The sequence below is a fragment of the Lontra canadensis genome, unplaced genomic scaffold, assembly GCF_010015895.1.
Source record: "Lontra canadensis isolate GAN:19392208 unplaced genomic scaffold, GSC_riverotter_1.0 scaffold5, whole genome shotgun sequence".
Classification (NCBI taxonomy): domain Eukaryota; kingdom Metazoa; phylum Chordata; class Mammalia; order Carnivora; family Mustelidae; genus Lontra; species Lontra canadensis.
The window spans coordinates 38,468,493-38,572,949 of NW_022630999.1; the positions used below are offsets into that span (position 1 = coordinate 38,468,493).

The 104,457-nt window shown below is 43.1% G+C and overlaps 3 protein-coding genes and 1 long non-coding RNA gene across 15 annotated transcripts; 3 read left to right on the forward strand and 1 right to left on the reverse strand.

Moving 5' to 3' along the window:
• Positions 1 to 346: 346 nt before the first annotated feature.
• FAF2 (Fas associated factor family member 2) lies at positions 347 to 62,642 on the forward strand. Of its 3 annotated transcripts, XM_032851867.1 has the most exons (11): positions 347 to 469; positions 34,258 to 34,326; positions 46,874 to 47,008; positions 49,104 to 49,180; positions 51,715 to 51,853; positions 53,429 to 53,514; positions 53,616 to 53,707; positions 55,085 to 55,262; positions 56,227 to 56,398; positions 57,081 to 57,224; positions 61,797 to 62,642. In XM_032851867.1, the coding sequence occupies exons 1-11, from the start codon at positions 407 to 409 to the stop codon at positions 61,977 to 61,979; spliced, it is 1,338 nt and encodes a 445-aa protein (XP_032707758.1). In that variant the 5' UTR covers positions 347 to 406; the 3' UTR covers positions 61,980 to 62,642. The 3 variants fall into 3 exon arrangements, with proteins under 3 accessions (XP_032707758.1, XP_032707760.1, XP_032707759.1); XM_032851868.1 differs by lacking the exons at positions 347 to 469; positions 34,258 to 34,326 and adding an exon at positions 46,576 to 46,761; XM_032851869.1 differs by lacking the exons at positions 49,104 to 49,180; positions 51,715 to 51,853 and having other exon boundaries at positions 348 to 469.
• Positions 62,643 to 63,858: 1,216 nt separating this feature from the next.
• Positions 63,859 to 73,321, forward strand: LOC116864351. The gene is made up of 3 exons (XR_004382000.1): positions 63,859 to 65,573; positions 72,327 to 72,407; positions 73,005 to 73,321. It is a non-coding gene; the product is annotated as an uncharacterized LOC116864351 (long non-coding RNA).
• A 3,820-nt stretch (positions 73,322 to 77,141) lies between these two features.
• On the forward strand, positions 77,142 to 77,764 carry LOC116864067 (mitochondrial import receptor subunit TOM7 homolog). Its single transcript, XM_032851264.1, has one exon. The coding sequence runs from the start codon at positions 77,297 to 77,299 to the stop codon at positions 77,531 to 77,533; it is 237 nt and encodes a 78-aa protein (XP_032707155.1). The 5' UTR covers positions 77,142 to 77,296; the 3' UTR covers positions 77,534 to 77,764.
• A 3,636-nt stretch (positions 77,765 to 81,400) lies between these two features.
• On the reverse strand, positions 81,401 to 97,331 carry RNF44 (ring finger protein 44). Of its 10 annotated transcripts, none has more exons than XM_032851875.1 (12): positions 91,651 to 91,931; positions 88,600 to 88,684; positions 86,557 to 86,708; positions 86,152 to 86,371; positions 85,563 to 85,730; positions 84,981 to 85,154; positions 84,711 to 84,872; positions 84,503 to 84,627; positions 84,093 to 84,180; positions 83,883 to 84,004; positions 83,649 to 83,748; positions 81,401 to 83,458 (listed from the first exon to the last, which is right to left on the reverse strand). In XM_032851875.1, the coding sequence occupies exons 3-12, from the start codon at positions 86,661 to 86,663 to the stop codon at positions 83,396 to 83,398; spliced, it is 1,329 nt and encodes a 442-aa protein (XP_032707766.1). In that variant the 5' UTR covers positions 86,664 to 86,708; positions 88,600 to 88,684; positions 91,651 to 91,931; the 3' UTR covers positions 81,401 to 83,395. The 10 variants fall into 10 exon arrangements, with proteins under 10 accessions (XP_032707766.1, XP_032707765.1, XP_032707761.1 ...); XM_032851874.1 differs by having other exon boundaries at positions 88,600 to 88,687; XM_032851870.1 differs by lacking the exon at positions 88,600 to 88,684 and adding an exon at positions 90,858 to 90,912.
• Positions 97,332 to 104,457: the final 7,126 nt, after the last annotated feature.

Below are 104,457 nucleotides of genomic sequence, written 5' to 3' on the forward strand. Positions count from 1 at the left end.
ATATTCTGAAATATTGGAGACTATGGGAAAACGGTTAGGAAGCAGGCTAAATCTGCGAATTGGCATTCGAAAATTTCCGGAGCTTCTCGAGGAGCACACGGGAGCTCTCGCCTCTTCAGGATCTATTCAGGAGTCTTGGGTCCCTGCAGACCCATTTGTCGCCTAAACCGTGAGGGCGACTGATGATGCCAACAGTCCCTCGGCAATTTCCGGAAGTGTTCGGGATTGGCCCGAGGGTGCCGCCCTCTGACGGCGGGAACTGTCATCACCAGCAGCGCCCGGCTGCACCAGCATGCGCAGACGCAGTTGCGCGCTGGCGGCCGTTCAGACCGGACGTGGTTGCTGCTGAGGTCACTTCCGGCGGGTGACGGTGCGGACGGGTCAGAAGCGTAGAGGCGGCGGCAAAATGGCGGCGCCTGAGGAGCGGGATCTAACCCAGGAGCAGACAGAGAAGCTGCTGCAGTTTCAGGTAGCAGCGAGTACTCGGTGCAGCAAATGCCTCCACGGGCTGGGGAGTGGGCCCCTGGAGGAGCCCAGAACCCTCCTCAGATTGGGCCCGAGATTCTTCTCAGACCTGCGGCAGCCCCCTCCCCCCGCAGACGCCAACTGCCCTGCTGCTCCCGGCCCCCGAGCCTCTGTTGGTCCCCGGCCTTCTAGTCAGGGTTGCGGCCCTCTCCTCTCCCCTCAGCGGGTCAGCTTCCCTGGTTTCCTTTAGCGGCACCCATCCTCAACCATTCTTCCCAATCCGGTTACCCGTCGGACCCTCTCCGCCTTTCGACTCTAGACCTACCGAGATGCTTAATCCCTACCGCGTAGCTGGCCTCGTTTCGGGTCTCTGGAAAGTCTACCAGCATCCCATGCTATTTCTACAAATATTTATTGATGGCCTCTTGGGTGCCTGGTGTCCTGTATTGGGCGCTGTGGTGGGGGAGGGGGCAGACTTGGCCCCCACCCTAAAGGTGTGGGAGGACACCACATAAGGAAACAATGCAACAATTTTAAGTGTTATCAGTGGCGTCTGACGGGTTTTTTTTACCCTGGGCTTATTCCTGGACTCACGTTCTTGACAGTTCTTGAGGTGGGTGGTAACTTGGAGAAATCTGCCTCCTTTTGGTGGTGGTTGTCATGTTAAGAACTTTGGCACTAAGCACTTATTTCCGAGTTGGAGAATATGGTTGGAGGAGACCACTAGGGTGGGTAACCTTGGCTGTTTATTACTCTAATGGATACCAGTTTCCTTATTTCTAAAATACTTCTCTTTAAAAATGTCTACCCCCTAAGGATATTGTGGAGATCAAATGAGTTTTTGGATGTATGAAGGGCTTGTAAACTGAAATGTTTGTTCCCAAGCAGTATCGCTACCATTAATCATTAACTTAGGATAGAATTAAAGTTAGTGGTACACTTATTTCCTAATATAAAGTGTACAGAACATTAATTCAGCGTTATTAAGAACTTTAGTGCTCAGGCAGTGCTAGTTCGGATGCCATTTATTGAGTACTTACAATGTTGTAAGTACTTGGCTAAACACAGTGTACATGATCGCTTTAATTTTTTATTTTTTTGTTTTTAAAGATTTTATTTATTTATTTGACAGAGAGATCACAAGTAGGCGGGGGGGGGGCAGGCTCCCAGCTGAGCAGAGAGCCCAATGTGGGTCTGGATCCCAGGACCCTGAGATCATGACCTGAGCCGAAGGCAGAGGCTTAATCCACTGAGCCATCCAGGTGCCCCACATGATCGCATTTAATACAACAACCCTACTATGCTGTTACAATCCCTATTTTACAGATGAGGAATATGAAGCTTAAGAAATAACATATTTAGGTTACACACCCAGTAAGTGGTGGTAGCAGATTTAAAGCCAGGTCCATCTTTCCAGAACTTTTCCTGAGCTCTTGTGTGCTGTACCACCTGTGTAAATATCAGGATACAGCTGAGAGTGGAATGCAAATGTTGTGGTACTTTTTTTTTTTTTTTTTAAACAAATTATCACTTTCCTGCACTTTCCTTGATTAGATTTCACTATAATTTGAGGTTAAATTTTCTTTAAATTGAGCAGTGGGTTGGAAGTGTGTTAATGGAAAAGTGCTATCGTAGAAACAGTTGACATTTGTTTGGAGTTTTGAGTAGAGAAATTGAAGACAGCAAATTAGGATCAGAGTGAATAAATATCAGTCAACCAGCCTTCTCTCCCTGGTAGACCCCTTATTTCAGAGTTTGTTTAATTTGACAGGCCGTTTTACCCTTTACACAGCTCTTTAAGGTAAGCTCCCAGAGTAAGTGTTACAAGGTGATGTGAGTTACATGTTATGATGTACTTAGTCTGATACTGGGAAGGCATGAATATGTGGTAGTATTTCTGAGGTAAAGTTCTTGGGTACCTTCCTTTTGTCTTCATTGGACATTTTTATCAGTAAGGGGTGAGTGGTAGGTTAAAGTTGTGTTAAGATTTCTTTGTGAGGGATGCTTGGCCGACTGAGTCAGTAGAGCATGTGACTCGTGATCTTAGGGTTGTGAGTTCAGGCCCCACACTGGGTGTAGAACTTAAAAAAAAAAAAAAAACCAAAAAAGCAGATTGCTTTATGAAACTGGATTTACCAAGGCAAATGCATTTTGCATTTATGTGTTCCTTAAGCATTTGCTGGATGAGGTTCACCATTCAGTTGCCATTGAAAATTCTTTGAAACTTACTAGGTGTCAAGCATTATACCAGGTATTTAATGTACCTTAACTCCTTTAAACCTCTTAATAACATTGTAAGGAATTAACTCTCATTCATTTTGTTAATGAAACAGGTTCTGAGAGGTCAAATAATTCACCCTAGTTAAGTGGCAGAGATTTAGAAATCCATACCCATAATCATCTTAGCTATAACCTATTGGAGAAGCAAGATACATACATACGTGAATAATGAGTATCCTGCAGTATATTAGTGCTCATGGTGTAAACAAAGTGCTGTGGGAATTTAGGGAGAAACAGGAGTATCCATGGAGGTGGGAAGAGGAGAGAAGAGAGAAGGATGACCTAGGAGTTAACCATTTATTAAGTATCTACTATACCTTAGGCATGGTGCTGGATAGGTAGTTGATAACTGTTATGCTTAATTCTCCCAGTAGACTTGTAAAGTGCCGTAGATGATATAGCTACTCTTAAGTGGTGAAACAGATCTATTGAAGTATTTGCCTAAGTTCATTAAGTTACTAAATAGTGAGAATGGAATTATATTTAGAAAGCTGGTGGGTCTGGGTCTGGGTCAGGCTTTAAGGCTCGGCTCTTCCCGCTGTACTTCGCTAGTTTTGAAGGAGGAATAGAATTTTAGCAGGTGGTAGGCAGAAGGATGCTCAAAGCTGAGGAAATGGCTTGAGCAATGTATGAAGATGGAATAGTATGGAGTGTTGTGGTGGATTTAGAGAATTGGAAGTGGAAAATAAGATTGGATAGGTAAATTAGAGCCAGATTTTGGAGGCCTTTCAAAGCTGTGCAGAACGGTTTAAATTTTAATCTGTACATGTAGGGAGCCATCAGAGTTTTTTTCCCACAGAGAGTAACATAACACTAGGTTTCAGGTTTGCTTCACTAACAGTATGGAGTGTGTGCTTGGAATATCCCTAGGAGTTGGGGCAGAACTGGGCGATACTGCTAGGAACTAGTTCTCAGTATGTTGCTTCATTTGATACATTGAAACTAGCAAAAGTGAAATATTTTAGAAATCTTACGTTTCCTCTGTCACATTTTTTGTGATATGTGATTTGACTGGAACTCCCTAGAGTAGATTTATCACGCTTACCAGTCCATTTGCTGTTTTCTAAGATTTTTTTTAGTTATCCTTTTCTCCTGTTTGTTTTGGAACCGATTGAGTATGAATAGCGAATGCACACATTTGTTTTAAGCTGTTTCAAATGGGGGAGAATAGGTCTTAAGAGTTAATGCAGGGATGCCTTGGTGGCTCAGTCGCTTAAGTGTCTGCCTTCAGCTCAGGTTATGATCCCAAGGTCCTGGGATGGAGTCCTGCTTTGAGCTCGTTGCTCAGTGGGGAGCTTGCTTCTCCCTCTGTGTGACGTTCCCCCTGCTTGTGCACGAATGTGCTCCCTCTCTGACAGATAAGTAGGTAAAATCTTTAAGGAAAAAAAGTTAATGCAGGGGGATGCCTAGGTGGCTCAGTTGGTTGTGTCTGCCTTGAGCTCAAGTCATGGTCCCAGGGTCCTTGGATTGAGCCCCACATCAGGCTTCTTGCTCAGCAGGAAGTCTGCTTTTCTCTCTCCTTTGGCCCCTCTCCCCCACTCATGCTTTCTCTCTCACTCTTTCTTTCTCACTCAAGTAAATAAATAAAATCTTTAAAAAAGAAAGAAGAATTAATGCAGGTATGGGTAAGGTTACTTTTATAGAAATCCATTTTCTCAAATTTCCAAATATAACAGACTCCCCTAGTGCCTTGGTTTACTGCTTCTAGGTTGCTGTTTGAACCCCTGGAGAAAGATGACATGGACAGAGAGAAGGGGCTAAAGGAGCTATATGCGTGGCCAGTGGAGGAAGAAATGATCCCTTTCTACTTTTGTACAGGTGTAAGAAATTTCTTTTCTTTTAAATGAATACTAGGGTGTATGATCTTTGTTCTTTTAAATTATAGAAAGTTAAGCCTGAACTCTGGCCTGTAGAATCAAGCTTATAATTCACTTGGAAAATCTCTTTGCTTCATCTGACTCTTTTATTACCTAAAAGAGAAAGAATAACACAATGCTTTTTGTTCATGTATTTACAAAAAAATCAGAGTGACCTGTGTGAAGTTTTTGACCAGGAACTTCGTATTGTAGGAAAACCATGAGCTTTGAAACTTGGGGCAAACCTGAATTAGCCTTTCAGCTTAGCTTCTCTTGAGTCCTGTGACCTTGGGCATGTTCCCACTTTCTTGAATCTTTCCTCCCCTATAAAATGGGGATACTATTACTTAATTCACAGTGGGTTTTGTGTTTTTTTTACGTAAAAAAACCCCCCAAAAACTACCAAGTAATGCATACTTTATGGAAGTCAGTAACATAAAATCATAAACGTGTAATTAAATTTAATCTTATTCCCCTTTCCTCTTCCCAGTTTGTTGTGTGTCTTTGTATACTTTTTTCTTCTGCATATACAGATACACATACTTAATGTATAAGCCCTCTTACCCTTCACTTGACTGATTAGTTGGAGCAGATGGCTTCTGTTTCCTAAGATCTACTCTGTAATATGTCCAAGTAGTTTTTCTTTCACCAGTGGAGTTGTACTCTTGACAAAAGTCAGTTTTATTTTTTAAAAATTTTTCAAGATTTTATTTATTTATTTATGAGAGAGAGAAAGAGAGAGCATGCGAGCACATGCAGGCAGGGGGAGCAACAGAGGGAGAGGGAGAAGCAGGCTCCCTACTGAGCAGGGAGCCCCAGATGGGGCTCAATCCCGGGACCCCAGGATCATGACCTGAGCCGAAGGCAGATGCTTAGCCAACTGAACCATCCAGGCACCTCAAAAGTCAGTATTTGCTCCCAAATCATTGTGTGCTGGTTATATTTGTCATAAAAATATAATTCATAAACAATTTAAGCATCAGTGTAAGAGGTTTTTTTTTTTTTTTTTTTTTTATCTGAAAGCTGAAGTAAATGCTTTGGGAAAGATCTGTAGGGTCAAGTTGCTAGAATATTGTTCAGTTAGGTGTGGGCAAGATAGGTATATAGATAACTTTGGAAAAAAATCATTGAGATTCAGTATTGTGCACTTAATTCTTGTCAAGTGTTTGGAGTTCTTCCACTCCCAAGAAATTAAATCCGTGTCTTATGGATATGGTTTATGCTAGAAAGACTCCATAGAATGCTGTTGGACCCATGCCCTTAAGAAAAGGGTAGGCTTTCATCAAAAAATTGCTGCATAAATGTGTATGCTTTATGTTTTAAGTGAAATATATGTGTATGAAATGTTTTTATTCCTCACTTTAAGTGACTTTTTAAATTAATTGACTAGTAAATCTTATTTTCATTGGATAAGAGCTTCTGCTGTCTCTGTCTTAATAGAGGTAGGATCGTATAATTATTAAAGTTAGCATAGCATAGTAAGTTGTCATGAAGACTGGCTGTGAAGTAAAACAGCCTAGTTTTGAATCCTAGCTTCTCCAGTTAATAACTTTGTCACCTTGGGCAAGTTACTTAGCCTTTCTACTTTAGTTTCTTCATGTGTGCAGCTACTGTATTACCTACTACAAGGTGTTGTTTCAGTAATTAATGTTAATATATATAAAGCCCTGGCAAATATTAAGTGCTTGAATGTTAAACATTATTGTAGTTATTACTTTTTGGTTTTTAAAAAATTGAGGGACAATCGGGTTGTTTTCATTTTTTGGTTTCATATAGCTAATGTCACAGTGAATATCCTCGTCCACAAACATTTATCCCATTCTCAATAAACTTTTTTTTAGGAGCTGTTATGTGCTAGTATAGTTTTAGGCACAGGATATAAGGGAATATTAAATATAGTTCCTACCCTTGTGGAGCTAACATTCTAGTGGGAGAGACAAAGAGTCTAAATAAATGGAATGAATATAGGCTATGTTAGATGGTGATAAATGCTATGGAGGGGGTAGTGTTTAACTTTTTTTTTTTTTTTAAAGATTTATTTATTGGGCACCTTGGAGGCTCAGTCATTTAAGCGTCTGCTTTGGGCTCGGGTCATGATCTCAGGGTTCTGGGATCGAGTCTGCTTCTCTCTCTCCTTCTGTGATCTCTCTCACTATCTCTTAAATAAATAAAATCTTTTTAAAAAAAGATTTATTTATTTTAGAAAGAGGGAGGGAGAGAGGTAGAGATCACGCTGCCTGAGCAGGGGAGGGACAGAGGGAGAGAGAGAGAGAAACTTAAGCATTGACTCCCTGCTGAACCTGGAGCCAGAGTTGGGGCTCCATCCCAGGACCCTGAGATCATGACCTGAGCTGAAATCAAGAGCTGGCCTCTTAATCAATTTAATCAGTTGAGCCACCCAAGGGCCTGGGGAGTGGGGTAGTGGAGTGTTTAATTTTAAATAGGATTATCAAGGAAAGGCCTCAATGAGAGTGTATCAGTTATGTGAAAACCTAAAGGTTAAGTACTAAAGAAATCATGTGAGTGCTTAGGAGAAGAGGATTCCAGATAGAGGGAATAATGCATGTAAGAGTCCTAAAGCATGGCGTCAAGGGATCTTGTCCAGGAATGGCAAGGAGGACAGTGTGGCTAGTACCAAGGGAGGGAGGGAGGAAGGAAGAAAGTAGTAGGAGACAGGGTTAGAGAGTTAAAGGCAGGGCTAATTCACAAATGGCCTTGTAGGCTATTGTAAGGATTTTGGCTTTAACTCTGAAGCAAGGTAGATTTTGAGTGATGACAGTTATGATTTATTAGGGTCACTCTGGCTGTTTTCTTGAGGATACCCTCAAGGAAGGTAAGGGAGGAGTAGGGAGACCAGTTAGGAGATCTTTGCAGTGATACAAGACTGCTTGAACCAGGATGAAGTAGGAAAGTAATCATGAGGAGTAGTTGGATTCTGAATATATTTTGAAGATAAAGTGGATGGGATTTTCCTAAGGGGTTGTATGTGAATGGAGAGAGAAAGGAAGAAAGTAAGGATATCTCAGCTTTTTGACCTAAGTAACTAGAAATGGAAGAGTCATTAACTGGGATAAGGACAGCTATGGGAGGACCACGTTTGGGTGTGGGGGTGAGATGAGTAATTCAGTTTTGGTCATGTAAAGTTTGAGGTTTCTGTTAGACATCCAAGTGAAGATGTCTAACTGTATATACTAATACTGAGGGCAGGAGAATAATCTAGGCTAGCTATATAAATTTGGAAATCATCTGTATGTAGATAATATTTAAAGCCCTGAAACTGTTTGAAGTCATCTGTAGAGCAAGAATACATAAAGAAATATTGAAGATTTGAAGGTATTTTTTATATTATGAGGTCACTTAAACATTTATTGAGCGTTTACAGTTGACCCTTGAACAACATGGGTTTGAACTTGTAAGTGGTTTTTTCCCCAATAAATACAGCACTGTAAATATATTTTCTCTTACCATTTTCTTAATAACATTTGCCTCCACTAGCTTACTTTATTGTAAGAATACAGTATATAATACAGACACACAGAAAACATGTTAACCAACTGTGTTATCAATAAGGCTTCTGTTCAACAGTAAGCTATTAGTAAATAAGTTTGGGAAGTCAAAAGTCATACTTGATTTTCAACTGCATGGAGCTCAGTGCTCCTCACTTCCATGTTGTTCAGGTGTTTACTGTATTCTGTCCACAGTGCTGTAGATTCATTGTGTTATTGATTACTCTCAAAAAATGAATGGTGTAGGTTCTGATATTGGTGAGTAAACTAAGATCAGTACTTAATTTACCTAAGGTTAGTAGCAACAAGCTTAGATTTGAATCCATAACTCTGGATTCTTTCCTCCTCTTTCCTAGCACTGCCTCTCCAGCATTAGGTATTGATTTATTTTCAACTACAGGTAAGTGACTAGGACCAATAACAATAGCTATGTGGTAGGGGTTTTTTTTGTTTTTGTTTTCGTTTTTTTGTTTTTGTTTTTTAAGATTTTATTTATTTATTTGACAGACAGAGATCACAAGTAGGCAGAGAGGCAGGCAGAGAGAGAGGAGGAAGCAGGCTTCCCGCTGAGCAGAGAGCCCGATGCAGGGCTTGATCCCAGGACCCTGAGATCATGACCTGAGCCGAAGGCAGAGGCTTTTACCCACTGAGCCACCCAGGCGCCCCTGTTTTTGTTTTTCTTAAGATTTCTTTATCTGAGAGAGAGTTTGTGTGCAGTGGTGGGAGGGGTAGAGGGAGATGGAGAGAGAAGCTCAGGCAGACTCCAAACTGAGTGCAGGGCCGGACGTGGGGCTCGATCCCATCACCCTGAGATCATGAGCTGATAGCAAGAGTCAGCCACTTAACCCTTGCTCTGTGGTAGTTTTAAGAAAGCAAACACAGCAAAGCAAGTCAAAAGTATGGTTCTAATTCTGGATATCATCACTCAGGATAAAAGTGGACTTGTTAAGCAGAAAGAAAGAAGAATCTCAAAAGTGGAAATGAATAAAGAGGACAGTTCTCCCACTTCCATACTTAACAGATGTGAGAGAAAATAATAGAAGACTTCAGAGGAAGAAGTATCTTCAGAGAAAAGCCAGGTTTCAGTTAGACAATGAAAGTGAAGGAAATGTTCGGAGACATAGTTATGGATATAGGGGATATTGGTGGTATAAGCAGACCTTTTATTTCTGTAGAACAGAATCCTGGTGCTACTGGTTCAAAACAAATGTACTTTGTACGTTTTGATAGCTCCTGTCAGACTGTTTTCCAGAGAGTTTTGAGAGGACCTGTTTCCCCATACCCTTGGAGCATTGGTTGGTAGCTTTTTGAATTTTTGTCAGTATGATTAAATTTTTAACGTTCTTGTTTTAATTTTGCACTTCTGGTGGTAGTGGTGGTTGCAGATTTTGGTTTTGGTTTTCAGTCAAGTTTAAATGACTAATGCAAACACTTGTTTTAAGCGATTTCTAATAGGAAAAGTAGGAGAGAATAAGGAACTTCAGGGACAGGGATTGGCTTTTTGGCCTCCTTTTTTTTTTTTTTAATGATTTTATTTATTTGTAAGAGCAGAAGCAGGGGGAGCAGCAGGCAGAGGGAGAAGCAGGCGCCCCACTGAGAAAGGAGCCTGATATAGGACTCAATCCTAGGACCTAAGATCATGACCTGAGCCGAAGGCTGACACTTAACGGCCTGAGCCACCCAGGTGTCCTCCAGTCTCTATTTTTTAAGAGATAATGTCAGTGTCCCTGGGTGTATGGGAGGTTTGTAGAGTAAAAATGGTTATTTGAGGGGCGCCTGGGTGGCTCAGTGGGTTAAAGCCTCTGCCTTCGGCTCAGGTCATGATTCCAGGATCCTGGGATCGAGCCTCGCATTGGGCTCTCTGCTTGGCAGGGAGCCTGCTTCCTCTTCTCTCTCTCTCTCTCTCTCTCTCTGCTTCTCTGCTTACTTGTGATCTCTGTCTGTCAAAATAAATAAAATCTTTAAAAAAAATGCTTATTTGAAGATTGAATCCCATTCCATAAACTTCTGATTACTGATAGATTGAGCTTTTTTTTTTTTTTAATTTTGTAAAGGTTATTTATTTACTTATTTGACAGGCAGAGATCACAAGTAGGCAGAGAGCCAGGCAGAGAGAGAGGGGGAAGCAGGCTTCCTGCTGAGCAGAGAGCCTGATTCGGGGCTTGATCCCAGGACTCTGGGATCATGACCTGAGCTGAAGGCAGAGGCTTTAACCCACTCAGCCACCCAGGCGCCCCTAGATTGAGCTTCTTCTGGCTATTTACAGTTATTGTGTAAATTGCCTGCCTATCCTTTGTTCATTTACTGTTGGATTATTTGACATTTTATTATCAGTTTGTAGTTCTTTATATAAAAAGGGATATTGGTCACATACTGCAAGTATTTTTCATGATCTCTTTCATCTTTTATTTTGTTATCTTTACATTTGTTTAAATTGTTATCAAGTTGACATTTCTTTTCCTTATGGCTTTTGGGTTTTCGGTTCTTTTTAAAAATGCTTGCACTTAATGAAGTTATACAAATGTTCTCTTTTGCTTTCTTCAAAATGTTTCATGGTTTTCTTTTTAAAATCAGATCTTTAATCCATGTGGAACTTTATTTTTTGTATATATAAGAACCTAACTTCACTTTCTTCCACTAGAGATTATAGGTTAGCTGAATAATCCATCCCTTCCCCCACTGTGAGTAGTCTTCTTTATTATACTGTATTCTGTTTCACTAATTTGTCTGCTGGTACCATTACTGGATTAATAACAGTGGGCTTTACACTAAGTTTTAATATCTGATAGGATAGGATTCCTTCCTATTTGTTTATTTTTTGACAAATTATTGGTAATTCTTACAAGGTTTTTTATATACTTTTTTTTTTTTTTAAAGATTTACTTATTTTTAGAGAGAGCACATGGAGGGGGTAAAGAGGGAGGGATAGAGAGAGTCTTAAGTAGACTCTGTGCTAAACGTGGAGCCAGACATGGGACTCGATCTCATGACCCTGAGATCAGGACCTGAGCCAAAATCAAGAGTCTGGATGCTTAACTGACTGTGCCACCCAGGTTCCCCTTTATATGCATTTAAGAGTCATTTTGTGCTGTTGCCGGATTATTGGAATGGCCTAAAATGTGTATATTAATTTGGAACTGGTTGACATTCAGGAACGGGTACATCTCTTTATTCAGATGTGTCACATATCCTTTAAAATGTTTTTTGTGAATTTCTTCATCTAGATTTTGTATGTTCCTTATTAAGTTTATTCATAGGTATTTTATAGTTTTGGTCATCCTTGTGAATAGAACATTTCTTTATTCTAAATGGTTACTAATAGAAATGCTGTTGAATTTTGCACATTTATCTTAAGTTTTTGGTTCTTTTATCTAATTTCTTGTGTTTTCTGATCATTACTAATAGTTTTCTAATTTGGTCTCTTGGGCTCTTTTTTTTTTAATAACAATTTTATTGAGCAATAATTCACATGCCATAAATTAACCCTTTTAAAATACACAGTTCAGTGATTTTTAGTATTATTTACAGAGTTGTGCAACCATTACCAGTATTTACTTGTCAATCATTTTTATCATACCCGCCAGAAAACTGTGCCTATTAACAGTCACGAGATTCATCCATGTTGTAGCTTTTTTTTTTTTTTTAGATTTTATTTATTTATTTATTTATTTGTCAGAGGAAGAGAGAGAGAGAGAGCGAGCAAGTGCACAAACAGGCAGAGTGGCAGGCAGAGGCGGAGAGAGAAGCCGGCTCCCTGCCGAGCAAGGAGCCCGATGTGGGACTCAATCCCAGAACCCTGGGATCATGACCTGAGCCAAAGGCAGTAGCTTAACCAACTGAGCCACCCAGGCATCTCATGTTGTAGCTTTTATCAGTACTTCATTCCTTTTTATGGCTGAATAATATTCCATTGTGTGAGTAAACCACATTTTGTTTTATCGATTCATTGGGCTTTTGGATTGCTTCCACTTTAAAGCTATTATTATTAACGCTTCTGTGAATATTTGTATACAGAATTTTGTGTGGACATGTTTTCATTTCTCCTAGTAGTAGAATATCTGTTTAAAAGGTAACTCTGGGGGGCGCCTGGGTGGCTCAGTGGGTTAAGCCGCTGCCTTCGGCTCAGGTCATGATCTCAGGGTCCTGGATCGAGTCCCGCATCGGGCTCTCTGCTCAGCAGGGAGCCTGCTTCCCTCTCTCTCTCTCTCTGCCTGCCTCTCCATCTACTTGTGATCTCTCTCTGTCAAATAAATAAATAAAATCTTAAAAAAAAAAAAAAAGGTAACTCTGGGGGCACCTAGGTGGCTCAGTGGGTTAAAGCCTCTGCCTTCAACTCGGGTCATGATCCCAGGATCCTGGGATCAAGCCCTGCATCAGGCTCTCTGCTCTGCGGGGAGCCTGCTTCCTCCTCTCTCTCTGCCTGCCTCTCTGCCTGCTTGTGATCTCTGTCTGTCAAATAAATAAATAAAATAAAAAATAAAATAAAATAAAAGGTAACTCTGGGGGCACCTGGGTGGCTCAGTGGGTTAAGCCTCTGCCTTTGGCTCAGGTCATGGTCTCAGGATCCTGGGATTGAGCCCCACATCAGGCTCTCTGCTCAGCGGGGAGCCTATCTCTCTCTCTCTGCCTGCCTCTCTGCCTACTTGTGATATCTCTCTCTCAAATAAATAAATAAAATCTTTTAAAAAAATAAAAAATAAATAAAAGGTAACTCTGTTTAAAACTTTTTGAGAAATTGCCAAATTGTTTTTCCTAAGCAACTACATCATTTTCCCCACCAGTAGTATGTGAGTGTTCCAGTTTCTTCATATCCCCACTAACATTTGTTTTATTATCTGTTCTGCCAAAGCGAGCATGCTCACTAACATTTATCATCCATCTTTGTAGCCATCCTGTTAAGAGTGAAGTGGTATCTCATTTTGATTTGCATTTTCCTAATGACTAAAATGATGTTAAGTGTTTTCCATATGTTTATTAGCCATTTTTCAGTCTTCTTTGGAGAAACATCTATTCAAGTTCTTTGCCCATTTTTTAAATTAGGTTACATGTCTTACTGGATTGTAAGAGTTCTTTATATATTCTGATACAAGTCCTTTATCAGATATATCATTGGCAAAAATACTCTCCCATTCTTTGGGTTGTCTTCACTCTCTTGATGGTGTTTATTGAAGTTTTAAATTTTGATGAAACCTAATTTATTTAACTTTTGTTGCTTGTGCACTTGGTGTCATATTTGTACCTTTTGTTGTCTTACATATAAAGTCTGATCTATTTTGAATTAATAGTTGTGAGGTAAGGGTTTGACCTATTGAAATTAAAGAAATACCACAGGGATCAAAACTACAGCATAGGGAATATAGTCATTAGAATTGTACTCTTGTATGGTAGTATGGTGATGGATGGTAGCTACACTTGTGGTGAGCATAGGAGAATGTATAGACTTGAATCACTATGCTATGTACCTGAAACTAATGTTACATTGTGTCAGCTATTCTCCAGAATAAATAAATAAAGGGAATGAAGTACTAAAAAAAAAGTTACAGAGAAGTCAAACAAAAAAATCCACTATCCTCAGTTAACCCTCTAATCTATCTGCATTGCCTCTACCCTAGTTTACACTTCATTTTTCCTTTGGATATTTCAATAACCTTATATTGGTGCCCTTAGTTTCAGATCTCCTTTTCAACTTCAGCTTTCCTACTTTTTCCAGAACAATTTTTTAACAAACATTTCAGTCACTCTCTTAAGACTTTTTTATTTGCTTTGCATTGATCAAAACTGCATAAGTCTTTTTTTTTTTTTTTTAAGATTCTATTTATTTGATAAAGAGCAACACAGAGAGGGAACACTAGGAGAGGGAGAAGCAGGTTTCCCACTGAGCAGGGAGCCTGACGTGGGCCTCGATCCCAGGACCCTGGGCACGAGCCAAAGGCGGACGCCCAACGACTGAGCCACCCAGGCGCCCTGCATAAATCTTTAAATCTCCTGAGCTGACCCATACTTTACTGTCCAACCCAATAATTCTACCCTTCCCCCCTCCTTTTTAAAAGATTTTATTTATTGGGGCATCTGGGTGACTCAGTGGGTTAAGCCTCTGCCTTCAGCTCAGGTCATGATCTCAGGGTCCTGGGATCGAGTCCCGCATCGGGCTCTCTGCTTGGCAAGGAGCCTGCTTCCTCCTCTCTCTCTCTGCCTGCCTCTCTGCCTACATGTGATCTCTCTCTATCAAAAAAAAGATTTTATTTATTTATTTATTTATTTATTTATTTATTATTTTTAAAGATTTTATTTATTTGACAGAGAGAGATCACAAGTAGGCAGGCAGAGAGAGAGCAGGGGAAATGGGCTCCTTGCTGAGCAGAGAGCCTGATGTGTGGGGCTCAATCCCAGACCCTGAGACCATGACCTGAGCTGAAGGCAGAGGCTTAACCCACTGAGCCACCCAGGCACCCCTAAAAGATTTTATTTTTAAGTAATCTCTACACCAAATGCAGGACTTGAATTTACAACCCCGAGATCAAGAGTTGCATGCTTTACCCATTGAGCCAGCTAAGCTGCCCCATATCCTTTCCCTTTCTATTCCAATGATACTTTGTAGACTTTCTAGTTCCCCTAATGTAACATTCTTTTTCATGCCTCTGTGCCTCCGTAGTAATCCTCCCTTGCTCTGAAACACTATCTTCTGCTAATTTTCAGTTTGGAACTTTGTGTCTTCCTTTGCATTTTCCCCTAGTCCCCTGAAAGACTTCAGGATTATTTTACCACTGGTGTGTTGTCAGTACAGTCATGTATAAGTCATTTTACTCCACAGAATTACTGGGGTTTGGGACTTTGCTTTCTTTGATGTACTTGCTGCAGGACAGTTGCTGAATTAATATTTTTTGAATAAGTTGAGTAATTCACAAATCTCACTTAACCAGAGGGGTTTTGTTCCAGTTGTTCTTGATATTTTTTTCTCTCTCCCTCCCTTTTATTGAAGTATTTCCAACAGTATTAGCTATTCCATTTTTAGGAGAAAGGGGAAAACAAATCCAGTTAGTCATATTCTCATCTTTGCAGCATGGTAAAGGGGAAAGAGCTTCATGTTAGGACTTGGCCGTTTGAGATCTGTATGGCAGTTAATCTTAGGCCTTAGTTTCCACATCTGCAAAATGACTCTGATATTTCTAACTTTACAAGGTTGTTTTAAGAATCAGTAAGAAAGCTGGGTAGCCTGGGTCGGTTAAGCATCTGCCTTCGGCTCAGATCATGGTCTCGGTCCTGGGATCAAGTCCCACATCAGCCTCTCTGCTCAGCAGGGAGCCTGCTTCTCCCTTCCCTCTGCCTGCCGCTCTGCCTACTTGTGATCGTGCTCTCTCTGCCAAATAAATACATAAAAATCTAAACAAAACAAAACACATATTACAGTGCCTTGGCTCATAGATTCTTAGGAGTTGAATCTAAATCCTAGAACATTCTGTGTTTTGAAATTGAAAAGTGATAAATTATTAACATTTTGTGAGACTTGACATTAGATTATGTTTATATACACAAACATACCTTATTCATGGCAAGTTCTAGAAATGTGATTTCAAGCTATTTTGAAACATGTAAATAGTGGCAGAATTGTTACTGGAGAGTGGGGAGGAAACAGGGAAGGCCAGACTCTCAGATGACTTTTGGAAAATTGGTAAAGTTTGATGCCTTGTAATGTTTCTTGTGAAGAGGAAAATAATATCTTCATATCTCCCTAACCAACTTTTCTGCTTGACCCTGAGTAGTGCAGTCACATTAGGAAAGGTTGAAAAAGGCCGTAAGTTTTTTCATCTTATAAAACTAAAACTATACAGTATTCCCCCCGGGATACATTGCAAGACCCCCAGTGGATGCCTGAAACTACAAGTAGTGCCAAATCCTACATATACTATGTTTTTCTTACATGTACATACCTGTGATAAAGTTTAATTTACAAATTAGGCACCTAAGAGATTAACAATAATAATAAAGTAGAATAATTATAACTGTTATAATAAAAGTTTTGTATGATCTCTCTCAGAATACCTTATTGTACTGTACTTATGATGATGTGAGATGATAAAATGTGTACATGATAAGATGAAGTGAAGTCAGTGATGTAGGCATTGTGATGTTGCATTAGGCTACTAATAACCTTCTGATGACACATCTGAAGGAGGATCATCTGCTTCCAGATGGCAGTTGACTGTGGGTAACTGAAAATCTCAGATTGAGGAGAACTCCTGTACCCATTAAACAATAACTCCCTCTTTTCCCCTTCCTGTAGCTTCTGGCATCCACTATTCTATCTGTATTAGTTTGCTCTAGATACCTGTTATAAGTAGAATCATACAATATTTGTCTTTTTTTTAAAGATTTATTTATTTTAGATTTTATTTATTTATTTTAGAGAGACAGAGCACATGCATGTGCACATAGACATGAGTGGGAGGGGCAGAGGGAGAGAGAGTATTTCAAGCAGATTCAGCACTGAGTGAGGAGCCCAGTGCAGGGCTCGATCTCACAACCCTGAGATCATGACCCAAGCTGAAACCAAGAGCTTAAATTACTGTGTCATCCAGGCGCCCCTCTGTTTGTCTTTTTGTGACTGGGTTGTCTCCCTTAGTGTAGCGTACTCAAAGTTCATCCATGTTGTAGCATATTATAGGATTTCTTTCTTTTAAAGGTTCAGTAATAGTCCATTGTGTATATATATATATATATATATATATATATATATATGCCACATTTTGTTTATCTGCTCATCTGTCAATAGACATTTGGGGTGTTTCCACATTTTAGCTACTGTGAATAATGCTGGTGCGAACATGAGTGTACAAGTATCTCTTTGAGACTGTGTTTTCCATTATTTTGGGTATATACCCAGAAATGAAATTGCTCTATCGTATGGTAATTCTTTAAATTTTTTGAGGAACACATGCTATTTTCCACAGTGGTTTTTAACATTTTACATTACCACCAACAGTGTGCAAGGATTCTAATTTCTGCACATCATTGCCAATACTTTTTGTTTCCTGGTTTTTTTTGGTGTTTTTTTTAAGATTTTATTTATTTATTTATTAGAGAGCACAAGCAGGGGGAGCAATAGGCAGAGGGAGAGAGAGAGAAGCAAGCTCCCCATGAGCATTGATCCCAGGACCCTGGGGTCATGACCTGAGCTAAAGGCAGATGCTTAACCAACTGAGTCACCCAGGTGCCCCTGTTCCCTGTTTTTTTTTCTTTTTTTTAATAGGAGCCATCCTGTTAGGTGTGAAGTGGTAGCTCATAGTTCTGATTCACATTTCGCTAATTATGTTGAACATCTCTCTGTGTATTTATTGGTCATTTGTATATCTTTGCAGAAATGTCTGTTCAAGTCCTTTGCCCATTTTTGAATCAGGTTGGTGGTTTTCTGTTGTTGAGTTTTAAGAATTCTTCATATAGTCTGGATATTAATCCCTTTTCAAATACATGATTTGCAGGGGCACCTGGGTGGCTTAGTCAGTTGGACATGTGTCTTTGGCTCAGGTCATGATCTCCCGGTCCTGGGACCGAGCTCTGCATTGGTCTCCTTGCTCAGCGGGGAGCCTGCTTCTCTCTAACCCTTCGCCCTGCTTGTGGGTGCTCTCTCTCACGCATAAATAAATAATCTTGTAAAATAATAATGATTTGTAAATATTTCTTCCCATTGTGTGTATTGTCTTTTTATTCTGTCTATAGTATCTTTTTTTTTTAGACTTTTTTTTTTTTTTTAAGATTTATTTATTTGACAGACAGTGATCACAAGTAGGCAGAGAGAGAGAAAGGGAAGCAGGCTCCCTGCTGAGCAGAGAGCCCAAAGCGGGGCTTGATCCCAGGACACTAAGATCATGACCTGAGCCGAAAGCCGAGGCTCAACCCACTGAGCCACCCAGGCGACCCTCCATAGTATCTTTTGATGCACAAATTTTTAAAATTATTTTTCAAGATTTTATCTAATAGAACATGAGCAGGGGGGAGAGGGAGAAGCAGGCTCCCCACTGAGCAGGGAGCCTGATGTGGGGCTTGATCCCAGGACCCCAGGATCATGACCTGAGCCAAAGGCAGACGCTTAGCCAACTGAGCCATCCAGGAGCCCATATTTTTAAGATTTTCTTGAAGTCCTGTTTGCTTTTTGTAGCCTGTGCCTGTGGTGTTAATATCCAAGAAATCATTGCTAAATCCGGTGTTGGGAGGCTTTTTTCCTGTTTTCTTCTAAGAATTTTGCTTTAGGTCTTATTTTAGGTCATGGATCTATTTTGAGTTCATTTTTGTATATAGTGTTGGGTAAATGAGTTGGAAGACCATACTCTCATGTTTCTCTTTTATTCTCAGACTGTTAACCACACTCAACCATACTTCTGACACCAGATACATGAGCAATGCTAGATCAAGCAATGCTAGATTCAGTTTAATTCAGTTCTGAAGCTACCTGAAATTAGCGACAGATCCCACAAGTTAATGGCTTAAAGTCTGCGACTTCTAAAATGCCAATCACAGGTCTCCCAGACTGACCAACTATAATTGGGGGTTCCCATGACCTCCTCTTTGGGGTTGATAATTTGTTAGAATGGTACACAGAACTTAGGGAGACACTTTTGTTTACTGGTTTCTTAGAGAGTATATAAGAAAGGATACAGAAGAATAACCAGAAGAAGAGATACATAGGACAGTCTGGAAGGGTCCTAAATTCAGGAGCTCTGTCTCTATGGAGTTGGGATGCATCGTCCTCCCCACATGTTAATGTGTTCATTAACTCAGAAGCTCTCTGAACCTCATTCTTTTGGGGTTTTTATGGAGGCTTCATCTTGTGGGTATGATTGATTATTTTTGCCATTTCTAGCTTCTCTTCCTTCTCTTAGAGAATAGGGGGTGGGGCTGAAAATTTCAAGCTTCTGATCATGGCTTGGTCTGTCTGGTGAGCAGTCCATATCCAGGAGTTCCCTGAGATCACCTCATTAAAATGAAAGATGGTGCTACTATCCAGGAAATTCCAAGGGGTCTAGGATCTCTCTGCCAGGAACCAAGGTCAGAGACCAAATACCAGAACAAACAATGTTCCTGGTGCTCTTATCACTTAGGAAATCACAGGGATTTTAGGAGCTCCCTGTCAGAAACTGGGGGCAGATAGATAGATATATAACTTCACAGTAAGTGTCCAACTTCATTCTTTTGCATGTAGATATCCACTGTTCCTGCACCATTTGTTGAAAAGCCTGTTCTTTCTTCACTGAATGATCTTGGCACCCTTGTCAAAAATCATTTGACCTTATATGCATTGTTTTACTTCTGGGCTTTCTGTTATCCCATTGGTCTCTATGTCTGTCTTTGTGCCAGTACCACACTGTTCTGATTACTGTAGCTTTGTACTAACTTTTGAAATCAGGAGATGGGAGTCCTCTAGTTTTGATCTTCTTTTATTTGGCTATTTAGGATCCCTTGAGATTCCATATAAATTTTAGGATTGGTTTTTTCTATTTCTACAAAAAAGTCATTGGAATTCTGATAGGTGTTGCTATGAATCTGTAGATCATTTTGGGTGGTATTGACATTTTAACACAGTTGTTTCCCAATCCATGAAAACTGAATTTCTTTTCATTCATGTAGATCTTTTTAAATTTCTTTCACCAATGTTTTGTAGTTTTCTTTCACCTCCCTAGTTAATTCCTAATATTTTATTCTTTTTTCTAGTTTTTCTTTTTGATATTATCGTAAATGGAATTGTTTATTTCCTTTTTATTTACTTATTTATATTTATTTGACAGCAAGGGGAGGTGGGAGAGGAACAGGGAAATGGAGAATCTTTTTTTTTTTTTTTAAGATGTTGTTTATTTGTCAGAGAGAGAGAGAGAGAGGGATAGTGCACAAGCAGGCAAAGGGGCAGGCAGAGAGGGAGAGGGAGAAGCAGGCTCTCCGCTAAACAGGGAGCCCAATATGGGGCTCGATCCCAGTACCGTGGCATCATGACCTGAGCTAAAGGCAGATGCTTACCCAACTGAGCTACCTAGGCACCCCAGGAGAGAGAATCTTAAGGAGACTTCATGCTCAGTTCAGAGCCTGACATGGGGCTGGATCTTACAACCCTGAGATTATGTGTGAGTCGAAATCAAGAGTTGGTTGCTTAGCTGACGGAGCCTCCCGGGCACCTCTTAATTTCCTTTTTAGATTCTTTATCGTTAATGTAAAGAAATACAACTGAAATTGTGTTGACTTTGTATCTTGCTACTTTGTTGAATTTATTTAATGGTTCTAACAGGGTTTTTTCGTTTGAGTATTTTTGGTGGGGTCTTTGGGTTTTTGTTTTTTGTTTTTGTTTTTTTTGTTGTTGTTGGGTTTTTTTTTTTTTTTCCTTTCTTTATTTGACAGAGAGAGACACAGTGAAAGAGGGAACACAAATAGGGGGAGTGGAAGAGAGAAAAGCAGGCTTCCCGCTGAGCAGGGAGCCCAATGTGGGGCTCAGTCCCAGGACCCCGGGATCATGACCTGAGCCAAAAGCAGACATCTGACTGACTGAGCCAACGAGGTGCCCCAAGGGTTTTCTACATGTAAAAAATTTGTCCCAATAGACTTTAAAACATAGATATCATATAAGTGTGTGTGTGTGTGTGTGTGTGTGTGTGTGTGTCATAGATATCATAGATAACACGGTATCTTCTCCAACCACAACTGGGTGAATTAGAATGAATAACAAGTAAAACTGGAAAATTCACAAATTTGTGTAGATTAAACAACACACTTTTTAAAAAGATTTAATTTATTAGAGTGAGTCGGGGAGGGGCAGATGGGGAGGGAGAGTGAAACTCAAGTCCACTTCATGCTGAGCAAGGAGCCCATGCAGGACTTGATCTCATGACCCTGAGATGGACCTGAGCCGAAACCAAGAGTCGAATGCTTTAACTGACTGTGCCACCTGGGTGACCTTAAACAACATACTTTTACACAACCAGTGGCTTGAAGACGTAATCACAAGGGGAATTAGAAAATATGTAGAGGCAAATGAAAATGAACACAAAACATGTCAAAATTTACGGGATACAACAAGAAGTAAATTTTCAACTATACACTATAAAAAACACTAAAAAACAAGAAAGCTCTTAAACCAGCAGCCTAACTTTATAACTTAAGAAACTAGAAAAAGGAAGACTATACCCAGAGCTATCAGAAGAAAGGAAATAATGATTAGAGCCTGGATAAATGAAATGGAGACTAGAAAAACGGTAGGGAAAAATCAGAGAAACCAAAAGTTGGTCTTTTGAAAAGATCAACAGAACTTACAAACCTTTAGTTCAGTGGACTAAGAAAAAAAAGAAGATTCAAGTTATTAAATCAGAAATGAAAATGGGCACATAATTACCAATTCTATAGAAATTAAGTTGATATGAAAGTATTATGAACAGTTAGTTGAATGCCAACAAATTGGGTAACCTGGATGAGATGGACAGATTCATGGAAACATAAGATCTACCAGGACTTAAAAAAAAAAAAAAAAAAAAGATCTACCAGGACTAAATCACAAAGACATACAAAATCTGAATAGACCTATCACCAGTAAGGAGAGTGAGTCAATAAAAAAAAAAAAAAAAAAAAAACTCCTGACAAAGAAAAGCCTTGGGCCTGATGGCTTCACTGGTAAATTCTCAGTGGGTTAAAACTCTGCCTTTGGTACAGGTCATGATCTCGAGCCCCACATCGTGCTCTCTGCTCAGCTGGGAGCCTTCTTTCCCCTCTTTTCTCTGCCTGCCTCTCTACCTACTTATGATCTCTGTCAAATAAATAAACAAAATCTTTAAAAAAAAATAATGTAGATTCAAATATTTGCATATAAAATATCCTATATACTGTTGTGTCCAGTCACTTTTCAAATATTTAAGAATCTACACAGGTGGGTAGGATTATCTCTTGATTCACACGGACCATTTGGTTTATAACATCCAGTGACGGTCTCTAATCTGTGGTTCCAAGGCCAGTTCTATGGGAAAGCTCCTCAATGGATATTAATAGTATTCTTTTAAAATAGACTTTTTCCTTTGTGCAGTTGTGAAGTTAATTTTCTTTTCTTTTTACTTAAAAGGAAGACATTTAAAAGGTGTATTGGGAATTTCCTAAAGGGATTTTTATATGCAGCATTTTCTAGGCTTATTTAATACCAAACCTTTTGTTCATAGAGCGAAACTATACCAATAAATTGTTGAATTTAGGCATAAAGGAGAACAATTTTGTATACATCTATGAGCTGATAGTTAGCTACCAGTAAGTGTAGGTAAGGAGGAAGGAACCTTGGGTGTCTGGCTGGCTGAGTTGGTAGAACCTGTGACTCTTGATTTCAGGCTTGTGGGTTTGAGGCCCAAGTTGGGTGTAGAGGTTACTTAAAAAATAAAATCTTAAAAAAAAAAAAAAAAAAAAAAAAAAGAGAGAGAGAGAGAAGGGAAGGAAGAAAGCAGTAACCAGGAATGCAAAGACCAGACAGTTCTGCCACCCAGACGCTCTGTAACTTGGGAAAGCTTTTTCACATCACTAAGCCTGTTTTCTTTTGTGCTAAATGAGGGGTTGATTTACTCTCTTCAGGACTCTGGGATCATGACCCAAGCTGAAGGCAAGATGTTTAACCGACTGAACCACTCAGGCGTCCCTGCTCTCTTCGACTTATCTTTAATCCTTAATGGGAAAATTAGAAACGTTCCAGGTATTCTCAAACAAAATTTTTTTTTTTAATTTTTCTGAATTGAGAATTTTTGAAAACTTGTCTTCTAATATGAATTAAATGATATTGGGAAGCAGTATGGCATAGGAAGGAACCTGGACTTTGGATGTAGTTATTCTAGGTTTTAGTCTCAGCTCTACCACTTCTTGTTATTCCTAGACAAGGATATTCTTAGACAAGTTACCTAACCTCTTGAATCCTTTGGCTTTCTCAGTGGTGAAAATGAGGGCTTTATTACTTATAATGCCTATTACAGTAATAGGTGCTTAGGAAATGGAAGCTGCTGGTATTTAATTTTTATTTAAAGATTTAATTAATTTATTTGACAGAAAGAGCACAAGCAGGAGGAGTGTCAGGCAGACGGAGAAGGAGAAGCAGCCTCCTTGCTGAGCAGAGAGCCCAACATGGGGCTCAATCCCAGGACACTGGGACCATGACCCGAGCTGAAGGCAGGCCCTCAACTGACTGAGCCACCCAGGCACCCCATCTGCTGCTGTTTAATTTAGGGGACCCCAGTAACTACAAATAACAAAGATCTGAATATAAGAGTTTTAGTAATAGATAGAGGCTGTATGTGATTGCTTCCTGAAAGGACCTCAAATTCCATTTCTCTTGCTACTACTAGATAGGGCATATTGCTTACTGCATAAAGCAAAGATATCTGTGCAGCAGGAAGGAGGGAACAAAAATCACTGGTTTTTGTCAAATTTCTCTCTGGGAATAACTGAAAACAAGTTATATCCATCCCCAGCAACTTAGAGCCAACACTCCAATTGGAATTTAGAGAGTACTTAAATTTCAACTGAGATTTCACATCAGCCTCCTTCCTACAGTGTCTGTTAGATTAAACAGATGAGGTGTGGGAAGAGAAACACTTCTTAGGAAAGCACTCTAGTGATTACACTTGGGTAATCTAGAGTGTTACCTAAGCCCTATCCAAATAGTTGAATGAGACATCTAGGTAAAACATTACACCATCTATTGTTTATAATACCTTCCTTGAATCATACTTGAGATAGGTCAAGGATTTCAGTATTTTGGAAGTGGATTGCCAAGTGGTGTTGCTGTGCTCTTGTCTTCTGAGAGGAGGAAATTAGACAAAGGATGGAATAGGAGAAAGATACAGAATAGTCCACACACGTTCCTCCAGTTCTATATTCTGTATCTGTATTCTATATCCTCTAGTTCTATGTTCTCTATCCAGAATGATATAGAACAGTCCATACACTTTCCTCCTCTTGGGAGAGGAGGAATTTAGACCAAGGATGGACTAGGAGAAGGATATAGAATAGTCCACACACTTCCCTCCAGTTTCCCCAGTGCATTTTGCTAATTAGAGATTGGTTGGGGTTCAGGGTATTTTTTGCTCTAAAGATATATACCTTTCTCCTACTAATGCTACAAATCAATTAACTTTTGTGTAAATTGCTGTAATTAATGCAGTAGTATCCTAAACCCTTAGGAGAGCAATTAATGGAAGAGGAGTTATCTCTGAGAGGAGGAGAAAGGAAGGAAAGATCATCTTGGAGCAAGGGATATTTCTCAGTAAGACAGACCTGGATGCTCCTTCCCAGTAGGGGATTTATAGTAGCAGTTGACATTAGTTGCTGGCCCTGGGAGATTAGAGGGAGAAAGAGGTTCCAATGTTAATGTACAGGTGCTAAAATTAACTTTTATATCCATGGCAGCAGTTTTATCCAGTGCCATCTCAAGTCACCTCAGATGTCAGTAGATCTAAATGTAAACCACAGTTCTGAAAAGCAAGCCAGGTAGGAGATAAAGGTCAGCAGATTTAGCTGAACTTTTTTGAGCACTTAAAGTGCTACCTGACTTAAGAGCACTTAAAGTGTGGGGTACATGCACATAATTCTTTTTAGAGTCTTAGTATTCTCAACTGCTGATGGGTATGATGGTAATATCTGTCTCATAGGATTGTTGGGGAAAATGTAGTAAAGATGGCTAGTAGCCTGATGCAAAGTAGGAGTATGTGATAATGAGAAGAACAATATTTAAAATTAAATATTTTAAAAATACTTAAAAACTAGAGAGGTGGGTGCTTGGCTGGCTCAGTCAGTGGAGTCTACAACTCTTCACCTTGGAATTGTGAGTTCAAGTCCCACATCGTGTAGAGATTGCTTGAAAATAAAAATCTTTAGGGGCACATGGGTGGCTCAGTTGGGTGAGCCACCTACTCATGATTTCTTCTTGGGTCATGATCTTGGGGTTGTGAAATCAAGCCCCAAGTCGAGCTGCACACTCAGTGCAGAATCTGCTTCTCCCTCAGCCCCTCCCCCTGCTCTCTCTGGCTCGCTGTCTCTCAAATGAATAAATATTTAAAGAAAACAAAACAAAACAAAACCAGAGAGGGATAAAGTCAATTATTGGCAAAGGAACAGGATTCATTTGTTCAAACATTTTCTTTTCTTCTTCTTCTCCTTCTTCTTTAAGATTTTATTTATTTGAGAGAGTGAAAACAAGAGAGATCACTGTGGCAGTGGCGGGGTGAAGGGGAAAAGCAGACTTGCCACTAAGCAGAGAGCCCAATGTGGAGCTTGATCCCAGGGCTGTGAGATCATGACTTGAGCTGAAGCAGATGCTAAACCTGCTGAGCCACCCAGGCACCCTTGTTCAAATATTTTCTGCTATTTGCTGAGGCACTTCACTGCATCTTGAAGATAATATAAATAAATGGGTTCTCTCTACAAAAGAATGTTCCCTTTTTAAAATTTTATTTTTATTGTTTTTAAAGATTTTATTTGATTCAGAGGGAGAGCAAAAGCCGACCCTGGGATTATGACCCCAGCTGAAGGCAGATGCTTAACTGACTGAGCCATCCAGGCCCCCCCCTTTTTAAAATTTTAAATTCCAGTATAGTTAATATATGGTGTTATATTAAAAAGAAAGTTCCTTTGAGTGCAGGCGGGGGCGGGGCGGGGAAGTGTGACTCTTGATCTGGGGGTCATGAGTTCAAGCCCCTCATTGGGCATAGAGCATATATTTTTTTAAAAAGTTCCTTTTGAAAGTTCCTTTTCAAGTTAAAAAGTTTTTAATTTTAAATTAAAAGTTCCTTTTAATTAAAATAATTTGGGAGAAGCTGGAAATCAGTGACTAAGGTTATTAAGCCCAGCATTTTCTAAGTTCTCTGTTTTACCTGTCTTCCTTAAGTGCCAGTAGCCACACATTATGTTCTTGATAAGGAAAGAATTGGTTGCAAGCTAATGTAATGTCTCTAGCCAAAACTGCTATATTTTTTGTTCGAACAAAGCTAGTGTTGCAGAACTCCCTTGGCACCAAAGTGAGAATGAATACTGGCTTGAGACATATTTAGCTTTTGACTCACATTGAAGCCAGCCCTGTTTAGTGTAAATTGAAATAGTCCTTTCAAAGTGCATTTTGGCAATAAGTATCAAGAACTTTAAAAATTAGGTGTATTCCTTGGCTCATAATTTTAATTGAAGCCTAAAGGGGGAAATTCTAAATACAAAGAAACTTTACAAGCAAAAATGTTCATCAAAGTGTTATTTTAATAGTGGAAAATCAGAAGCAATTGTAACATCTATATGTAAATTGTTTTGGCCAATTGGAATATTATATAACTAATGGATACTTAATGTATTAAGTAAGAGTGCTCAAAATTGTATGTATCAAGGAAAGAGGAGTCTCACAGAGGAGAGAAAATACAGAAAGCTCCTCACGTGGTGACTGTAAGCAGTGATGTGGGAGGTGGGGGTGCTGGTTAGTGGAAAGGGAGGAGTGGTAGAGAGGGATTGGTTCCCAAGCTAGGCGAGAAAATACCAGAAGAGTCTTAGAAAGATCAGAAAGCAAAAGTGGATGGATTCTTCTCAAGATGCTTGTAGTCTGGGAAAGAGAAGCAAAGCCCTTTAACCAGTTCCCTCTATAATTAAAAGTTTGGATGGAGATTGAATCAAAACCCCAAATTCAGGAGTGCCTGGGTGACTCAGTTAAGCATCTGACTCTTGATTTTGGCTCAGGTCATGATCTCAGTCAGGGTCTACACCCTGTGTCAGACTCTGTACTTAGTGGGGAGTCTGCTTTTCTTCCTCTCTCTCTCTCCCTCTTTCCCTCCCTGTCACTCGCATGTGCTTTCTCTCTCTCTCTCTCTCTCTCTCTAAAATAAATAAATAAGTCTTTTAAAAAACCACTTGCTTTTTTACCAGAGGTAAATTTTTCTCACAGTTTTGCAAAAATTATTTCAGCTCTTTTCCTCATTCTGAGAAATACTACCCTAGATGAATGTTCTCTCCCCTGCCTTCTTCTCAGACCTTATCTGCCAACTTGCCAGATTTGTTCTGCCTTAGAAGTTCCCCCCCTACTTTTGTTTTTTCACTTTCGAGTAAACTTTCTACTTCAGAATTAGATTTACGGAGAAGTTGGAAAAATAGTACACAAACTTCCCGTGTCCCTTGCACTCAGTGTTCCTTATTAACATGTTACATTATTAATTTGGTACTTTTGTTACAATTAATGAATCAGTATTGGTATATTATTATTAACTAAAGTTCATACTTTAATCAGATTTCCTTAGTTTTTACCTAATGTTCTTTTTTCTGTTTCAGGATCCCATCTAGGATACCACATTACACTTAGTAGCCGAGTTCCTTGGGCTCCTCTTGGCTGTCACTGTTTCTCAGACTTTCCTTGTTTTGTATGATCTTGACAGTTTGGGGAGTATTAGTCAGGTATTTTGTAGAATGTCCCTCAGCTAGGATTTGTCTGATGGTTTTTTCATGATTAGACAAGAGTTACAGATTTTTGGAAGGAAGACCACAGAGGTAAAGTGCTTTGTTTATGTACCCTTGATAAGATGTAATAATGTGAACACAATTTATCACCATTGACATTGACTTGATTACCTGGTTGTGGTAGTGTTGGGTTTCCCAGCTATATAATTAATCTTTTCCCCTCCTTTTCCATACTGTATTCTTTGGAAGAAAGTCACTGTGCACAGCTCACACTTAAGGAGTACAGAGTTATGTTCTATCTCCTTGAAGGCATAGTTATCTACACAATTATTTGGTGGTGTTTTGCACAGGATGTTTGTCTGTTCTCCCCCATTTATTTATTCGTTTATTTATTTATATGGACTCATGGATGTTTATTTTGTAGTATAATCCTGACTATTTTGTTACTCAAATTGTACCATCTTTGGTTACTGGTAGCTCTTTGAGTTGACTCCTCTTGATATACCCTCATCATTGTGGGGTTCTTTGGGGGCACTTCCTTACTTTCTGGCACTTGGAGATCCTCTAGGCTTACCTTGTGTATTTCCTGCCCTAGTCCTAGGATCACCCATTTTTCCAAGGAACGTGGTTCCTTTTTTTTGGAGAATGATGTTAGCAACCAAAATCTGGGCGTTAATGGGTGCTTGCTACTGGGTTGTATGTTGTTGCTTCTAGGTCCTCTCAGTTGATGGAGCAGGGGTATACATGAGTATATACAAAGAGTTTCTCTCTCTAACCATTCTATATTAAGCTAAACATGAGTTGATTCAGATGTCTCCCAACTCTAATCCATTACCCCGTGGATCATTCTAGCCTTCTCCCCCTTGGTTACCTGTAACTTCCTGCTTCAAACACTGAGGAAACTGACTTCCCCTCATCTCTTTACTTAGTTGTTCAGTTCCTGTTCTATGTCAATAGATTTAGTGGCTTCAGAATTAACACCCTATGGCAAACACCTTTATCACCTGGAGAACAGCACTTATGTGCAGTTTCTTTTGCCTTTAGTCTTAGAGACTCCACTCATTTCCACAGCTACTTAGGTCCACACCTTTCCCTTTCTTCCCCTTCAGTGAGGTCGTTTCATATATTTATAATACAATTCGATTCTTTTGTCATAATCGGTGTTCCATCCTAGGATCCTCTGACCTTTTTAAGTGATCTTTTTAACTTCATGCATTAAGATTCACTCTGCTATGAAGTTCCATGGGTTTTGACAAATGCATAGTGTCACGTATCCATTTGTCAGAGTTTTTACATTTGTTGTCCTGCCTAGAATACTCTTCCTGCGTGTTTTTCCATGACTGGACCCTTATCTTTCATCAGTTTTCTGCTGAAATGTTAGCGCTTGTGGAGGCTTTCCTTGAACACTCAATCCAAAGGAATCTCCTAACCTAGAAAAGTGTTCATTTTATTTGCTCTATGTGTGTGGTTTGTTTTGTTCAGTCTGCCTCTGGTAGGATATAAACTTAATGAAAACAGGAACTGTATTTGAACTATATTTGTATACTGGATATCTACAATACTGGGGTGGTGAACATTTGTTGATAGATGAATAAGTAGTCTGTCCTAGGTGTGTCCCCATTGCTTGTTCCTAGTGCATGGCTTTAGTACTCATTAGTAGTGATGGAAAAGCAGGCTTATTCAGTTGGGCTTCCAGTTCACCCTGATTCACTACTTATGAAAGAGTTTTGCTTGCAAATTAGGTTAAGTGTTTCAGTAGATCGAAGATGTGCATTTACTCTGATTTTTCTCTCCTGTAATGTCTATAACTTTTTTTTTAAAGTTAGTAAGTGACATACAGTATAATCTCTTGTTGTTTGTAGCACTGTACAGTACCATGAATTGCCCAGCCCAGTGTATATTAGAATTCATTAAGGAGCTTTTAAAAAAAAAAAAAAAAAAAAAGATTCCCAGGCTTCACATCTGACCTACCTTCGGGAAAATTCTGCAAATTTATGTTTATAACACCTAGCTTAGCATCTAGTCAGAAGTTTTGGGGATTTTAAAGCCCCAGGGTATTAATATACAGTGAGATCTGGTGAGACTGTCTGGAGGATTTCGGTTTATAGCTACAGTCATCAAAGCGTATACAAAAAGGTCTTTTTAATTAATTAATTAATTATTTTTTAAAGATTTTATTTATTTATTTGACTGACAGAGATCACAAGTAGGCAGAGAGGCGGGCGGGGACAGGGGTGGCGGGAGCAGGCTCCCTGCTGAACAGAGAGCCTAATGCGAGACTGGATCCCAGGACCCTGAGATCATGACCTGAGCCGAAGGCAGAGGCTTAACCCACTGAGCCACCCAGGCATCCCGGTCTTTTTAATTTAGATTAACTTTTTCTGTAACTTTTTAGGTCCTTACTGTGTACTAAGTAACTACTTCTGTAACTTTGTAAGTTCTTACTGTGTGCTATAGATACATCCCAGACACTGCTCTCAAGGCATCTGTATATTCTGATAAGGCAATAGAGTGAGTATAAATAATCATAGTAGAAGGCAGAAAATAATACGTAGATAAGAGAGATAGAAAACAATTTAAAGCAGTGACTGGGGCACCTGGGTGGCTCAGTTGGTTAAGCATCTGCCTTCAGCTCAGGTCATGATCCTAGAGTCCCAGGATAGAGTCCTACATCAGTCTCCAGACTCAGTGGGAAATCTGCTTCTCCCTCTGACCCTGCCCCCCTCATGCTCTCTCACTCCCTCTCTTATTCTGTCTCTCAAATAAATAAATAAAATCTTCTTTAAATAAAGGCAGCTTGGCCATTCACCCAGAGAAGAAGGTGAAAAGTGGAGTTTAATTTTTAATGACAGTGTATACAGAGGAGGGGAGACCCTGGATATCCCAGTCTCCTGCAGAAGGCTGTGAGGAAATTGGAAGTTAAGGGGGAGCCTGTTAAAAGTCACTAGGCAGGGACACCTGGGTGGCTCAGTTGGTTGGTCATCTGCCTTCAGCTCAGGTAATGATCTCAGGGTCCTGGGATCCATGAGTCGTGCATCAGGCTTCCTACTCATCAGGCAGCCCACTTCTCCCTCTGCCCCTCCCCTTGCTCATTCTCTCTCTCTCTCTGAAATATATATATATATATATATTTTTTTTTTTTTTTAAAGAAGGCAGTAGCCAGATTGATGAAAGGCCTAGAATGGTCAGAAACTAAAGGCTAGACTGTTAGAGCTGTCAAAGTCAGTGTTTCTTTGTTTGTTTTTAAAGAGGGCACGGAGGGGCAGAGGGAGAGAGAATATTAAGTATGCTCCACACCCAGGGCGGAGTCTGATGGTGGGACTCAATCTTATGATCTGAGTTGGACTCTAAAGCAACTGAGCCACCCAGGCATCCCACAGCCAGTGGATCTAATTAATAGAGCTTTAGAGTAATTAACAGAACTTAACAATTTTAATTTTGAAACTTGTATAGTATTTTATTTTATTTTTTTGACAGAGATCACAAGTAGGCAGAGAGGCAGGCAGAGAGAGAGGAGGAAGCAGGCTCTTGGCTGAGCGGAGAGCCCGATGCAGGGCTTGATCCCAGGACCTGGAACCACGACCTGAGCCGAAGGCAGAGGCTTTAACCCACTGAGCCACCCAGGCGCCCCTGAAACTTGTATAGTATTAAACATAAACATTTTTTCTTATCAAAATTTATATACTAGTGGGTTTTTTTTTTTAAACAGCTGCATAACTAAATAATTCAGACTTCAGGTTTTTTGTTTATTTGGTTTTTATAAGATTTATTTATTTGACGGAGACAGCAAGCGAGGGAACACAAGCAGGGGGAGTGGAAGAGGGAGAAGCAGGTTTCCTACTGAGCAGGGAGTATAATGCGGGGCTCAATCCCAGGACCCTGAGATCATGACCTGAGCCAAAGGCAGATGCTTAACGACTGAGCCACCCAGGTGTCCAAGGTTTTTTTTTGTTTTGTTTTGTTTTTAAGGTCTAGAAAGGACAACCAGTTCAAATTAAGCCCCTTATGGTGCGCATAAAAGAAGCTAAAATCTTTTAGAATTAAATCCTAAAGAGTTAAAATGTGTCTGGTCCATTTTTACAGGGTACAGCATCAAGGCAAGAACCTCAGGCTCCTTCAGGAGTCCATATTACCACATTATTGTGAGGTTGAGATCAGTGTCTTTGTCCTGCTGCTTGCTGGTTGTTAAGAGAAATTTCTTTAGAATAGAGACTCTGTATCTCTTGGGCATAGTAAGTAGTACAGAGAATAGATAATACCAATAGACATTTGTTTTGTGAAAGGATGGATGGATAGATGGATTTGGCTTTTATATTAGACCTCAAAGGAAGTCTAGGATTTAGCCCGCTGGAAATTCTGGTCATTAGATGTACATACAAACTGTTAGATTTATTAAGTATTGGACGTCTAAAGGGAAATAGAAAATAACCTAGAAAGCTAGGTTGGGGCTGTGTTATACAAACACTTGAATGACAGGCTTAGCGTTTTGGAATTTACTATGCAATCAACTGAAAAGTTTTGAGCAGAGGAATAATACACATACATGCATGTACGTGTGCATACACGCAGAGTTAGGAGGAGAGAGAAAATGATGATTTGACAGTTCAGTTGAAGGGTTATAAGAGCTTGATTAAAGATGCTGGATGTGAGAATAGAAATGTGGTTATAGATGTAATATAGAAAATGGTTAGAACTTGATTGCTGATGAAGTGTGGAGTTAAGGCATAGAGTACTCAAAAATGAGGCTGAGGTTCCCAAGGTCATCTTTGCCTGTATGTATGTATGGGTGTGTGTCTGTGTGCGTGTGTGTGTGTGTGTGTGTGTGTATGTTTGATTTTTTTTTTTTAAGTTTTATTTATCTGAGAGAGAGTAATTGAGAGCGAGAAGGAGCAGGGGAAGGGGCAGAGGGAGAGAGAGAAGCAGACTCCCCACTGAGCAGGGAGCCTGATGTGGGGTTCAGTCTTAGGACAGGATCATGTCCTTGAGCTGAAGGCAGATGCTTAACTGACCCAGGCACCCCACCTGTATATTTTGGAGGGTAATGTCATTAACACATGTAGTGGTTTTATTTTTATTTATTTTTTTATTTTTTATTTGACAGCGATTACAAGTAGGCAGAGAGGCAGGAAGAAAGAGGGAAGCAGGCTCCCTGCTGAGCAGAGAGCCCGATGGGGGCTTCGATCCCAGGACCCTGGGATCATGACCTGAGCTGAAGGCAGAGGCTTTAACCCACTGAGCCACCCAGGCGCCCCTACCATGTAGTGGTTTTAAATGATGCATGTGAGATACTGATGCCACAGCTTGGCGGATGTGTTGAATAGGCTATTGGAAGTATGCTGCTGAACTTCAGAAGAGATGGCAGGCCCAGTGATTAAATTAGGAGACATCTGGGGCACCTGGGTGGCTCAGTGGGTTAAAGCCTCTGCCTTGAGCTCAGGTCATGATCCCAGGGTCCTGGGATTGAGCCCCACATTGGGCTCTCTGCTCAGCAGGGAGCCTGCTTCCCCCTCTCTCTCTGCTTGCCTCTCTGCCTGCTTCTGATCTCTGTCAAATAAATAAAATCTTTAAAAAATAAATAAATAAATTAGGAGTCATCTAAGTAGAAAGGGTGGTTGAAGACTAAGGATCAAATGAGATTGCCAGTGGAACACCTGGGTGGCTTAGTTGGTTAAGTGTCTCACTGTGGTTTGGGTTTAGGTCATGCTTTCAGGGTCATGAGATTGAGCCCCATGTCGGCGGGCTCTGTGCTCAGCATGGGATCTGCTTCAGATTCTCTCTCCCTTTTCCTCCCCTGTTACCCCTTCGTAAGTAAGTAAAATAAACAAACAAACATAAAGTAAAATAAGATAAAATAAAATAAAATCTTTAAATGAGATTGCCAGGGTCGGGTAGGTATAGAGAGATGAAAACCGGGGACACATCTTTAGGGAAATGCCATTTAGAGGGGTGGCAGAAGAAGAGCCAGAGAAGGAACAAAGTGAAATCTGAGAATAGTCCAAGGAGAAGGGAAAATACTTATCATAGGGAAACCTATGAATAACAGATTCAGTTTTACACAGTTCATATTATAAGCTAGGTTATATGCCAGTAGGTAAAATGATGTAAGTTATTGTAAGGCATTACATTTTGCAGGAAACCTATGTTATTTTTTTATTATGTATTATAAACAGAACTGTTGTTGAACATTAAAGAATATTTTGCTGGACCCAGTGGTTGAAGGAATCTTTAATTTTTTAAACTTCAGTTTGAGAGGAGAAACTGATTTTAATCAGTAGTCATTTAATTGAAAGCCCTGAAGTTTTAAAGGTTAAGAAACTTTCCTTTTTTTATTTTCCTATGGGAGTAACACTTGCTATAAATGACTAGATAAATTCTTTTTTTTAAGATTTTCATTTATTTATTTGACAGAGATCACAAGTAGTTAGAGGGGCAGGCAGAGGGCGGGGGTGGGGGGGAAGCAGGCTCCCTGCTGAGCAGAGAGCACCATGTGGGGCTCAATCCCAGGACCCTGGAATCATGACCTGAGCCAAAGGCAGAGGCTTTAACCTACTGAGCCACCCAGTGCCCCCTAGATGAATTCTGAATAGTGACATTTTTATCATACTTGAACATCTGTCTTCAATACTTTTCAGTGTAGTTTCCCAGCAGCATTCATTAAGTTAAAGGGTAAAAATATATACATATTTACTGTTGGTTTCTCCCTAAGTAACATTTTGGTTTTTCCTTCGTTTCAGGATCTGACTGGCATAGAATCTATGGATCAATGTCGCCATACCTTGGAACAGCATAACTGGAACATAGAGGTATAGTAAGATTCATTCTGAGCTTATTTCTTTTCTCCCGGTTTGATTGATGAACCAAAGACATGTATTTTTTCACAGCAGGAGTCCTTTTTCCTCATAGTTTTGTTTTGTTTTAATTTACAATTCTTTAGTCTTTAAAAATAAATGTGTGGGAAAGGAAAAATTATGATCAAAGTCTATTACAATCTTTTATAAAAGATGGTGATGAGATCCCTCTGTATAGTGCCCCTCTCAATTTTTTTCAGTGGCTCTTCAGGAAAACTCGATTTTTATATATTTGGTTTGTAACCAAATACCTTAATGTGAACTTTCTTATTACATATTTTATAGTTTATTCTTTTGGATTTTCTAGGTAGCTGTGTCATCTGCAACTCAGTGATTTTTTTTCCCATATATAGATCTTCTGTTTCTTCTACTTGATCATTGAATTTCTAGAACTTCATAAACAGTGTCCCTTAATAATGGTAATAGTAAACATTGTCCTCACTATAATGCCTCTAATGTTTTATTATCGAGTATGATGTTGTTTTGACCTAAATCACTAGAAATTAAGCTCTATGAGAGCAGATATTTTTTGGTTTTGGTAACTGCTGTCTTCTAGCATCTAAAACATTCTAGAGGGGCACCTGGGTGGTACAGTCGTTAAATGTCTGCCTTTGGCTTAGGTTATGATCTGAGGATCCTGGGATCGAGCCCCACATCAGGCTCCCTGCTCGGGTGGAAGCCTCCGTCTCCCTCTCCCACTCCCCCCCGCTTGTGTTCCTGCTCTCACTGTCTCTCTCTGTCAAATAAATAAAATCTTAAAAAAAAGTTATAGCATGTCATAGGCTGTCAATAAATATCTGCCTACTATCTTCCAATCTTAGTCTATTCAGAAGATCTCTGTTGAGATTACTATGTTTTAATTATAGTATGTTATTTGAATAGGGTGCTAGATTTCTGAAAATATATTCCTAAATGATATTTAGTTATTCAGCACATTTTTGAGCAATGAAGTTCTAGGCTCTGTTACTATACCAGAGAACAAGACTAAAATCCTACTCTCAGGGAGCTTAATTCTAGATAATTTTAATTCGTAATAAATGCTGTGAATGAGTATAGAAAATGTCACAGGAACTCTGAGTTTTTTTAAATAGGGTGGTGAAGTAAGGTGTTTGTGAGGAGGCTATATTTGAGCTGACACCTGAATGATGAAAAGGGATGGTGAATGTGAACATTTGGGGCAGAGAATGCATTTTAGGCTGAAGAAGTGATGTTGTGGGATGCCTGGGTGGCTCAGTTGGTTGGACGACTGCCTTCGGCTCAGGTCATGATTCCGGGGTCCTGGGATCGAGTCCCACATCAGGCTCCCAGCTCCATTGGGAGTCTGCTTCTCCCTCTGACCTTCTCCTCGCTCATGCTCTCTCTCACTGTCTCTCTCTCAAATAAATAAATAAAAAATCTTTAAAAAAAAAAAAAAGAAATGATGTTGCTCTGTACGATAATTTTGTGCTATTTCCTTGTTAAAATTTTTATTTCAAGTATGTGCTGACTTTGTAAGATGACTGTCTTGATAAGATGAATCAAGAAGGGTACATAGCATAGATTTGAAAGAAAGCACTTCAAAATTTGTTTCTGTCAGTTCTCTATTAACTTTTTCATGTTTTCCCCATCCATAATTTCTTTGCTACATCTTTCTTTTTTTTAGTTTATTTAAATTCAGTTAATTAACGTATAAGGTATTACTGATTTCAGAGCTAGAGGTCAGTGATTTATCAGCCTTATGTAATACCAGGGCTCATGACATCATGCGCCCTCCTTACTGTCAATCCTACAGTTACCCCATCCTCCTGCCTTCCTCTCGTCCAGCAATCCTCAGTTTGTTTCCTATGATTGAGTCTCTTATGGTTTGTCTCCCTCTCTGATTTCGTCTTTTTATTTTTTCCTCTCTTCCCCTATAGAGGATTATACTGTTTTGTTTCGTAAATTCCACGTATGAGTGAAATCATATTTCTCTGATTGACTTATTTTGCTTAGCATAATACCCTCTACTTCCATCCTCATCATTACAAAAGGCAAGATTTGGTATTTTTGATGGCTAAGTAGTATTCCATTTCATATATATATATATATATATATATATATATATATATATTATATACACACACACACACACACATATACTACTTCTTTATCCATTCATCTGTCGATGGATATCTGGCCTCTTTTCATAGTTCAGCTATTGTGGACATTGTTGCTATAAATATTGGGGTGCAGGTACCCCTTCAGATCACTACATTTGTGTCTTTGGGGTAAATACCCAGTAGTGCAGTTACAGGATCATAAGGCAGCTCTATTTTCAACTTTCAATTCCATACTATTTTCCAGAGTAGCTGCACCAGCTTGTATTCCCACAACAGTATAAGAGGATTCCCCTTTCTCTGCATGTCCTCTCACCAACACCTATCATTTCCTGACTTGTTAATTTTAGCCATTCTGACTGGTGTGAGGTTGCTACATCTTTCTTCATAAGCTTACTTAGGAGATGCTTTTTTCTTAGAGATTTTCAAATTTTTTTTTTAGCATAGGCTATACAAAGTAGCATATCTTCTTTTTTCTCTCTTTGTTCTGTTTACCCCTCTTCTCATTGTTGGTTCTTTTTTTTTTTTTCTTTTTGTCAGAGAGCGAGAGAGACAGAGAGAGCGTGTGCATGCGCGCACAAGCAGGGGGAGTGTCAGACAGAGGGAGAGAGCGGAGGAGAAGCAGACTCCCCTCTGAGCAAGGAGCCTGATGCAGGACTTGACCCTGGGATCATGACCTGAGCTGAAGGCAGACTGTTAACCGACTGAGCCACCCAGGCGCCCCCTCATTGTTTTTTAAGATTTTATTTATTTATATTTATTTATTTGAGAGAGAGAGTTCGTGAGCACAAAGGGTGGGCAAAAGGAGAGGGTAAAGCAAACTCCCTACTGAGCAGGGAGCCCAGCGCTCGGCTTGATCCCAGGACACTGATATCATGATCTGAACAGAAGGCAGAGACCTGAGCCACCCAGGCAGCCCTCATTGTTTTTATTGTTTTCCTTTTTAAAAAATGAGACTTGGTGGAGATTGGTTTATTTTATTATTTGTTTGGTTTATAAAAAGCTCTTGTATTTATCAGTTCTTTCTGGTGTTGTTTGTTTTGTTTTGTTTTTTTTATTTAAGAAAAATCTGGAGTGCCTATGTGGCTCAGTCAGTTACGCGTCTGCCTTCTGCTCAAATCCTGATTCCAGGGTCCTGGGATCGAGCCCCAGATCTGGCTCCCTGCTCGGTGGGGAGCCTGCTTCTCCCTCTCTCTCTGCCACTCTCCCTAGCTGTTCACGCTCTCTCTCTCTCAAATAATAAAATCTTTTTTAAAAAAGAAAAAAAAATCTACACGCTTTTGTATATTTATATTCTTTTACTTAGCATCTTGATTTTTATAGCTTGGTTTATTTATGTTCTTTCTTGCATTTAAGGCTATGAATTTTCTTCTGAAAATACCCTTTTAAATTTTAGATTTTCTTCTTTGACCCAGAAGTTATTTAGGAACATATTTGGAATTTTTAGTAGCTTGTTTTTTTGTTTTTTGTTTACCCTTTTCATATTAATCGTTCATTTTATTTCATATAGGCATGTATTGAGGTCCTTGTGGCTTAATAATATTCCATTAACATTATGAGATGTATTTTTAAGTTTTTAAAAATTTTTTTTAAAGATTTTATTTATTTGGGAAAGAGAAAGCCAGAGACAGAGGAAGAGCAGAGGGAGAGGGGAAAAGGGAGGGGCAGAGGGAGAGGGAGAAACAGACTCCCTGCTGACCAGGGAGCCCAACATGGGAACATGGGACTTGATCCCAGGACCCTGAGATCATGACCTGAGCCAAAGGCAGACATTTAACCAACTGAGCCACCCAGGTGCCCCAAGATATATTTTTAAATTAATACTTTAAATTTAGAGAAAAATGTAGAGATAAGGTGAAAAGCCATGTACCTACCATCCAGCTCCTGATAGCCAGGCATTTTGCAATCCTTGTTTTAAACTTCCATTAAACAAATATGGATAAAGCGATCAACAAAACTAAAAGGAATAGGAGAAGATATTTGCAAACGATGTATCTGATAAATGGTCAGTACCCAAAATCTATAAAGAATTTGTCAAACTTAGCACTCAGAAACCAAATAATCCACTTAAGAAATGGGCAGAAGACATCCAGATGGCTAACAGACACATGAAAAGATGCTCAACATCATTCATCATAGGGGAAATACAAGTCAAAACCACGATGAGATACCACCTCACACCTGTCAGAATGGCTAAAATGAACAACACAAGAAAGAAGAGGTGTTGGTGAGCTTGCAGAGAAAGGGGAACCCTGTTGCACTGTTGGATGGGAATGCAAAGTGGTGCAGCCACTGTGGAAAATCATGGAGAGTCCTCATAAAGTTAAAAGTAGAACTACCCTGCAATTTATCAATTACACTATTAGGTATTTACCCAAAGGATACAAAAATACAGATTCCATGGAGTACATGCACCCCAGTGTTTATAGCAGCATTGTATATATATGGCAGAATTATCAACAGTAGCCCAAATGGCCATCAACTGATGAATGGATAAAGAAGATATGTGTGTGTGTGTGCGCGCGCGCACACACACACACACACACACACTCAGTGGAATATTGCTCAGCCAACCAAAAGAATGAAATTAGCAATGATGTGGATGAAACTAGAATATATTACGTTAAGCAAAGTAAGTCAGAGAATGGTAGATACCATATGATTTCACTCACATGTGGAATTTAAGGAAAAAACCGTATGAACATGTGGAAGGGGGAAAATTAGAGAGGGGAAACAAACTATAAGAGACTCTTAATGACTGAGAACAAACTGAGGGTTGCTGGAGGGAGGTGCGTGGGGGATGATCTAGATGGGTGAAGGGCATTAAGGAGGGCATTTGTGGTGAGCACATAAGTGCTGAATCACTGAATTCTATTCCTGAAACTAATATTGCACTGTATGGTAACTAACTGGAATTAAAATAAAAAATTGAAAAGAAAAAAATGTGTATATAAAAATATAAATAAAAAATTAGCAAAATAAACACATATGGGTAAAATCACACCCCATGTAAGTTGCTTGCATGTCATTCCTCTCCAACACCTGCACCTCCTTTCTTTTCCTTCTTTTTTAAGAAGTAATCACTGTTGACAACTAGGTGGTTATCAAGGAATGTGTTTTTTGTTGGATAAAGATTTGGTGTCTGTATTCAATCAAGCTTATTTAACTGTATAATTAAAATCTGCTATTTCCTGGGGCGCCTGAGTGGTGCAGTCGGTTTAGCATCCAGCTCTTAGTTTTGGCTCAGGTCGTGATCTTGGGGTTGTGGGATCGAGCTCCACGTTGGATTTATTTCTCACTGGTGATGGTTTTTTTTCTAATTACAAAAACAGTACATGTCTACCCCAAATTTAAGACACAGAGTTGATAAAGTTTAAAGTGAAAGTTCTTGGGGTGCCTGAGTGGCTCAGTCGGTAGAGCATCAGGCTGTGATTTCGGCTCAGGTCATTATCTTGGGGTGTGGGATCGAGCCCCACCCTGAGCCTGGAGCCTGCTTGAGACTGTACCTCTGCCTGCTGCTCCCAGTCATGTGTTCACGCTCTCTAAAAAAGATTTTTTTAAAAAAGTGGGCAGTGTCCAATGACATCTGATTTAACTATTGCAATTTAAGACTACGGGCTTAGGGGCCCTGGGTGGCTTAGGGGCCCTGGGTGGCTCAGTTGGTTAAGCGTCTGCTTTCAGCTCAGGTTATGATCTCAGGGTCCTGGGATTGAGCCCCACGCCAGGCTCCCTGCTCATCAGGGAGTCTGCTTTTCCCTCTCCCTCTTTTCCTCCCCTCTGGTGCTTTCTCTCTCTCAAATTAATAAAATCTTAAAAATAAATAAATAAAGTAAAAGTTCTTGGTAATCACACTTAAGATAACCATGTTTGATGTTTTAGTATATGTTCTTCCAGACCTTCATATATATGTAACTCTGCTTAGTGTACTGATAATATATGTATATACTTTTCCAGTGTTAATAACAAATATGTCAAAGAAATTCTAATCTTTAGTACATGCTGTGGAAAGGCAGGCCATGGTGCAGATAAACTATATTAATAAATTTTATGTTTTAGGGCTCCTGGGTGGCTCAGTGGGTTAAGCCTCTGCCTTCGGCTCAGGTCATGGTCTCAGGGTCCGGGGTCGAGGCCCGCATCCGGCTCTCTGCTCAGTGGGGAGCCTGCTTCCTCCTCTCTCTCTGCCTGCCTCTCTCCTACTTGTGATCTCTCTCTGTGTGTCCAATAAATAAATAAAATCTTTAAAAAAAATACTATGTTTTATTCTTAGGGAGACACTTTCTAATTTTACACAGTTTGAATATTTGACACAGAAAGAGAAGTGCCTGTTAGAGCTTTCTTGTAATATCTCTTAGTATCAGATGATACTTTTTGCTTTAAATTCTACTTTGATATATTAATATTGTTGCGCCTGCTTTTCTTTATTGACTTTCAGTTATCTGGTATAATGTTGACCATCCTTTAATAGGAAATGACTTATTATAATATTAAAAGCTTGTTGCAAAATACCTTTGCACATGTGCATACCCACACAGATAAAGAATACCAAAAAGCATAAAGAAGAAAATCCTCTCCCTTAATTCCACTACTAGTATTAAGTTTTAGTGTATATCCTTTTGGACTTTTTATATTTATTTATATGACTGTAGATTGAAGTATAATTTTCTTGCTACACTAGTGGGATTATGCCATCTTTACAGTTTTTTTCACCTTAGTCTATTTTAGTAACTCATAAAAATAACACATGAAATACATTAAAATAATCCTGGCTTTAAAAAGTTTAAAGCCTAAGATGAAATATGAAAAAAATCCCATTCATATTTCCATTGAAATAAGAAAAAATGGGATTTTTTTCATATTTTTATTACATTATTACATTATTACAATCTCTTAATCCTAAACCCCTAATATAGTAATATTAACATTTTTTTATTTGTTTCCAGATATTTTTATGCCTGTCTAAAAATATATGTATATATTTCCCCCAAATAATCCAGAGGTTCTTGCACTTTTTCATGCCACTGTTTACACTTAAGAATTTGAGAACCTCCATAGAGCTTGTTTATACTGGCTTTTATCAATTGATATTTATTACCATATTACAAATTAAAACCGAAAAAAATTTTAGCTCATCTTAAAAATAAACTCATTACATGTTAACATAAATTTTTGCAAATCTCTTTAATGTCTGGCTTAATAGAAAAAAAAATCTGGATTTTCATCTGCGTTACCTTTAATCTGTTGTGATATGTAACTTTAGTTGAAGTATGTGAAGAAAATCCAGTTTCACTCAATTATAGTTGAAAATGAGAAAAGTACTTCAATAACCTTTCCATATAACCATGGTTGTTCTCTGATACAGGGCAGTTTCTTAAGGTTAGCTGTGATAGGGAATTTGAAACCATATGAAGGAACTTTTCACTCTTTTACATCGAAATCTATTGATCTTTCTTGCACTTGTTGTTGTTGTTTAGTTCTTATGAATTTTTTTTTTAAGGTTTATTTATTTATTTTAGAGAGAGAGTGCATATGTGAGCTAGGGTAAGGATAGAGGGGGAGGGACAAGAAGACTCCACACTGAGCATCGACCTCTCTTGGAGCTTGATCCCACAACCCTGAGATCATGAACCCAATTGAAATCAACAGTTGGATGCTCAACTGACTGAGCCACCCATGTGCCCCATGAATGTCCTTTTTAAAGTAGTAGTTTGACACACAGTTTTCTGAGGGGCATCACTTTTCTTCATTTCTTTTTTTTTTTTTTTTTTGAGGTCTAGCCTTAATTTGTATTTGTTTTACTTTAAGAATATTTTTTATTGAGGTGTAATTGATATATAACATATTCATTTCAGGTATACAGCATAATGACTCAGTGTTGTGTATATTACAAAATGATTACTACAATAAGTCTGGTTCGTGTCTGTTAGCATACATAGTTACAGATTCTTTTTTCTTGTTACAAAACTTTTAAGATCTGCTTTTCTTCGGTTCATTACCTCCCATCATCCTTGAAGCCCACTGGCTACTCCCCTTTTGCTTCGTGCCTTGATCTTGCCTATGGAGAGGATATTTGGGGTAGGTGGCTTCAGGATGCTGGATCCAGTCATCTACTTAAGTTATACCTCTAGTCCTTCTTTCCTGTGTTGAACTTCCCCCATACCTGTTTCCCAAGAATGAACTGTTCCTTAAAGGCTTTCATGAGTCAGAAGTGGAATTGGCAGCAGCACCGGCTATCAGATAAGCTATCTGGTGTCTGCTACCTGCTTTCTCTCCCCATTACTTCTCTGGTTATTGTCGTCTGTAAAAAGCCAAACCATGAACTCCAGTTTAAAGAAGAAACCCAAGCACATCTAACAAGGTAGTGCCAGTGGTTGGCAGGAGGCTTTCAGTTCCCTGCCATGTGAAATGCTCTATAGCACTGCTTGAGTATTCTCCCAGCGTGGCAGTTGACTTCATGTCTAACTTGACTCTGTTAAGACTGCTCTGGTCTCTCCTTCACCATCCTGAGCTTCGTGCTTCCCTTGTCATGAAGGACCCACTGAAAAGTGATTGACGTTGCACTTTGTAAAGATTGACATTGCACTTCATAAGAATCTTTGACCATTGCATGATTTCATAACTTCAAACATTGGTTATTTGGAGAAAATAGTGTTCACTGAATTAGTACAGATCTTCCAAATGTTGTTGCATTTTACTATATAATTTCATGTGTTAATAGCACCACCATACTCATCAGAAAAGCTTTTAAAAGGCATTAGGAAATCACCAAGTTTACAATGGCAAATACAAATTTTCTAAAATTCTAATTTTTGCCTAGAAGCTCTAATTTATCATTGACAGTAATTGCTTTCAGTTGTGGGTTTTAAATGACGGCTTTATTATTGATACGTAATTCACATACCAAACGGTTCACCCATTTAAAATGTGAAATTCAGCAGATTTTAGTATATTCACAAAGTTGTGCAGCCATTACCACCATCAGTTTTAAAACATTTTCCCAAAAATGTTTTAGAATATTGAGACCCTTACCCCCCCACACCAAAAACCCCATACCCTTTAGCTATTACCCACCTACTTCTGTCTCTCCCTGTTCCTAAGCAACTACTAACCTACTTTCTGTTTATAGATTTTCCTTTTCTGGACTGCCATATGAGTCGAATTATAATATATGGTCTTTTGTGACTGGCTTCTTTCATTCAATATTTTCAAGGTCCATCCGTGTTAGCATGTATCAGCACTGCATTCCTTTTTTTGTGTTGTGGTAAAATAAACATAACATAAAAGCTTACCATTTTAACCGTTTTTAAGTTTACAATTTTGTTGCATTAAGTACAATTACATTGTTGTGATAGTGGTAATACTGTCCATCTTCAGAACTTTTTCATAGTCCCACACTTGAAACTCTGTACCTATTAAATTTGAACAATTATTTCCCATTATCCTCTTCCCCTGCCTCTGGTAACCATAATTGCATTTTCTGTCTCTCTAGAATTTGGTTATTCTAAGTACCTCATATAAGTGGCATCGCACAGTATTTGTCTATTTGTGTCTGGCTTACTTCACTTAGCATGTTGTTTTCAAGATTTATGTATGTCGTAATATGTATCAATATTTTATTCCTTTTTATTGTCAAATCCCATTCCCTTGTATGAATATGCCACAGTTGATAAATGCTTGGGTGTTTCCACTTTTTCCATTATCAGTAATGTTGCAGTAAACAGTAGTATACAAGTTTTTGTGGAGATGATTTCATTTCTCTTGGGTGTATATCTAGGAATGGAGTTGCTGAGTCCTGTGGCAACTCTGTGTTTAACCTTTTGAAGAACTGCCAGACTGTTTCCAAAGAGGCTACACTATTTTACATTCCCAGCAGTAGTGTATGAAGGTTCCGATTTCTCCACATCCTTACCAACATTTGTTAATATCTTTTATATTATAGTCTTCTTGTGGATGTGAAATATTTTCTTGTGATTTTGATTTGCGTTTTTCTGATGGCTAACTATATAGAGCATATTTTTATGTGCTTGTTGGTTATTTATATATCAGTGAAGAAATGTCTGTTTAAGTCTTTTGTCCACTTTTAAATTGGGTTATTTTGTTTTTGATGATGAGTTCTAAGGGTTTTTAATGTTTTCTTGATACCACACTCTTAAAGATACTTGTACATCTTTTCTTTGATTCTGTGGGTTGTCTTTTGATTCTGTTGGTAGTGTCCCTTTGATGCACAGAAGTTTTCAGTTTTGATTAAAGTCCAGTTTATCTAATTTTTTTCTTTTTGTTGTTTGTGCTTTCAGTGTCATATCTAAGGGACAGTTGCCTAATACAAGGTCATGAAGATTTTAATTTTTCTTTTATGAGTTGTATAATTTCAGCTCTTTAGGTCTTTGATGTATTTTGAGTTAATTTTTATATATAATGTGATTTAGGAGTTCAGGTTCATTTTTTTGCATGTCAGTAAGTTGTCCCAGCATCATTTGTTGAAGACTGCTCTTTCCACATCAAGTTGTGCCTTAATACTCAAAAATATGAAAATTTAGAGAACTACCTGATGTTAGCCAACTCGCAAAGTTTAAAGCCAACTATCATGGTTAGAGAGCACACACAAGTTCGTAAAAGACCACCTTCACTTCTTTTTTTTTTTTTTAAGATTTTATTTATTTATTTGACAGACAGAGATCACAAGTAGGCAGAGAGGGAGGCAGAGAGAGAGGAAGGGAAGCAGGCTCCCTGCTGAGCAGAGAGCCTGATGCGGGGCTCGATCCCAGGACCCTTGGACCATGACCCAAGCCGAAGGCAGAGGCTTTAACCCACTGAGCCACCCAGGCGCCCCACCACCTTGACTTCTGACAGTAACTGCAGGTTTGGGAATTTCCCAAAACCACCCTCCAGTTTGATAATTCACTAGAAGAGTTCTCAAAGCTATTAAACTTGGGTGACAGTTTATTACACGGAAAGAACATAGACTAAAATCAACTAAAGGAAGAGACATATAGGGCAGAATCTTGACTTCTAAACACAAAGCTTCCATATTCCTCTTTAATGGAATCAAAGATTTATGACATGATGCATGAAGTATTGCCAACCAGGGAAGCTCATCTCAGCTTCTGTCTCCAGAGTTTTCACTGGGGCTTCATTACATGGTCATGATTGAATTGACTGGTTGCCTACTATTGAGCTCAGTCTCCAGATCAACTGATACTCATTACACAAAGTCCCCACCCTAAAACATGTGGTTGGTCTTTCCGGGATGGCCATTTTCGCCCTGAGATCTGGTAACAAAGACGCTCCTATCAGTTAGAGATTTTCTCCCAGAATCCAAAACCAAAAACCCAGATCTCTCTTTGGGTAGGGCCAGATTTTTTATGACAGTGACAAATACTCATTTTCTGGGGCACAGTTAAGAAGAGAGTAAAGTTTTGGGGGACACCCAAAAACTGGCTCAGTTGGTTAAACGTCCAACTCTTGGTTTTGGCTCAGGTCATGATCTTGGGGTCGTGAGATTGAGTCCTGTATGGGGCTCCACACTCGGTGGGGAGTCTGCTTAAGATTCTCTCCCTCTGCCCTTCCCCCCACTCACACGCACTTGCTGTCTCTCTAATAAATAAATAATCTTTATTAAAAAAGGAGAGAATAAGGTTTTTTACTGAATATTCTATCAAAAATTATATTAGGATCTTGAGGCACCTGGGTGGCTCAGTTGGTTAAGCATTTACCTTTGGCTCAGGTCATGGTCCCAGGGTCCTGGGATCGAGTCCTGCATCAGACTGCTTGCTCAGCGGTGAGTCTGCTTCTCCCTCTCCCTCTGCCTGCCACTCCCCCTGCTTGGCTGTCTCACTCACTCTCTTTCTCTCAAATAAATAAAATCTTTAAAAAAGTAAAATTTTTTAAAAATTATATTAGGATCTTTACATATAGACATCCCATTAAATTTTCAAATTAACCCTGAAAATACTGTTCTTTCGTTTTACACATGAGGAAACTGAGGCTTATAAGCCAAGCGACTTCTGAGTGATAGAGCTAAGATTCAGACCTAAATTTCTCTGTTCCAAAGCCAAGCCCTCCATCAAACACTGCTCATCATGACTGCTCCATTGCACAGCTATCGGGCACTTTCTATTGTATTCTCTGTGGATGGCTTTCCTTCCTACAGTGAAGCTCCTTGGATCCCAGCCACCCTTAATAACACATACCATTTGGATAAAAGCAGTTGTGTTTGCTGCATAAATGGAGCTTCCAGATAAGCTTCTTGGACTCCTGTGAAATCTGGAGCTATCATCACACACTGCCTCCCAGCATAGCGCGTTAAATGTCTATAAAGGTATACTCCTCAGGTAATCCTTTTTCAAACACCAAGCAGTGGTTGCCTCATCTTTTCTTTTGGGTTGATTTGAGTATCACTGAAACTCTTAATGCTCTTTTTTCCTTCTCAGGCTGCTGTACAGGACCGATTGAATGAGCAAGAAGGTGTACCAAGTGTTTTCAACCCACCTCCATCCCGACCCCTGCAAGTTAATACAGCTGACCACAGGATCTACAGCTATGTTGTCTCAAGACCACAACCAAGGGCAAGTTATTTGTAGCTGGAATTTCCCCCTTATTTTATAAGTCCATTCACTAGGTTGTATTGATCTCTATATGACAGGAGTAAGGAAATAATCAGAATGGGAACCTTAGCTAGACCTGGCTCCCTGGTTGATCTGGTTGATTTATTGGGTTTATCATTATCCCTTGATTCCTCAATGAATTGATAACTATTTTTCCCCCTTTTGCTAGTTTTTTTAGGAGTTTTGTGTACCTTGTTTTGAGTACACAGTTTTATTTACATGTCTAAAAATGTTTGCTACATATTAAATGGATCTTCCACCTTTTTCCCCAAGATTTTATTTTATTTATTTTATTTTTTTAAGATTTTATTTATTTGACACAGAGAGGTCACAAGTAGGCAGAGAGGCAGGCAGAGAAAGAGGCAGAAGCAGGCTCCCTGCTGAGCAGAGAGCCCGATGTGGGGCTTGATCCCAGGACCCTGAGATCATGACCTGAGCCGAAGGCAGAGGCTTTAACCCACTGAGTCACCCAGGCACCCCAAGATTTTATTTTTTTATGTAATCTCTGCACCCAGCGTGGGGCTCAGACTCACAGTCATGAGATCAAGAGTACATGCTCTGCCACTTGAGCCAGGCACCCCGCTAGGTCTTTCACTTTCACTTTTAAGTTAGAATGTTTACTTGGTTCTTGGTTACTTCATTTTACTTAATTTTAAGCTACTTCTGGGGAAGTACTTGGAATCTTTGTGGAGTCTTTGGCCATATGCTTGAAATTCGTCTCGAACAGCTAGTAGCAGGGAGGTGATGGTGGTTCCTTTAAATTCAGCAGGCATTTAAGGGTGCTCTATTGCACCTGGTATTTTGCTGTTGGTGATCCAGATATGAATAAAGAGCCAGTTCTCCCCCCTTCAAATTGCTCTTTTAGTCTAATTAGGAAAGTCAGATAATGTATACTAATAAATGAACTCCAGAGGACTTTTTTATTTTTTTTTAAGATTTTTTATTTATTTGACACATAGAGAACACAAGGAGGGGTTGCCGCAGGCAGAAGGAGAAGGAGAAGCAAGCTTTCTGCTCAGCAAGGAGCCCAGTGTGGGTCTTGATCCCAGGACCCCAGGATGATGACCTGAGCCAGACACAGATGCTTACCAACTGAACCACCCAGGCGCCCCTCCAGAGGACTTCTTGGAGTTCCTCTTTCTTATTCTTGGAGTTACACTTACCTCATAAACTTGGACTTAAAATTCCAAGAAAGCCTTCTCTTTAACCTTTCAGCAGTTAGAATTTACTCCATTATCATGCTTTTGTTTATAGAGTATTTGACAACGTTTTAAAAACTGTTTCTAGCTAGGTGTTGCAGGGTATTCTGAAGAAGAAGAAAACAGATTCCTAGAGCAATTATAGGACTCCAGAAATTCTGTATATGCCTAATATTTCCTCAGTTTGTTTTGGGCTTGATTCAGTGTTTGGGACCCTAATGTCAGCCATGGGGCTTCAGAGCCCCCTGGCCATAGACACAGGGAAGGTATCACGTTAACACGATGTGACATAGAAGAAATGCTTTGTAAACTTTAGAGCCTCTTATATATTCTAGTTAATAATAACAGTAGCAGTAATTAGCATTGCTAAAATAATAGTAATTATTATTATTAATATTGGCAGCTATTTGGGGATTTATAATTGTGGTTAATGGAATTATCTGTCATTTATATACAGATTTATAACCGAATGTCCCAAGGTGGTTATCTTTCTTGTTACTTCTGTATACCATATTTTAATGTGTAATGTGAAATCTGAAAAGGAAAGAATGAATATTTACGATGTTGGGAGGCATACTTGTAACTAAATTTGACTATTAGTGTGAGTAGCTGCAGAAAGTGTTGGAGCAGATTTAATACAGTAATTATGTGATAAGAGAAAAATATGATAGTATCAGATGAAATGAGATGAAAGGCAGTAGGGTTTAGGAAGGATGAGTGGCCAGGGAAGAGGGAACCATATTGTAGAGGGAGGAATCATATGAAAGAACAAAAGGAGAGTGAAAATCTGAACTAGTCATTTTGCAGGGTATTAGGGATTGAGAGAATGGTGTCTAACTTTGTTTTTGGAATTTCAGGGGCTGCTTGGATGGGGTTATTACTTGATAATGCTTCCATTCCGGTTTACCTATTACACAATACTTGATATATTTAGGTATGTACATTTGTATTTATGCGTCACTAGCAATAGGGCAGACTTTGGAGCTGAAACATAGACCAAAATAATAAGGTTTTTGCTGTCGGTTTTGACTTGCCAGTTTGTCATCACATTGAATAGTCTTCCTCAACAATCTTTTAACGTAGTATGACAGGATTTTAAATTGATCAAACATAACAGATGTTGTAAAATGGAACTGTTTTAAATTGACCCTGTAAAGTAATCTTGCCTGTTGTTCTGAAGGTCAGTCTACCTACATTTACCATTATCCTTCCTCTGCCCACCTTGTTTGTCACCTCTACATTCCCTAGTTAATCTTCACACCCTTTTCTTTCTAACCACCATTATCTCGTACACTCCTTATAATTTTTACCCTAAACCATCTAACTTCATCTGACTACTCATAATCCCAACAAACTGTCTTGCTCTGAGATTACCCATATTTTTCCCTCCCACAACAGTTTTACCTCTCAGACACTGCTGTACATTCTCCTTTGTACTAGCAACCCATAGGTTGCTGACACTGGCATCCTTCCTTATGTCTACCCTCTTGATTCATACTTTCACTTTTCTTCTTGCTTCCTTCATGTACCATTCAGAGAGCTCAGCACTGGAAGACAAAGAGGGGCCTGGGCTAGAAAATTTCAAAGAGGACCAAGTTTCTGGCATATCGGTCTTGGGGCATCTGGTCTAGAGCTGAGTAGTAAATGAACCCACACTTAGGCTTTATGGGGAACTAACATGTTGTATGGGCATCCAGGCCAACAGATGGAGCTAGAATATGTGGTCTGGGCCTTGTATACAGGGCAACCTATATTCCTGCCATATATGGAAAAGCTTTGCCTTGCTCTAGAGAGCAGAGGCTTTGAAGGTGAGGACCGAGCAGGTTTAAAAGTGCAAGGATCAGGTAATACTTTTTACCTTGACTACTTGGGTGTTTTAGGAGTTGCCTGCTTAATGACTTATTAGCTTTAGCAAAGTTCTTATTGGTTACCAGTTAATCAATTGGTACGTTTTCCATCCTGTTTTATTTTAAAATGGGCACATATAAACGTTAAAATCATAACAAAGACTGAATTGAGATCTTTTAAAAAAAAAAAAAAAGCTGATTGTCCTGAATTATGTAAGCCATGGGAATGTATTGTAATTAGAAAGGAAAGTTACAGCCTTTATCCATTTGTTCATCAAAATTTGAAAACTTAAGAGAATAATAGTCTTAAATCCTTAATTTCCAAGAAAGTTACCAAAATATCAATCTTCTAAATGATTTCTAACCACTCCCCCACATATACAACTTCTTACATTTGTTTTTAATTTCCTCTGCAATGTTTGTGTCAGTGAATTTGATTTGATTACTTAGGAGAATTTCTAAGTGAAATTGTATACACATGGGGAATTTGAGAGGCTAAGGAATTGGCTCAGTATTTGGAAAGGAAAGTGTCATAGTTTAGTCAACTTTTCTGTGCTGAAAATGCCTCAAGTATGTGAGTATTGTGTGCTTTCCTTGGAAAAAGAGTATGCATGGCATGTCTGACTAATTTTAATGCAACTGTATCATTCAGACAACTTATTTAATGTTATGTAGCACATTGACTTGTCAAAACTCTGTCCATTGCCTTCTGTGGAAACCCAAAGGGTAAATAAGTTGTGCTATACAAATAGAAGATAAGCTTTTAAGAAACATATGTGTGGTATCATCCTTAACTTGACAAAGCTGCCAGGTCTCCAAATCCACCAGTGTACTCTAGGTCAGTTTTATAACTTCCTTCATGGATGCCATTAACCGTCAATCAGTTAGCAGAATTTTACTTGCCTCCTTGAAAAGCAAGTAAATCATGACCACAAGTTCGGGTTAAGTCTGTCCACAATTTGAATAACTTGGGAGTATGCACTGGAAATTCAAAATCCCAGGACAATAGAAAGGGGAGGGAGAGGCAAGTAGGACAACCAAAAAGAGACAGAGCTCTATTCTAGAGCAATGCTATCCAATAGAATTTTCTGTGATAATGGAAATATTCTGTATCTTTGCTGTCCAGTGTGGAAGCCACTAACCTCATGTGACTATTGAGTACTTAATGTGGTGAGAGCAACTGAGGAACTGAATTTCATTTTGTATTTTATTTAGTTAATTTAAACTTAGCCCCATGTGTCTAGTGGCTGCCTTATTAGTGCCATTCTAGGGAGTTTGGGGGCATAGTCTGACCTATGATCTTTTTGGATTGTGTCTTCCTTTCACAGTTTTTCTAGTCCTGAATTTTTCTGCAAAAAAACACTCAGGATTTGTTTACGCCATTGTTGGAACTTATAATCCTAGTAGTTTACATTTGTCTTGAAGAGGCAATGGAAAAACACTTGCTACTTTGCAGCTTTTGAGCCAGACTCTACTCTCAGATTTGATGGTCCATTCATAGACCATTCACCTCCTTTTGCTGCCATGCCTCTGGCTCTGTTGTAGGAATCTTTACAAACTGGCCCACTCCATATGCGCTACAATAAGCCGATTCATGTGATATTTATTCCTTCCTCCCCAGGTTTGCTCTTCGTTTTATACGGCCTGACCCTCGCAGCCGGGTCACTGACCCCGTTGGGGACATTGTTTCATTTATGCACTCTTTTGAAGAGAAATATGGGAGGGCACACCCTGTCTTCTACCAGGGAACGTACAGCCAGGTCAGTGCCACAAACCATATAGATGCCAATTTATTGATATGGTTCTATCCACAAAGGAAAGCATAGCCCAGCACTGATCATGTCATTCTTTTACTCAGGAACCTTAAATACCTCTTCACTGCTTACAGAAAAAGAAAGCCAGCCTTACTTAATCTAATCCCAACCTCCTTTTGAGGTTTTTCCTATATAACTTGTTTCTCCATACCCTAGGTTCCAGCTAAACCATTTCCTGAACATACTCTACTTTTTTCACTTCTGTGCCTTTGCTTTTGCTTTTCCCTCTACCTGGAATGCCTTCCTCACATTTTTGTTAAATGGAACCTTGCCCATCCTTCAACTAGGTCATATCACTCCCTTCCCTATACCCTTTCTGATTGATGTGCCTTACCTGGCCTAGCTTGCAATCTAAAATAGTAGTCTTTCCTTTTGTGCTTTCATAGCTTTTTTTTGAAAACTTATAGCAGTTTCACATTCTTCCTTATATTATGGTTGATTGTGTTCATGTTTTATCTCCTGTATCAGACAATAATTCCCTTGAAGGCAAAGCCCAAGTTATCTTTGATCCCTCACAGAATTGAATAAGGGCATAGACCATAGACTCAAGGCAGCACATCTTATTCAACCCAAGCCACAAAGGCCTTTGAACTGTTAACTCTCGGGGTGAAAATTAAGAGTTTTGTGGGTGTTAGGTATATCTCTAGTTTGCCAGAGAAAAATGTAGAAATAACACTGTGAACATAGTCCAAAGGATGGTTTTATTTCAGGTTTTTGTATTCCTAAATCTATCTGGTAAAAAGGAAAAATGCTTACTCTTGCTTCCTGCTTTGATTCTCCCATATCAGCTTTTTCTCATAGTTGGTCTCAGTGGCTCTGCTGCCACCTTACTCAACAAGCATTAAGCTCCCACTGTATGCTGGATGGTGTGCTCAATGCTGGAGATGCAGACGTGAATGAGATGGTTACCTTTCATGCACCCTCCTTGCTATGATCCTGAGGGTAGACCGCCATTGGTCATTCAGGAAATCTTAATTGAATTGTAATGTGCTAAGGATTTTGAATGAAAAAGTATACATAGGAATCTTGGACACTGGCTTTATCTTGAAAGATCTTTTAAACCCTTTGCTCTTTGGAATGCATTTGGGTCCCCCAGTCTTTCATCCCTGGGGTCAGGCTCATGTTTGCAGTATTTTTTTTTTATGGACAAAGATGGTGTAGCTGTAAAGAGGCAAAATTCTCACCTCCCTTTCACCTGGTCCAGATTCTCCTGTTTTTATCTTCCTTTAAACTGTGGGAATAGCTGACTTTCCTGTGATTTGTTGGGGACCTTTCTTTGTCAGCCTGTCTACTCTCATGTGCCTAATACAGTTTAAATCCTAACAACACTAAAACCTTTTCATTAAAGCTTGTTAGCGTGGACTTTTTATAGGGAGAAAAATGCCAGGGATGTGAAGGTAGGAGCCCAGAATCTGATTTCTTGTTCACCTTTTTTCCTCATTTCTCCTTTTGTTCCTTTAGCCTAATTAAAAGCTCAAGGCACAGTCATCATAATAATTAGTGATCTTCTGTTTTCCACAGGCACTTAATGATGCCAAGCGGGAGCTTCGCTTCCTTTTGGTTTACCTTCATGGAGATGATCACCAGGACTCTGATGAGTTCTGTCGGTAAGTAGATTAATCATTTGTTTAGCTATTTAATTTTTTTAATCTGCTGATATTCTGTAGTAATCAAGTTCTGCTCATGTCCTTTTCATCCCTCTCCACAGCAACACACTCTGTGCACCTGAAGTTATTTCCCTGATTAACACTAGGATGCTGTTCTGGGCGTGTTCCACAAATAAACCTGAGGGCTATAGGGGTGAGTTGTAGTTCTTTTTCCTCATTGAGATTGGTGAGATATCCTTGAAATAGTCTGGGAAAATGCCATTTAGTGCATGATTTTTCCGTGTTAGACACAGTGCTAGTGACTATACATTATCTTATTTAATCCTCTCAGTAGTCCTGAGATGGGGGTTGTATCATCTCCACTTTATGGTTTAGGAAACAGGCTCAGAATTTAAGAGACTGGCCCAAGATCATACAGTTAGCAAGCTCAGGTCCTTTAGACTCAGTCCGTTCTTCACGGGTAACCATTGCCAGGACCTGTTTGGGTTTTAAAACACCCAGTCCTGTCCAGCAACTTACTTTTAATCTAAATGGCTTTTTACAGAGGAGTTTACTCTTGTCATCAGCAATTTTAACAGATCATTGTTTGAGTACCTTGAGTGCTGATAGGGATTCAGAAAGTTCACATATTTGCTGACAATAACTCTTCACTGGAGATAAGTATTAGAACTCAGTATAACATATAAAGGTAACCAGTGAAGAAAAATATAGTTACTTTGCAGCTACTTCTGTTCAGCAACTTGAGTATATACTAGCATACTAGGCACTATGCTAGATCCTAAGAATCAAGATGTTTTGCTTATATCTTAAAATCTGAATCTTTACTCCTAATTGGTTTTTAAGCATCTGATAAGTTTGTACAGTGTGCATTTTGCCATTCAAATATGGCTTTGGGGTTGGAGGGTAGTGGATAGAAAGAGACTAAGGGTATTTTTTATAGAAGCTTATAAAATCTCTTCTTTCAAACCATAAGGAAAACAAGTAAAACTCCGTTATGGTAAAACCTTGGTTATTCGGAAAACCAGCTTTCTAAAACTCCTTTAGGACAGAAAAACTAGCTCTTTTGTTTGAGGGTGATGTGGGGGAGACTTAAAAAGGGGGGGTAAGGAAGGGACTGAATAAGAGGAAGAAAAGGCAGAAGATAGTGGTGGAGCTCATCACCAGTGATATAAGGCTGAGATTTGCAGCCTTATTTCCTTTAGGCTTGACACCCAACATAGGGAAAAAATTCATGCTTAGTCAGATTTTTTTTATAGATCCTTTCTTATCAAAAAGACATTGTCCTTGAGCCCTACAGTCTTCCATAGCATCGTTATGACAGCCACCTTCCACCAGAAAAGCCTGTTCCATTCTAATCAAATTACCTGGGAATAGAGACACAAAAATAAAACAACAACAGCAGAGATTAAGAAACTAGGACGAAAAGAAGGTACTTAGAGAATAAGTGAGACCTCCTTTCTTTCCCAAGTGGGATTAAAACCTTTCTCTCTTGCTCATTGTGGAAAGTCTAAGAGCTGATGTGATTCATCCCGAGGGCTGCACTTCACCTGTTGGCTCTTCTTTCTGTCAGTCTCGCAGGCTTTACGAGAGAACACCTACCCATTCCTGGCCATGATTATGCTGAAGGATCGGAGAATGACTGTGGTGGGACGGCTAGAAGGCCTCATTCAACCCGATGACCTCATTAACCAGCTTACATTTATCATGGATGCAAACCAGACTTACCTGGTGTCAGAACGCCTTGAAAGGTACAGGAGAGTTCCTTTCTGGAACAGAGAGACCAGCTACAGATTTGAGTGGCTGACCCAGGGCTTCACAGATCCTGACTTATTCTCTGTCTTGGGCAATTTTGAAAACCTTATGCATTTAGTGTTAAAATATTTATGTACATTGACTGAAATAATTCTCTCTTCAGGTCATCTGTTCTTGGAGATGTGAATCAAAATAAAGACAAGGCTCTGGGCTCAAGAATGTATATGTCATGTCATTTAGAATACTTGAACCATGATCTAAGGAGCTTAAATGTAAAAAATGTGGAATCGTTAGAACTCTTCCCCCATTACATAAGTGATGTACATTAATTGTAGAAAATGTTGAAACACAGAAAAGCACAAAAAAGAAACTTAAAATCATCCACAGTCCTACAACAACTTTTGATATTCTGGTGTATTTTATTTTATAGATAAACAATCTCTCTCATTCACTCACTCCTACGTATACATACACTTTTTTTGGGGGGGAGAGAAAATTGGAAGTACACCAGAATGTTACAGTATTTTTTCTTTGGTTAGTAGGATTCTGAACAAGATATTTTTACATTTTCCAAATCTTCTAAAAGGCATGTATGTGGTTTTTAGTTTTATGAAAGCAATATATACAAAAATGCAGTAACCCAAAAGGGTATTTAAATGTAAAACGTGATCTTGATGATCACTTTTTGGCAGTAATATTGTTACTTTTGTTAGAATTGAGAAAAGGATAGTTCTGTTTGTAAAGTTAAAAGGTAAAGGAGAGGCTTGCCATTTATTTTTCTGCCAGATTAAACTGGGAAAAATCTCATTCAAATTCTGCCATGCTTTGCTTTGGAATCCTTCATGGTAGTATGAAATACTCATCTGTCAAGATTGTCAACCTTTTTACCTCCCCAGAAGTTTCAGTATGAGAAAAAAAGAGATTGTTCTTTTCCTTCTTTCCTTTTTGGTCTGGCCACAGGGAAGAACGAAACCAGACCCAAGTGTTGAGACAACAGCAGGATGAGGCCTATCTGGCCTCTCTCAGGGCTGACCAGGAGAAAGAAAGGAAGAAACGGGAGGAGCGGGAACGGAAGCGGCGGAAGGAAGAGGAGGTGCAGCAGCAAAAGTTAGCAGAGGAGAGACGTCGGCGGGTAATGAGCCCATCTTTCCTCCTTGTGATTCCCAAACTGATCTTAAGTGTGAAAGGAAAAAACTTGAAAATGATGGGATTTGTGGGTGTTTTAATTCCTTGCCATTTTTTTTTTTAAAGTAAGTTTTGTGTCCAGTGTGGGACTTGAACTCATGATCAAGAGTTGTATACCCTACTGACTGAGGCAGCCAGCTGCCCCCTCCTTGCCATTTTTATATTTACTACAAAAAGTAATTTAAAAATTTTTTTCAATTTTTTAAGAACAAATACATCACTGAGCAAAAGTCAGACAAAACAACTCTGTTCCATGAAAAGCAAGTTGTAAATGGGTAACAAGCAGTTCAGAATTCATAGCAATATTTTTTATTTCTTAGCACTAGTCAGTGTTAGCTAATTTTGCATTTCATTCATGATCTTTCATCACGTATTGCTACTTGATTGTAGCCGGTGTCTTTTAGCCCTTCCCTTTTTTCCTGACAGGTAAATACCATAACATCGTCAATAAATAATACATGTAATGCAGTAGCACTTTGAATTAGGGTGTTTCTGATTCTTGCCAAGAAATTTTCCTTATGATAGCTGTCATTCATTTTCCTTCTGGCTGCACAGTAAACCTACGTGATGATAGTAGTCCTGTTTCCCTGTTGGAACCATAGTCTCAACTTTGTTTTGTGTCTGTACAGAATTTACAAGAAGAAAAGGAAAGGAAGTTGGAGTGCCTGCCCCCGGAGCCTTCCCCTGATGACCCTGAAAGTGTCAAGATCATTTTCAAATTACCCAATGATTCTCGAGTAGAGAGACGATTCCACTTTTCACAGTCTCTAACAGTAAGGACCCCCTAAATTGTGTGAAGTGTATGGAGGGTCTGGGCTATAGATTTAGAAGCTTTTAAGGACTCTTGAAAGTGTTGTTGGTGTATCTGTTGCTCTGATGAACAGGAAGGGGTGGGCAGAGAGAGGAGTGCAATGAACCATGAGGTTCCTTCAGTTCTAGCTGCCAACTCAAAGGAGCTGCTAAGGTTTTCTTTCATCGTGTTTGAGTTCTGAAGTGTTCCTCACCAGGAAGCTCCACAGAAGACTTGGGGATTTAAGGTGGGAGGCTCTTCCATGCTGCTCAGCTCACATTGGCTTCAGAATCCCAGCAGAACCCTTTGCTCTGTCTCCACAGCACCCTCTGTCTCCACTGACCTAAAAGCATCAGACTTACACATCCGAATATAAATGCATGTACAGTTTGCATGCAGTTGTCACTCTTTGTTTCTATCCATTTAGCCCATAAGAATCCGCACTTTGTGGGGCTACCTTTTGTATTTGGTATCTAGAACTAAATAGTATTTGTCATTCCATAGGGAAATAGTTAAAAGCAGAGTCTCTTAGAGTCCCCCAGAATGATGAGGCTCCTGGGTGGCTCAGTTGGTTAAGCCTCTGCCTTTGGCTCAGGTCATGATCCCTGAGTCCTGGGATCGGGACTCTGTGTTGGGCCTCTTGCTCAGCGGGGAATCTGCTTCTTCCTCTCCCTCTGCCTCTCCCGCACTTGTGCACATTCTCTCTGTCTCTCTCTCTCAAATAAATAAATCTTTTTTAAAAACTGGGGATCAAATTTTCATTCTAAGATTAATGGATTCGTTTTCTTGATCAGTGTACTTTTTGACTCAAGTTTCTTCATCTATAAAATGGATATCATAATAGGTACTCTCTGATAGGATTGTTGTCAGGATTAAGTTCAGACATAAAGTATTCAACATTGCACCTAGGGGTTATACAGATGAGTGAGACATGGATCTGGCATTCATGGAACTTAAGGCCAGTAGGGAATGTAAGACTCAGAGTTAATACAAAGTAAAAAGTTGTGAGGCATCCTGGGGAGAGAAAAGTGAGTAGCTTTCTTGTTTTATTTGTCTCTCATTTATGCATTTATTTCTTTTGAGTGAAATGTTCACATTCCTAACTTTGGATTCTTAAATTGGGATAACATGAATGAGCCTCACATAGTATATACCGTGTAGTAGGTGGTTACTAAATGTTCATTCCCTCCCCCCTGGTGTTTCCTAACTATGGAGGTTTGCATTGGATTTTAGCTTGCAACCATGTTCACTAACAGTTTCACATCATAGTATACCTGAGCTTTATGGAGCTTCTACTCCCTAAACTCTAATTGTGTATGTGAAAAACCTAACAAAAACTAACTCTCTTGAGAGTTTCAGAAGAAAAATCTATTAGAATTGTGGAACAGAATAGGCTTCTGGCTTAAGGGGAACCAACCCACTGTTAGCTATTTAATCCTTAAAGACTTTTTTTGTTTGTTTGTTTTTAAGATTTTATTTATTCATTTGAGAGAGTGTGTGCAAGTTGTGGGAGGGGGCAGAGGGAGAGAAACAAGCAGATTCCCTGCTTAGCAGGGAGCCCAATGTGGGGCTCCATCCCAGGATCCTGAGATTATGACCCAAGCCAAAGGCAGCTGCTTAATTAACTGAGCCACCCAGACCTCCCCAGTTCTTTAAGACTCTTAAATAGGTTCTCAGTTTTTAAAAAAACAAATCCTCTGACTGAAATACTTGATCATAAGTGGGGACAAAGCTCAGAGAGGGGAAAGAAATGTAAAGTGTAGTGATGCTGTGGGCCTTTAACATCCATGGAGTTTATACATATAACTGAGTAAAAATTCAGTTTTTCATAGTCTTGCAGACTTTCCTGTGAGATCCTCTTTGTAAATAATCCCAAAAAGTGAATGTGCAGTGGAATAACTCAATTTGCACAAAGCTCAGCTCTTGATAGTAGTAAAATGCTAAGATAAAAAGGAATAAACTGTAGAAAAAAATCTCCAGGTCTCATGAGTGGGCAGAAAAGTGGCAGCTGACTTTCTGTTAAATGAATGCATGTTAGAGAGACTCCAAATCATTTTTCTATCTGTTAGGAACCAAAAGTGACCTCTGGAGGTGATGTGCATTGTCAGTGGTAAACAGAAGATGCCAGTTTTATACCAGGGTTGAATATTTTCAACAAGATTAAAAAGGAAACAAAATATTGTTTAAGGTCTGTGTTGGGTTCATACCAATAGTATTTGTTGCAAATCTGATTGATGCATCTCAACATAAGGAAAATAATATTAATGGAAATTGCACAGAGAGACAGGAACTGTAAATGATTGAGGTTGATAGATTAAAGTATATGAATTTATAAAATCATGAATGGATTTAGGGAAGAGGAGCGTGGATTTACTCCTTAAATTCTGGAGTCATATGTAGCCTCTTAAAAGCTCTAAAGAGGTAAATTTAAGACAAATGAAAAAAGGACTGCTTCACACAAAGGGTACTAAACGTACGAGAGGTAGAACAAAAAGAAAATAGATTCCCTCCAAATAGGGTAACTTGAGTGTTACGTTCCTGATCTTCGGGATTGACCTGAAAGAGAAGAGCACTGCCCTTCACAACACATCCTTCAGACTCTTTGGTAGAAGTAGCATGCCGGATGAAGAGGGCCATAGAGTAGATCCAGTATGCCAGTACTTAAAGTGTGGTGTCAAGAGACAGGGAGCAGTAAAGGTGGCCTATTCATAGTACCTCACATTTTAAGTGTTAGTAATGGGAGTTTTCTTGATGTCACCTTACTTCTCATTAAGAATTTATCTTTATTCTATCAGAGCCAGAGCAGGGTGAGAAGGGCATTCTCATAGAAGAGAGGTCTGCATGAAGAATGTCAGAGCTTGACCAAATTAAGGAGAGTGTCTAGATGTGAGGACTGCCTAGTGCACAGAGTCAGAGCCCGAGTGGCCTCTGGTGTGGTGTGGGGTGTTAAAGCCAGAACTGGGTAAGGAGGGGGAAATGAACTCATGGTTTTTCTGTGTACATATATATAAGGAAGTTCAGATATAGATGTGTGTATGTACATACACATATTCTCTAGTTTTTCTCCATAAAGAGTGCTTGGGAGCAGCAACACCCAATAGCAATGAACATACCTAGCACCTAGATCGTGTTTTTTAAATAACCATTGTCCATTAAGAAGAACCAAGGCTCCTTGGAGAAATGACTGATTCCAGGGCGTGGGCAGGAAAATACAAGACCAGCCCAGAATAGCAAGGAATTATTGAAAAAATGATGGAGACTTGCCACAAAGACACAGAAGCCATCTTGGATGGACTCTTCTAACTCCATCTGGAACATTTGAATATTGAAATAAATACTATAACATTATAACCTACTGAATAAAATAGGGAATCATGGCTCTATGTTAATATAAATAAATAAGGGGTGCCTGGGTGGGTCAGTGGGTTAAGCCACTGCCTTTGGCTCAGGTCAGGATCTCAGGGTCCTGGGATCGAGCCCCACATTGGGCTCTCTGCTCAACAAGGAGCCTGCTTTCCCCTCTCTCTCTGCCTGCCTTTCTGCCTACTTGTGATCTCTCTCTCTGTCAAATAAATAAAATCTTAAAAAATAAGTCAAAAGTTTAAGGAATAGTTGTCTCTGTAGTTTCAAAGTACCTCCCCACAAAATCTCTTTAATTACAAAGGAGAAGAAACGAATGGCCGTGACAGTGGAGAGGCGTGGCAGGCACCACCTTAATAAGTGCACATTATAGGTAGTGGAACAAATGGGAATTGTGCTCCAGCTGGATAGGATGGATTTAGTAGAATGCAGCATCATTTCTGTAACACTCCTGCCAAAGAACATACCTAGAATCTAATCATGAGTACATATTAGACAAAAATTGAAAGACATTCTGCGAAATAACTGACCAGTAATCTTTAGAAGTGTCAGGGTCATGAAAGTCAATGAAAGACTGAGGGTTTGTTCCAGACTAAAGGAGGAGACTTAGAAGATGTGACACTGAAATGAAACACATAATCCTAAACTAGATGCTTTTGCTATGAAAGGAAGCTAGCAAAACCTGAAAACTTTAATAATAGTTTAATATGTATTGTTACAGCATTAATGTGCCAGTTAAATTTCCTGTATTTTGAGGGCTGTATCATGGTTATGTAGGAGATTGTCCTGTTTATAAGACATACACAAGTATTTTAGGGGTGATGGGCCATCAGGCTGGCAGCTCATTCTCAACTGGTTCAAAGAAAAAAAATTCTATGTTCTGTACTTCCCACTGTTCTATAACTCTGATTATTTCTAAGTGAAGAATTTTTAGCTCTATATCAGGTTGTCAAGAAAAAAGCAGATGAATTACTTCAGAAGTAGGACTAGCATTGGGCAATGTAATCTCTTAAAATTAAGAGCTTCCCTATGTATTTGTTCTGTGAAAAGGAAGGACCTCATAATAGAATTCCAGTGTCATGCGATGACTTCATATTCCGAGTCATCCTGGAGAGAGCTGGCAAGGAGATATTTGATTTCATAGTTGTGTTGTCTGTGTCTTTCTCTAACTGTCCTTTTTCTGTATGATCTGCAGGTAATCCATGACTTCTTATTTTCCTTGAAAGAAAGCCCGGAAAAGTTTCAGATTGAAGCCAACTTTCCCCGGCGGGTGCTACCCTGCATCCCTTCAGAGGAGTGGCCCAACCCCCCAACGCTGCAGGAGGCCGGACTCAGCCACACAGAAGTTCTCTTTGTTCAGGACCTAACAGATGAATGACATTTTTTCTTCCTCCCCCCTCCTGCCCTAATCCCTAAAAGAAATGGAAAAACAAAAACAAAAAAAGAGAGAAATTCATATTATTATTATTATAATACGATATTTTTTTTAAAAGACTGCTGCATCCTGAGGAAGGATCAGAAACCATGCTGCCTAAAAGAGTCACCACCTGTGTGTGCGTGCGAGGTCAGCAATGAACGTTCCCGCTGGCAAGGCCACCCTTCCCTACTGCCTCTGCACCACGCACCTTCCAACAAAAGGAGACTCTTCACCTCCAACCCAGTCATTGTCCCTACTGGGGAAGGGTGGACATTCCCACTAGTTCTCATTCATTCTTGCTTTTATGGAAAATAAAAGTGAAAAAGACCTCCATCAACCAGCTACTGCAGCATCTCCTGAGGACTTGCTTCTCCCACCACCAGAGAAGAGAGGGAGGGAAGAGAAGGCACAGAACAGAGATGTTCTTGAACTTCCCACAATTTATGAATAACTTCTAAATGTTTTCTGTTGCTTTGTAATGACCAAAGGAATGAGGCTGACATAGGCGTTTTTTTTCCTTGACTTTATTTGACGAGAGCCAATTCTTAAGCCCAATGAGTTCATGCCCTGGGCTCCTTAGCCCACAAGAGTGTAATAAAGGTGGCCTGGGCTGGTTTATGCTTATTTCTGCCATTTTCCCTCTCACATTCCCAGAGAGGTGGTTCTTTTTGGTCCAACTCTTGCTGTCCTTTCTTGCCATCTGTGTGCCCCACTAGGGAGTATTGGGAGGAAATCTGGGTTCATTGCCCCACAAAGTCTATACAGATAGACCCGTATACATGGCGTGAACTCCATGTATACTTAGTATACACATGACTGCAGCTTTCCCTTGGAATCTGTACCAAGTGGTTATGGGGTCTGAACCAAAGGATAGCGGCTCTTCACTCCTCTTCTGACATGTGCATGCTCTTCCTGCCCAGCCTTGAGCTTTCCTGAATTGCCAAGTTTGGTGCTTTCCCAAAGGACTAGCAGGACCTATGGCAGAGCCAGAAGGAACCCCATGAGAGTTCCCTGCCTATCTCAGTGGGAATGTGGTGGTGGTGGTGCTGGTTTAAGGATAGAACTAGAGACCTTGAAGGGAGCCAAGCCAACTCTCAGCCTGTGTAAACTGTTGGAAGGCACATTTAGTTTCTGATGTAGCCATCTGCTAGATGCAGTTTTTAATCCTCTCTATTGCTATGTTGAAGTAATAGGGTTTTTTAACCTCTGGATATCTGTTCTCTGAGTTTATGGTAATGGGTGCATGGGTCAGGCCATGTATTAACATGCCAGCATGAGCTGGCAAATCCTCCAAAGTGTTCTACAGCTAGACTGGTGCAGGCACGTAACACTGCAACCTACTGAAGTAACTAGTTCTTAGCATGCTATGAGGCCAGGGGTTCACATCAAGATAAAACATGGTAGATTTCCAGCCTCCAAAGGCTTTCTCTCTTGCTTACCTAAAATCTAAGGGCCACTCTTTAAGGTAGCAGTGATGTGTGTTCTACTCTCTGCAGCCCTCAGAGGTTGGGGTAAACATAAGGAACAGAGTAAGGAACTTCACACAAAGCACCTGGGAAGCCTAGGAATTTCCCAGTAGCCTCAGCACAGGTTTCTAGAACACTGTTTCTAGGAAAATTTAATTCTGCTCCTGACTGCCTATTATTCCATTGTTTCCTGCTTCCTCAAGCCCAGGTGAGTGGGAAATCACTGACTGTTGTGTTGGCCTTAAAGGAATCTGGAGTGAGTACCAGGATAAAGCGTATTCTCCATCCAACCTTACGTGAATTCTGCTTCCTGCTAACAACCATGCAAAGAGGAATTTTTCCACTTAACTCAGAGCCTCCTTTACCCATCGATCTCGCAGCTGTTTCCCTGGCAGCAAACAGGAGGGGAGGATGTTAAGGGCCTTCGTTAGGTGGGGTACCAAGTGTCTTGCCCACACCTCTTTGGGAAGTTGTAACACTTTTTCCTTAATTCAGTCTGCATCTTATTCTACAATGTGCACTTTATGTCTCTTGCCCTTTTAAAACTTGTTCAGTGAAGGTCAGATGCCAGAATATTAAAAAAAAAGTCTATGTCGGTACAGTTCTTGGAATGGCCTGCCCGTTACTTCAGGTTTCAGGAGGTTTTATCTGAAGCACATGTTCCTTCCTAGTCCATGTTGAAACAGGCCTGCTTTGCTCAGGCCCCATTCCTGTCTCCTTGCTGACCGTAGGGCTGCTGCCTAGGTGCCATCTCCCTCCTCCGTGAAGGATGCACGTTTTGTCACTTAAAGCCAGTACAATCTGTATGTTACTCCCAAGGACCTCTGGGAACTCAATGGGACCTGTAAGGGAGAAAATAACTGAGAAATATCTGCTCTGCAAGGATTTGCTCATTTCCAGATCACCTCTGGGTTATTTCAGCTGTTTATCAAACAGCAAGTCATCAACCTAACAAAAACACTTGTTTCAAGTTGTGTTCTGCAGTCCCAAAACTGAAGTTGTAGATTCAGCTGAAAAACCATGAGAAATGACCAAGACACCTGTTGGAGTCAGTTGAATTTCTGCAGCCTCAGTGGGGCCTTTCTGGTCTTTTCTTCCACTTCTCCAGAATTTCCTGCAGCAAATACTTCTTTGTCCTTGCTTTCCTCCACTATGATGTTTGGATAAAAAATGAGCAGAGGATATTTGTCTCTTAAAAAAAAAAAAAGGAACCTAGAATCTTCAACTGAGCAGTCATTATGAAAATCGCTAATGGTGCCAAGGCCAAGGAAAGAGTTTCAGAAAATGACTGTGGGAAGAAGTGATAACCCCCAGAATGCAAAATCAGGGGAGTATTATCTGGTGCTTGAACAAGGAGCTCCACTTGACAACTGGTTTTTTTAGGACTTGTGAGGAATGCAGCAACAGGAAATCCATCCACAAAGGATGCAGTGCCCTAACTTGTACTGCACCTGAATAGTTACGTGATAATTTACTGAAGAAATTTAGTGTACTTTAAATTTTTTTCATAAAAGTTTACATTGTATTGTAGGTTAACATTAAATGTTTTATAACAAAAATCTCCAAACAAGTTGTGGGTCTTTCTGTCCAGGAGAGATGTGGTAGGTATTTTCCTATGTGTGAAGGAAAGTTTGGGAGACCATGGGGGTGGGAATAGGGTACTGCATTGCCAAAAAGCAAGAGAGAATCAAAGAAGACCATGGAGTTAAAATACTGTATTCCAGTGAAAGGAGGCAACAGTGTGGTATAGCAGAAGAAGCAGACAGATCCAGGTTTGAGTGGGATTTTCTGACCTCAGACAAGTTCTTTCGTTTCCCCTAACAATATATGAAGTTAACACCATCTGTATCAAGATGGGTTTGTAGGTTAATCAAATGTATATGAAGTGCCCAACAGAGGTGTCATTGTTCCCTTTGTCCATGGGAGTGTGTTCTGAAGGAATATTTTCTTGCAGTTGTAACTGTCAGTTTCAAAAGGGATGCCATGGCTCCTGCTAGAACACACCCATGTCCTTGTGAATGAATGAGTGCCTAAAGAAGAGTCACCTTTGATCTAATGAAGTCTGGACTGTTGGAACTCCCCTCCTAAGGTATTTTTGCTTGTTTTTTAATTTCTGAGAGGAAATGCAAGCCTTGGTTCTTTGCCTTTCTCTTTCCCACTCTGACTGCTCAAAGAACTCACTCCTGTGAGCTACGAATTCTTGTCATCTTCGTAGTCTACCCTGTTGCTTATCTGAAGATGTCGGCTTCCTTTTTGTTGGTTGTGTGTGTGTGTATTTTATTTTATTTTAAGATTTTATTTATTTGAGGGGCGCCTGGGTGGCTCAGTGCTTAAAGCCTCTGCCTTCGGCTCAGGTCATGATCCCAGGGTCCTGGGATCGAGCCTCACATCGGGCTCTCTGCTCAGCAGGGAGCCTGCCTCCTCCTCCTCTCTCTCTCTGCCTGCCTCTCTGCCTACTTGTGATCTGTCAAATAAAAATCTTAAAAATATATATATACATATTTTATTTATTTGACAGCAAGAAAGGGAACACAAGCCAGGGGAGAGGGAGAGGGAGAAGAAGCAGGTTTCCTGCTGAGCAGGAAGCCTGATGCAAGGCTCAGTCACAGGACTCTGGGTCCATGACCTGAGCTGAAGGCAGATGCCTAATGACTGAGCCACCCAGGCACTGCTTGTTCATTTTTTTTTAAATGTAGATCTCAAGTGTAAACTAGAATGTCTTCTGCTCAGTCTTGTAAGTCTGCAAGAGACATTGGTTCACCTTGGGTCAGAATCCACTTTTAAAAATGAACACTTTGCGGGCGCCTGGGTGGCTCAGTTGGTTGAGCAACTGCTATTGGCTCAGGTCATGATCCCGGAGTCTCAGGATCAAGTCCCATGTTGGGCTCCCAGTTCCACGGGGTGTCTGCTTCTGCCTCTGACCTCTCCTCTCATGCTCTCTCTCTTCTCTCTCAAATAAATAAATAAAAATCTTTAAAAAATAAGAAATAGGGGCTCCTGGGTGGCTCAGTGGGTTAAGGCCTTCAGCTCAGGTCATGATCCCAGGGTCCTGGGATCGAGCCCCACATCAAGCTCTCTGCTTAGCGGGGAGTCTGCCGCCTCCTCTCTCTGCCTGCCTCTCTGCCTACTTGTCTGTCAATAAATAAAAATCTTTTAAAGATGAATTTAAAAAAAATAAAAATGAACACTTCGCAATTGATTGTGAAGGTTATGTGTAAAAATTTTTGCCATCGATTGACAGATTAAAGGATGATTTGAACTCTGATGCCAGATATGCTTGGTTTCAAATCCTGGCTGTGGCCATGGTTTTAGCCAAATGACCTCAGCTCTCTAGGTTTCAGTTTCATCATCGGTAAAATGGGGCCGGTTGTAGCCTTGCACTCAGGATGAAGTGAATTGCTGCTGCAGTGACCTGGCACACAATAGGTGTTCGCTAAGGAATAGCTCTGATTACTGTTTGCAGCACAGTCTGTAGCTTGCCCACTGCTAACAGTCCATCCTAGATGCAGATAAAAGAAGGAGAGTAAAAGGGGAGGGGTTAAGTTGATGCTTTGCTTATGGGCGGATAATGTCCAACACTTTTTTACTTGCCATGCCTCCGGTGTTGTAATGCCATGTATTTTTACCCTGATGGAGCCACCAACCCCAAAGTCTCTTCCTCCTGACCGTGAGCTCTGTGCTGAGCCTCTCCTCCTTCTCATGGCTCTAACTCCCCTTTTCTCTCTGCCCTTCTTGGGAACTCTCAGAATGATTCCCCAAACTCCCAGGTTTTTAACCCTGGTAAGCTGAAACCTGGTTTTTTCTTGAAGATACCACTTCAGAAAAACCCATAATCAGGGATTGTTATTTTCCTTCAAATCTAGAAACCAGAAAATGGGTCTGCATTTCTCTTCTGCTGCTTTGATCCACTGTCGTCCAGGACAGTGTTCCTGAAGCACATGCCATCTCCTTGGGCTACTTTATACTGTTCTGGTTGCTACTAGTCATTCCCCCAGATACTGGCAACTGATGCTTTCTTCTCCACCAGCAACCTAGGTGACTCTTACATCCTATATACGTGAATTTCCTAAAATTGTGTTCCTTCTCCTGATTTGACTTATATAGCTGCTGAATGTAGTAGAAAGAGGCTTTGAGTCAAATCTGAATTTGAAACTACCCCTTGCTGAGTAATCTAGGGTGTTTCCTCATCTATAAACATCAAGGCAGTGCATCCTTGCAAAGTTTAGGTGCTCTTTAAATGGACTGCTGTGAAGTGCCTGGTGGTAGGTGGAAGAAGAATGCTTAGTAAATGTTTGCTTTCTTCGCTCCTGTCCCAGCAGTGCTATGCTTTGAGGTTAGCCTTCAGTGTGAACTGCTTCACCCTCAAGACCTCAGAACCAAACCCTTACTGACCACAGCCTTTAGTGCTCCAGCTCCATTGTCCCAACACTGCCCATAAGGCCTTTCTGTACCTCTCTACACCTCTTAATTCTCCCTACAAGAATTCTGTGGGCTTCATGCCCCTCTCCACTACAATCCAGTGCTGTCACAATTCCCCGAATTAAATGAACCATTTTATTTCTCTCCTCTTGTTCCTTAAGTTGCGAAGTCCTAGCTTATATATCACAGTAAACTGAGGAGCCTTGGTGTTGGTGCCCGCTTCTGTGCTCCAGCTCTGGGAAACTCCCCATGTGTTTCTGCCTCATAAGCATTGCTCTACTGTGTCCCCTTTCTCAAATCCAAGCCCTGCTGCATCATTTTCACTCTAAGTCCACTGCTAAGCAGCCTACTTCCTGAGAAATTCAAGTTCTTGTCACAGAACTTCATTCTCTTTTTCACTTCCAAATGGTTCTGTGTTGTTACCTGTTTCCTCTCTTTTCTGTCTTGTAGGTCTGTTTTCTCCTGAAGGAGATAAAACACACAATAAAATCCCCGAATCTTAAATCCACAACTTGATTATATTTTATCTTTATGTGTATACCAAAATCAAGGTGCAATATATTTAATCACTCTAGAAAGTTACTTTGTATGTCTATAGCTCCTCAGAGACAACCACTATTCTGGCTTCTTTTACCATAGAAGTTTTGCTTGTTCTTAAACTTCATATGAATGGACTCTGTGTGTGTGTGTGATTTTATAAATTGTTTTTTGTTTTTTTTAGAGCGCATGAATTGGGGTGGGGGAGAGGAGGGAAGGGAAGAAGGAGAAAGAGAATCGTAAGCAGGCTCCACACCCAGCACGGAGCCCAACATAGGGCTTGATCTCATGATCCTGAGATCATGACCTGAGCTGAAATGAAGAGTCAGATGCTTTAGAGTCAGGTGCTCCTGTTGTGTGTGTGTGGTTTTTTTCCTTTAAATTAATTAATCTTCACACCCAACATGGGGCTTGAACTCAAAACCCTGAGATCGAATCACTGAACTGACTGAGCCAGCCAGATGCCCCATCAATTGTTTTCTTTATTCAAGTATTCCTATTCATGGTAGGAAACTTTAGGAAGTGCAAAGGAACAATAAAAAAAAAAAAACTTTATAATACCACATTGTCCAGAGGTATCTGTCGTTAATATTCCAGTGTAAGTCTTCCCAGACTTTACCTATTAAAAACTTTTTCTTCTACAAAGATGGGATGGCATTGTAAATACTGTATTATCTCAATTTCACATCTTCTATATATTTTTAAATGACTATGCAGCATTTCACTGAATGGATGTGCCATAAACTATAAACTAATAAAAATCCTCTTATGACATTTTAGGTTGTTCAACTTTTTTTTTTTCTTTTCTATGTACAACTTAATAAACATCCATGTAGTGATAAATGTTCACATCCATGTTTGTTTTCTCAGGGGAAAAAAGAAATCGAAGCGAAATTAGTCCCAAAAGGATGGAATTTTGCTTTTTTAAATGATTGATTTCCAAATTGTAGTGCTATTTCTATAGCACTATTCTATAGTTCTATTTCTGCCAGCAGTGTGTGCTCAGTCTCCCATTTGTGTCATCATTGCCAGAACCTTTACTAACAACTATCCCCTTTTCAATCACTTGAGTCTCCTTTCATGTTCCATTTAAAAAATGTTTGGCATCTCCTCCCTTGCAAAACCTTAAACTTACCCACAAGTTACCATCCTACCTCCTTTCCTGCCAAGATGGCTTGCACAACCAGCCTCCACTTCTTTCTTAACCTCCTTTTGATTGAACCTCCATCCCCACTAACCATCTCTTACCGTCAGCTATAACCTCCTAATTGATCTCTTACAAGATCTCTGTAAATGTAAAAGTTCCCCAGTTGGTACCTGATACAGACTCAAGTGTCCCCTTGTTTCTGGCCCACAGATTGGGGGTCAGATTATGTGAACTAGGTAAGGGAATCACACTTTATCCTGAGGGCCATTGAGGAACTTTAAGCAAGGGAGATACATCAGATTTGGGTGTTAGAAAGCTGATTCTGTCACTGGGGAGACTGAATGCGAGGGAGGCAGGACTAAGAGGTGATATGATAGAGTCCTGAATCAGGAATGATTTGGGAATGGTGGGGGTGTTAATGATGGAAATGAGAACTATTTAGGAAGCACAATGACCAGGGAGGACCTGGAGGCTGATAAGATATGGAGGATGATGGAGTGAGAAATTGAGGGTGATGTCCAGGATCTGACAACTGCATTTAGGAACAGACAGTCACTGGTGACTTTCACAGGTGCTATTTCAGGGGAGTACAGTATTGGAAGGTAGAAATAATGAATGGGAGATGAAGTGTAGGCAGTTCTTGGGAAATTTGTCGGTGGAAGTATTGGAGGAAATAGAACAGGCCAGAGAGGAGCTGTGAATGAGAAAAGGTCATTTGTTTCAAGTTGAGAGAGACTTCATTATGTGTAAATGTTAAAAGCAATGAGATTTTAGAGGAAAAGTTTGAAGATCCACAGAGTGAGGATAACAGAAAGATGTCCCTGGGGTGGTGGAAGGGTTTTGGCCTTAGGAGGAAGGATGGGAACAGAAGTCAAAGTATTTGTAGATTTGAAGGCAAAAAGTTGAGAGTGTGTGCATGTGATGGCCTCTGTTCTGTCAGGTTGTGGGGGTTGATGAGGTCAGATGTCTAAGAAGACTGAAGAAGATTTGAAATAGCCATTTTAGAGAGCAAGCCCGAGTATAAGATGACTTAGGTGGCTTTCTGGAAAAACAGAGACCAGGTGAGACTCAGACCAGAATACATAATAGGGAAAGACACGAAAAGCCAGGTCCTGTCACCAGTCTGTTTCCTTCCTGCTGCCAGTTTTCTTTCTGAAAATGGGTCATATGCAGCCAGTTTTTAGCACCTCCTTTGTCCCAGGTCAAAGTCCAGCTCCTCAGCCCGGAGCTGGAGACTTCAACTCTGGGCCCTTGCAGAACTTCATAGCTTTGTTTTTCTGTTCTTCCTCATGGCCACACGAACTAACCATTATGGATCTCTTGGTTGTTCCCTAAGTATACCGTGCATTTCCTGACTAACGATTAACACAACTGGCACTCAGGAGAAATGTTTTTTTGTTTTTTTTTTTAAGATTTCATTTATTTATTTGACAGACAGAGATCACAAGTAGGCAGAGGTAGGCAGAGAGAGAGGGGGAAGCAGGCTCCCTGCTGAGGAGAGAGCCTGAAGTGGGGCTCGGTCCCAGGACCCTGAGATCATGACCCAAGCCGAAGGCAGAGGCTTAACCCACTGAGCCACCCAGGCGCCCCAAGAGAAATGGTTTAAAAGACAGGCTGTCAATTCCTCAAACTCTTCTGGTGGCCAGCAGGCAGTGCCTAGACCACATGATTCTGGTCTTCCAGAATCCTGTTTATAAGACTCTGGCTTACTATAACACAGGTACTAGCAAGGAGAGTAGATATAAATCATAATTAGCATGGTATACCAATTTAGGAACACAGTATTTGTATACATCTGGATCTTTCCAGGTAGCTCTTACCTTTCAGTGCCTCTATTAGAGATCTTTAGTTGCAAGTAACAAACAGGAAACCCACTGTAGCTAATTTAAGGGAAAAAACTGATGTGTTGAAAGACCATGGGGTAGGTCCCAGAACTGAAAGTCAGATCACAGAAAGGGTGAGGTCCAGGTTTCAGAAGGGGTGGGTTGGTGGGAGGGTGTTGTCAGAGGTAGAAGATACCCTTGGGAAGTCAGGATTCCCACCTTTGGGAGGGAGGAACACAATTGGCAAGTAGATTGGGGTTTCTGTGCTTAGTTGCACCCCATATATGGTTTCTGTGCTTAGTTGCACCCCATATATGGCTTTTTTAAAAATTGCAGAAAAGTATAAAAAAGAAAATAACCCTGATTCACATCCCTACTACCCCAAATTATTAATATTTTGGCATATTTTGCTTCAAGCTTTTTTTTCCCCTGGATATACTTTGGTTAAAATCACATCAACTCTTTATACATTTGCTAAATTAAATCCCTTCATGCTCAGCGGATGTGGCTAATTTCTGACGGAGCAACCGGCCATTGTGTAGTGCACTGACCGGCAGTGAGCCCTCTGTTTTTCGGAGGCCTTTCCTAGTGTGCAATTCTCTGTCAGAGACTTGAGCTGAGGTTGAAATAACAGCAGAGGCCAATGAGTTTGCCTCAGCTTGTCAGAACTGTGGAGGCCAGGGAGCGGTTGGTTCGAGGAATCATCGTATAGAAAGATCATTGAATACGGGACAGATAACAGTTAATTTACTATGCTGGGACGATGGAAAGAATGAGAGGGCAGGGCCTGGGCAAACACCTGGGCCCTGGGGCTGGGGTCAACTTCCCACATGCTTTCCCTCCCAGCAGCTTATTTGTTCACTTATTCAATCACCTGTTGAGAAAACCCTCACTGATGTCCATGCTCTTTTGCTAGGATCTGGGAACATGGTGACTGTGATGGCCCTTGGTCTAGTGAAGCAAAGGCATGGGCAGCCAGCTGGATTGATCATAACAGGTGAGATGTGTGGGGGAAAGCTGTCTGCATGGTGGGCTCTGGAAGCAGAGTAGAAGTGTGGCCTGCTTTGGCTTGAGGGAGGGATCTGGGGAAGCTCACGTGAGGAGAGGCATTCAAACTGGACTTTGGGAAAGGAGCATGCTTACCAGGAAAAGTTAAGGCATTTGAGGCTACATAAAAGTGTGGTTCAATGAAAAAGGCTGCAGGGGTGGGTAGACCGACCTGGGCTTGAGCCCTTGATCCCAGCTCTGCTGTGTATTGGCTCTGGGATCTTTGCCAAGTCCTCTCCCATTCCTGGGCCTCCCTTTCCTCAGCAGGAAATATGAGGGAGGTAGTAACAGTTTTACAGTAAAGAAAACAGAAGGACTCCGTGAGGGATAACTCGGCAGTATGGTAGGCATTCACAAAATGTGAATGGTCTTCCAAGCAGGGGGACCAGCATGCACAACATGGGTAAAAACAGCATGTTGGGGAAACCATGAGAACCTGGTCTGACTTGAAGGAAGGCTTGAAGGAAGGAGGGGAGACGCAGGGGCTGACAAGAGTGAGATGAGATTGTGATAATAGTTCTTCTACTGGCTCCATTCCCTCCCACAGGGAAGCTGGCGAGGCAGGGGAAAGGAGGAAAATACAACTATGGAACCCCATTTTTTTGACATCACCCATCTTCCAGTGAAATGACAAAGGGGGTTTATCTTCAGGGCTGCAATCAGTTTCCCCATTCATAAAAAAAGGAAAAGAGGAGACAACATTCCTTCTGTGGCTGTCATCCCCAAGAACCCCGTAAGGGACAGAGGACTTCCATTTTCTGTTGCATCCCAGGAGGCTGTAGGGTAGCAGTGGAGCATGGAGGGGAGTGGGGGGAAACAGACTGAAGACCTCTGTTAGGGTTTTTCAAAAGTGGGTTTTCTGACTTGGAGGATGCAGAAGTGGAAAGACTACCAGATTATCCTGATTCTCGCCATTTTCTTCGTGGGCCTAGGGTTAGCCTGGGGCCTCTCTGAGCTGCAGCTCCTCCAGCGGGAAACCAAAGATGATAATGCCTCAATTCAGGGAGCTGAAGAGCAAATGAAACACTATGGTTTATAAGACCCCCTGGGTCCTGGCCCCTGACCACCTCTTCAACTTCATCTCTTCAACTTCACCCTGTGCTCTTGCCCGAACTCTTTCTTGCCTCTGGGCCTCTGCATGTTCTGTTCCCTCCTCCTGGAATGCTTTTCTCCTGACTAGGTAGCTCCTTTTCATCATTCAGGCCTCACTGGTCTCAATGTCACCTCTGGGAGACCGCCCCATTTTCATGACCCTTGTGATAATCTGAAGTTATTCTTTACTTATATATTGTCTGTCTCTCCTGGAATGCCAGCTTCCTGGAGGCAGGAACTTTGTCTCATTCACTGGAGTTCCCCCACTGCCTAGGACAGTGCATGGCTTTGGGCAGAAACACTCAGCCAGTTCTGTTGAATGACTTTATTTAGCACAAACAACATGCAAAGCAACCTACAAGGTGCTGAGGACTCAGTGGCAGTTAAACTGCCCTTATAGAGTATGTAGGCTTTTACACTTGTGCCGAGAGAAGAACCGTGAAAGTCTTTCCCATGAGCATACATGCTGAGTTCAAAGGGTGCTGAGGCACCACGGCCAAAGGGGTGAGAAAGTATCTGTTCCTGGAGCTCCACCTTCCTCCCTCCGAGGACCTGTGGTGTGCGGCCCTTGGTGAGATGTTACCAATTCTACCAACCGTTATTAAAGTAAAGACACACTTGACTGCCACTTCATTCATTCTTCAAGAAATGGTTACCATGGGTCAGGCATAGTTGTAGTCACTGGCAGGCAGAGCTTCTGATAGAACAGCGCAGTAACCAGAATGAACTTCTACCCACCCCCAACCCCGCAACACTGCCACACCTTTAAGTAAGAGAACTACAGCCCAAAGATGATAGGATTTTTAAAAATATTTATTTTTTTAAGTAAGTTCAATGCCCAAAGTGAGGCTTGAACTCACGACCCTGAGATCCAAAGTTGCATGCTCTACCAACTGAGCCATCCAAGAGTCCCAAGATGAAAGGATTTAGAAAAAAATTTTTTTAAACTTATTTTTTATTTGAGTACAGTTGACATGCCATATTACATTAGTTTCAGGTGTACAGCTTAGTGATTTAACAAGTTTATCCATTATGCTATGTTCACTACAAGTGTAGCTGGTGTCACCAGACGACACCATTACAAATATCATTGACTATATTCCCTATGCTGTGCCTTCTGTTCCCATGACTTACTCATTCTATAACTAGAAGCCTGTATCTCCCACTCCCCTGCACCCATTTTGCTCATCTTCCCACGCACCTCCCCTATGGCAACCGTCAGTTTGTCCTCTGTATTTATAGGTCTGATTCTGCTTTTTGTTTAATAATTTTTTTCTTTTTTAGATTTCACTTATGAGTGGAAACATTTGGTATTTGTCTTTCTCAGTCTGACTTATTTGACTTAGCATAATACCTTCTAGGTTTCCCACAGTTGGCTGTACACTACGTTACGTTCCCACCAATAGTTGCTTTTTCTCCACATCCTTGCCAATACTGTTGTTTCTTGTCATTTTGATTTTGGCCATTCTGACAGGTGTAAGGTGCTACCTCATTATAGATTTACTCTGCCTTTCCTTGATGATTAGTGATGTTTCCTTGATGATTAGTTGAGTTGAGCATCTTTTCAAGTGTTTGTGTCTATCTCTATGTCATCTTTCGAAAAATGTGTATTTAGGTCCTTTGCCCTTTTTTTAATCAGATTGGGTTTTTTGGTGATGAGTTGTATAAGTTCTTTATATATTTTGGAAATTAACCCCTTATCAGATATATCATTTGCAGGTTATCTTCTCCCATTCCGTAGGTTGTCTTTTTGTTTTGTTGAGGGTTTCTTCTGCAGTGCTAAAGCTTTTTATTTTTATGTAGTCTCAATAGTTTATTTTTGCTTTTGTTTCCCTTGCTTCAGGAGACACATCTAGAAAAGTGTTGCTACAGCTGATGTCAAAAAAATTACTGTCTGTACTCTCTTCTAGGATTTTTATGGTTTTAGGTCTCATATTTAGGCCTTGAATCCATTTCAGGTTTATTTTTGTACATAGTGTTAGTGATCTAGTTCCGTCCTTTTACATGTAGCTGTCCAGTTTTCCCAACACCAATTTATTAGAGTGTCTTTTTCCTATTGTGTATTCTTGCCTTCTTTCTCATAGATTAACTGACCATATAATTGTCGGTTTATGTCTGGGGTCTTTGCTCTGTTTCATGGATCTATATGTCTATTTTTGTGCCAGTGCCATACTGTTTTCATTACTGCAGCTTTGTAGTATGTCTTGAAATCTGGTATTGGGATACTTCCAGCTTTTTTGTTCTTAATCAAGTTTTCTGTAGGTCTTCTGTAGTTTCCATACAAATTTTAGTATTTTTTGTTCTAGTTCATTGAAAAATGCTGTTGGTATTTTGATAGGGATTGCACTGAATCTGTAGCTTGCTTTGGGTTATATGGAAATTTTAACAATATTAATTCTTCCAAACAATTATCATGGAACATCTTTCCATTTGTTTGTGTCATCAGTTTTTTTCATTAGTGTTTTATAGTTTTCAGAGTATAGTTCTTTCACCTCTTTGGTTAATTATTCCTAGGTATTCTTTTTGGTACAACTGTAAATAGGATTTTTTTTTTTTTTTAATTTCTCTCTCAGCCACTTCATTATTAGTGTATGGAAACACTACCAATTTCTGGGTATTAATTTTGTGTCCTGCCACTTGGTTCTTTTATTACTTTTAATAGTTTTTGGTGGAGTCATTAGGATTTTCTGTGTATAGTATAACAATAATAGGATTTTAATCTGATTCATAATGTCAGCCTTTACCCAATTTCCTAAAGGATTTTTAAAAAAATTTTTACTTGAAATAAATATAAATTTATAGGAACTTGTAAAAATATTACAAAAATGTCTTATGTACCCCAATGAGTACATCTTTTTATGTATGTATGTATGTATTTTTATTTTTAAAGATTTTATTAATTTATTTGACAGAATCACAGGTAGGCAGAGAGGCAGGCAGAGAGAGAGGAGGAAGCAGGCTCCCCGCTGAGCAGAGAGCCCAACGCGGGGCTCGATCCCAGGACCCCGAGATCATGACCTGAGCCGAAGGGAGACGTTGAACTGACTGAGCCACCCAGGCGCCCCCCCAATAATAACATTTTGCATAAAACCAGAAAATTGACATTGATATAATCCAGTTTTCACCAGTTTTACATCCACCCATTTGTGTGTATTTGTAGTCGTCAGTTTCATTACTTATATAAATTCATGTAACCACACTATAATCAAGATACAGAACCACTGCATTGCCACAAAGATCTTATCCCTTTATATCCCTTATACCCCTTTATAGTCACACATACACATACCCTTGTTCCACCATCCCCAATCCCTAGTAACCACTAATCTATTCTCCATCTCTCCTAATATTGATTTTATATATATATATATCTATATATCTATATATATCTATATATCTCCTTTGTGATTGGCTTTTTTCACTCCCCATAATTGCCTTGAGATCCATCCAAGTTGTTGCACGTATCAATAGTTCCTTTTTTTTAAGTGAACTCTATACCAAATGTGGGGTTTGAACTCATGACCTCAAGAGTTGCACGCTCACTGAGTGAGTGTGCCAGCCAGGCACCCTAGTGTGTTCCTTTTTATTGCTAAGTAGTATTCTGTGATCTGGATGGATCACAATTCAACCATTTGCTCACTGAAGGATGTGTACATTGTTCTCTCTTTGGGGTGATTATGAGTAAAGCAGCTATGAACATTTATGTATGTGTTTTAGTGTGGACATGTTTTCATTTTTCTGGGATAAATGCCCAGGAGCGCTGGGTCATGTAATAAGTATATGTTTAGTTTTAGAGGAAACGGCCAGGCTGTTGCCATGGTGAAGCTGAGCAGAGAGGCCAAGCAGAGGCTGCAGCAGCCCTTCAAGGGGGGCCAGTTTGCCAGCCCCTGGAACCTTATTCCTCTCATGATTTGCCTGGGATTTAGAATGGGTGCAGATCCTGGAATGTCTAAGCCAACCCTTTTTAGTTTACTTAGGGGATAAAGAACCATTTGATCATCTGGATTTGGAAGCAGTTAATGGACAGGAACAACATGGAAGGTGTGTGTGGTGGCTGGGATAAAAGATAGGACATCCTTTAGATGCTCATCAGTTGAATGGTACAGGGCTCTTCACAGATGCTTCAGTGGCAGAGTGGAACCTCTACTGACTTATTTATCATAGATTGTATCAAACACTTGCCAGACTATGTTCCAGAGTGGCTGTACTATTTAGTATTCCCATCTGCGATGTAGGAGAAATCGATGGAGGAGGATGCAATGCATCCTCACCAGAATTTGATATTGACACTATTTATTATTTTCATTGTTTTTACAGGTGTGTAATAATCTAATTGTGGTTGAATTTGCATTTCCCTAATAGCTTATGGTGGTGAACAAATGAAATATCCTCTTTGTTTAATGTGTTCATGTCTTTTGCCCATATTCTCATTGGACTGTCTTTTCTTGAGTTTTGAGAGTTATTTATCTGACCTGAGTCATTTCTCATATATGTGACTTGCAAATTAAGCATTTAATTTCTGGTGAAGTCTAGTTTATTACTTTTCTCTTTTATGGATTGCTTTCAGTGTCATGTCTAAGATCTCTTCACTCCACTGTAGGTCCTAATGAAGATTTTCACTTGTTTTCTTCTAAATGTTTTCCACTTTTATGTTTTACCTTTTTTTTTTTTTTAAATACTTTATTTATTAGAGAGAGAGCACGCACAAGCAAGGGGAGTAGCAGGGAGAGGGAGAGGGAGAGGGAGAAGCAGGCTCCCCGCTGAGGGACTCGATCCCAGGACTCTGAGATCATGACCTGAGCTGAAGGCAGATGCTTAACTGAATGAGCTACCCAGGTGCCCCTATGTTTTACCTTTAAATCTTTTATCTGTTTTGAGTTCATTTTTGTATTGTGACTTAAGTTTCTTTTTAGTTTTTTTAGTGGATGTTCAGCTACTCCAGTATTATTTATTGAAAAGCTTATCTTTCATTGAATGCTCAAAAATTAGCTGGCCTTACTTGTGCAGGTCTCTTTCTGGAATCTTTCTTCTGTTCCGCTGATCTACTTGTTTGTCCCTCTGCCATGTTGTCTTAATGCAGATCTACAATAACTCTTAAAATCAGGTATCGTGATTATTCTCACTTTCTTCTTGTTTTTCAGAGTTATCTTAGCTGCTTGTTTCTTTGCCTTTTCATATGACTTTTGAAGAATGTCATCTCACACACAAAAAAAAAAACCTGCCAGAATTTTGATAGGAATCGCATTAAATCTATAGATCAGTATGGGAAGAAATCAGATCTTAACCTATTGCTGAGTCTTCTAATTCTAGAATATGACATGTTTCTCCATTTATATAGGTCTTTGGTTTCTTTTATCCAGTATTAATTTTCAACACCAAATCTCATTTTGTTAGATTTAGGTTTCACCTTTTGAATGGCTCTGTAGTTTTAAAATTTTGATTTTCATGTGTTCATTGCTACTATATAGACTATAATTAATTTTTGTATATTCATCTTGTGACTTATGACCTGATGAACTCATTTAGTTCCATTTTTCTAGATTCCCTGGGATTTTCAAAATCTCCATGGGATTTTGATAATTTATAGGTCATCAAATTTATAAATAGAGACAATTTTCTTTTCAGTATCTTGTTTAATTTTATTTCCTTTTTTTGGCCTTATCTATTGCGCTCGCTAGGACTTCCAATAGGATATTGAAAAGGAGTGGTGAGAGTGGATATTCTTGCCTTGTCCTGATCTCAAGGGTGAGGCACCTAGTCTTTCACACCATTACATTGTTAGCTGTTGAGTTTTTTGTAGATGTTACTTACCAGGTTGAGGAAGTTATCTTCTTATTTCTAGCTTGCTGAGAGTTACTATCATGAATAAATATTCAATTTTGCCAAGTTTCTTTTTTTTTAATCAACTGATAAGATCATCAGCTTTCCTGTAAGTTTTTTTTTTTTTTTTTTTAATACTGGAAAAAGCTTAGAGACTTCCCTAGACTTCAGACTAGGGCCCTGGAACTCCATCCCTATCACTGGTCTAGTCCAGCACTTCCCAGTGTGCCCCCAGAGAATGCAATTTGAGCACTACATTTAGCCAGACAAGCCCAATATGGCAATTGCTGCTCACATCCATTTCTAGAGGCTTATAACACTCATCCGCATAACCAAGGCTCAGAGAAGCCCTGCGGCATAGGCTCCTATTACCTTTAGTGTGGAATTTCCCAAACTTGTTTAACAGAGCCCTTCTTAACCCCCCCTTATGCTCTCATAGCCCTGTCTCTGAGACACAGGGAACTACTCAACTAATTGTCCCTTTTTGCAGTTGATCCAGAGGCTGAAAGAAAAGTGACCTGATCAAGGCTACAGATAGTGGCATCACACAGACACCAGGTCCTGGGTTTCCTGACCCCAGCCCACTGCTCCTGCTCCAGACCATGTTGCTTTGACATGCTAACAATCAGCTGATATTCTTGCAGCACCATACACCATCATGGGTTAAGAGTTATGTAACCGTGTCACCAACCTGGTCCCCTGGGAGGTTCTCAGGCCCCTAGTCCCCACTGAGCCTGGAGATGAGGGACTCAAGTCCAGGTAGTCTTAGTAGTGCTGGGGTATGGAAGGGTATGTAACCTAAGTTAGGCTGATGATGCTGGTGTAGCTTCCTGATATGGTAATGAATGGCTCAGAGATGCACCCACAATCCAAACCACGTCTAACAAGACTCCATCCTAGAAACATCATTAGAATTCCAGGGAAAAAATGGTTTTCCCATGGAATGATGCTAAACTAGAAGAAACTGAACTAGAGCTGCCAAGAACCACCACATAGAAGCAGCTCCTTCAAAACAAAATTGTAAAATGAAGGAGACAGGAGACCTTGGTTTATAACATGCCCAAGCCCAATCCAGTCACGCCTGAGGCAGAACCTACCTCCAGAATTGAAATGAGAGACCAACAAGGGACGGTTGCCTAAAACCAGTTTCATGGAATCCTGCCACTTGCCAACAGAATCCTGCCTAATTTGAGTGTGAAGCAGATGGCCCAGAATGTCATCACTAACCTGGCTTGGCAGACCCTCTTTTTTAAATTTTATTTTATTTATTTATTTGCGAGAGAATGAGTGAGAGAGAGCATGAGAGAGAAAGTCAGAGGGAGAAGCAGACGCCCCAAGGAGCTGGGAGCCCGATGCGGGACTCGATCCTGAAAGTCCGGGATCATGACCTGAGCTGAAGGCAGTCACTCAACCAACTGAGCCACCCAGATGCCCTTGGCAGACCCTCTTGATCAGGAGGTACCCCCAAGGTGCCACAGCAGAGAACAGTCTTTTCTGCCCACCTCATCCCTATCCCCTACCCATTCTCAGACTGACATTACCCCCACTTCCCACAGAAAGAACACAGGTAGCCAAAGGCAGCTTGGGCAATACTTGATATACATCATACATTTATTAGTGAATATCCCTCTGAAATCAGCAACAATATTAAAAAAAATAATGATTGCACTACTTGGTCAAGCAGAACTAGCAACTTTCATTTTAAAAAAAGTACAAATCTGTTAAAAATTTCAATCAGTATACACATATATATAATACAACATACTAGTTATGTTAAATGCTACAAACCAATGTGAATCCAATGGAATGGAAAAAACCACACATTTAAGCTTTAAGAACCATTTTTTTCTCTATATATTAGCATTTTCTCAAATACATACATGGGAAAAATGAGGTAACTGTAAAATGTGCAAGGAACAGGGCCCCCCAAATTACATGTATTTTTATATATATATATGTAATTTTATATATATATATATGTGTGTGTATGTATATATATATATGCAGATATATATATATATCTGCATATATATATATACACACATATACATAAAACACCTTTCTAACACAGAACACAGGTGCTGGGCCCAGCCAGGGCTGGGGGATGGTGCCCACTGTCATGCCTAGGCCAGAAGTTGGTAAATAAAAGAGTAAACAATGACAAGCCCCCACCACAGGAAATCATTGGTAACATGGCATCTATAGCAAGGTCGGCAAATCACAAACATCCTAAATAATTGTTTTATAAATCTTTTTTTTAATGATTTTTTTAAAATGTTGTGTTCCCCCCCCAGAGCTGCTCGTCGGAATGACTGCTGCAGCCAACACACAACCCGTGAGCCTGTTTCCGCCCGCCCCAGGAACCTTGAGGATCTGGAAAACCTTTTGTCGGGGTGGGAAAGGGAGGGGGGGTTTGGAGAGGGTGGTTCTCTGTAAAACACATGGGGTTTCAACACTGTTATAAATATAGAAACATCACCTGGAGTTATATACAGTAAGACTTTGGGTTCTCCATGGGGGTGGGGCCAGGCTGATGGGGCCCCATGGCAGGCTGAGGGGAGGCAGGGAGCCAGGGCCGCTGCAGGAAGAACGAGGGTGGTTGGAGCATCCCTGAGGCAGCAGGCGCCAGGGGCTGCCTGCTAGGATGTGCCGGCCCCACACGCGGTTCGTTCGGGGCAGCAACCCCAGCTGGGGGTAGGACAGGAAAGGAATGGGACTAGGGAAAGAGAAGATGGGAGCTCAGCCAGACCCTACCGGGGACCTCCTCCAGACCTTGGAGGGCAGGGCTCAGGCTGGGAGGAGGCCCCTGGAGGTGGGGTCCACGCCCTCCCTGGTCCCTGTCCTCCTGGGACTTCCTTGGAGGAGACTTGCCCCGTCAGGTGGGAGTCGGGCCCTGGCTGGAGGGAGAAATGCCCTGAAAAGCGTACGGTCCCGGTAGGCTCTGGGGACATATGCAGTACAGTGCATGGCAGTTATCAGCTGAGCACAGACCACCCCCCAACCCCAGCCCTGACTGCCAGCCGCCCAGCCCAGCCCCAGCCGCACACATGCATGCAGACCAGGCGGCACCACCAGACCATTCCCGGCCCCCTGGGCGCTTGGTCCTGGTTGGTCCCTATATCCCCCATTAAACCAAAAGGAAACAAATTATTTAAAAATCCACCCCCAAATCCTACACGCGATTTTGGGCCAAATGAATAAACAAAAACTGCTGCTCCTCACGTTCATGCAAAACAACAGAAAGGGGAGATTGGGTGTGTGTCTGGCTGCCGTCACTGCCAGGAAGGGGTGGCCGCCAGGAACACAGGAGGTCACGTCTCCCCTGCATGGCCCAGGCCCCCTCAGGTCACAGGCCACCCCAGCTCAGGGCCTGTCTCCCATCTGCTCAGGAGGCTGGCTCTGATACCCTCCAGCCTGGGGGTGGGCTGGAATGTTGTGACTGGGGTGAGGGTCCTTGAGGGAGCCAACCCTCACAGCAGCCTGTGTAGGGCTGGCTGCCTGCGTCTGTCTGGGGTGAAGGCAGGAGGACCCAGGCCTGGGGCTCAGAAAATGGCCTCATGCTACCTTCTGTCCGCACGCCTGTCAGTGCCACCCAGTCAGACAGCATACCATTTCAGTGCAAGAGACCAGGCAACCCAGGATGGAGCCCTCTTTGCCCATTCTGGGGCTGAGGATCTCCCCCAGCTGCACTCGGGATGGGGGGTGGGGAGATGGACTCCTGGCTCCCAGGGCTGGCAGGAAAAGGAGACAGACTTGAGGGCAAACAGGAGGGAGACTGAGTGAAGGAAACTCAGGCAGCTCCGTGGTGGGCAGACTGGCAGGCAGATTGGGGCAGGAGTCTTTGGAGCTTGGCAAATGCAGGGGCTTATTGCAGGGACTTCTCTCGGGGCTGACCTGGCACCAGCTCTGGAGATGCAGGCGGGAGTGACGGGGCAGGCCTGGGCCACTCCCTCCCCGTCCTCCCCAGGTCCCCCCAACCCGAGCTTCCAGAGCTTCGGGCAGGGTTATCCTGGGCGGCTGTGAGCCTCACTCAGCCTCCCTGGGCACCTCGGAGGCATCGGCCCGGCAAATGGGACACGTCCGGTTAGCCTGGGGGAGCAGCCACACATCAGGCTCCACTCTTGCCTGTCCCCCACCCCGGCTGGGTCTATTCTGCCTCTGGGACCTGATCCCTGAACAGAGCCTGAACTTCTAGATGATGACAAGGGAAGCCCTCCAACGTCCACCCCCCTCCCTTACCACATAAGGAACATCTGGAATCTGGCCTGGGTCGCATTACCTTTAACCACTTGTCAACACACTTGGTGTGGAACTCATGGTTGCAGGGCAGGACTCGCAGCAGCTGCCGTGCCTCGAAGTCACTGAAGCAGACAACACACCTGGGAGGGGGCACAGAGCGTCACTGATGGCAGGGGGAGGCTCATCACATAGTACAAAAACCCCTGCAGAAAGGGGTCCCCTTGTAGTCTCCCTGTGCTCACAGAGGGGCAGGAGATAGGGGCACAGCACTCACAGTGTCTGCTCTGACTGATGGCTGTCTGGGTTAAAGCGGTATGATGGGAGCTGCTCGATGTCCGCTTTGGTGAGGCCTCGGGGCTTGGCATCTCCTAGCCGCTCTGCCAGGTTCAGGAGGGCCTGTATCCAGGCAGGAAGGGAAGGTCATTAATGCTCAGAGCTGGAGGTCCCCCAGGCTCCCACCTCCCAGGACAGTGTTCCACGGGACCTCATAGTTCTCCATCTCCACGTCATCCACATCGAGATCCAGGCTGATGGTGGGCCCCATTGCTGTTGGTGACATTGGCAGCATCGAGCTAGGGGAGGGGGAGACAGGTATGGGGGGCCCAGGGTCAAGGTCAGTAGGTGTAGGGGGTGCAGAGCTGCTCCCGACTCCCTCTGTGAAACAAAGCCCAGAGCTCTGCACCGTTCACACCAGGGACTCCAGCGTTTGTCCAAGGACATTGTAGGAGGGCCAGGAACCCAGTTGGTGAGTGTTGAGAATGTATATGGTTTGGTGGGGATGCCAGATGGCTTGAGAGGCCCCAGGTACCCCATGGGGCTTTGTTTGGGTCCAACCACTGGAGGCCCCAGGAGACCACAGCACCATGGCTCTGGGGCAGATGTGCTGGTACTTACAGGAAGTAGGGCAGGAAGCTGGGGTAATACGGTGGCGGGGGCGGCGGTGGGGGTGGCGGGGGCAGTGGCTGTTGCAGGCGGTATCTCTGAGTGCTCAGTCTCCGTGGCATCACGTGGGAATATGGCTACAAGAGGGGTGCCAGGTGCTGGTCAGCCCAGGGGACCTGTCTCCTGATCACTCTAGAGTCTGGCTGGGGACGGTACTTACCACACCAAAGGACAACTCCTGGTGCAGTGGATCGTGGGGCAGGTAGTGCAGGGGCACAGATGGGGACAGGGCTGGGCCTGGGGCAGAGGTGGAGTAGGTGAAGCTCCCCAAGGGGTGCTGGTCCCCCCGCAGGTCCACATCGTTGTCAAGCCGCTGCAGAGGCTGGAAGAAGCAGGGTGGGGGGGGCGGTGGGCAGCCAGACTCACTAACAAGGGAAGCCATGGCCCCCATGCCATCCCTTAGAGCATCAAACCCATTGCCCAGACTCACCATCCGCGGGTGCTGGGCCTGCAGCGATACAAACTGCCCAAGAGGTGCCATGTGGGCAGGCTGGGGGTGTGGGGCTGGCGGTGGGGGATGCAGGATGTAGTGGTCACTGGAGATGAGGTGAGGGTAGGCCTGATAGGGCACAGGGAGCTGCTGCATGGTACACGCCTGGATCAGCTGCCAAGAGAGGGAGGGGGTAGGGGGCTGCAGAATGTTCTAGGCTCTGGGTTGCGCCTATGCCTGGGCCAGGGGCCATTCCACCCATTGAGAGGTGACCTCACTGAAGCCTTCTGGCCCCTCCTACCCCTGTCAGAGGCCACCCAGGCAGGACACTACACTCTTTTAAGGCCCACAGTTGTAATTCCAAACCATAAGGTAGGCACTGGGGTGGGAAGGTCCCTGAACCCTGAGGTGCTCTCACTATCCGCGAATGTACACATGCCTTTCTGGGCAGGGTGGAAGCCTGGAGCTGGGTAGACGCTCTGATAATGTGGATGGGTGTCATAAGCTCAGTTTGCTTTTGCTGCTGGCCTTGTCTGGGGCTTTCAAGTGGGGATGGGGCAGGAGGTGGAGGCACTCACTCACCGGGGGTGGGAGGCAGCAGAGGGGGTAGTGCTGCCCGCTGAACATCACGGAGCATGCTGGGAGCTGCTGGGCACTGCAGCCAGGGATGTGTTGGCTTGTAGGCAAGGGAAAGCCTTGGGTCGTCACTGTCGTGACTGTGTAGGACAGAGGGACAGGTCCCTGGTGCACCTGTGGGCAGAGAGAAACCCGGGAAGTGTACAGAGGAAATAGCCATGCTGCTGCCCTCAAATGAGAAAGCCCTGATGGGCCACCTCCCTTCCCTTCTCTAGCTGGGGCCTACCTAGGTACCCACCTGCCGATACTCCTTGTCCCAAGCCCTAGAGGGCAGAGAGAACCCTCTGGGAACCTGGGAGGGGCTTCCAACTCTACCACTCACCCACTGTGTAGTCCTAAGGAAGGCCCTTCCCTTCTCTGGGCCTTAATTTACCAACCTGTAAAAAAGGGCTAGTAACGCCTCACTGAACATGCAATGAGTAAAGCAAGGGGAAATCAGGGTTCTGCTATCTCTGGTCCTCAGACAGGCTTGCCAGAGGCTGGTGGGGAGGGGCCAGCAAGGTGGGGAAATGGAGGTGATGGGTATTCTGCCTACCTGCTCGTGGAGATCAACCATGAACGGGCTCTGTTGGGAGGCTGGGTGCAGCATTCGGGGGCTCCTGCCGGCAGGAGCCGAGGCTCGGTGCTCCTCTACAGGGAGGTGTGGTGGTCGGGGTGGTGGCTGCTGGGAGGGTAAGCGCTCATCCTGGGCAGGCAGGCTGGCCAGGGGGCCCTCGCGGCTGGGGCTGCACCACAGAGAGGAGGCCCCAGTAGGACTGAGGGGAGCCACTCATTCAGAGAGCCACTCATTCAGAGAGAAGCCGAGGTCACTACCCACTAGGGAAGGAAGACCGCTCAGGTCCCTGTGCCCTGCCACCCCTGGCCCCTATGCCCCAACCCAAGCTGACAGTGCTGGTACCAGGGGTTCTAAGCTCTGTAGGACTAGGAGGTTCCTTCCTACCTTCCCCAGAGCTGGCCCGGGGTAGTGCCGGGTCCTACAGAGAATCGCCGCTGACCCACAGGGGCAGAGGGTGGCCACCTAGTCACTGCCAGAGCCCATGGTCGCATCAGGGGTGGCAGAGGGGTGGAGGGGCTGGGCCAGGGCTCACAACCCTAGGAAGCAAACAGATAAACAAACTAAGGCACACAGAAGTCCAGTCACTTGTCCCATTAGGAATTGTGGAGACAGAATCAAACCTCAGCAGTCTAAGGGCTACTGATGTCCACCACACCCCTGTACTCCATGCACAGTGTACACTCTGGGACTGGCCTTCTTCTTGGGCACTGGGGATCCAGGATGACAGATCAGGGACAGGGAGCCCAGGTTTCAGTTTCCTGCTCTATGAAATGGAACCAAGTTCCCCTTCAGGGTTGTGGTGAGTTAAGAGGGCTGGCCGGCATGCTTCCAGGCCAGGTGGCTCCACTAAGGTTCCCTCAAGCTGGGGTCCCCAGGGCTCCCTGTTCTGGTGTGGTGGTCAATAACTTCAACCTCCAGGAAGCAGGGGGTCCCTGGGAGGGCACTCCAGCATCCTCCATTCCATTGTGTTGGCTCTAGGGGGACTCCAATCGGGCCTTCTCTTTCCACTATTGCCAGGTAAGAGGTTCTGACCCAGTTCCTGCTCTCAGGGGTTCTCAATTCAAGTCAGCTTTCTTTCTTTCCATAACCAGTTGCCACAGGCCTACCCACATGTGACTTCATCTACTCTCCAAGGTCCATTTCACAGAATAGAAAACTGAGGGTCAATGAGATTGAAAGAGACTTGCCCAAGTGTCAAAGCTGGGAGGTGAGCTGGCCACAGGCCTCTCACGGCACCCTGCTGCTAGCAAGGGGTCCAGCCCAAGCACTCTGCAGGAGGTAATGAAGGAAGTGGCCACTGGTGGGTGGGTGCATCTGGCATACAGCCAGGCCCTTGCTCTGGGGGCCTAACACAGCCCCCAAGTGGTGGTGGGGCTTGCTGAGAAAAAAGGGGAAGCAAGAACCTAAAGGAGGAAGTTGAGTGGGAATGGGGTGGGGCAGGTCTCCTCCCTCGGGTAGGAGTTGGGGGCCCAGGTGGGATAAGCTGGGGGGACCATTTATTAACTCCAGAGGTTGGGATGAGGCCCTGGTGGAGAAAACTGTGGAACCTGTCAGGCCCTGTGAAGCTGAAGGCTGCATCAAATAGAACCAGCCCTTTGCTGTTCCTGCCACAGGGAGGCCTCCTCCATCCGCCCCTTCTCCATCTGACAGAACTCCTATGCATCTCTGATACCCAGCTTTCAGTGTTCCCTCCCTGCTGACACAGCTGGGGAGCCAGTGTATCATACCCGCAATACCTTGTTCCTTCCTGCCAGCAGTGGCAAGAACACCTCCTCTGTGCTCGGCTTTACAAGCCGGGGCCCTAACTCTCATAGCCAGCGTCCAGGGGAAGCTCTTCACTTGCTAGGATAGCACCTGGCCATGGCCACAGCCAGGCGTGTAAGAGCTGGAATTCACATTTCTCCTGCCTAACCTGGGTTCTGGCACTTGGCAGAAGGGCGGGCAGAGCCCAGTGACCAGCCTGTGTCCAGCAATGATGTGGTAAATGTACACTCGAGAGCCCATCACACAGTCTGGCAGGAGGGAAATTGGTGCCCATGATTAAAAATTGGGAGATTACATAAAAATCTGTTCCTTCCTGAGAGGAAAAAAAAGCAGAAAATCTGGTCCCACTAGGCCCTCATTTCTGCTTGGTTCCTCTCACTGGAGCGGGAGCTTTCTCTCCAGGCCACCGAAAGCCCATTCTATACCTGCCCACCGTAGGTGACTAGGTTTGTAACCCCTGGGGTGAGCCGAGTGTACATCCTTCACACATGTGTATACCCAGAGCGTTCCCGATTCTTGCTGACAATCCAGCCTAGCAAAAAGGCCAAGAAAGACTCCTCGTATACCCCTAAATATCTGAAATGAGAGACTCCTAGGCCACTCCAGACCTTCTGGATCAGAATCTTTGGAGGGTTGGGGAACAAAGACATCGAGATATTTTACCAAATTCCCCAGCAGTTTCTATGGCACAGCCAGGTTTGGGCACCTCTGCTCTAACTGACCTCGGAGATCCTGGGAGCCGACAGTCCTGCTGATAAAGAATATTAACAGTAATGACTATGACACTTCTCACATGCCATCCTGAGTCCTCATAGCAACCCTCAGATGTAAGGACACTGAGGCTCAGCGAGGTGAGGTCCAGAGCCTGTCAGCCAGAGCTGTGAGTGCACTAGGACATGGCCCAGGCAGCATCTTCAATGGCTCCAGGCTGCCTTGCTGAAGTCTGTGGGATGTGGATGGCATAGGGGCTCAGGCACATGGGAATCTGCTCTGGTCAGCCCCTTCAAAAACACCCATTCCTCAGGAAAGGGAAGTGGCAAGGAGCTGAGAAACCAAACCAGCAGACCAAAGGGCCTCCCACTGTAGATGACTGTGCCAAAGTTTTAAGTGTCAACCCTTGCATTCTTCTACACGATACCCCAACTCTGGCCACAGTCCTGGCTGAGGATTGGGCGCATCACTTCCCCTCTCAGCCTCCGCTTCTTCACCTGTAAGATGGAACAGCCAGATAACCACTTGCAAGTGGACTGGCAAGGGCTGCACAAAGAAAAGGTGATTTCTAAAGCGCATGTGTGAGTGATCACTATTAGAAATTAAGAGAGGCTAACCTCCACTCTCACCCTCACAAAAAGAAATCAGGTGCCACTTCAAGCTCTCCAAGAGATACTGGGAAATATGCCTCCCTAGGGGAAACCCCAGCTGGCAAGGGAAGGACCCCTGGTTCTTGGAAGTCCTACTAAGAACAGAGGTTGTATGGAAGGGACACACCCACTTCACAGTTGAGGAAACTGAGACCCAGAGAAAGGAAGTAACTTGCTCTAGCCCGCAAAGCCAGAGAGAGACAGAACTAGTTCTGCCTTGCTGGCCACCAAGGCCCAGATCCCCCCAACCCCTGACACTCTCCTTAGCATCAGTAGCCCCCAAACCCACCTAATCCCAACTAATTTCAGTCCCTAAAGGGGATCAAGAGTTTTCTGTTTTAGGCACTCATGACTATTGTGGTGAATGAAGCAAGTTGAGACCCAGAGTTGGAGGAAGCAATTTGCTCAAGGTCAAACTGCAAGGGTGGCCAGGTGACCACCCCCAATTTCTGTAATTCCATAGTCCTTGGTGCTGCACTTTCAATGAGGTGTGGATAAATGGGTCTGCAGGGTCCCATCCCTAAACCCAATCTTGCCTGGAAGCAGGCACCACACTTTGCAGCCACCTCTTTCCCCAGGAGGCAGCCAATTCCCTACTTCCAGTGCCCCATGCTGCTATTCCAGTCCAAGTCTAGGGAACCCCTGCCAAGTCATTTGCCCTGGGGATGTCTGCCTGAGAGCCGGAGTAGATTTAAGCAGGATGAGAAGCCCCCTCCCCCGCAAGGGGCAGGCTAAGCCACTACTGCCTGGTAGGCAAGCAGAGCTCTCCGAACGTGTGCTGCCTGGAGGTAGCTGAGAGTAGGACCATCAGCCTCAGAGCTAGGAGTCCTTGGCTAGCCCAGGTTCCCTAGATGACCTTGGTCAAGGAAATCTCTCTGCTTCTGTAAGCCTCAGTTGTCACAGCTGTGAAATGGGGGTGGAAATCTCTCCTTCCTAGAACGTCCAAATAAAGCCAGAAGAAACAAGACGCAAGAAACCAGGCGGTCACATTAGCGGGGGAGGAAACCAGTGTTCCTGTAGGACCTGCCCCTCCTCAACGCGGGCCAGGCGCAGGTTTCGGGGCTCCGGGGAGCTTCCTCAGCCACCCTTCCCCGGGGATGGGGGGCCAAGGTACAGACACCCGCCCGGCGAGGAGACCTCCCAACGTCCCCCCTCACTCATTTGTGCCGCGCTAGGAAGGACATGGGGGGCGGGAGGCCGGACTGCGGCGTTGGGGCCAGAGCACTGTGACTTTAAGAGCCGAGGTTCCCGGACCATGTGCTCGGCGTGAGACAAAAGCAACAACAAAGGAAGTGGCGGCGGCAGGGGGAGGGGGCGGCTCCTTCCTTTCCAACCGCAGCACTCAGCCTCCGCAGCACTCAGCCTCCAGAGAAGGGAGGCTCGACCCGGCCCTGGGGGCTGGGGATCCTCCTAGATTCTAGAGGTCTCTCCTTATCCCCTGTGGACCGCCCGTGATTAACCCCTGCGAAGCCAGCTAGATCACAGCCCCCAATCCTAGGGGAGAGGGACGGAGTTCCAGGGATGCGGAAATAGGGAGTTGAGGCTCTGGCCCCTACTCACCTTGGGCCGCCAGGCCACACGTTGGCTCCTTTGTTCCCGATCTAGGACGGCCAAGCTGGACAGAGGGGGGGGGGGGGCTGCCTGGACCCTTTAAGAGAGCCCCCGCCCTGCGGAACAATGTGCTCCCCTCCCCACCCCCCCGGTCCGGGGGCAGTCCAGCTCCTTCCGGGGCTCTCTCTTTGTTGTCGGTCCGCCAGCGTCTGCCTCGCGAGGCCCACGCACGGTCTGCCTCTCTCAGCCCAGGCCCTCCGGGAGTGGGAGGCGGCGCAGGACGCAGCCGGGTTTGCGCAGCTGCAGGCGGCTGGCCCTTTAAGAACTGTCCGCGGCGGCAGCGGAATGTAACAAACCCCACATTTGATTCACAACATTCGAAGCGGCGGGGTCGCGCGCCGGGCGGGAGGGGGGCTCGCGGGGGCGCGCCGGGAGGTTCCGTCAAACAGTAGCCGGCTGCTGCCCGCGGCAGCCCTGCCAAGAGCTCCGCCCCGCGGGGGCTATGAGAGCCAATCGCTCACCGCGACTCGGCACGTGATTAATGGGACGCCATCTTGAAAGGCAGATTTTTCTTAAAACCTCCTCCTTGCCCCCACCATCGCACTTAAAGTGACCGCCCTCATCACAAGCAGGGGGCGGGGCCACATGGCCTGAGCTAAAGATGGGAGACCCCGGGGTGGGCAAGGCCAACCAGCTGCAACTCGAACTTGCTATGCAAACTCGTGAACCACTCGCGCCTCTAAGGCTCAGTTTCCCTGCCGGAGAAATGGGTCCCCCTAGAAGAGCCGCAGCCCAGACTTACTGTGTCATGGTCTTCTCTTCGGGGACGGGGCGCCTCTTGGGATACTTAAGTGCAATGGGACTGACCTTCGACGAGGCAGGGGCGGCCTCTTAAGCCAGCCCAACTGGGTTAGGAAGGCTCTAACAGCCTTGGGTCGGCAACCTCCCCGGAGATGACGTCAGCCCCAAGAGCTACCGCGCCGCGATGACATCATGGCCTGGCCGCCCTGCATCTCCTTGTTTATACTACGCGGCAGCTTTAAAAAGCTGGGACACCTGGGTTGCCCAACGGACCAATAGCGGGTGACCCATACAAACGAGCTAACGCCTGCGGGGCAAGGGGATTGGTCCTGCGTGTGCCGACGCCACAGAGACACTTAACCGCCCCGCCCCCGGCGTGGCCCGGGAAAGGGGCGGGGAACAGTTTGAAGCATGAGCTGCAGTTGTCCGGCGCTCTGGTAGCAGTCGGCGCGTGGCCGGGAGAGCTTGGTCTCTTCCATGGAGGACTCCCTGCTTAAGGGTTTTGGAAAACTAAGCCCAAAAAAGTCTTCAGTTTCCTACTGTACTCCTCCCAGCAGCGATGAGAAAGGAAGGATTGCTACAGGATTTTACAGATGGGTCAGGAGGGTCAAGGGGGGCGTTACCCACTCACCCCAAGTCACACAGCTATGAAGGGTGGCCGAATAGGTATTTGAACCGAAACCACAGCCAAGCTCGTTCTCCTCTTCTTAATACAGGGGCAACATTATACGAAGTGGGGTATTACCTCCACATCGATTATTTAAGAAAAAAAATCAGTAATGCTCTAAATATCTAAGAGCTGGGCATAGGCTGAAAAGAATCATGTGCATATGATCAATAACCGGACTGCTCCGCGTGGGGCTGCGCTGACATAGGGCTACCCCCTAAACAAGATGCCAATGCAAAATGTTAACATTTATTAAAGCCTGTGTGTAGGGCTACTGAGGGTGGGGTGGTGTCATTTTCTATGCTGCTTTGGTGTACTTCATAAGCCCAAATTTAAAAATAAAAATGGAAAGCAATTTGCTTGAACAGGGTGTTACTATGGATCCATTTTGCTGAAAACTGGATATATATCTGCACAGAATACTTCTGTAAGATACAGAAAGCAACTGTCCTCAGGGAGAACTGGAAGAGAGTATGGGATCCGGAGGATAAGACTTTTTTATTGTATATGCTTATGTACATTTGCTCTTAAAAAACAACAACAACAACAAAAAACCTATACAGGGGTGCCTGGGTGGCACAGTTGGTTAAACCTCCAATTCTTGGTTTCAGCTCAGGTGGTGATCTCAGGGTGGTAAGACTGAGCCCTGCATTGGGCTCCATGCTCAGCATGGAGTTTAAGACTCTCTCCTGGCTCAGCTCACGATCCCAGGGTTCTGGGATTGACTGCCATGTCCCTTGCTTGTTCCTTCTCTCTCTCAAATAAAATCTTTTTTAAAAAATTAAAGAAATTTTTAAAAACTACTGTGAAAGAGTATTTTTTTAAATCTTCTAAGCCATAAAAACTTCTGTTCCCTTAAAGTAAGAAATCCAGAAATCCCCCTTCAGGAAAGTTATCCAATGGAAACAACCCAGAAGTTTGGGGAACAGAGATACTTATTCAAGTTTTGTTTAGACCAGCAACAATCTATTATTGCACGGTAGATGTGCAGCTAGCAATGCAATGACTGAAGATGGTTCCCAGGGGCACTTTGCAGATATCTAAGCACAGGAGAGCAAGTTCATGATGCAGTACTGTCGATGTTACCTGCCCAACTCTAACCATGCTTTTATGTATGCATGAGAATGAATGGGGGTGTAGAGGGGATGCCTTTCTCTAAGCAACTCCTTTTCATCAACTCTCCCTTCTACTATACCCCTTTGACCTTTTCTTTCTCCCCATTATGTAAAAGCAACTAGAAAATCCTCCCCTCATTGGAAGGTGCCACGTTGTTAAGACCACCCCCTGCTTGCCTGTGTAGGGACAGAACCTGCAATGTCTCCCTACTGCCTGCCCCTGGTGCTGTCCTTAACCAGCTTTCCCTAGCCTTTCAGGCTCACCTCTCCCCAGTTCTCCCACAGCCACAATGGAGCACCTACTGGCCTTCCCTGCCTGCTATCTTCCTGCCTGTGCTTAGCTGGACTGCCTCCCTCAGATACCCTCTCTCTTTCTTGCTACCAATCTATTTCTCTTCTCTGTCCTTCAGGGCTCTGTTCCCATCTCACCTCTTATAGGAAGCTCTGGGGTCTCCAACATGTACTGAACCTCCCCCATCTCTGAACTCAGGGCTAGACGTACCCCAGTCTTCTCTTCTTATCATCTGATTTGCACATAGCCCTGTCACGGTCACTTCACTTCATGTCTCACTCCATAACCCCCAGCTGGCCTAAGGGAATTCATCATCTTTAAGTGCACTATCATCTAGCCTTCACCGGAAGGGCTCAGTTTATGAGTGAGGATATGAGGCCTAAGGAAAGAAGAGACTTGCCCAAGAGTGACTTGCTGGAGAGGGACTACCTTACCACTCCTGCACCCTCAGAACGCAATTCTTCAGCCACAATCAAGCCAGGTACTTTGAAGCCACCAAACCTCTGACTGTACAACTCTAATTAAAACCTCCCCACCACCCTGTAATTCCAGCAGAACCCTGCTCAGCCTTTGGGGTTCGGCTCCAAGACTGCCTCTTCGAGGCCTCCCTGACCTGTCTTCTGCAGTCAGCTGCCCTGGCTTCCTTAATGCACAGCACAGCTATTACTACACTGCACCAGGATGGCAGAAAAACCATCTCCATGGGGCTGCTCCCCACCATCCCCCCAGCAGGCGCTGGCTCACACTGGGCAGCAGATGCTTAAGGAAGAGGCTCTGAGTTTGACTCTCACCTCTGATGCTACAGGGCTGGGCAAACCCTGCTCTGTCCTTTCTCACGCATGACCTTCTGGCTTACTCCCCTGGGAGGCCCTAAGCAAGCACCCACAGACCCCCAGGGTGCCCCCAGGGCCAGAGGCCAGTAACACTTCTCCTCCTGATCTGAAAAACCTTCCTGGGCACATGCAGAATCACCTTGGAGCAAGTGGGCAGAAGGCTCAATTTTACCAGATTTTCCAGAGAAGCCAGAAGTCTGGCCTTTCCTGTGAAATCCCCTCAGGTTCACCTACAGGTCTGCTTGGGAACCCCAACGTGGTGATATGGCCTGCACACGTACTGTGTGCCCCACTCGCATCCACCCTACTCCACCCCTGCCACTTGAAGACAGGTTCTGTTTTCATCTCACATATGAGGAAAGTGGTTCAGGAAGTGCCTCTCCTTGCCTCAGATACCGGAAGTGTGGCCCAGTGGGTTCCAGAGGCCACAGGTGGGGGCGGCTCATTCTTATGCAAGCACGTGCAGTGAGGTTCTGTGGAAAAATTCGGGTTCTAGGGTCTCCTGCACAGTCTAAGGAATTCCCATCCTGATCATCTCACTGGTCCTCCCGATGACCAAAGAGCTAGGTGCCAGGATTTTGCAGATGAAGAAATGGGTGAGGAGGGGGATGACTTAGCCATCAAGGGGCAAACCTGGGATCACATTCTAATCTCACATTAAGTTTGGTTCATGCAATACAAATGTCAAAACAGAGTCCCCAAGTGTTGCTCAATAATAAAAAGCACAGATACACCAAGGCAAAAGTAGACCATGGAGGCTCAAGGACTTGTGCATGAGCAGCAGAGGATTCAAATCCCAGTCCCTCCAAGGCAAAGCCCTGGATGTTACATTCCAGCTTCCACCCACAAGCCTCCTCTTCAGATGGGAGGGATTCCACTTTGCCAGAAAGGGGGGTGGTCATGGATTCCTGCTGGGGCCCTGCCCTCCCTAAGAACTTGGACAGCTGGTTGCCTCCATTCTTCCCTCAGGGTCAGAAAGCACCCCACTCCTTTCTTCTAAGACTCCTCAACTTCTACAGATGCAGGGCCCAGTAGCCTGTAGAGCAGAGATTGAGGGATCACCCAGGGTCACACAGCACAGCCTGGTAGAGCCAGCCTGGGACAAAGACCTCCTAGCTACCACAGAGCATTGCAGACCTGAGCCCAGAGCCTCACACACCCCAGATTGGGGGTTGATGGGCTCCCTGCCAAGTCCTCCCTGCTCAGGACATGCCTGAACACACCACCTCCACATCTGAGCTCCAAGCTTTGGCTCCCCTAAAAAGAAGTGGCTGTTTGTGCACATGGGGGTAGGGCAGGGCGTCCATTGAGGTGTTCACGGGCCTGGAGCTCAGGTCGGGGGTACTTTTAGTTCTAAGTTGGGTCAGTTATTTGGCTTCTCTCTACCTTAGTCTTATCTGTAAAATCAAGACAATAACACTAGTGACACATGGTATTTACTGAGCACTTAGTATGCACCACTATTATTCATCTCCTATAGGCTACTGAGGACAGGCACACACTGACGGTTAAATACAGAGCCTCTGGTCAGCCTGTCTGGGCTTGGAGCCTGGCTCTGCCTCTTATTAGCTATGTCATCTTGAGGAAGTCACTACCTTTTTACAGCTCAGTTTGGCCAGGGGTAAAACGGAGGGGACAGTACCTACCTCAGTGTTGTCAACAGTTTCTCCCACTATGTGTGCATCTTTGACCTGACCTGCCCAACTTTCTGGGTCTGGGTCTGCACCTGAGTGTGTGAGCTCTGTGGGCATGGTGTTGGAAGGGGTTCCCTTTTTTGATACCCTTCCCCCTGCAGCTCTGGCCGCTGTAACTCCCGGGGTCTGCAGAGGTGGAAGCAGGTACTATCACATCATTCAGAGATGAAAACCGGGGGCCTGCAGGAGTGCGGCACCTGGCAGACCCAAGGAGATGAGTTCAACTCAATTCCCCACTTTCTCTCCATGTAAATTTCTCTTCTGAGGGCCGGCTTCCTACCCCATCCTGTTCACACCACCGCCCTGACCCCCGACAGCCCCAGTTAGAGTCTAGAGATCCTTAGGCAACGGAAGCTGTGTGACCTTGCGTAAGACACAGACCCTTTCTGGACCGCCGCACACCCCCCCCCCCCGCCCCCGCGTTCTGCCATTCTGAAAGCTGTATCGACGGCGCTGGGGTGTGGTGGCCTGTTCCTCGGACCCGCAGACGCTCCAGGGCAAGGCTCGGGAAGCTCTAGCTCCCCAGCGGCTGGCACAAGGAGCGCTGGTAAAATGTTTGGAAGGACGTTATGAAGCCGGAGGGCTGCGGCGCCACTTTAGCTCCTGTTCCCTGACAACAGGGCCCCTGCGGGAGCCGGAACCCACGCGGGGTGGGGGTGGGGTGGGTGTCGGTCGGGTCACGTGCGGGGCGCAGGGCACTCTGGGACTCGTAGTTCGTGGGGGGCTGTCCCCAAACTGGGGCACTTGGACCTAGCGGGCGGGCGGACGCACTGGTGAGCGGAGCACCTCGGGCTCCCGGTCCCGGGACAGCGAGCTCAGCACTGCAGACGCAGGCAGAGGCCTCGCTGGAAGTCCCTGAGCTACTCTGTCAGCCCGCGGCCGCCCCCTATCGCTCCGTCCTCGCTGGCCTCGAGCCTGAGGCGCAAGGCGCAGGGTCCGGGCCAGGCGTTACCTGGGACCGCGGCTGGGCTCCACCCCAACCGGGCGGCCGGCGAGTCGCTCCCGCTGCAGCCCGGGGTCCGGGTCCCACTGCGGCCTGAGCGCCGCCTGCCGCGGCCCCCCCTCTGGCCCCGTGCGTGGAACCGTCCGCAGACCTCACCACCCGGGCGCGCGGCCTACGGCGGCTGCGCAGCTTCACCCCCAATCCTGTGCGCGTGTGGAACTACCTGGACTGCACCAAGTGCACAAGAGCGGAGGGTGGAGGAGGCGGGGCGCCTCTAGGCACGCCCCTCAGAGTGAGGCGGCAAAGGGCGTGCAAGGGCGAAGCACCTAAGGCCTGGCATCCCAGCGGCTCACTTACTACGCGCGTGATCTTGGGCGAGCGAGTGACTCTGTCTCGTCTGTGAAATGCAGAACATAACGCGACTCCATGTCCGTTCAAAGAACCTTTGCTGCCGGGAGAGTTTGTCCCCCTCCCAGGCTTCGGATTGGGGGGGTGGGCTCGGTAATACAGAGTAAAGACTGCCGTCCGCAGATGTTCCCCGCTTTGGTCCCTTCTCTAAGCCTGTTTCCTCGTCTTCGAACTGCGAACGTTGATACCCTTTTCGAGAGGTTAGGAGACTCCAGTGACAATAGGACGCATATGTCCATGGCTAGAGACACCCTGGAGCAGAGCGGACCGCCCCCTGCTCTGGCCGGACATTCCCCACTCCCAGAGCGGATCCTTGATTCTGGTGGCCCCGCGTCCGTGGGCGGTTTAGACCGGCGAGAACTACAACTCCCAGCCTGCCCCGCGCCCGCCAGGTCGAGCCCGTAGTAGTCCCAGCAGTCCTCGCCTCGCAGAGGCTGCCCCACGATCCGGCGATGGGCTCCACTGCCAGCTGCTTGGAGGCCGTCTTATTTTTTAAAGCTTCCATTTGTTGAGTTTCTACCACGTGTAAAGCAATGTTCTAAGTGCTTAACACGAATTAACTTCGTTATTCCTTAAAGTCTAACAACTCAGTGAGAGAAAATTATTATTATCCCTGTTCTATAGATTTGAAAACCGAAGCATTAGTGAGGTGAAGAAATTTTGCTAGGAAGTGGCAGACTCCAAGATTTCTACTCACTCCTGACACCTGGAGCCTGCTTTGTGCCTTACTCCGGTTCATCCTTCAACAAGCCTGTTTCTTCCTTCCCCTTCCCTTCGTCAGAACTACATCTACAGTAAGGCGTAATTTAGAATATATTTTACAAACACTAAAATGCACAAGTCCTTATGTGTATAGCTTAGTGAATTTTTCATAAATGTATACCTCCGTATAACTAAAACTCCAATCAAGATTGAGAACATTTTCATCACCCCAGAAAGTTCCCTCTTACCTACTTCAAGTCCTTTCCCTCCAGACATAACTATTCCTCTGGCTCCTGTCACTATAGATTAGTTACATGTGTTTAGAGCTTTAGATCAATGGAATGGCTGGCTCTGTAGATACTGCCTCCTTTCAGTGGTCCTCATATTTTTGAGATCCTATCTATTATGTGTATGAGTAGTCTGTTACTTCCCATCACTCTTCTAGCTTTATTGAAATATATCTGACATAGGACATTGTGTAAGTTCAAGGTATACAATTTGATGATTTGATACATGTATATACTGCAAAATGTTACCACGATAACATTGGTTGATGCATCCTTCACCTCATATAATTACCATTTTGTTGTTGTTAAGATGAGAACATTAAAGCTCTACTCTCTTAGCAGCTTTCAAAAATAAGATACAGTGTTGTTAATTGTAGTCACCATGTTGTACATTAAATCCCTGGAATTTACTCATCTTATAACTGAAAATTTGTACACTTTGACCAACATCACCCAATTTCCCTGATGCCCCAGCCCCTGGCACCTGGCAACCACATTCTACAATCTGTTTCTACATATTCAGTTTTGTTTTGTTTTGTTTTAAGATTCCACGTATAGGGGCACCAGGGTGGCATAGTCCGTTAAGATCTGACTCTTGGTTTCGGCTTAGGTTATGAACTTGGGGTCCTGGGATCGAGTTCTGCATCAGGCTCTGCTAGGTGCATAGTTGGCTTGAGAGTCTCTCTCTCTCTCCCTCTCTGTCTGCACCTCCTGCTCGTGCTCTCTCTCTCTCTCTAAAATAAATAAATAAAAGCTTTAAAAAAATTAAAAGTTAAAAAAAATGATTCCACGTATTAATGACATGATGCAGTATTTGTCTGTCTGGCTTATTTGACTTAGCATGATGCCATCCAGGCCCATCCATGCTGTCACAAATGGCAGGATTTCCTTCCTTTTTTTTTTTTTTTTTTAAAGATTTTATTTATTTATTTGTTTGGCAGACAGAGCACAAGTAGGCAGAGAGGTAGGCAGAGAGACAGGCAGAAAGAGAAGAGGAAGCAGGCTCCCCGTTGAGCAGAGAGCTTGATGCAGGGCTCAATCCCAGGACCTTGGGATCATGACCTGAGCTTAAGGCAGAGGCTTTAACCCACTGAGCCACCCAGGCGCCCCTTAATGGCTGAATACTATTCCACTGTGTATATATCCCACATCTTCTCTATCCGTTCATCTGTTGATGGACACTTAGGTTTTTCCCAGGTCTTGGCTGCTGTGAATAATACTGCTGTGGACACAGAGATGTTTCTAAGTCATTGAATAGTATCCTTCTGTATAAATGTACAATCGTTTTTGAAACCCAGTCTTCTGAACAAATGGCCTCTGTGCTCCAGCCTTGGTCTTTCAGCTCCCCTTAAGGGTGAGGCTCTTTCTGGAATGGGATTTTGTACACCCTATTCTGTGTGCCTGGGCTTCCCTTTTTTCCTCTTGGCCTGGACTACTCTGCTCTCATTCAGATTATCCCTCTGTGGGGCAGGAATGTCCCCTTCAACCCTGCCAGGGCCCAGCACCAAGCACAGTGTCTGGCATAAAGCGAGTGTTCAATCCCTGTCTGTTGAATGAACACTGAAGTGGCAAGGAGGCCCAGGAGGGCCATGAGGCATCAAGTCACATTCCTAGAGGGCTCAGAGGCATTATGTTCCATTTCAGAACTCCACTAACTGAAGCTAGTGAAACTTCTGAAAGGAAACAGCCACATGATTCGTTTCCCTTATTTTCCTGATGCAGAAGCTAAATAAAGCTCAGAGAAGGAGAGTGGCTTTCCTTAGGACACAGAGCCAGAAAAGGGACAGAGCTGGAACGTGAACCTAGGTCTGCATGGCTACTACGCCTGCTTATGGTGGTAGTGGGGAGAGGCTGGAGAGGCCTGAGGGAAAGCTCTGGAAGGACTGCCTCACAGCAGAGACAGGAAGCAGGATCTGGTACTCTCAGAAGGTGAACCCGATGGAATTGATCAGGGAAGCTCTCAACTCAGTGAGACATGTATGGTTGGAGTCATGGAGTGGAGGCCATGTAAGCAAGTGAGCTCCGCATCATTGGAGGCATGCAAGCATGACAGAGCAGCCACTTGGAAAGGGTACTTTAGAGGGAATGTGTGTCTGGAAAAGGGGCTCAGGGGTCTGGGGTTGGGGAGGAGCTGGTTTCTTGGGTCCTAAATTCTCTCTAGGGTTGGAGGCTGTGAGTTTCTGACACCGAGGGGCTGTTCTTGGGCTGTAGAACGGAGGAAGGAAGAAATCTTGTACTCTGCAAAGCTGTGTGCAGCGTAGAGGGATGACTGGGAAGTTGAGGAGGGATTGGACACAGCCACAGCAAATGGACACTCCCAGTTCAGGCTCTCCAGCTCAGCTCCTGAGGTTGTACCATGTGGCAGGGATAGGGGGTGGGAAGGGGAGGCGTATGGTGTCTCCATGATGCAGATGAACAAGGGGAAGCTCTGAGAGGAGTGACTTGCCCAATGTCATCCTGCTAGCTGGAGGCAAGTGAGGGCTTGATTTCGACTCCATCAATTTCCAGGCACATAGGGGTGCACACAGTAGGTTGCGAACAAAGACAGGCAATGGGAAGCTTTTCTGAACAAAATTTTTTTAAAAACCACACACCTAGAACAGTAGCTAGGACAGAGCCCTGGTGTGTGTCTGAATCACTATACCAGGTGCACATCTCTATCTCTTGCTATTGTGCTAAGTGCTTCCCTGTATTCCCTGAGGGTTTTGGGTTTTTGTTTTGTTTTGTTTTGTTTTTCAAATAGGGGATGAGTAACACAAGTGGGAAAGTCTATGAAACCAAAAAGTACACTCTCCAGATATGAGAGTGGGTAAGCTCAAGAGAGCTGCACCTACCTGATTAACCTTTATAATAAACCTTTGTGTTGGGTTCTGCCATTACATCCATTTTACAGATGAGGACATTGAGGTTCAAGGCCCCCAGCTGGTAAATGGGCGGCGGGGTTGGGACCCAAGTCATCTGAATCCACATCCTGGCCTCTTAGCCCCACTCTTTGACTGGCAGCCTGCCTTTCCCTAAAACTGACCCTGGGCCTGGGACTCTTACTCAGATTTTCACACACAGGATTTTCACAGACCGGAGCTCAGTGAGCTTCTCAGTCCACACTGTGGCAGGCAGACAGGTGCTGCTTGAGAAGGGCAGGGCACCACTAGGCCTCCCCTGGCCCATCTAGATGCTGTCCAAAGGTCTGGCAGCCTAGGACATGCCCTCTTGGGGCAGGAGCAATGATTCAGAGCTGTTGGCCCCTGGTGTCACAGCAGGAAGAGAGACCAGGGGCTTGGGTTTGGGGCCTTCCCTACCCGGAGCCTTGATTCCGTTGGTCTGGGGCAGGTCTGGAGCCTGGAGCCCTGCAGGGAGCTGCCTGGCCTTATTAATAGTTAGGTTACCAGAAAGCCCACCACATCACAACAGAAACATTGACATTTTACCCTGTGTTGGATACTGTGCTCAGGACTTTATTTTTTTAAAAGATTTTATCTATCAATCAATCTATCTATCTAGAGCATGAGTGTGGGGAGGGGCAGAGGGAGAGGATGAGAATCTCCAGCAGATTCTGCACTGAGCACAGAGACCGACATGAGGCTCAATCCCACGACCGTGCTCGGGACTTTAAATGTAGGACTTTATTTCACCCTCCCCACCCTCTTCTGAGATGGGTCTCCTACGTTATGCACGATTTATAGGCAGGGGAGCTGAGGCTTAAGGAGATGATGGAACTTGCTCCACCACAACTGAACCTGGCTCTCTGGCCACTGAGCCAAATCTCTAGATGACCACCTTGTTTTGTTTTGTTTTTTAAAGATTTTATTTATTTATTTGAAAGAGAGAGAGAGAGTGAGCCCGAGGGTGTGGGGAGGGGTGGAGGGAGAGAATTTCCAGCAGACTTGGCACTGAGCTCAGAGCCCCATGCAGGCTTCTGTCTCATGATCCCAAGATCACGATCTGATCCGAAATCAAGTCGGATGCCCAACTGACCGAGTCACCCAGGTGCCCCCTTGTGAAGATTTTATTATTTTTAAGTAATCCACACACCCAACAGGAGGCTTGAACTCACAACCCCAAGATTAAGAGTCACATGCTCTACGCACTGGGCCAGCCATGTGCCCCCTCAACAGCCATCTTGTGATAGTCGTGTCAAGTGCCACCCACCTTTGGCAGCATCCGATCCTAGGAGTTGCACAGAAGGAAGCACCTCTCAGTTATCAGAACTCAGATCGCCTTGGCTCCCAGATCCTGACATTTGCAGGTTCTCCACCATCCCCTGTCCCCCTCCCTGCACCCCTCCGTGTGTGTGTGTGTGTGTGTGTGTGTGTGTGTGTGTGTGTGTGTGTGAGATTTAGTGGATGGATGCCGGACTTAATGGATCAATGGATCATATTCTTCTCTTCCCTTTGCCTGCCAAGAAGCTCGGAGTGCAACTCAGGACCCACCTCTGACAAGCAACCAGAACTCCAAGGCAAATATTTAAATATTTTATGGACTTCCTTCAGGCCTATATTCTCCTTGTTTTTTGTATACCTTTCCCCTTCATCCTGGTTTCTTCACCTTTTTAAAGCTTGTGGAAGCATATATTTTCTTTCCACTTTTTCAGTTGGGCTAAAATACACATAACACAAAATTCCCTATTTTCAAGTGTAGAGTTCAGAGGTGCCGTGCACTCATCACAGAACTCATTTCATCTTGCAAACCTGCAACTCTGTCCCCATTAAATAACTTCTTCCCTCTCCCCCAGCCCCTTGTGACCACCATTCTACCTTCTGTCCCTATGAATCTGACTAGATACCACATGTAAGTGCAATCCTACAGCGCTTGTCCTTCTGTGACTGGTTTATTCCACTCAGCATAATGTTCTCAAAGCTCATCCGTGTTTGAACGTGTGTGATAATGTCCTTCCTTTTTTAAGGCTGAATAAACTCCATTGTGTATATACACCACATGTTGTTTATCTGTTCATCTGTCAATGGTCACTGGGTTGTTTCCACGTTTTAGTTGATGAGAATAAGGAGGCTGGGAACATGAGTATACACAAAGCATGTGTACTTTGATAATCTACTTTAAATTTTGAGGGTGTGGGGGTGGGGATGGCGAGCAAACATCCCCCTGAAAGCACCTGACCCATAGTAACATCGGGTCCATTTCTATTGAGTCTGGAGCGGTCCCCACCCATAAAAAGAGGCCACCATAGAAGAGGCAGGTGATCTTGTACCGGGGATCCCCTTTCTCCTGTGTCAATGCAGGGATGTTGGGCCTCTGTGGCTGGAGGGGGATGTGGGGGCTCAGACCCTGCTGAGCACCTGGATGGTATTTAAAGCCAACCCCGGGGGCGCCTGGGTGATTCAGTCATTGGGCTTCTGCCTTCGGCTCAGGCCACAATCCCTGGGTCCTGGGACTGAGCCCCGCATTGGGCTCCCTGCTCTGTGGGAAGTCTGCTTCTCCCTCAACCACTCCCTCTGCTTGTGTTCCCTCTCTTGCTGTCTCTCTCTCTCTCTCTCTGTCAAATATACAAATGAAATCTTTAAAAAAAATAAAATACAATAAAGCCAGCCTGGGTGTGGATTAACCCCTGGCAGAAGGGATATAACTTCTGAGGGCCTCAGGGAGGGGGAATGTTAGTAATAGGCAGGAGAGTGCATTATCCAAGTTCAGGGTTGTTCTCACCCTTCTCTGAAAACCTCACAGATGCCCTCTGGAATCTCCATATTTGATTGCTTATTAGTTCCTTCTCCTGACTTAACCACTCTCTCCCCCTCTCCACAGGCTCCCTGTCATTGAGGCCCTTTATAGCCTGGTGGGGATGGAGGGGCTAGGTGTCACTTTCGGACTGTCGGGAATTTCCGTTGTCCCCTTCCCCACCTCCTGCCTGCCCC

Coding starts and splice junctions, on each gene's coding strand:
- FAF2 (XM_032851867.1), top strand. CDS start 407: ATGGCGGCGCCTGAGGAGCGGGATCTAACCCAGGAGCAGACAGAGAAG. Junction 34,327..46,873: donor AGCATAACTGGAACATAGAG/GTATAGTAAGAT, acceptor TTTCCTTCTCAG/GCTGCTGTACAGGACCGATT. Junction 49,181..51,714: donor ACAATACTTGATATATTTAG/GTATGTACATTT, acceptor CTTCCTCCCCAG/GTTTGCTCTTCGTTTTATAC.
- LOC116864067 (XM_032851264.1), top strand. CDS start 77,297: ATGCCCAGGAGCGCTGGGTCATGTAATAAGTATATGTTTAGTTTTAGA.
- RNF44 (XM_032851870.1), bottom strand. Junction 86,709..90,857: donor GTGTGGCCTGGCGGCCCAAG/GTGAGTAGGGGC, acceptor TTTGCTTCCTAG/GGTTGTGAGCCCTGGCCCAG. Junction 85,731..86,151: donor TGGTTGATCTCCACGAGCAG/GTAGGCAGAATA, acceptor CTCTGCCCACAG/GTGCACCAGGGACCTGTCCC.